General features: G+C 40.3%; 3 protein-coding genes and 1 long non-coding RNA gene across 7 annotated transcripts in view; 3 read left to right on the top strand and 1 right to left on the bottom strand.

Moving 5' to 3' along the window:
• The first annotated feature begins 44793 nt into the window (after positions 1-44793).
• Positions 44794-101110, top strand: RHOBTB1 (Rho related BTB domain containing 1). Of its 3 annotated transcripts, none has more exons than XM_063339590.1 (11): positions 44794-45024; positions 49493-49591; positions 75722-75923; positions 76282-76385; positions 89111-89296; positions 91065-92032; positions 92457-92575; positions 94942-95092; positions 96814-96902; positions 98189-98294; positions 98807-101110. In XM_063339590.1, exons 3-11 carry the CDS (start codon positions 75732-75734, stop codon positions 98974-98976), a joined length of 2085 nt encoding a protein of 694 aa, XP_063195660.1. In that variant the 5' UTR covers positions 44794-45024; positions 49493-49591; positions 75722-75731; the 3' UTR covers positions 98977-101110. The 3 variants fall into 3 exon arrangements, with proteins under 3 accessions (XP_063195660.1, XP_063195661.1, XP_063195662.1); XM_063339591.1 differs by lacking the exon at positions 44794-45024 and adding an exon at positions 45164-45347; XM_063339592.1 differs by lacking the exon at positions 44794-45024 and adding an exon at positions 47386-47432.
• A 909-nt stretch (positions 101111-102019) lies between these two features.
• LOC134517141 (uncharacterized) lies at positions 102020-133904 on the top strand. Of its 2 annotated transcripts, none has more exons than XR_010071561.1 (3): positions 102020-102223; positions 120895-121052; positions 133692-133904. It is a non-coding gene; the product is annotated as an uncharacterized LOC134517141 (long non-coding RNA). The 2 variants fall into 2 exon arrangements; XR_010071562.1 differs by lacking the exon at positions 102020-102223 and adding an exon at positions 115490-115582.
• CDK1 (cyclin dependent kinase 1) lies at positions 124033-132838 on the bottom strand. Its single transcript, XM_063338356.1, has 8 exons — positions 132741-132838; positions 131757-131807; positions 130157-130313; positions 128884-129007; positions 128321-128491; positions 127598-127761; positions 127326-127467; positions 124033-124315 (listed from the first exon to the last, which is right to left on the bottom strand). Exons 2-8 carry the CDS (start codon positions 131791-131793, stop codon positions 124202-124204), a joined length of 909 nt encoding a protein of 302 aa, XP_063194426.1. The 5' UTR covers positions 131794-131807; positions 132741-132838; the 3' UTR covers positions 124033-124201.
• Positions 133905-140025: 6121 nt separating the features above from the next.
• Positions 140026-144179, top strand: part of ANK3 (ankyrin 3) — a 381671-nt gene continuing 377517 nt past the window's right edge. Inside the window, exon 1 of the mRNA XM_063337713.1 lies at positions 140026-140287. Within this exon, the coding sequence (XP_063193783.1) occupies positions 140243-140287 (45 nt within the window). The 5' untranslated portion in view covers positions 140026-140242. The remainder of the gene's footprint in view (positions 140288-144179) is intronic.

Below are 144179 nucleotides of genomic sequence, written 5' to 3'. Positions count from 1 at the left end.
TTGGGGAACTTCAGGGGCAAAACTGGATGTTGAGACTGCTATTACTGAATTGGTGGGAACATCCAGCCAAACTGATGTGTGCTTGAAGTGGGCTGCAGTATTCTTGTAGCACTCAGACACTTTGACTCCTTTTAGGCGTGTTCTTCTTGCCTCATACTTCTCCATGGATACAATTCTGTACCAAAGAACGTGGCTGGGCCTGCTTCCTCAGTATAGCCCCTGACCTAAAGTGCCCCTACCTGCATGAGAGCTATCTGGGATCAATGACTCTCTCTCACTCCTGGTTTGGGAGCTGGGGCTGGGAATACCTCACTCCCTACACCTCTGTCTCCTCACATCTCTCTTGGGCTCATTCACTCTCCCCAAGGCTGGCAACTCTCCTCCAGTGCTTGACTCTGCTCTGTGAGCTATTTCACCTCTAACACTGGCGTGAGTCACTACTTGGGGAATGGGTAAACTAGGTAATTGTACAGGTTTACTTTATCAGATGAGGATTATTTTGGTTTTTTCTTTTGTTGTGTTCCGGCTATTTTTATGTGAGCGGTTTGGTCGGTTTTGCAACTCTAAACATGCCAAAGAGACTCTGAATATATTCCGGAGCCGTTTCTTACTTCTCATACTTATTTTTACACAATTTTGCCAGCTGACTTGGTGTTATTGAAATGAAAAGCACAAACACTTCGTAAGAAATACTCATGATTTGTTTACCTCTCTTTAAAATTCTAATCCAAAAAGTTAACACTGACGTTATGCAAAATGCCACATTTACATTTAATAACTGCATCGTGAATAAATATTTAGAAAAACTGCAGTTTTTTAATTAAACCTGTTGTGAATGAAAGAGCAGATAAATAATGCACACAATAATAAACTTTCCTTAGTCAATCCACCCTTTTGGCAGCATATTTAGTATGTGATTTTATAAATATTTTTAAATAGGTAACATCTGAGCATGATCCTTCCTATTTTTCTGATTATTTGTTGACTGCGTATACGTACACACGGAGTTCATCAGATCAGCTGATTCCCCCATCTGTTCATTTTTGCCCGGAAAGGGAGACTTAATATTTTATTAATCATGAGCAAACCATAACATAAACAGCACAAACACAGATTCAGAGAGACCCAGCCTAGCAACAGAGCAGCATTCTAATTTCAGAGGACCTAGCAAAAGGACTCCGACATTCTGACTCAGTGATCAAAATTTAATACTCCAGATGGGTGACATTTCTGATTCGACAACCTAAAAAAAACCCAAACCTAAACTCTTTTCTGTGACAACTCTAGTATAAACAATTCTTCTGTCTCACTAGCCAAATGAATTAGAACATTTATGCTCTTTTTTACACAGAAGATGTAGTTTGGTCTGCTCTTGGGAGGCCCATTTTTATTTTTCTTCACTTGCTGGCTGAGAGCCTATGCTCTCATATCATCTCACCCAGACCTGGCTACACATAAGGGGCATTCCTGCCCAGAGATCTTCCTCTGAAGTTCCTCATTCTACCCAGGAATAAGACCACCCGCCCTGGGGCAACAGTGTGAACTACTACAGAAGACAACAGTTTTCTTCTTGAAACACAGAGTGTACTGCTACTTTGTCACTGATCTGATTTTCAGACTCATGCCACATGGATTAGAGAGCCATATTATTGAACTCCGTGTACCTATGAGCCCTCTGTGGCCCTGGCCTGCCGTTCAGTGCACAAGTACAATGTCCAGCATCAGCTGTGTCCTGCCTGAAGAAACAAACTAATAGGAGAAGAGCAGGAGCCAGAAATCAAGGAGAAGGAGGTCCTCAACATACCCCAAAGGGGCAGCAAATATGTCAAGATGACACTGGCCGTGGCTGCCATTGGCCTGTACAGCTGTAGGGAAGACTGAGCTGCAGGAGTGGCAACTGTAGGGAGCTCAAAGCTAGAAGATATTCAGGGTGTTGCAGTGACTCCCTAGCTCTGGGAACAAGAACTGAGCACAAAACACAGAACATTCACTCTGGAATCAGAGACACACATGAGAATTACTCCCATCATGATCACAACACAGCACAAAGCCAACTTCTCTGACCCACCTTGTCCTGCTTTATTTTCTACAGATTGCAAAAACAACAAGAAATCATACACAATGTTTCAACTTGGGTAAAAATTATGCAGGCCCATGGCAATTATGGTGAAATACCTTACACGATGAATAAGTATATTTCCAGCAAAACTAGAGGTCACAGTTTATAGACACACACAGACACACACACCCATTCCCACCCAGACGAAAACCCACTGAATGGGTTAACATTCATGAAATACCCATACTCTTTCATGGTCAGTTGTAACAGGAATACATTGTATTTTGCATTACTTTATTGCATAATGAAAAATTATGTGGCTCATAAGGAAATGATTTATACTATAAAATTCCTAGTATATAAAATTGGTTCAATGTTACTATTAAGCACCCTTAAGAAATGAAGATCCAGTCCCAAGATTTCAGGATATTCTATTTCCTAACAATTAATTTTTCTCCACTAATTTTTTTAACTTGCTTTGTCAAATCTCCATGAGAAAGTGCATATTTTTTGTAGAAGATGCTCACTTGTTCTTTTTTTCCACCACCTAAAACTGTCTTTTGTACTTGTAAATTAAAAACTTACTGGGAAAAGTTTTCTTTCTAGGAAGTCAGGGAATAGCCCTTGTTTTGCCTGCTGTAGGTCACCATACACTGAAGATCGCACCAGCTCTACAGCTGTATACATCAGGCTTTTTATTATAGACCAACCTCTATGCATTGGAGTTGTTTGACACTGTGTTTTTCCACAGGTTATATTCCTGTGGAAACACTATTTCTTCTTTTTAGCAATTTTGATAGCTTTTTATAATTTCAAGATAACAATCTAAATTTGCACATCTTTCCTCTCCTCCTCATTCTTTTTTCTGCTTTCGTCATTGCTTTTCCCACAGAAGGCAGAGGAAGTTGTAGGGCAGAGGAGAAAAGTGTAAAGTATAGGAAAGAGAAGTGAAGAAGAAAATGAAATTTCTTGGATTTGTGATTTTTTCCCCCCTTTTTTTTGGTGAAAATAAGATGCCAACAGCTGTAGCCAGGATTTCAATTCATTGCCTTCAGCCTGACTCCAGTTCATTACTTGGTATACTAACTTCTAATACCCTCTTAATTCTTTGGGGCTGGCACTATGTTATGAGGGCTTTGGCCTAATAAAGTTATAGCTTGGTCCTGAAGGGGACCTCCTAGATGCTAAGGTAAAACAAATAAAAAATTATAACCACTGAGAATGTGTCTCAACATGAAGAGCCTTATTAAGAGCAATTTCACTGCATTTTGCTTTGTTTTGTTTTTATTGAAATAATTAAGGAATTGAGATGGGGTATTTAAGAAATTAAAAAAACAGTTCTTCACAGTGCAAATGCAATCCTCTAAAATTAAAGCCTTTAATGATGTATTTTCAGTGATGGAGGCACAAACCCAAAGAACCTCTAGCAGAGCATCATTCTAACATACTTAAATCATGGTACAGCTGAAATCAGCTGCAAAATTTCCATTTACTTCAATGGGACTAAAAGTTCCCTCTGAGTATCTAATCAGTTTTCTTTATACTGTCATTTTTCCTCTTCCTATTATGAATACTACAGCAATTTATCTGCAAGGCCTTCTCCATAACGTTTCAGCTCCAAGAGCATTTCCTGATTCAATTTAGCTCATAAACAACTGTATTTTTTTGTTCTCCAAATATATTTCAAAAATGGCACGATTTTCACAAATGGACCCATCTCAGTTAAATTTGTTCCCTCTAACATTAGTAAAAGCACACAGATTTTCCTCAGGATACAGTGTATAATACTTTTGTTTCTGTAGTTGATTATAGCTAGTGTTTTTCTGCATATCATTATAAAGATTGAAGAAGCATCTTCAATACAGCTCACAAAATGAATTCAGTTTCTGAACCTACTCCTTTTTCTCCTAAAAATACTAATGCTCTTTTAGAAGCGTGGAGCTTTTTCACTCCCACTTAATGTTTAAATTCACTCACTAATTCTGCCAAGTATAAGAAAGTATTAATAATAAACAATAGTAGAATTACGTGGTAAATCTCAACCGTTCTGTTTATTGTACACTACAATGGGTTTAGCAAATAGTATTTACTCATTATGCTGCAGAATGCTACATATAATCTCATCTAAAGAACTGAACTTGCCTTTTGTGGTAACTTATTTTGCAGTATCTAGAATGATAGCACACCATGGACTTTGCTCATCAAGTCACTGGAGGAAGCTAAGTAAACATTTGCATCAATTATGGTGAAACAGAATTAGTAGCAAGAACACACAATAACAGATTCCAAACTATTTGTTCCAAACAACAGCCTAGAAAGACTATAAAGCCTTGAAATATTTGATGAGTATGAAATAATACATAGTTAGTTTAAATATTTAGAAAGAAGAATACAGATGATACTGCTCACTGGTGGGTCATTTCGTAGGTGAATCAATAGCTTGGAACAAACTGAACACAATAGATGTTCAATTGCATAAAATCTACTCATATTCATCAGTGACATTGTAAAAATCTGGTTTTTCTGATTTGTATGTGTAACTGGTGTCTGCAACATAACTCCTGAAATTGCTGCCTGTTCATTTGACTTATATATGTACTCTGTATTTATAATACTTGAATTTTTCTTTATTTTTTTTAAACACAATGTAACAGGAAAATCCATTAGCAACCCGAGCACTGCTTCAATAGTATGTGAGAGGTTACTTCCAAGGGATCACATTACCATGGAAGACAGAAAGCTAATGATGCCCCCTGTAGCAAGGGTGTTCATATTGACAAAGAATAAGATTATCACTCTGCCCAACACAGGTTAATGCAATACAGTAAAGTGACAGAATGGTGGACTGCAAGGTGATGAGTGGAGACAAAGAAATCTGGACTAGAAAAGACATTATTTGGAGAAAAATGTTTAACAGTTTGAAATAACATAGCTGGGTAAGAACACACTTTATACTCTGGACACATAGTGTGCCATGCTGGTTTATATACTGTGAGAAATTGAGATTGTCCTGCAAGTTTCTATTGCATGTGAGAAGGCAGCATTAATTATTAATGCCTACTCCTTTTCTCCCATGAACAACACATGAATTAGCTTTTCCAGAAAAAGTATCTCAGTTTTGGCTTGATGCCGCCATGTCACGCTATTAGAGATACATACAATTAGATGAACTGCTGGCGTAAGAGAGTATAGTACGCCTCTGATTTACACTAGTGACAAATCTGGCCCACTGCTACACCGGATGAAACTGTTACTGTTGAAAACAGCAGGTAAAACATCCTAGCAGAAGAGGCAATGTGCTATAAAGATTCAAAACATCCAAGGCCAGTATGAACCTAAAACAGCTGTCAGATGGCAAAAATGTCCTGTCACTGCTGATTTGACCGAAGTGAAAGCCTCTCCTAATTACTACTAATTTCCTGAGTCAGCGAGTTCCCTTAATGCCTGTCACTAATCATACAGATTTACAACTCAGTACAATATTTGCAAACTGAGGGAAAACCCTTTGAGATTTAAAGATAATTATCCCAAAACTAAAAAAAGAAAAAAAAAAAAAAAAAAACAAAACCCAAAACAACCTATAAAGACAATGGTAAGCAACGGCAGGATTTTAACTTAAAACATTATCACAAGAGGATAGAGGAAAACAATTACTTAGGTCTAGCTACGTGTATGGCAACATGTCCATTACCACTCTGCTAAATATCAAAGCTCCTGCAGTCCTTCCTCACTATCCCCGTAAGTTGGAAATCAGCTTTGCCATTTTTAACACATGGCATTTCACTGAGGCACCCAATTGGGAGATATTTTTAGACTGCAGAGGAGAGATTTGTTGGTTAATAACCTTGCAGCATTCCTGCATTATGTTGGTGGAAGAGTCACTGACAAAGTAACAGTTCGAACACTGGTTTTCTGTCATACCCTTGTTCTTTGTTGCATTCATCACCTTCAACGAATAGCTTCTAAACAGCTGAAAAGTCAGAAGTCTGTAGAAGTAAAATGCCTGTGTGCAATGTGTTGGATAAAATTTGGTCAAAGATCACAAGGTTAGAAACTGATGAAGAAAAATTTCTACTGTGGAAACAGACAATATGTAATTAGATATACAGATTTGACCTGTTATGTGCGTATATATTTAAAATCATTCTATTACCTGTTGGTGCCCACTTTTATCTTGCTTCGTTGACATTTTTGTAGGAATACGTTACTTAATGTAATCAATGGACATTTTGCTTTAATAACCTATACAAGGCATTGTCTCACATTGTACTGCCACACAAGAACTACTCACATAACTGAACTCTTGCGGATAGGTTGGCAGGAGAGGGCCCATAGCTTCTGGAACATAAATTTACTTTGTTTTGTTCGTTAATGTCTCCATGCTGCTGACCTAGAGAACAGAAGAGATAATTATTAGGTGTTTTCAACACCATTTCCCATTGAAATTAGCTTGTCATATCAGGAGCAGAAAACAAGCACTGCAAAACAGGTACAGTCCCCATATCTTCCCACTGAAGCAGAGTGAGTACTACAGATTCAGCATATTTCTAATACTGGTTATATTGTTCATGCAATTTAGCTTTCACATTCTGTAGATATCTCATGCCTGTTTCATTAGCCGAAGCAATTAAAGTACAGTCAGACATAAGATTTATATTTTCATATTCCCTCTTTGTGCGATTCATTTTGAGATAATTAAAATAATTTTTCAGTGAAGCTGTCAAAGCAAAATGAAAAATGTTATGGGAATATAAACAAGACTTGTAAACATTTTATGAGATGCTTTTTTTGAAGGGGGAGGGATCCACAACAGCTTTAAAAGATCAAAAAGTATTCCCAAGGTCAAGAAAGAACTGTAACAGGATTTTTAAGAGTCAGCTTACAATTACTTTAAAATAATTACTTTCCCAGAAAACAGGTATGTGAGAAAAACATCAGCTGATTAAAATAATTCAGCATTTTTCCCTCTTATTTTCTCTGTATGGTTATTACTGTACCTGTCTAGATAAAACCAGAACAGACAATGTGAAACAGCACACATCATTTCCTGTATTAGCAGCTTTAATCTGCTGTGATTGAGAATGCATTTCTGGACACAGTCCAGACAGGCTTCTGGCAATCAGAACAGTGAAGAGACCTGATGTACCTTGTTAATTCTCTTAAGGCTAAATCCCACAGTCCTTGCCCAGGCAAAACTCTCATTGAGAGTTTTATTTAGGTTAGATTTTGACCTATTAACCTTAACATCTTGAATTCGTGGTTCTTTCATCCATACTTTCCCCTCTTAAATAAAGTATCAAGTTTGCTTCATATACTGATACAAAAAGATATTACATCTAATGTCATGTGTCGTCATGCCACTGGGGAACAGCACTGGAGAAAACCTCTCTGTGAGTTATGGTGCAGTTAAACTGATGTGAACATACTGAAACAGAAGATGGGCATTAGATCATTCACATCCCCATTTTGCAAGCTGATATGTACAGGAAAACCACTGAATCCACATACAGCACCAATTACATGACTAACTTCGGGACTGAAGGAGTTCACTCCAGCACAAACTTTTTGAGTTTTGTCCCACTTCATTTACTGCTTATTCCTCTAGAGACTGATCTACATTTTAGTATTTTTCCTTAAGTCATCTTTGTATTCTTCAGCAGCGTGGAATTTTTTAACTCTTTGTGAGTATTCACAAACCAATGACATTCATTTAAACAATATACCTCAACAAAGATCTGTCTTGTTCCTTCAAATACTGGTTTTGGAACTCCTTCTCAGGTAGTGAGCAGAAATCTTGCCATGTCAGTCTGCTTTCTCAACATCCCTAATACTTAATTAAAAACAGTAAAAAAATCTACCCAAACCAATTCTACAGCAAAAGCTAAGTGTTTCTGCTCTTTTGGTGTCATTAACATCAAATCCATAATTCAAAATCATTCAAGGCTTATTTTCTCTTAGTCATTTGTACTTGACATTTGTAAAGTTCCTCCCTCTATCTCTGTCTGCAAGTTCTTACATGATCCGAATCACTACAATCTCCATGTTCCTCATCCTTTATGGCTAGCGTTAACCACCTCTGCTTGTTTGCTGGACTTTTTGCCATACCCCTCCTTCAGTCTTCACTATGTACTTTGCTAAGTTTCAGGCCTTAAAAGCATTCTATAGGATAATGCAACAGATAGAGAGATACCTAAATGCCACCAGTTGGCTGCAACAGAGTCTGGATTTATTCCAAGGTTCACCATATGCCTTCTCTATCTTCTTTGTTTTTATGGTTTCACTTACTGATGTGACTTTACTTCTTTCGGGTTGGAAATGCCTGCCATCAAAGACACAATGCAGATAAAGTTATCTGCACCAGCTTTGAGTTAGACGGTCCAAAGAACAATGGTATTAGTGACCCAATAGCAGAAATTTCTACACATTAACAGCAAATCCATTGTACGCTACAGACGTACTCTGAACAGTCACTTTTCATGACAGACGTTCCTGGACCCCAAGCCCTCCTTCCTTACAGATGGCACTAGAACAGTCCAAGAGATCACTAGTAAGCTAATGATTCACCTCTGAGTAGAAAGTTCTGTAAAATCAGTTATTATTAATTGCATGAAATTTCTGTTACTGTCTTCATCATCTGTAACCAACACGAATTCCCCTGTGGAATACTGCTTACCTGCAACTAGCTACCAAAAGCACTTTGATAACTATTCTAACACTGAATTTGATGCTGTGTAATTTTCTCTTTAAAAAACATTTTAAATCATGTACTGCTTTTCTTTTTTAATACTAATATCAAATCTACCTGTGCAAGCAAGGGTGTAAAGTTAAAATTTGAAGGAAAAACCATGCTTTCTATGTCTAACAGTTTTGCAGCAGGCAAGCACTTAAAAGGAACCAGACCACCCAGTTCACAGCACTGTTCTATTTGAAGTCCTTCTGATCTTGAAACTAATTATGCATCTAGCTAGGCGGGCTAGTATCAGAGCTAGAGAAATATCTTCAAAAAAATAAATCAACAATTTAGGGTTTAAAGGATTAGATTCACACCCTAATGCGAAGCCACAAATAATCATGAACTTTCACTTTGTTTTATGAGAATTCATTGCTATTCTGTTGGATAAGATATGGGCTATTTTTAGATAATAGTTCATAAAGAAAATGTCCCATGTAGTAAATAATACAAAATGTTTCATGTTTTTAAGACTAGGAGTAAAGTTACAAGTTACAGCCATTGGGATTCCTGTATGCAATAACCAAAAGCCTGACCCCCCCTTTCCAATAGAACAAAGATTTTAAAGGAAGAAACTTAAGCTGAGGGTGGAAGTGCTCAGAAGGTAAGTTAGGAGAGACACACCTTCCTCTGGAAAGAATGTTTTGGCCAGCATACTTTCCCTCTGTTCCCTAAACAAAGTGAAAAAACATATCACTAAAAGGAGGTTTCTTCTGGTACAATCATGTGCAGAGATGGTATTTTCCAGAAGAAAAAATACATTTTGAAAAATAAAGGCCATTAAGGGATAAGAAGCTCTGTTCCCTCTCAGAAAAGGATAAGAGAGAAAAGAACAGAAAAGAAGAGAGAAAACATGTGGCAAGTAACTTCATCTCCTGTTTTTCATTATTGTCCCAGCAAGAGCACTCTCACCTTACCTGTAGGTTCTCATTCATACAGAGCTTCACTTTGAACCTCTCCCTTTCACACAAACATCCTTGTTGCTCACATAGTTACAGGTCTTGCTTTCAAGTGAAGAACGAGGTTGTGCAGAGTAGCTACAGCCTCCAAGTGCCCACAGGGGAAATACTCTTCTCCTAACCACAATCCCTCAGCAACCCAGCCAAGCTACTGTTTGAAAGACAGGTATTATGAGTTAGGGTGTCATCCACCCTACCCCATACTCACCCTTTAATCATCCACAGACACATACTTCCTAACAACTTAATTTCTGTCATTTCCCCTCTTCTCATTTGGAGCCCTTGCAGAACCTCATTTCTGCCAGGCATCTGAAAGGGCAAGCTAACCAAGGGCAAGCCCTCAGCAGAGCCACAGCACTTTAGCAAGAGATGCAGCAGAATGGGGGAACTAATAATGTAAGTGCTAGCAAGGACATTGATACATGGCACCAGGATACATCAGTATAATTGGAACTGCAGAAGCAACACAAATACTAAATACAATTAAGAAAGGTAAGTTCTTTGGGAAGATAGCATATTTTTTATAGCATATTTTAGCATATTTTTTCTGTAAAAGGAAGTTAAAGTTCTCCTTTGAAACTTCCTTAGAAGTGGGAAAAAATTAAGTATGGAAACCTGATTTTTTAAAAATGCCCTCCTTATTTCTCCTAAAAATGTCTTTTTTAATTTTAGGACACAACAATACTATTCTATTATTTCTATTCCTATCAGCTTTCTCTTAAGTGTCTGCTGTTCCAAACAATACTTCAGATGTGTTATTTAACCTGGGAAAGCTAAAGCCACATTTGCATTTCCAAGCAAATTTAAATGAAAATAATCCAACACCAGTTCCCACTTTCCTTTTTCGGCCCATAGTTTAGACATGTGGGTATTTTTCATATGTCTTTTTCTCCTGAGTCTAATCTGACATTTTCTTCGAACACACACAATTTAAGTCCTAAAGAAGGCCAGAAGCAAAATTTCTGGCTGGTAGAACTCCACTGAAGTCAAGGGGAATTATCCCATGTGTGTGAAGATCTGGGGGCATAGCAGCTGTAGCTTAAAAAGAAAGAAGAAAAGTTGAAGCACTCTAGACACAAAAACGAGGTGTAGAAATTTCCTTATACAGGTAAATTAATGAGCTTCAGTAATCCTGATTTACTTCTCTGGAGCTGTCACCTTCCATATAGGATACCCTTACAGCCTTGTTCCTTTTACAGTTACAAAGGAGCTAACCCTACTGTAACAGGATTTTGGCAAAATAGAATTGAACCTACAAAACCCAAATATATTTATTCAAAAAATAAAAACCATAGTGCATTGAAAGACAAAAGCATAAGCCTGCACAAAAGATTTATGTGCAACTGACTGCTGAGACATCTCCTTCATTTAAAAATAGTTGTTGCATCTGTAGCATAACTAATGAAATGGTTTTCTTATAGATTTGTCCCCTACTGTCATGACCCAGTTCCTGCTGCAATATTTCCAGCTGCATCCTGCAAGAGATAGCCAGAAAGCAGAGTTATAGCTAATCTGACAGTGCACAAATGTTAATTGGATGGTCAGGTACATTTTGACTGATTAGCTACAACCAAATGTTAAATATAACATGTGAGTTCTCTCAGGGGGATCTTCATTTGTACAGTTCTCTTCTAGGCACAGGCCAGTTCTCACAAATTTTGTACTCATTTAGACACCTCCAAGTTCTACCTATTCCTCCTCCAGATTTCACTGAAATTAACCCCTGGGCTCAACAGTAAATGGAGGTAAGGGCAGAACTGACAGAGAGAAAACCACTACGCTATGGAAGTGTTTTCTTTGGGCACCAGGCTTACAAATAACAAAAAAAATAATCCGGAAATATCACGGAATCCTGTCACTATAACAAAACACTTCATTTAAAACATCATAGAATTTCTTTCCTTAATCATACCTATATATAATGAGAGACAGCAAACATCTAACTTAAAAGGAGATGCTTGTGCTGTTATTGCCACCGTACATCCTCTGCCTGAGGACAAGCTGAGGTAACAAGCTAGCCTTGTCATGTCAGGAATCAATCACTCCTAAGGATTGAAGGTCTTCATAGGTTTAGAAATGGGGACTATGGTGGGCTCAACTACCTTTCAGAGCAGAGTTGGCAGGGAATACAGTGAATTTTTTTATTTTTTTTTAAAGTAAAAGCCTTAAATAGATGAAGGACTGGAGAGCAAATAACAGTTGGGGGAGCTGTGAAGCAGCTGGGTCTTGTTAGTCCGTCAGAGCATTTTATAACATTGAAGGACAAAAAACCAGATATTCTTCATCAGCAAGGCAACTACACGGAGAGAAATGTTGTCGTGAGTTCTTACTGACAGTTCTCTAAGCAGACAGGATTTGGAGGTCTAGATTTCTTCCTTGCCACTGGCAAGTATTTAATAAAAGACTGTGGGTGGATCCACCTGAAGTGCAGGACAGTTTCCTTACCACTTTCACCCCAGGAACTGTGAGGGTCTGAGAAGAATTTTTTTAAAATACAGGTCATGAAGTAGTTCCCGTGAAAGGAGAAGACACTTTTTGTTTTCTTTCCTGAAACTAAAGTGCTCTGTTTGTGGAAAGCTTTTGTTGCTCCTAAGTCCTGAGCTACATGTTTTCCTAACACATTAGATTTCATTCAAAGTCAGATAAGCACAGTTTGGAACAAGCATGAGGGGGTAATTTTTGTCTTGGATTAAAGACAGTACAGTGGCACTTGCCTTCCAATTAGCTTAAATCCCTATTTTAAATCCCTGGCTAGGCAATGCGATCAGGACTCAAGGCTGCAGCTGCCAGCACAAAATAATACGGCAAAATAATTTAACATATTCAAATATTGAGTGATATCTTTGAAAAAGGCAATGTAGGAGTTGTGCCACCCAGTGGAACAACTAAGAAGAAAATACTGTATACAGAAAGTTCTACAGTGCTCAAGCTGCAGAGTACTTTCCATGGTGTCATTCAGACCATGGTTATTAATTCATCTCTATTATTTATTGTTCTTCTGTAAACTCAGCAGGAGCTCCAATACTTCTTTGCCAAAGTAGAGAAAATAAGATTTTAAGTAGTATACAGAAGACTAGTTGATGGGAGGTGTACTCCTTTACCTTATTCTGTATCTTTCATGAGCGCATATAGATTTGATTTCTGAAAGATTCCCTTGTAATAAATTAAAGTGTTCCGCCTCAGCCATGTAACTTCTCTCTTGCTACTTGGCAGTATATTCATTTCTACAGAGTATTTCTGCAAGAGATTAATTTGGGCTGCCATTGAGAAGTCAATGAGTAAAGACTATAACGTGTCTCAGCAAATAACTGTAATTCTATTATGCAAAGTGCAACCAATCTTAGTCCTCATACCCAACAATCAAACTAGCATGGAAGGACTGATTGACCAGGAAACACCCATTAAAGATGTCTAGCAAGATCAACATAAGGAGATGCATTTCAAACAAAAGTCTCTAACCTTGGGGCAAGAACTTAAGTGAATAAGATGTACTTAACCTGTGCTTGTGGTAAAGCTTTTCCCTATCCTACTATTTAGCAAGACATACTCTGCCCCACTCATTTGAGAAAATGGTTTGAAAAAAAAAAATCTGAGATAGGCATTGTAAATCTCTTACAGGCATTTTCAGGTAAAACCAAACTGTGACTCCCTTTAAGCATCCTTACTGTAAACTGAAGGACTGGGTGTATCTAAGCAAAGCTGCAGCATGGGAAAAACGCCTTCTGTCTTGCATTGGGTATCGAAGTGGGAGCCAGCCCATGCCTTAGCAAGTGCCAAAGGTAACATTCAGAATGCTTCTGCTGTGGAGACGAAAAATAGGTAGAATCCCTCTTTCCAACAGCTAGCAAAGCCCAAACTCCAATATCTGCTGATGTGCACTAATGCGCTAATACTGTAATATATTTGTCAATGAACACATTTGGTATGAGGTAGAGCCTTCTACATAAACATTAAATGCTTGTTCTAGTCATCATCAATTTCTGATGTAATCCTCTAAGTCATCTTAGTGGTGAACATCAGAATGGGACAGTTCTGCTTAAATAACACTAGTTCTTTGTGCGTTTTAAAAGGCCTCCAAATACAATGTCAGGCCAAATACAGGCCTCCAAACACAGAAAAAGGCCTCCAAATACAAATAACACCAGACACAGAGGAACACTAGGCCTTTTTTCAGAATCCCTGAGAAGCATGTTAAATTATCGTATTCTTGTACATTAAACAAGTTGCCATACTGCCACATGACCTTTCAGTTGCAAATCTCTTTTCAAACCTGTTTTTTCTTGCATTGGTTATTCAGCATGTTCTCAGAATGCAGACAATTGTCTTGATTCCCTTATCATTTGATAGTCAACACAAAACATAGGATAAAAAGGACCATGAAAGGCAATGTGAATGTGTTCCTTTTAGGTATATATCTAAATATTCTCTGTCAAATATGAGACTACCATCTAGCTTCAAAACCCGTAAGCTTTGCATTTTGGGGGCTTTCCCTAAGTGCATTTAAGCTTTGCATGTACTTGTGTGCATGCATCCATCACCACAGATGGCAAAAATACATCAAGAAAAACATCCAAACACATGCAAATATTTTTTGAATGAAAGCATCAGCCTGATTTAATGAGCACATTTGTAACAGCAGTAGCTTCCCCTCTTTCGGTGTAGATAAGAATCCTGTCATGATGAGGGGCCCAGGTACAGAGATGAAGAGAAATCACCAGCTGCTCTTCTCAGCCTTTTCATTGCCTATGCAAGACAAGTAAGAAATAGCAAAAGGATCCATGATGATAAATACACTGTCAATGACCACTGTTTTATTCTTAAACTTTCACCTGTATGATGATTTCAAGGCTGCTGAGACCTTATGTAAATTGCAAATATACGCATAGCTGTGATCACATAAGAGCTAGTAAATTTTCAGATTGTGTCCATGATGAAAAGAGCTGAAGACAGCTAAATTTCAGGAGTACAGAGCATTTTTTATTTATTTTTACTTTGCCATTATGAGTTTAAACATAGGAAGTATGTCAGGATGGAGGTTTCCTTACCGGACTCACTGGAAAGACTGAAGATTGCAAATGCAAGTGAACTAAGATACACAGAGAATTTGGTTTTGAGCAATCCATATGTAATTTACATAGATGGTTTCTGCATTTATGGACAAGTTAGAATTGTGTATTCACACACAGGTAGTTATGCCTTTCACTTCTGAAAAAAAGTCAAACAGTTGGCAAAAATCATTTGTTACTAATCCATTCTTCAGACACATTAGCTTCACTCCAGTGTCACCCCTATCGCATTCAATTTAAACCATGCATCTTTCGTCTTCATATACAATATCCTAAACGTTCTGCATTTTTTTTATTCAAAAAATAACCAGTCTTTCAAAGCTGCACGTTACCAGCATATTCAAGTGTCTGTGCACTGGCTTTAATGAACCTTAGCAATAATTGTAGCCAACAGAAATGGATTTTTCTGTTTATATGGTGTTAGACAAGTGAAGTTGTTGGCCTGACTCAGATGTTTTGTATTATTATCTTGTGAGAGAGTTATGAATCTCAATTAAAGGAGCTTGTATTCTAGAAAACTGCTAGCATATATTCCAGGCTAAGGCCACACATATGTGTAGATTGTCTGCTTGGAGGAAGAGCCAACAAGAAACAGTCAGGCAGCAACAGCCATCTTAGAAAGACCATGCCGGAGACAGCTGGATCGTAGAACTTTCTCTGGGAACATCCTCTTAAGTTGCTTCATTAGGAGTTACTTGGAGTGATGCAACCAAATTTTGCTCTTATGTTTCATATTTGTGAGAGAGGGATATGTGGGTGACTACTCTTGAATCTTCCATTTCTATTCACCTAGCTCAAAATACCCTTGGTCTTACTGAATTATTAAGGCAGTACTAAGTGGTTCTGACTAAGTGACTCAGAACTCAGCAGTTAGTCTGGCTGTCTGTGATCTGCTAGTCTTGTCCTCCGGTATCTGCCACTCACACTCCTCTTTATCTCAGCCCTTGAGGAGTGAAGAGATGGTTGGCTGAATTTAGCATTGTAAAAGTGTGCTTATGCACTGGAGCATGCTTATGTGAATCTGACATGGTGAGCTGGTGGAAGAGTGCAGCTGGTTTAGTAATCAAAACAAAATAATCTTTGAAGCCAATCATGCTGTTCCTCTAGGCTCCTATTTCCAGAGGATCCCAACTAGAGGGTTTGCAACAAAACCAAAACAAATGTGCACTGCCAGGAAGCAAAGCAGAACACTTTAATGTGGGTCAGTACACCCACCACCTCATGACAGAGCTGGGGCTCTCACTGCTTGAAGGCATGTACCCTTTTGTCTACCAAACAGCTACTTCGATTAGATATTCTACCTTGTGCTGTGATCTTGATTTTCTTAGAGTCACCAGCTGCATCTTCACATTTTCCTTGGAGTATCTGGGAGAAGGAAGGGGTAGAATAATCGCTGTTAAAAGCAAAGTTTGGAGTGAAATGTTATGGAAACGTATTTATTTTTCAGATCTGCCAAATAGCAGACTGTCACTCCTGTTAAAAATGTATAGCATCCCATCACCCACCAGCAGCATGGATAATTAAGGAAGTGCTCCTCCAACCACATAAACTGGACTGGAATCATGTCCTGAGCTCATTTAACTATGTTTCTATGAAAATAAGCACATCAGGGCTTGGGCTGAAATTCCAACCTTAGATTTTTCATTTGTTTTTCTCCTGTTAACAATGGATAAGCCAGAAGGAACACGGACTTCCAGATGTGAAATTCACGTGGCAATACTGGCAGCTCAAGACTAAACATGATTCTGTTTGAAAACTGACTGGCTTTTATACTTCTTTACTCAGATTTTTGTAAGGTAGGAAAAGATCTCTGTCCCAAGGTTCCTTATACACTAAGAATAAAAAATGAGCAAAGCAGCTGCCCTTTATCAGAGAAGGAGAAATAACTCTTTTATTCCAGCCAATAATTTACACAATAAAATCTTAAAAGTAACTTTAATTTTATGTGGAAAGACATGGTTCCTCAACTGGAAGAGAACATCTCCTCTTTCTGTTTCAGCCCAGCTATACTTCCTACTTATGTATGCTTCCCTGTGCTCTCAGCCCTCCAAGGTATATGCTGCTGCCTTAAGCAGGAGGCTGGACTAGATGACTCGCGGGATCCCTTCCAACCACCTTGTCAGTGATTCTGTCTCTCATTTCTATATCATTCCTTGCTCTCCTCACTCCACCCAAGCTTCTATGGCAGATATTCAATTTTTAAATTGTCCTACAGGAATTTCCTTTGTCTGGTTGCAACTGTTGTCAGCTGGCTGACATGTCCAGCTGTGCCAATATGCCATAAACTGGCTGCTCAGCAAGAGCAGAAGCAGAGATCTGCACTAAGGCTCTGTTCATGAGAGAAGACCAGGAGGCACACGTGGAAAAAAAAATTAAGGTCTCTACCACAAGGCCAAAAAGAAAGGTCTGCTCTAATTCATGAGGGGCCTTGTGCAGTCCACCTGCCCTTCCTAGCAAAAGCCTAAAGAATGGTATGACAACAGCCAGACAACATTAAGACATCATGAAGTAACTAAGGTCAAGAGGCATCTATGGTCACATCTGTTATCATGATAAACTGTCTAACTAGAATAATCTCACTTAGATAAGTGTGTCTGCACCATGAAAACTGATCTGACAGCAATCCCAGTTACTGTCAAGAACCTCACCATTAACCTGAGCAATAAAAAACGTAACTTACCAGTCACTGTCCTCCCTGCTCCAGAGGTGACCAGTGTAAATCAAGAGCTTGCTGTATCACAGATGAGCTGAGTGACTTTAATGAGAAATCTCGTCCTTATGGATTACTGTTCCCTTGCCACATCTTGTCAGCAATTCTTCAGAAAATTATTCTACCATTCCCGATTGCAAGGAAACAGATGGCGCATGGGGGGAACCTCTCTGATGTGTAGTCTCTTGGTAAAACAAGAATAAATAAATTAAAGACCAGAGGCCAACACTAATATTGTCTTCTACAAAAATGCTGCTTAACTAGGCTACATTTATTTTTTGTTTAGGAGTTAGATACCACAGTCATCGTTCGATCTGCATTTAGTTGATTCCTGCAATAGCTGCTTAAACAATATACACTGTTTTCACAATGTGGAACACCAACAATAGAAAAATCTCCTGTAAGGCATAGAAATAGATGAAGTAATATTACAAGGAATACATGATTTTCCTTGGATTTTCAACTACCTGAAAAAATATCAGGGCATCTATACTTAAGTCGTATTTTATACATAGGCATACTGCATATGCGTCTATGCATATGAAATCCATACAAGAGATAATAAATACTCAGTAAAGCACATTTATAACAACTCTTGCTAGTGCAATGAATCCCAACCCTTAAGAACTAATGTGGCATGTTACAAAAACTAATATCTGAGTAACAGTGAATAGATACAAAATGTATTCTTCATTTGTTTCCATGGTTTTCAGCTATGTAACAGAAAAAAAGAGGGGAAAAATTTCCTGAAGACAAGAATTATACACAAACTTGTAAATAACATCTTTAGCAACATACAGGTAGAGAATAAGCAGAGAAATAGCATTTTTTCTTATTGAGGTTTTCTGGCAAAGTTTGGTTCAATTCTTGCCCATAAATACAGAGATGGCTCCCTTAGAGAAAGTAATTCATTCAAACAGACTTGGCATAGCGTTCAACAATCTTTACTTCCTCAAGCTGCAGCCAAGTAAAGCCACTGCGTATAGTTACAACACTCATGAACACACTACTAAAGCCATCAAAAATTTGCCACTTGTAGCAAACTCCTGGAATTGCTTCCATGCTAGTATGCTATTTCTTTGGTCAAAAGCATGGTGCTGTGGAAGGAGACTGGGTACTGTTTATAGGACAAGGAATAATTCAGAGGATGCCCTAGAAACCTGCACCATTGACTATTATGTGGCTGGTCTTTGGGTGTTCTTCTGAAAAACTCTATACGTGCAGAAAATTAAAGCAAATTTAGTACTGGTTCAGTCTCGCAGTCTTTCACTCCCTCTCCAAGGACTCTGCTGGAAAGCATAAAGTTGGGATAAATATCTGATTTTCCTGTTAGAGGAAATCCCCTTTAAAGTACTGAGGAGACTTTCACACGATGTTGAGTTCACCGCCCCACTATGTAAGCATCTCAGGCAGGTGCAGCCAACAACCTCCAGCCAACATAGCTGTCACTGCAATAGTTCAGGTTCCCCAGCCAGTGGGAAGGAAAACAAAACAGAGAATACACAAAAATTTAAGAAACAAAAGCCAAAAATGGGACACAAAGAGGTATCTGAAGTCTGCCTGAACAATGATTATCTCATTGGCAACTCCATGAAGGCCAACAGCCACTACACCATCCATGCCACCATGAAAAACAACAACTCTGAAAAATCTCCTGGATCTGCACAAAACATATACAAAAGAACAAGACATAGCTTTTGCCAGAACCAGCCCAGTAGCCTAGCAGTTGGCATTAAGCATATGAAAGTTTTGATGAAGGCAGACTAAGAACGTTTGCTGTTTGTAGAAAATGAACAGCTTTGATGCTACCTTTCATATTTCATAAGTTTTAAATAAAGTAATTACATCCAGCCTTGCCTTCCAAGTCACAATCTGTTACTTTTCACCTAAACACAGCTCTGCTGACACCTTCAGCACATCAAAAAAAAATCCATTATTCTGCTGGTGCTAAGATGACCAATTTGTACCTTCTTTTATTTTGTGTTGGCTATATGGAACTGCTACGATGCGAACAACCACTTACCTTGCAGAGCTAAATGGAGAGGATATGACTCACATGCTATGATACGGGTTGTTTATTAGTCATGACAAGACGACCATGGTTTTGTGCTATGATAAGCTCTGACTCTTGCTATTCCTATTATGCCCATGAGTTTTTGATGATGATACATGGGAACACTCAGTTGTGAATGAGAACAAGATGCCCTGTTCTGCAATACTATCTGCTGTACTACTGCGCATTTTTACAGATGCTGATGGATTTCCAGGAGCAACTGAGCAAACAAACCCAGAGCTGTGATCAAATTTGCTGCTGCATATGCAGCTGCCCCAGTTCTAAGCCATGCAGAATTGTCTAACTCTGGATTTCAATGGCTTTTATAAGGCAAAAAGGATAGTTGGATTTTTTACAACTTATTCATCCTACTTTCAGCCAGTAATTCTCCAGCCATGGTTATTAAGGCTGTCATTGCTACAGTTGACACCACTTGCAAGCAAGGAGGTGGACCTCTTAACTTACCAATGTCTCTATCAAACCCATATTTATTTTCTATAGTTTGCAAAGGAAACTAGAGACAGCAAGCAATTATACATCTTCCATGAACCTGTCATGGGACTGCTGCCTATCAGACTACAGAGTCAGATATGTAATGCTTTAAGAGAAACAAAACATAAACACAAATGGGTACTCTGAAAATGTAAGGCCTGACAGTGGTTTGTAAATCCTGAGCTGTAAGATTTTATCACTGATGGTTCTCCACCGCAGGTTCTCCAGAACTTACAGAATCTTCAAGTGCGTGAGGCAGATCTACACCGTATTTGAGGCATGAGTTCCAACTTACACCCAACCCTGAGCTTAAGCTCTTCTCCCACCCATGAGTGGGAGAAGTTTTCAGTGAGCTCCAAGGCATGCTGTGTCCTGTTCTACCGTGAAGGTAAGCCTAGACACACACTTTTATGCAGCGTGAATGAATGGACACACTGTGCCTTGTCTTATTTCTCCTGTCTACCCTTGCTGTGTTGTGTCACGGTCACTGGCAGACACTTGAGTCTGCCACAGACCTCTTTAGTGAAGAGATGGTGGGGTTCTGAAGGCTTTAGGTGCCTTTATAATATTATGGCCTTGAATCACTAATTCACGAGCATTTTACGCGTAGCAATGTGGATAAAAATAGCCTGATGAATTTTAACTTATTCTTTGACCTGATGTATACAACGTTCATGGCTGCAGGAGTCAAAGATCATTTAACATGGTCTCTGAAACAAACATCGTATCATTACCCATCCTGCCTCTATATTGCTGAAAACACTGACGTTTGTCCAAATATTTTCCAGAAGGCATCCAGACTTGATTAAATACACCAGGAGGTAGAGAATCCATCACTTTACTTAGTATTTTACTATAATTGTCTTACTTTCATTTTTAAAGTTTGTTTCCAGCTCACCAAGTCATTGATTCTTACATCTTTCCTCATCAGACTTGGATGAAGATGGTAGACAACAATAGCTTCAGTGTCACTGTTATCTTCTACTGTCAGTAGATCAGAGAAATACATTTGTTCTCATCTTCCATGAGTAGAACCTCGTTGAAGACTCCTAGGTTTTAATTAATACATTTGTTACCAAGAAATTGCAAGAAGAGATAAAGATCTTATTTGTGCCAACTGATATTTATGACATAAAAAGTATTCGTAGCCACTATATTTATATCCATTATCATATGTTTCAAGCACTTTAAAATGTAAAATAACTTACGTATGTGTGTGTATATATATATGAATGTAAATATATATATATGGAAAACATATTAGATGCATGATAAAGGCCTAATTCTGCAGAAACTCAAAATTTCTGCTCAACTTTACCCTTTGTAAACAAGACCATGGATTAGAATGAAAGTGCATTAGATCAAGAGCTTACATAGTTCTTTGGCAGCTATGAGCAGATTATGTGTTAGCATCGTTTGGCCACTGGTCTAATTTATTAACTTCTCCCAAAGACAGCAAATTAACATTACCTAAGCAATACACAACCCATGTCAATACTTCTGCAGATTTCACTGTGTAGTCTGGCTGAGGTCACTGGGTAAGCATTAAAAACAAAAATCTGGCAAAGGTTTATATATATGCAATGAAAATCTGTCATTTCAGGTTTTTTTAACTTGCTTGAACTGCTAGTTCAACACATTCAGATACAAGTAGCAAATTTTCCAGGGTTATGCTATAAATATATATATGTGTGTAGTTATATAATGCAAATAGTCATACCATACTTGGATCAAAACTTACTGACTTTTACAAGATAAACTGTATGAGCATGGTCACCACTCAGTGGTTTGACCTCTTCCTGCCACAGCTAGTCTGAACTATACTTGTTTCTCATGTATGCTACAGAGAGATTTTTCTGAAGTGGCCTTTTAGAGTAGCTGTATATAAATTCTCATGCCCTAATACAGTTTTTCCTGACATCTTGAAGCACTACAGCTATGTGCTCAAGGAGAGACTTCACCAGAAAGGCAACATTCTTCGAAAAAGCAATGAGATCAGATGTCCCAGCTTGGGAAAGGAAGGACATAATAACAAGACCAGAAAACTTCTGTCATTATTTTATTATTCAAAATACTACACATTCTTGCACCTAAAATATTTTTGTCCCTTACTGTTTTTAACGAATTTGTCAGATTTTCAGATGCACCTTTTCAGATCTCACCCAAAGAGGTTACATGTTAAAGATATGGTACTTTTCTCAAATTTTTTCCGCAGCAGGAATTATTCTCAAAGGGCTGTACTTGAGATATGGTGACAGGCTCTGTTCTATGGAAACAGCGATATAAATAAATATAACTAGCCATGTAAATAGCCAGATAAAAAATAATAAACAATGTTTTATATTACAGCAGATTTTAGGGAAGTAATGTTACCTTTAACATGCCATATGTTGTCCTCTCAATTGCATATTTCTACTGCCCTCAAAGATACAGTGCATAAGGCATACTCATACCTTCCCTTTATTATTTTAAATGGAAATTATCATATCTTTTAATACTTTTCAAAGCAATCTCTGAATTTCTCCATTTCACAAAACTGAACCAATTTTATAACTGAAAGGTTATCTAAACAATTAACCTCTTAATACATACAAATGTTAATCTGAACCTCAGCCTTAACTGAATCAACCTATCAATCAGGCCCAAATTTGCTTATGTGTGGAAAACAGTCTTTCAGATGCAGCATTTGAACATAGGAACTGACAGAAGAAATTCTTCAAATGGTAATAAACTGAAAGAACTAGTATATGAACATGGAGAATGAGACCATAAAACATTTGATCATATTCTAATCCAAGATTTCTTAAGTGTGAGAACACGTTCTACTGAATCTCTCAGGACATAATAGTCCTCAAATAATCCATACCCACTTTTTTGTTACAATTTTCTAAAACATAAACCTCTTTTTAAAGGACTAGCTGAATCAAGCTAAGATAATTTTATTCACTAAAATTAAAAGTCAGGTATTTGAGATCTCTGAATAAAATAAATTTCATCTTTTTAACTTCTCTATTTGTTTCCAGAAGAAGTTACATCAAATAATTTATCATCCATTATTTTTTGCAAATTGCATTTCAAGGAATGGGGAATGTCATAAATCTCAGCACATGTGGTATCAGATTGTTCTAATTTTATGTTCATCATAAAAAATTTAGTACATTGTGAAACACAAACTAAGCAATTCATACCTAATGTACGAAATTACTTTGTGAGGACATGCCTCAACATTTCTGTGTATTCAAAGCTGACAACACAAACATCTGTACTTTCAGAAAACTTCGGTAGCTAAGGAAAAGTGATTAAAAGTTTTTATCAAGATGACGTCAAACATCTTATCAGTAACATATGTTGTTGGATCATGCATTATAGCGGCCCTTCAGACTGAGGGGTTACTTTGCTTAGTATGGCTAGGAACATTATGTTGCCTTCATACTTAATTAATTCAGTATTCCCAGGAGAACCTTTAAAATGGGGAACTATGGTTAACCTTCTCTCTATAATAGTCATTTAAGTACACACAGTCCTGAGCCTAATGGTCCTGGGCAGTCACCAACGTCTCTCACACACTGGCTGCTATTGCCCAGCTCTGAACTGATTTCCAGGGGATCCTGCAGATCTTTCATTCCTATTTGTTCAGACCCTACAGTCTGTGCAATAGGTGATCTCTTACCTAGCCTCATCACCAGTACCTCAACAGAAGAATATGGCATAAAATCCTCAAAGAAGTCCTCAGATGAGACATTTCTAGCAGACTGTCTGCTATCTCATCTGTTAATTACCTTGCACACTTAGACACTCTATTAATAAATCCTAGTATTAGTTGACTATGATTTTTCAACAGCAAATAATGTCATAAAATCATTTTAACAAAACAAATTATGTTTTCCAGCCTTTCCACAGCACATAGATAACTGTGTTTATGGTTCAAAATGTTCTTCAACCTCACTTCAGTCCAGAGATCACTGGCAGACCATAACCTGTCATAAAGTAGTCCATGAAAAGAATGCAAAAGAAATCCAAAAAAGAAACTACACATACATATTCCCACACATACAAGGAAGCAAGCAAAGAAATACAGGGAAGAAAAAAACATCATAAATATTCAGAGTTCAGCAGGTTGTGTTCATTATACACAAGATTTTCCAGTACAAAGAGAATAACATTATCGTTGCATATATTTAAAATACCAAAGTCAAAATACTAATGTCAAAACAAGCAAGGGGCGGGAAATCACTTTAGATCCCAAACCCAACAGACAGTTATTAAGCCACTTACTTACACACTGATTAAACCCCATTTTAACATCTAATATCCTACCGATGGCTTTGTACAGGCTTTTTTCACAGTTGTAGGATGAGCCCCACCAGGTAACGCCTTCAGTCTCTTCAGTGTCAAATTCTTTATTGGCAGATCTAACCCAAAAGCTGGTCACTTATCTCCCTTAAGATTTATTTAAAAAAAAAAAAAAAAAAAACAAAAACGAAACCAAAACCAAAACATCCCTAAGCCTTTAAATTCAAAGCCAAGAAATATATTTGCTTCCACTCTCATTTTATTTAAAAATGACAGAATCTCCTAAAACTACAGCAAGGGATTCTGTATCAGTAATGATGCCCGAATATTTAAAAGGGCAAACAAAGGTAATATAAAATTAAACAAGAAGTTATTATATTTGTACATTTGGGAAAGTTCCAGTTTTGGACTTTATTATGCTTTGCCCTCCACAGGCCTCCACTTGCACCATAAGACAGTGTGGGGACTGTTCTCTGGTACGGGATGTGTGTGTTCACCCTGCATCCTGTGTGAATCTGTTGGGACATATGACAGTGACATATATAGTCCTTTTTTCTCTCTTGGAGCTTTGTGCTGAATAATTTGTCTAAACCTCACAATTGTGCTGTTGGCATTCAAATGGTACTGGAAACTGTATCACACTAAACCGTCCCGCTGCGTTTCCTGTGCCGCTTTAGAATGTCAAAGGAATCTTTTTATCATTTTGAGTCTAATTGAAGTGAGACAGGGACAACTCTAAAGGTTATATCTTGTGTTCTGTTCACAATCCTGACCTCCTTACCTCATTTTCACTATTAATAGATTTGCATTCCTTAAGACTAATAAATGAGGCTAGTCTTGTAAGGAGAGTAGTATCTTTAAATAGCTGCACTGAAATAATGGAAGAAAACAGAGAAGTTTGCAGAACCTAAAGGAATGGGTTGTGTGCTGAATGCTCTTCTGTGTTCTCCTGCTAGAGTAGCGGTCTAATAAAAGATAATATAATGTTACCTCTCACAAACCATGCTTCATTTGATCCACAGGCCACCACAACTGCAAGAAATCTACTTTAGACAGGTGACAGTTAACAAGCCAGTTTAAAACTGAGAGGAATGGCTTAATATGAAAATACATATGTGTATCTTCCAGTAACACTGCGAAGTAGAGTTCCCCTGGCTGATTAAACAAATAAAAGCCTTTCTGTATTTCTTTAAATACCAACTAACTCTAGGAAAGAAGTTATAATTCAGATTTTCGGTTGCACCTGAAATTCACATGAGTTTTAGCTAGTTTCATCCTTAGGACTTCCCACAGTTCAACTATAAGTGATACATCTCAGCAACACTATTAGATCAAACTCTTCAAATTAAAACCCCATAATTTCTGTATTTTTTTGTTCACAAAGGATAAGATTTACCATAACTAACTTCTGCCATCCACAAATTAGAATCCTAAACTTATCTTGTCACCTGGGCTCCCCAGTAGAATGGACAAATACTAAAAAGGGATGACTGACTTGTCTAGATGCCTAAGACAGACACGCACAACCATTTTCTGAAAGAGCCAACCTCTCTCTTCTCTGACCACACAAGGAGCCAAGATAATGTGTTTAGGCTATGGACTGAATGCAAGAGTCTAGTCCCATGTGAGATGCCCTGGCGTAACCACTACTGCTCCAGAAGAGCAAAGATTTGCCTTAAGTCCTGTGTCATACCTGCCAGCCCTATGTCAGTATCCTACAAAACATAGGGCATCTCAAATGACACTGTAAGGCATCTGAAATGGCACTACATGTCTTTGTTTAGGCAACTGATTCCTGCTGTAAACATCTAAATAGGAGGAATTAAAATTAAATGAAAGAAATTTCAGCCACAGGAAAAATAATGAACTATGTAACGTGAAAAGATTTTCAGGTTAATGGTGTAAAGATGAGACAGTGAAAAGGACAGAAAGCAATGAAGGTAACCCCTTTTTTCCTGATAAGGCAAAAGGAGGAATTTTTTCCCTGCCAATTCTATGCTTAAACTGCCTTTCTTCCAGCATTCCCTACTTTGGATGCTAAGGAAAGACCTTGCCTTGTTTCAATCTACATTAACCAGGGTCAAAACAAACTTATGTTATAGCTGAGGAATGCATTTATTTTCACAGAGGTAGAACATAAATTGTGTTTGTGTCCTGCAGCAGTCTTGCTGTCACTAAAAGTGGTTTAAAACACTTTACGTTTGCAAATCCACAAAGCCACACAAGCCTTCATTAGGCCTTGCTCTCCACCACAATCAAAAGCATGTTTATAATTACTCATAATCAGCTGACTTGATGTGAATGGATAGCACATGAGATGGGGCATTTGCCTCTGCACTTGCAATTGCTTTCAATGTTTACTTTTAAAGCAGGATTTTGCAAAAACACAGCACTTGTGTTCTGTTAGAAGCTTAAAAATCTCACATTTTATATGCCCACTAAGAGGAAGAAACCTGGGTTGTACATTGCTTTATTTGAGAGCTTCACGGACATGCAGTTCCTGAATATAGGAAGTTGGCTTCAGAACAGATTCCATTCCATACTTTGGACATACATCTTGATTAGATTATTCTGCATCTACCTCATTTTAAAAGAGGTGTTAAAAACCACTATCAGATTTCCAAATCTGGTTCACACCCTCTGGTATGCTAAGAATTTTAATATGTCTCACACTCTACACTTTACTGTAAGAGTTATGAATTTTGCATTCACAATCTATCCTTGTTACTAAGTATGTGATTTAGTAGTCAAAGAGAGAACGGTTCTATATCATTTTATATAGTATGAACCATGTAACAACCATTTCTGCAAAATGAATCAGTAAAGTCTGCTTTTATTCATTGCAACATGAGTATTTGAAGGCCCTGGAATTATAATCCCATTTTAAAACCACATGTTTGTCTGAAGATATGTTTCTTTTCTAATATATGATAAGAATGCAGTAAATCTAACAGACAGTAAATAAAGCAGATGTGAACCATGAATACTTGCTTAGAAAATGTGGGATGAGGTAGGATGAGATGACACTATCTTTCAAGTTTCATGGACACTTCCCCCAGCTCAAGAATAAATGTTTTAAAATGCAAGTATTTATTCTAAATTGGTCAGTCCTCCTTGACCCTCAGACACATTCAACTGCAGTACAAGCCTTTCATATGCCTCCATATGCTCATTTTAAGTCAGCTTTGCATCTGATTAAAGGTACAAAACAGGTCCATTTGCATAGTTGGAAATCCTTAAATGTGAAGATCCACATTCGAAAGTAAGAGGACGTGCAAGCTACCCATCAATGAATATGTCCTTTTTGCCAAGAGCAAGGGGAGTCGTATTTGAAATAACTCATGTGATGAGAAGGTCACAGGAAGGCACACCACACCAGTTTAGCCAGGCCACATTTTCCTCCCAGAATCACATCTCCCAAGGTGAAATCAGAGCAGATGAGCCTAGACCACAACTGAGCTCTAGAAGTAAGGAGTACAGACCAAATTGACATTGGCAATACATGTATGGGTTGTTATCTTGTCAGCGAATATACTCAAAGCTAGCACCAATCCATCAAATACCTTCAGGCTCCATTACCCTTTCCTTTCGCCCAGCTGCTGTTTACAGACAAAAGGAATCCATTCTGTTTTGCTGAGCAGATCAAAGTGTAACAGGCTATATATGGCCTGCAGTGGAGGAAAACAGCATGGCATGCCATACCGCTACAATGACGTAAGGCAATTACAGTCATCAATACTGACACATTGACTTTTGCACCTACTGTAATATTTTAAGCCTCTTTCCACCGTGTCAATCAAGTACAGAGTTCAGCCACCAGCAGCCCCAGGCAAAATGTGGCAGTGCCAGCCAAAGTGGTCTGGGACACAGAGGACAAGTCTAGACATGGACTTGCAAGCTAAGGTCTGACTCAGCACTGTCTAAGCCTCCTGGGCAAGTGACTGACAGGTAAGGGTGTGCTAGCAAAGAAGACTCAATACCCAGCAGGAGACAGAAAGGAGAAATAGCAAGTTTCAACCGTAGTTAACTGTTGATAGAAAACTTGTGGAAGATGTTCCCCTTGCTAATGGACTCTTAAAACATACTGAATGCACAACAGTTTTTAATTACTCTCTAAAATCCTTAATTTCTGAATTAGCTAGTTTGGGTACTGCCAGCATAGAAGGAGAAGTGTGCTCAACTCTCTGTACTACATTCTTTTGCAATCACACCTGGTCCCTTTCTTATCAGCATAAGGAAAGGTGTTTCTGGCTTTGGAGAAGCGCAAATATGTATAAAGGGATAGCACTGCATCAATGAGGGTGAAAGAGTATATACAGATCTGTCTAGAAATGCCTGAAAGATTTGAAACTTATCTGAAAAAAATTTTAAATAAGCACTAAATCTAAGAGGAAGAAAAGATTTTTGGTCATGATATCAGTAAATATAGAAACAGTTATGATCTAATGAAGTTCACATCAGCACATACAGGTTGTTAGGAACTGATCCAAACCACTCCTATGTATTTCTCATGATTCCCTATATTGTAAGGTACTGTACTATCATACTGTAACATGCAGGGTAGTTTGCAACAGTACACAGTTTGTTCATTTGCCTTCTATAAACATGGTATAACAGTTACCTACAGTAGAACAAGAATGTCAAAAGAGCAGAAAAAAAATGCAATAAAACAAAAGAAATAATGTGATAAACACACCTCTTGGAATGAAACAGGCATTACTTGAAGATTTATATCACTGGAGAATCAAAGCTAGGCTAAAAACAGTGAAATTGCAAGCTAGTTAGCGTACCTCATGCAGAGAAACATAGTATTGTTTTATAGACTGGGTTATGATTGATAACACTGTGGGAATGGTACACTCCAGCTGACATGGCACAACTTCAGCTTAAAAGATTACCTTTTTTTTCCAGTCATCGTTATAGTAAAAGTGTGTGTTAATCAAGCTAACAAAAAGTAAAGAGGATTTGTTTTAAGGGGGAAAAACATCTCTCACAATGAATGTTTAAGAATGTTTTAGCTTTCTGGTTTTGATCTACATGACTAGTTTATAAGCTGCATTTAAAACTGACATAGCGAACAAATCTTGTCAGAGAATAATACAACACACCACTAAGCTGTAGCAAATGATTTCCCTTAGGGTTAGTTCTTGCCATGTGTCCAGAAAAGACCAAATATAAAGATGTCCTTGCTAAAATAAAGTAGTTTTTCAAAATTCAGCATCCTTCCCATACACAAAGCTTTTATTTTTTAAGCAAGGTTTTGCTCTCTTCTTAGTTTTTGTGCAGAGTATGGCTTTCAACTAATGTCAGTAAGAACAGTGCAGCTTCACCAGACTCCTCAGACAATGTTTCATCTGGCTGTAAAACAGCTGTATATGCTATTTAAAGCTGAGAAGCCGTAGGTTTATGATTAACAATTTAATGTAAGTTACGTCATGGGAGAGGCACCTTGTGCAATCTTCTTACATAATTTACTGTACATGGTATTTGTTCCAATCTGAATTATAGGTCATCCATGAGTAAGTCCTGAAGAATTAGAGGAAGCTGTAAGCAATACACAGGGAAGCCTAACAACAATGAGCATTTGTGATTCGTTAATAACTTGGTATTAACCTTTAAGTTTTGGGTTTCCAACTGTTAAGTGCAATCATCAGAAACCTCCAGACTGATGTAATCTCTCACATTCCCAAGATGCAGAATGGGCCTTTCAGCTGATTTTTTTCCAAACGGCTGTCTTTGTTAGTGCTTGCTGCAGAAAATTACTATGGATGCATTCATAGTTTTTGACAGCAGAACAATGAACTTCTAACAAAGGTGGGGTTGTGCATGATCACGATCATGATCACGTTCACTTTATATGTGTGAATGACCTCACTAGACTCTTATCTTTTATGACTTTTTATTTTCACGCAGCTGGGACTACTTTTCTCTTATATACATAAGGTTGCTAATGCATTTGAATGATTGAGGATTTCATTAAAATAAGTAGTTTGCAGTAACATTGGTAATACTGTAGCTACTCCGCAAGCATACCAGCAACAGTCTACAGTCAGTGGAGTTAAGTGTTAGGGAACAATACAAATAGAGGTACAGAAAAGAAAAACAAAATTTCCTAAGTGCAGCAGTTGTGTCAGAGGCTTTCAGGGGGCCTTTTAAATGAAGGGTTCTTGATGAACTGAGGGAGAATGAACCTTTCTTGGTAGCTATGATAACAAGACACAAATATTTGCCATCAAAAATCAACCCAGTTAATGTACCATTCAGTAAATATGGGCATCACTAATACAAGTGCAAAACTTATCATTCACCTCATTTGAAAACAGTAAAAAAATTCTCAAATCCCATTCCATGTGTGGAGGACACACTCCTACAGCTACTTTCCACCCATAGGCGTGCAAATTTTTTTTGCTCTTAGTTTTTGGGTAGTCTTTGAATTGCAAGCCTGATGGGAGTAGGAACTTCTTTTATTTAGCTCTGCATACTAAAGGTGATTTACACATAACAGTATCAGCAATGCATTGTATGCCTACTATATATTATGTATTAAATGTTACGCTACAGCAGAGAAAGGAGATCTTTCCATTGAAAACATGCAGGCAGACTCCAAATATTACCACAGTTTCTTAATGGAAGCAGGAATAGCCAAAGATGTTTTGAGCTGTTTTGCCCTCTTAATCCATTAAGTACTTAATTCAAACATCTCTTTTCACACCAAATTTATCAAACCCCAGGGATTCCCTTGGCATCGGTAATTCTGGCTCAATAAAGCAATCAAATGGAATGGAAGAACTGGGTCACTGATTTGTTCTCTGGGACACTCAAAGCATCCTTAAGTCTGATGAATTTGACTATGTGAGTGACCTTTGCTGTAGAGAGGATATTCTCAGGGGGCATGGAGCTGCCAGAGTAGCTTCTTTCACCATCTCCTCCAATGGGCCTCTTTTATTGCAAGAGGCACGGACAGGAGAATGCAACGTGCACTCTCTGCTGGTACAGATCCCAAGGGCCAAGGCTGTTATCACATATGCTAGGGACCAGCCTGGCATTGGGATGGCTGCAGCTCTGCAGCCACAGAGTGGAGTTTTCTACCAGCCTCAACCAGACCGTGGAATATCCTGCTGCAACGTTTGTGCAAGTTGCCAAATAACCAGTTCTCCTTTATACTCAGTTGATATTAATCATAGTAGGTGGGATTGTCAAGAATGATTTATGGTACACCTGCGCAGCCAGAGTACAGTGATAGAAATCTGCACATGAAAAGTGTGGCATTGATGGTGTTTTTTTCCAGGAATTGACTGATTTTCTATGTGTGGATCTACTTTTCCTTTACATAATTACTTTAAATGTAGGGTTTGGGGCTGAAGTTGCTGAAAGGCTTAATGTAGTTGTGATCTCACAGTATGTCTGTTTCCTCATAACAATGTATGTAGGGGAACCACAAATTAATACAGCAGGATATTCCAGAGACACAGATAGAACACATATGTATATATACAAAGACTGAGAGCACCAGGCATGTAGGATAAACCCTAAGAATCACAGCCAGGAATTAGTGATTGTATTGGTATCAAGGGATCACAAAGTCAGGCCTCGTGGTGGAGGAAAATTATGTGACCACTTTCGGTGTTCTTCTTTCAAATGGCCTGTTCACTATGGCAGAGAAAGGAGATGGTCATATTAAGTCCTAACAGAATTAGATGAAAGACCTGCAGCTCAGGGAAAGTATAAGCTATCTTCTTCTCAGTCGGACATTCCTGTTCCAAATGGATCCCAAACACCATAGTTTATTGGAGTAGGACTGTATGTCACTCATTCTGCTCCTGGGCTCAAAGTAATTCCCTATGTTGCATAAACACGGCCTTTGTGAGTCTGAAGGGTTATGCTTTAGTATCAGCAATTAAGCAAGTGAGGAGCTAGGTAAGGCTACTAAAGGTACAAGACATATGTGTGTTCTATATATCTCCAGTGCATTCAAGATATTTAATTAGCTTTATCCAGATTAATAAGGCTGAGAAAAAAATAAGGTTGATAAGAGGTCCCCACAGCCACAGGTGTTTTCTGACCTATTACTGCCAGAGTTCCTTTCCTCATTATTCTGAAGTAGGTTCTTTCCAGGTAACATTATTTCTGCCTGGGATCACAAAGTACGAAATGTGTAAGTAAGGAAATTACATGCTGTTTTATAGAATGCCATTTGGGAAAAATTGGATTTGGAATGTAATTTCAAGCTTATGGAGTCAAACTGCCATGTTCCTTGTGGATTCATGAGCATCACCTTCGGTTTGGCTCACGTGGTTTTGTATTTTAATAGAACAATAATAACAGCTCTGCCTGAGAGACATTTAAGACTTAACCAGAAATTCATGATAAGGAAATTCCCCATCGTACAGTGTGGGGTCACCTGGGCTGAGTAGAGATAAAACCAGGATTCTGAAGAGTGCCTTAATTTTGGGATGTCAAATTTGAGACATCTTGAAAAGACTGGGTTTTCAAAGGACAGGTGTTCCACGCTTTTCAGAAAGAAGGCAGCATGAGTGCCACTGGCAATGAGACAGTAAATCTTAGAAAAAGTGCTTTATTCCAAGAAGAAACACTGTTTATATTAAGGGCAAATGTCCTTTTTCCATTTTGCATTAGGCATTTGAAAACCATGCCAGCATCTGCAAAACATAAGTGTTTTAATGACTGTACAAGATGAGGCAGCTGTAGGGAAACTGATGGCTATGAAATCCTAAATTAAATTCTACATAATATACCTTCATTAGTGGCTGGAAGCTTCTGTATTTACAGGAAACACTCTCCCTTGTTGCGTCCACTTTTCATAAAGCTGCCTTAGAATCATGATATAGCAACACCTATAGCAGAGATCACTAGACCTATACAGAGGAGGATTATGTTACTTCCTTAGTTAGTTTATATCTGCTTTCTGCTGTGCTGCACCCAGTTATTGTGTGCAACTAAACAAAAAATGTAATCAAAGACCTCCCTGTGTGATGGTACATGACGCTAAAACGGTATGAGGTTTATTGGAGGGTGGGGAGGGGCAGGGCAGGTTAAGGGGTGCAAGCCACCTTTAATGTCTTTTTAAGATAAACTGTATTTATGTTTCCCCAGTGTCTGGTGTGCAATGACCTTGGAGCCCGACTGTTCTCTCAAGTAACTGTCAGTCGTGAAGGTAAAAGTACTCATCTAGCTGCACTCCCTGCTGCAGCAAGCTAGAAAGCAAAGGAGTGCACAGGCTATGCTCCACTTTTAAGAGGATAATCTACCAGATTATACATCTCTCTGCCTATGTACCTTTCTTTTTTTATCTCTTACTCCTTCTACAGAACTGCAGAACTGCTTAGGAATGCATTGCCATCCACAGCTGCCTCATTGCCTCTGTGTCCCACCTCTCCTCAGATTCTAAATCACTCTTGGAATCCCTCCAAAGGCCTATGGAGACATGAAATTTCATGTCCTGTGTCCCTTCTATTAACACCCTCCACTACCTCCTCTACCTCAGAAAGACTTTTTTTTTTTTTTTGCAGTTAGGTATATATTTGTAAGTATCAGGTGTACAATACTACTTGATCTGCTTCTCTCTATCACGCTGTTTTTTCTGTGTAACTGCACAGTTGCACAAACATCATATATCCCAGACGTCCAAAAGAAAGAATTTATGCCTCGGTATCTTCTATATAATGACATAGCATGCAATTCCTGACCCCTGATAACAGACATTCCTTTATCATATGAAATAACCTAAACATTCAAGACTTTGAATATCACTAATACCACTGACTCCAAGATAACAGAAACTGGCATTTACCTATATACCTTGGATGTACAAGACTGCAAAAATTTGCTTCCCAATTTTACATGAAAGGCAGCCAGACAGAATAGAAATTGAGTGAAGCCCAGTCCTTTCAGGAAAACCAATATCCTAGCACCACAAGAAAACCTCGATAGTAAGCCAGCAAACACAGTCTGTAGATGAACTTGTAACTGGAAGTGCACTTGACTGAGTGCTTCTCAGGAACACCATATACGAAATAAAAAAAAAAAGATTTCCAATCATAATGGCAAGAATATGAACTTTGTGCAAACTATTAAGTGGTTAGCAGTATGCTGAGAGCACTTCACTGAGTGAAACAGGAACTGAAAAAGAATGCAAAGACATTCTCTTTGCCTCTCACCTTAAGGTTTAAACTAATTTCTTTTTGTTACTGTACAATGATACATGTGTGGATAGCATTGCTAGAACAGGCCCATTAAACCCTGAGCTCCAGGCCAAAAAGAATCTCTAAATCACCTTATCATCACATTTGGATTATCTAAACATTGGCTATCTTTTCTATTTATGAACATCAAAATCTTTGACACATTTCAGCATCTTTCTGCAGAAAAACGTTAAACTCTCTTGCTTTGCTACACAAGTACAAAATGCATAAAGGAAATCTATCTGGCCCTTCTATGACCATGCATGCAAGGGAACAGTCACTATTTTACAGGATACAGCCAAGGTCCCAGCCCTCCCCATCTGCCTGCCACTTCGAGAAGAGCGTGAACAGAGGGATTCTGTGTTCCAGCCCTTTCCCTTGCATTCCTGAACGCTTGGGCAAGCACTCAGCACATCCTCATACCTGCTAGAGACGCAGCTGCAGCAAGAATCAAAGCCCAGGTCTTTTTTTTCTAATGCACCATTGGAAGATACATTCAAGAGCCTCCCCTTAACCTTCCCCCTCCCTTTTCTTCTCCCCATGACCGTCAACTCTTTTGACTCAGTACAGTATCACTGGGATTGATTGCACAAGACTCAACTGAATGCCAGTCAAAATGTTTAACCTTCCATTCACCCGCACACTCTGAGACACATGATCTTCTTCAAACAGTCACCCTATGACTTGCAGGTAGGGAAAAAGTGAACAGTGAGGCAGCAAAGTAAGTACAGGGCTTAAAATCAACTGAACTGAAATGTTCCATATATGCAGGCGCTGATAAACAGCAAAGTCTTTGTTAATGATATGCCTTATTTTACCTTCAACCCACAGTGACTTCATCACACCTCACTCATAAAGCCTGGGTATGAATTCTTAGAAACTCAGTGTATTTCATTTATTCATATTGGTAAACCTTTCCTTACGGAAGCTGTCGTGCTAAATCTGTTAGAGCTGAGATAATGCCTGTAATTGCGCATCAGCATAAATAAAGGCCATAAGAATGGTCCAATTATTCCCACAGAACATGGACAGGAGATCAGCACGACACATACCCAGGAAGCCTACACTGCCCCAGAACCAAATCCAATGTAAACACATTGGCCCAAGACAGCATTTGAGCTAATGGCAATTTGAGCCTTTATTGATACCTAAACTATTTGGCAGGCTGCTGCTGCATTATACCAGGGCTTTCGCCTAGAAGCCCATTTCCATTACACAGTGGAGAAGTAAGACACAGCATATTTTACAGAAAACCAGGCTAGTAAGAAAAGAACCCCTTAAAAACCAATTACTCTTATGGCGTGGCACTTTCTTTATATGCACACACCCAGTCCCATCCTAATACCTAGCCAATTTCAGCCAATGAATATCTCAACAGTGGGGGAAATTTTGGTCATGGTGCAGAAACTATTAGATCCCCAGAAGATGCAAACATGAAATTGGATCTTCCTCAGTTCTACTACTTGCAGAACTATTGGTTCTCTCAAGAGAGAGGCATAAACTAGACAAGGTGCCTTGGCAGATCCACAAAAGTGCTCACTTACTTCATTTCTGGGTAGCTTTCTAGTTGCAAAAATGACAGCTCTGTTCTCCAGGTGTGTGATACAGCAACTATTGAAGACACTGAGTTTATCAAAGACACCCATTCCAGATAAAAAATCCCCATGCTGCAGGATTTCTCAGATTTGCACCAATTTGTGCCATGGGCTTTTTCACTTTCATTGCTTCATTCTGCCACTAAAACGTAGATATGAATCCATATTATTCTCACTATCCAGTTAGCAGTGTTCTTTGCTTTTAATTCCCAGCATGATCAATTATCAATGAATAATTAACAAGAGTGCTTGAAAGCTCAGAAATACAGTCTAAGAACTAAAATGTTTTCAGATGAATGCATATGCTTTATTAATCAATTTTACAGTGGCCAATCACAAACTACTTCTTAGTTCTCTTTCTAATGGCCCAGATAAATACCAAAATACTAATGCCCTGGCCAAATAATTCAGAAAGTCAATCACATCACTGAGGCTACAGCTTTTTTTACCTCAAAGATCAACTTCAGCCTAAGAAATGAAAAAGTTATATATTTTCCACAAAATAAACCCAGAATTTAAAAATAACCTGGCTTTTAACTACGGATTTTGTCAAGTTTTTCCACTGTATTTTCTGTTCCTGGGAGCCACAATATGTAACAGTATAGGCGATGCGATAGAACAGATGACAGGACAGATTGCCACATTATCTTTCAAAGGGGTGGAAAGGAAGGAAACTTTCTATAGCCAGAAGTACTGACACTGATTTCCTGTCTATGACTTACTTGCTAGGGTAGGTCCTTTTAACTGATTTGCTATCAGTAACATGGCCTATGACCTGCTGATGAGTAGTCTCAAAATAAGACCCTGCGGAAGCGTTCCTTCTCTGTACTAGGTAGGGAAAGTGCATGTCACTGCACAGCTGGAAGTTCAAATCCCTTTTGATAGAACTGAATCTTGATGCCCTGTAGGCTCTGCTGGTGATTTTAGTATCAGAGTTGCCAGAACTTCATCCCTAAAGCTGGGAGTCTGACTCTTTATTGAAGATTCACTGACAGCCTTAAAACCTCCTCTAGCCTTGTGTCTCAGAAGTTTTATTTAGGGAAATTAGGAATAACTGAGGTTTATGCAAATAACTTGTAACAACTTCTCTTAGCAACTCTAGTTGCTGCCATCTAAACTGGCAGGACTCTTCTTTTAGACTATTTTGCTATTTCAGAATTTGTGGGCAGATTTAATTCTTCCATTTCCCTTGTATCTTCCATATATTGGCTAGTGGGTTTGTGTACAGTCCCAGCTGAATGAAATGGTGCATACTTGTGTTGAGAGACACAAGCATCAATGGATCCTTTTTTGTGCTAGTGGGTTGTGTTAACCCTAACCATTGACAAGTTCCAGGGTACAAACAGCAAGTCACATAATAAACGTTGTTTACACTTGTGCTTGCAGGTCTACTGGACAAGGAACAGAGAAATTAAAGATGTTGTTCTTCATAATAGATTATAATTGAAGTGGCAAAAATATTTCAGAAATTTATCACTAAAATTATAGAATCCTTAAAAGAAAATCAAAACAGTTCATAGTTTCTGAACTATATAGAAATAAAAACATAATATTAAAAACTTCAGTGAATTATTAATATAAGTTTTAAGCATGTCATGGACAAAAAAGTATTATCAAAACTTATAATTGTAATGGCTGAACCACAATATTAAGTACTTATGAACATGTATATTAACTCTTTACAAACTGTTTGAAGTTTACTTCAGTGCATCTGCTTAAGAGCTGGCAGTCAAATAAAAAGTAACAACATTGCCTACGCCAACTGGTCTGTACTTTTCCTGGAATATTTCAAACTATGATTCTTCAAAAACTCTTGTGTTTCCTGAAAGTTCTAGCAGAGTAGCAATCAGTATCTAGAAACACTGATGGAGCTTTGACAGTGATTGATCTCATTAAGGACAATGGAAAACGTTCTTAAGTTTAGTGGCATATGCACTCATTCTGAAAAGAGTAAGTACTCGGTAACGAGAAGCAGGAGGTTGCCAAAATTTTCTATCTGTACTAAAAATATCTTCATGCTTTTTCTTTTTTTAATCTACAAGTACTGTAGTCAATGCTTACAGGAGCTAGTTATGTATTCAAAAAACAACCTTTCTATGGCTATCAAGACATATAGACCTTCAGCCCAAGCAAAGCTCTCCACAGATGAAATACCAGTTTGGCATTATTTACTTAATTATTTCCATTAAAATGTAAATCTGAAAATTTTGAAGTAAAACTCAGTTTCCCCTTTCTTTTTCTGCATATTTTCAAATTTTCTTATATTTTAATGGGTTCATTTAAATGTATCTGGCATCTTTTCAATACGTCTCCTGTTGGAAAATGCACAGAGAAAATGTGAACGTTTTCTCATGCAGTATACCACAATCTTAAAATGTAGAAGTAATACAAGAATCATAATCCTCTTTCTTGATCCTTCTTTGCTCTCCAGTTCCACAAACAAAATCCAGACCATTTGGAGGCATCCATCTGATCCAACATCTTGCTAGAACAAAGAGGACAGAATCTGAATCCAGACCCAAGGACTGTTCAATGAAACCACCATTGTAGCAGACTTTTCTTATTTACAGCGAGACAACTCTGGTTTTCACTGGTCATAGCCTGGTGATACACTGCAAGGTGATTTCTCAACCAAACAGTTCTGTTAGAGTCTCATAAGCTAACAGCACACCAGGGATTCAAACTGCACGTGCAGCAAAGGAGAAGGCCTACTTGACACCAGGTCCTCTGCCTTCTCAGCTTATGCTGTGTTGGCTTTGGCTTCTGAGGAACCTCGATACTGACAGCCCACGGCAGAAGGTAATACATCAACTTGAGGCTTGGTTTGGGGACTTTTTAAAAGCCAAAACTTTTGTTGAAAAATTTTATATAAACGCCTATATTTTATTTTAGCTGATAAATGGGAGACAGAACAAAGAAGTGGAAACAGAGACCAAGTAGATTAAATAGCATGAAGAAATACTATTTATAGTTAAATTTCCTTTTATGGACGGTAGCCTGTTACCAGGTTTGGAAAAGGATGTTTCTATGAGGTTCAAACACTCAACAACACAACGTAATTACAGTAACAAATTGTACCAGCTTGACAACTATCAAAATTGCCAGTGTTGCCCTTTCAGATATGTGTGTATTCATTTTTGCATGCACATCATAATCTGAGATATCAGAAGGCACTGTTTTTCCTGTAATTGTACAGAATGGTTTGTTTTGGCCACAGTCCTCTGGTACTGTAAGTCATATTTGTGAGGACAGAAACAAAGTCATATTTCATATCCTTAATTGCTTGTTCTAACTTATGAACAGGATAAATAGGAGGTGGGAGGGAGCAAGCATGGCAGCTCCAGTATGTGCTCCAGAGTTCTTTTACAGCAACCAGCATTAGAACTGAAGTATACAGTCACCAGAAAAATGTGAGAGTGATGCTTGTGAGAGACTCTCATACACACTACACAAGAGGAGTTTGGTCCTATGTGATAAGGGTTGGAGGTACTGTGCTCATTCTCATCTTCCACTGGTCCCAGACTTCAAGATCAGGAATGAAAGCACACAAAACAATTTGACATTTGAATTGTGCTAAACCTAGGAAGGGCAATAAAAATTGTATCTTTTTCTTGGAAACTGATGGTCACCAATAGAATTTGTGCCAGCAAACATGCAATTTGATTAAATACAATGTACGTTTTCAGCTAACCAGCATTTAATTCACTAAGGGCCTGTTCTCCATTACTTACCTCTGATCACTTATGCTTTCCAAAGCAGAGTAAAACTATCCTGTTCTAGCTTGGTACCATTTCACATTTTCTGCATGGTGAAAGGTTATGGTGAAAGGTTGCTGAGAACTAAGTCCAGGTTGTATCACAGGCCTTGGCTTGTTATACAGAGGATTTGCTAGGAATGCGGCTACATGGGTGTAAATCCTCTATATTGGCAAACAACCGCACACACTATGCATTGTTGCAATCCACCTTGGTTTCAAGCAGGGATTAAATTCTGCAACTCAAGATAGGCAGAGGAAGACTATATGGACACAATCCTTCTACCAAATGTTGCAGAAACACACAGATGCACACAAACAGAAGGACTTGGTCCCTTCTCCTTCCCCATAGTAAATCCATCCCTGAGCTCTGTAGTTACAGTGTATAAAAAAGGATAGGATAGGAATTTTTGGTCAGTTCTTGCTCTGTCTCAGTTTTACATCTGAACACGAAAATGGATAAGCTTCAGACAGTCTAACACTGTTTTTTTTGCCTGGATCAATTTTGTTTAATTATAAAGTCATATAAGCTTTCCTTGCTGAACTTTGTGCTTTACAAAAGAATAGGTGGGGGTGGCTAAATGTATTCACTATGTATAATGAAACTGTGGAAATTAAAGAGTGAAAAGTTTTGTCTTCTCTATTCTCTTTTCATAGCAGTATTCTTTCCCATGTTCTTTGGAGTGTATTCCACATAGGTTTGTCCAACCTGGTAATAAGCTTTTTTTATTTAACAAGGAGCTGTATGAGGACACCATTTTGAGGGATGCTGGCTAAACCGAAGCTGTCTGACAAAGCAGAGTTAACAAAAATGTATTTGTTAAAACCACTAGACCTCAGAAATTCTGCTGTCATTTCACTCCTGCTATTTCTGAGCCCCAAAGCAATGTGAGATTCAGGTAGGTTTGCAAAATTAGGAATGGAATCCCTCTGCATGACTTTTGTATATTATAGATTTGGCATTTCCACAACCTAACTAGTATTTCTGCTCAGGTTAAAATAATGTCACTGTTACAACAATCTGCCAGTGAAATCCTTTCTCTCTCATGTAGTTCCTAAGCCAGTATCTTTAACCAGACAAACCTCCATCAGTCTTACATAGAAGAATTGTCTAGTATGAACACAAAGTGATTCACAGTGGTGATTGCTTCAGTGTTTAGACTATTTATGTTTATAACAGCCTATAAAGATGACGTAAACCTTCAGCAAAAGGTTATAGCATGCCTTCTGACGTTCTATTCAGCTGTTGCTCTGCTCACAACTCCCACTAAACTACGTACAGTGTTTTAGACGTGGACTTGACAAAACCTCATTGGAAAGAACTAAAACCTCTCACTAGTCTGGAATGATTTGTTGTATTACAGCTGAAAGCCATAATAAGACCTTCTAAGAAAGGCTCTGAAAGCCCTCAATAGCTAAAACTGTGTGATTCTGATGTCTCTTGGGTCAAAGAAGCAGCCACAAGGCAGTGCAATCTTTGCCACACAGAGATGTGGAGAACAGGAGTTCTACCTGCCCTAACACCAAACAACAGAGAATAGGAATGTAAGCCAGAGCTGGTGACAGCCTGCTGGAGCCTGTGGGCAGTGTCAGAGAATACTCAACGATGCAATGCCACTATCTGAAGCCTGTTCCTGTCCAACATGGCAGTAAAGGGCTATAGTAACCACAGCCACAATCCACTTCGCTGAACTGAGCGCACGAACACTCCCTATTCCACCACAGCACAAAGGTCTGCGCTCTATTAACTGATGGTGCAACCAGGTAGGGTTTGAAAACAGGTGTTAGGACTTTCAGAAACTTCAGACAGTCTACCTTCTTCCTGTATGTTTAGTGGGTGCTGAAGAGGACAAATGCACCAAACATCACAGAACAGATTTTGTATCATTTCTCCACAGAACAAAACCCTCTCCTAAATCTATTATCCTTTAAGAACTTAGATGTATAATGGAAGGCATGAGTCATCTGGAGCTACTATAGTCAGAATAACGTAACTGCAGTTCATCTACAATGGTGCAGCAATGAAAAGACAACCATAAATACTTTTGTCATCACAGTATCTTCTGTGAATGGGGAGCAATGTAATCACAGTCTTGACATCATGACTGGTATCAGGCTGTCTTGTGACTGGGTTCAAGAGATACTGTCATAAAAGTTGCACATCTGTCAGCCAGCAATTATTCTTAACAGCAAATTTAATGAAATACTTTGGCATCCGTTCCTGGAAGCCTAGGACTTACACAGCTTTTCCTCATCTGTTCCATGTGCACTTTGAAGGATAGTATCACACTCTCTGTCTCTGCTTATAGCTTCAACACCTGCAATTTTGCACAAAAAGAAGCTGCATCTTAAAAGCATAAATGAATTTGTTTTCAAAAATCAAATAAAGACAACAAATCAAAGTTGGTAAAAATAGAGCAAGTGTGCTGCAAAGACCATTAGCTTTCCATACTACTGCCTAAGTAATTTAAGGCAAAACCAGAATAATCATATTTTAAAAGGCAGATGACTTACTAAATACTTGCCTTTCTGAATTAAGCATGCAGTCTTAGTATCCAAGGCATAGTTTTAACGTAACAAAAATGTCCTAGACCCAGTAACTACAGGTAAGTGAAAAAATAGGAAATCCTGCCTTTGCCGGCATGAGAAAGCAAGTGAATGGACTATCCTCAGCCTAGCAAAATTTCCTCACTAGTAGCACTGAGAAGCTAGCTTGTGCTGGACCCAGTCTGGGATTAAAGGGAGTTCAATTTCCAAAACTGTCAGTCAAGAACCTTTCACACAACCTAAATTCATTCTGAAGTGCTAAAGGAAATACATGAAAAAGAAACAAGTCATTCAGTGTTCACAGAACCCAGCTGATTTAAAGCAAACTATAGAACCTGTTGCATGGGTTGACTTTTATCTCACGTGGGTTTACTTTGCAGAGCTAAAAATGTTAGCCAATACAAGGTTTGAGGCCATCTTCTGAACAGACGCAGATGATAACCTTGTGAGCTCAGCTGTCTGCTCCAATCGCCTTGCAAATGATAGTGTGTTTCCAGCACAAGTTATAGGAATTTAGACAGTTTGTTTGTACTAACTGAAATTGCACAACTATGCATTTCTGCACGCAAAAGCTGTGGAAGCACTGTGGAAGCTCCCTCACTGGGGACTCTAAATATGAGTTACCAGAACTCTGAATAAACTCTTCCCAAATAAAATAGTATTTCCATTCCTTGGGAGTAACTATGGCCCAGCCATCTTTCTTTGCCCTTGGTAGCACATGTGCAACAAAGGTCATTCCTTTTCAGGATTTATTCAAAATCTTAAAATCTATCCAAGCTGTTAACACTTTTTTCTTTTTGTTCCCTCAATGAGGGGCTCAGAATACCAAGTGTCATTTATTTTAAAGGCCCAGCTCCTGGAATCCTGTGGTTATCCTCTCACATTTCCTTGACAAAGTTAAAGCACAGGGTATGCCAGTGCTTGACAGTACTCTAAAGTGATGATACATGTGCTGAAGGCAGTGTATCCACAGCAGCATGGAGTTCCACATGGGCTAATTCACCCTGCTGTACAGTTCAGCATATTGATACAGCGTGTATTCATACAGTATGCATGTATACAGCAGTATTGATATAGTATACAGCAGCTAAGTTTCAGGCCTTCATGACTCCACAGGAAAGCATGTGAAATATAAAGTATCAAAAAAAAAAAAGAAAGCAAATTCAATGAACCCCTCTTTTGTTCTGATCTGGGGGCTGGATTAATTAGTTCTAAACAGAAGGATATCTGACCTCTGCCATTCAAATGGGAGAGCACTTTGACAGCAAGCTCAGCCTGCCTCTATTTGTGATACTGCCGGCTCCTGCTGTCTTTAGGGCCTGTTATCACTTTTTCTTTAGCCCAGAAGAGCTACGCTGTCAGAAACCCTCCATAACCAATATTAAATGTCACTGCTGAGTGACATGAAGCTCTGGCAACTGCTGAGTACTTGGTCTCTGCGGTTCTCCAAAGTCCTCCTGAACCCAAAACCAGAAAGGCCCAGAGCAAAAAGATCAAGTACAAGACACTGAGTGAGCAGGGAATTCCTTTAATACCAGGCTACTGGGCCATGCCCCAAACTTTACCTCAGCATTTCAGCAATATGCTCTACAGCCCTTTTAAATACTTTACGGCGCTGGATTACTTATGACTTCCCAGTATTGTTTTCTTTAAAGAGTGGCGTTAGTGTATTACTGATGGAGAGGTCAGACACCCTGAGGACAGTGTAAATGGGAAGCATCCTGGTAGGAAATCAAGACTTTTAGCTACGATCCATCATGCAAATTCTCTGTGGGGAAACTGAGGTGAATAGTGCAGAGTAACGTACTCAGCAGACAGAAATGTTCAGCGCAGAAGTTGTTCACGTTCCACCAAAACACACACACCCCGGATCCCGCAGTTGGATTCAACACTTCATTATGCGCGTGCTTACACAGAGCTGGGGGGGGGGGGGGCGGTGTGTGTCCTCGCCAGTCACACTGTAGTCCCAATCTAAAGTACATCAATACCGCTGAGGGGGACCAGGGGACGCGGCCGCTTCCCTCGCAGGCCCCACAGGATTTCCTGCCGCAGCAGCCCTCAATTCCTGGAAGCAGTTTCTCCCGAGGGCGGGAAGGGCGGCTCGCCGCTGCCCGGCCACCCCGGCGGCCGAAGAGCCCTCCGTGGGGGCGGCGGCGACACCCGCCCGGGGGCGGCAGCGGGAGCCCTCGCACCTCACCTCAGCGGCGGCGCGCGGCACCACACAGCACCGCCCCGCCCCGCCCCGCCCCGCCCCCTTTCCCCCCGCCGCCGCCGCGCGCGGCTGTAACGGCCGTAACGGCTGCAACGGCACCGCGTGCTGGAGCGCGCTCACGTGACGGCCCGGCGCAGCCCGCCCCGGGGGGCGGGGGGGGCTGGTTGGGTGGCTGGGGCGCGCCGGCCGCTCCGCTCCCCGCCGGCCGGGCCGGGCCGGGAAGGGCAGGGCAGGGCAGGGAAGGGCGGGCTGCACTGCACAGCGCCGCATAACACCGCACCGCTGAGGAGGCGGGCAGCAGCGGCTGCTGGTACTTCCACTCGGTCCCCGGCGCGTCCCGCTCCGCGCTCAGGTGAGACGCGCGGCCCCGGTCGCGGGCAGGGAAGGAAGGAGGCAGGCAGGGAGGGAGGGAGGGTGGCACCGCCGCCGCTGTCGTCAGGCGCTGCCCGAGGCTCTCCGAGACGAGGGTGACCCAGGGGGCCGGACGGGGCCGAGAAGCTGCCGGTGGCTGGAGGCGCTGTCAGCCGCCGCGGGGGAAGGAGCGGCTGAGGCGGCGCGGGGCGGCCCTCCCTAGCCGGCCGAGGGGCGCTGCGAGGGCAGATCCTGACAGGAACCCCCGGCCCTGAGGGGGGGAACCCGGCAACTGCCCGGCCCGACGTCCCGTTGCCTTCGCCGGTAAGGCTAAAAATGTTGACAGCCGCCTTGGGTGTGCAGGCGGTCCCGCTGCAACGCTATCGAGCTATTAAGTACCGTTAGAAGTATTTATTATTTCTCTGGTGGAGCACGGTGTAAATAGTGCGCTGGGATATTTATCGCTACACCTGATGTGACTTTTACTTGTTTGTGCAGAGGGCTTCCTTAATACGATTTATTCTGGCTAACCCCTCTTTTTGAAAATTCCATGGACAAAACTAAAATCTGTTTGTATTTCTCTTTCTGGATGTTGATCTGGCACATTCAGCATAAAAATTAAACTTTCATCTCGTATAGATTCTCCAGGCGCTTTCAGAATGCACTTTGTTTGAAAAGCAATTTTCTGAATTAATGTAGCATGTACAAAGATAACTTGAGTTGACGTACTAGCAAAGTAACATCTATCGCATGAGCAAAAATGGAATATTCCTGCCCTTAGGTTCCTTTTTAATCTTAAATTATTAATGGGTCTCTGCATTACATGAATGAAACTTGCAGTTGGTACAGAGTGCAAATGCATGTAGGGAACCGGATACGAGAAGAGCTGGACATGTCTCCAAAAAGACTTAACAGGAGGATGATGTTAGAGAGCCTCTTCTGTTTATCACAGTTGTTGAGGACTTCTGGGGGAGAAGCAGTGGACCGTACCCTGCCCAGCTCTTTTGCAGCTCTTGGAAAAGAGGAATGAGAAACAGGCGAAACTTTTCGCTGCTTGGGGGGCATAGGAAATTAGAGCTTTAGTACATAACGCTTTCGTTTAGCAGTTGTTTAACTGAGTCATTGTGGGTGCTCCTAAGGTACGGTTAGTGGCAATCATAGTATCCCATCTTCTTCTAGAACCTGATTGTCAACTTCTCACCAAATGCCATCATTTGTACTCAGTTAAATAAAAGTATTCACATCATATGTAATCAGTTACTTTTATCCATGTAATCAATACAGGAAAAAATTCCTTTATCTCCCTGCCACCAGAAAAAGCACACTTGTCTAAACTGAAGTAGGAAGGGCAAAACACTTGCATTTATGATGGATTCTGGAACATTAAAAGTTTGAAAATATGTTGAGAAGAAATGTTGATTTCAGTATTAATGGGAAGTAAAATTTCTACTGTCTGTTCAACCATGTAATGCGCAGTTAAGTGAGGTGTGTCATGGTAAAGATTACAACAGCGCACTAAGGTTCTGCTCTTTCTCTTACTTGAACTTCTTCCAGTATTTGATCTTATAAAGGCAAAAGTTTGACATAAGACCATATTAAACAAAGCAGAAACATCATGCTTATAAGCAGCTACTTCTCTTCCACATAATCCCTCAAAGTTTGTTGAAGAGATTTTGGGCAGATGTACTGAAAATACATGATGTTACAGAAACATGAAACCAGTATACAGAGATGGTAGGCTAGTAAAAGGATGCTTTTAAGTAGGTTGAGAGGATAAAATTCTGTAAAGTTGTTAGTTTGGTAATAATATTTTAAAAACAAACAAATGAAAAAAAGTGGTGGAGAAAAAAAAGACTGGATCAACTTAGGCTACTGAACAACCCAAAGGTGAAGCTGGGGTGGATTTGAGGGCAAAACTGGCCTGAATTTTCCTTGAGTTTTCTCTAGTGTCGTTGTGTTAGCGAAGTGACTTGTCCACAGCAGAAGAGGCTCCTAGGCCAGATCATACATGACCAGTTACGTGTTGGCCCTGAGGAGCCATCCAGGGAGCCCAGCGTTCCACGTGATCTCGCCTGCATTCCTCTGGCCCTGGTTTGCACTGCGGTTGTATTACTTGCCAACTTGCAACCACCACCTGCTCCTCCCCTTCCCACCCGTTTAAAGGAAGTTCCCGACCTTGGAGAATTAGACCATATAAGTACATCCCTCACTGAATTACTCTTTGTTCCAGCTGGTTTTAGTTTCCCTCAGCTTACGGTGACCTTACTGCATGTCCTGCAGTCAGCACCATGGTGCACTTGCCATTGTGATCATTAGGTCAGGCAGTGCCTACCTGGGTGAGGAGCAGATGGGAGAGAGAAGGCATTGCGCTGCCATGGCCTGAACCAATGTTACCTGCAAGCACACAGGGTAAGAGTCGCATGAAGCCAGCTCTCTTTTCAGCTATGAGTTCTTCAAGACTCAGATAAAGAAGTTGCATGAGAAGTTTAGTCGCTCTGTTCTTCTGAGTGCAGATCATCACCACAGAAATAGATCTGCCTCCACTACCACCATAGGGAAGATGTTTATAATTTGAAGTTGTAATCAGGCAGCACAATGCTAATTAAGATTAGAACCTTTCTTGTGTGGTCTGAACTATCTTCAAAACCAGAAAGCGGAAGTAAGATTGAGGGGCTGGGGGATAGAGGCCAGAAACTTTCTTTCTGTGAAGTGGAACTTTTAGGCTTATACTTTAGTAATGATGAAAATCAGGTTTAACTACATTTCTATCTGTTTACACTCTTCAAACAACTGGTCTGACTTTACAGCATAACAATTAAAAAAATCTCTCAGGAAGCAGGAGACTCTCAATGTGGCCTTTAATAGGATAATAATGTAAATAATTTATGATTTCCGAAAAAGAATTATGAATAAGCTGGTGGAAGGGCTTTGCGTGTCTGTTTTGAGAGTGAGAAGGGTCTTGATATATCTGTGGAGGCCATGCCTGTGGATTTTTAATGAGGGTAAAGCAGAGAAAGGCTGATTGAAATGTACGTGATCTCAGTGAAATAAAAACAGAGAAAGCTCTGAGTTTATAATCAGATAAACCAGATCCCTTTTTTTTTTTTTTTTTTTAAAGGGATGTTCTGAAAGAAGGTGCAAATAACTTCTAATCTTCCATCACTACTGAGGAAACATGTGAACAGTTATGAATGGTACAGGATCACATAAATAGATATGTAAACAGTTTGAGAGCACTGTGTGTGCTAATGTGGCTATTTGATTCATTATTTGGCATTTTGTTTCATCGTGGGATAAGGCTGTAGGGCTCACAAAGGGAGCCATATGTGGAGGCTGTAAGGGCCTGCCTTGGAGAAAGTCAGGGTGAAGACAATAGAAAAGATGGTGAGAAGATTCTCAACAGTCATAGCTGCATGAAGCATGGCAGTTAAGGAAGACAGATATGATCTTTGCCACTAAAATGCTTATGGATAAGTAGCAAAGATGCTTCTAGGGAAGGGAAGGACTTCTAGAGGGATATAAAGATCATGCCTCTAGCTCTAGTGTGAATTCCAGTGGCTTGCTTATTCCAGAAAGGTGGAATGATGTGTTACTTCATTTTCTATGTTCACCCTCACTGTTGTCTTCTGCAAGGTATCTACAGAAGGTGGGATTTTCTGTGAGAAACTAAATTCAGTCCTAAATTCAACTCTGAAATGTTGCTGATAATGAGGGAGAAATGCCTAGAAAAGCTAAGCAGGCTGCTCGTCTCTTCAGCTGAAAAATCTGCATTTCACACCTGCTTTTCAAGCTAGCATGAAACCTTGGAAAGCTACTTGTCTCACTGAGCATTGCTCTTAGGGCAGCATCCGAGGTGAAATCAATGTTGCTCCCACCTTAGGTTCTTGGAAAACCTCAGCCTTGCTCCTGGATGGGAACCAAGCCACAGTAATGCAGGCATTTACCAAATCTAACAAAGCACTTCCATAACTAATTAGGACCAAAGGTGGAAGCAACACAGAAGTCCCAGTTCACATGTCATCAGGCTGTCAGCTCATATTTTAGAGTCTTGTCACCTTCTTGAAAGTGGGCCTAAAACCCCTCCTCAGAGTCTGTTAGCTGACCTATGAAGAGCTGGTTAACTGAGATACAGAGTGTTTGTTTCTGACATGCAAGGTGATTTTTTTTTTTTTTTTTTTAAATCTAAATCCAGAGGAAAATTATTCAAGAACAAGCTTTATTTGACAGAGCTATGTCAATCTTCAGTTATACTCAAACGGTCATCTATAAACCCATGATTTTTTCAGTGCATTGGAGTGAATGGTTAGTATTTACTTGCTTGAAACTTTGAAAGACTGTTTTGTTGACCAAACAGACCTGTTTTACAATATGAAATGGATCATAAGAGATGTCTTTGGTATTGCATGTGCTGTAATACTAGGTTGAAAATACTGTGTTTTATTCTCTTTTTTTTTTTTTTTCTTTCCTAGGAGAGCCACATTAAAAGAAAGGCAAGAAATATCTTTAATGGAATTCTGCTTTTGATCAAGCTGTTAAAAATGGATATGAACATTATTTTCTGCTGTGAGGTAAGTATTCCCAGAGAGAAATTTAAAGGGGGGAAAAAAAAAAAAAGAAAAACTGACTCATTTCACTTAACGTTGCCTGTCACAACTGCTGTTCTGTCCAGCAACTTTTGGTCAGGTATTTTAAAATTATAGCATCTGTGACTTGGAGAACTTTGTACTGGAAGTCTTAACTGAAAAGTCCTAGAATTAATCCTTTCCCTTACAGGATTAGCCAGCTTTGTTCTGATATTCCAGTAGATAAAAACAAACGTATAAAGGACCTGCATTGTTGCAGAGTTAGTGTAATGGGCGGCTTCTGCACTTAGTAGCTTTTGACCCAATGTCAAGCTTTTCTTCAAAGCATCAAAGAAACGGAAGCTGCTAAGTCTAGTTTTCAAGAGTGAATACTTACACAGACTAACTGCAGATGCAGGAAATGAGTGAGATCCTGGGATGAAGAAAGAGTTTGTACAACAAATATGCAGGTACTCTTTTATGCAACCAGGCAGCTTTCTCTGTTCCTGCTCTGTGCAGCCTAGGGAAGAGGTGGGGCTGTTGCCAGCCTGACTTACAGGTGCATATTAACAATACTCTTGCCAAGTCCCATATACAGATCTTCACTGGTTCATACAATAAGCATGTGAGTCAGTAAAACCAAATACATCTCCCCACTTTAGGATCACAGGAAAATTCAGGTTGTAAGGAACCTCAGGAAGTCACATAGTCCAGTCTCCTGTTCAAATTTTTGAGAAGTTGGTGAAATTAGGTTATTTTCACTTATTGGCCTTCCCAATCTGTTATATGTTCAGAAGCATTAGCAAAAAGTGAACTTATGTCTTGCCGTATGTATTAAATGTACATTACAATAATGTAGATAGGAACTTAACATGCTACTAAAATTTGTCAGAAGGGAAGATATTTTAATTAAAAGAGGATTGTCAAGAATGGTGTGCTTCTCTGAACAAAGGAAACAATAAGTCTCTGATGTATTCACTTCTTGCAAGTACAAATGGAACCTGTGTAGGTCATCTAACACAGTGACACACTGCCAATATTTTCAAGACAGGTTCCCTGCAAGAATGAGCCCCTTCCCAGGCATCTCTAGGGAATCTATTTATTTTCTTTCTCATGTAAGCAAAACTGCTTTCTCATAATAAAGGGAAGGGAAGTGAACACATTGTTTATCCTGCCTGATACATGTTACTGAAACATTTCCTCTGAAGTATAAATATTTGTTCATGGGAAAACATAGTGACAATGTGAATAAAAATAAGCATCTTGTCAGGAAGCTTAAGGAGCAATCTCTCCCCCGGGGCTCTCAAAGTAAACACAAACGAAGAGCTCCCCCCCTATCGTTATGTACTACCAAACAGAACATTTTGTGAGCCCTAGGTATAACTACTTCAGTGTTTTGGCAGGGAGGGTCACAAAAAGAAGGGGTTAATGCTGTCGGAAGAAAGATTTCAGCATTCAGAGCCTGATAGGAGGGTCATTCAAGTGAAGAGACACTTTGGATTTATGCTTATCTTAATGTGCTTTGAATTGATCCCTCAAAATCGGTAATTTAATAGCTTTAATAGTTACATTAGTAATTTAATGAGCCCCCTCCGGCACATCATCAAAGACAAACATATACTTTGTGAACAAAAATAGAACTCATTTTCTAGGTAATGCAGTTCCCAAAAGCCAGTATATAATATTACACGTATGCAAGTTGTGATGCTGTGAATTATTTAATATACACTAAGAGTGATCTCAGCATCACAAAGTACTTATTAAGGCAAATGGCACACCTAAGAACCCCAATATCTCTCTTCACCTTTGCTCCCACTGTAAAGTCTCACTGCCTAGCCTGATTTTCTCTCTCTAAATGAATTTCTGGGTAACACACATAGCTTATGTAATAAAGTTACAGAATAATGTTCTCAAAAAATAAATTCTGTGAACTCTCTGTTTCCACACCAGCTTCTGTTGCTTCTGTGATTGTGTCTCACTTCTTGAAGAGAACATATCTGCAGGTCTGGACAAAAGTTAACTTACATGTTGTCATGTTCTTGAGTCAAAAAATGCTACATCTGTGGAAGGCACCTCTTTGTAGAGATGTTATTTGCTCCTTAATAGCCTGGTCACAGCTTATTTGCTTATGGACTTCTGTGTCACTTGAGGCATTATGAGACGAGTAGTAGTAAATTTAGCTCTCTGGTTAAAGAAGCTACTGCTCTCTTAGAGATTACTTTCTCCACAGTCAGTGGTATAAAATGGGTACGTATGTGCTAGCCAGTACAGCACAGAGTCTGGCAATTTAATTTAGCTGACAATTCTGATAGGTAAAACCCAAGAGAGGGATGTGTGTGAAATAGTAACCTTCAGAAGAATTAATGTGGCAGACTTTAAATTTTAAAACTGCTTGAGCTAGTTCTTCACAAGCTTATGATTGCTTGTGACTAGAGATAGGAAAATTGAGGGACTGCTGCATGTCTGTGGTTGAGGTGTGGGGGGAAGGGGCAGTGTTGCTGTTTGTTGCTTTTAATCCTTGTAATTAAATTTATGTTCTCTAGCACTATCTATCACAGACTGTTGAAATCCTTTACTAAGCACATTTCTAACTTCATCAGGGGATTTCCTGTGCTTTTGATAAAGGAGAATAAATGATTCTCACAACACCTATGCAGAATCAGAAAACAATTCTTTGTTGTTGTTACATGGGAAACAAAGAAAGAAATGATGCAGTTCTGAAATGTCTGTTAATTTAGGGAGTTTAAGCAACAAGGTACCCCACACAAGAAATGTAAGTTGCGATATAAAAGCAATGGTGTCATCCCAGAGCATCCTCTTGCCAACTGAAATAACCTGTGTCTCACACTTTTGGAAGCAAGGCCCTAGCAGTCTCAAGATGAGGATTTGCAGCTAAAAACGTATTTAGTATGCTAATGGTACTGAGTTTTAGATACTTGCTTATTTTTACTACTTGATCAGTGGTGAAACGCGCTTCTACCTGAGCTCCTAAATGATCTGGAGTTCCAATAATTGTCCTGAGCAATAGGTACCGTTTACACCTGAGACATGTATATGTTGTGGTCTGTATAAGTATCCACCTTTCAGTTACTGATTTATGACTATTGCTTAACAATTGAACTCCTTGTATCTGAAATAGAAGAGCCAAATTTAAGTTTTCAACTGTCATATGTGCTTAGGCATATATGTAGATTATTGGTCTCTAAATAAAGAGGAACGATTCAAAAAATACTTCCCAGTCTTCTAAGGAAAATACCTGTGGGTCAGGCTTTTCTTGAGGCAATGCAACTGTCTCCATTGGAATTTCTCCACAGGTGAATTTGGTTCTTTTAATCTTCCTTTCTTTGTGTGTTTGCAACAGTGGTTCCCACTGGCAACTCTATAATTAAGGAACTCTCAACATTTCTCTTACAATAACAGTACAATAGTGTTTTAGCTGTAGTTCTGAATTCCAGCTAGAAGCCTAATGTAAAAAATACGTGCTGTTCACCTATTTTAAACTGGAATGGCAGAGAGGTGTTTATCTTCTGTAACAGATACAGTTTTACAAAATTTTTTAGGCAGTTGCCTCTGTAAATAATTCATACTTTTTCCTGCAAAAATATTTTGTAGATGAGTTGGAGGAGGCATTCAGTTCACTTGAGGCTTCTATAATGCTACAAAATGCACCCTACTCTAGCACCTTTGCCAACAGGTATGGGAGCAAATAAGATTAATACCTTTGTAGTTCTCTTCTACCCTTACCCAGGAAGAGGACTCTTGGCCTGACTTAGAAAAGACTGTAAAAGGTTCTTTAAAAATAAAAAGCTGCAGGCCTTGCTACTTTATTGTAAAAGGAAAAAAAAACCCTGTTAGTAGAATTCATGGTGCTTTGGCAATAGGACTTCCAAGCAATGACTGCATGAGAAATTTCAAGGCACTGGAATATTTTGATTTTGTTAAAGCTCCCTAATGCCTGATTAACTTCAAAACCACTGCTGGTAGTTCTGGTTTGTTTTTAATTTCATGAAGGTGAATTCTGCTCTTGACATATTTAAATGCTGCAGTTATCTGTTTGTATATGTGTAATTGGAAAGTAATGTCTATTTCTCCATACTTTGGAAATCGCACAGTATACAGAGTACCTTGAATTCTTTAAACTCTCTGTCTTTTGCCTAATCTGTATTTCGAGCCTGTAACAATACTTTGACAGCTCCTGAAGGTAATATGTTCCACACCCTCGGTGAAAACTGCATATATGTGCGAGAAAGATGTACTTTCATGGTTGATGGCTTTTGACTGGTAGCATTAAAAAAAGAACAGAATCCTTTTTGGTAACTACTCCTAATAAACATAATTTGAGAAAGGCTCATCAAAAACCCTGCAGTGAAACATGCAAATTGCCTTCATTCCCTGCTTCTTAAACTTCAAATCACTTGTGTGCATTCACTTGTATGGGACACTTGTGTGCATTCCTCTGCAATTTCTGCAATTATTGTTATCCTTCAGCTACACAGTCTTGCTAGAATTCATAGAAAGTCTTTCAGGGGAAGAAAGATGTCCATCAGAACCAACCCTGGTAATATTCTTTCTGCATATGGTCTAAGGCCTCGACTCATTGGGTAAACAAAGAAGTGGTAACTGGATTTGCTTAGATGTAAATAAGTAAACCACTAAAACAGATGAGCAATGTTTGGATAGTAGAAACCTTGTGTTGATGTAATCCAGTCTAACCTAGTGAATTTAAGTTTGTGTTGCAAAAGTGCAGTCTTTGCAAGGCAATCTGTGTTACTGTAACTACATCATGTCATTAAACTGGTGTAAATGATTGTAAGAGGCACAAGGTCTTACCTTGTCTTTCAAAAAAATGTATGGTTCAGAAGTAGAGAATGTGCAGAATGTAGCAGGAGTTTCAGACTTTGAATTTGGATCTTGAATGATTAAAGGCAGAGTGTTGCTACTGTGCAGAATCACACTATTCAAAATAAATGAAGAATTGTACTGTAATCTCTGGGGGGAAAATTATAATCCAAACCAGTACATTCTTTGAGCAATTTAGTGGAAAAAATATTAAAATAGTAAGTGTTTCATTCAGTGCTGGTTTGTTTACGCTCCTTTGTTACATGTCTTCATCTTTCAAATACAGGCAAGTTGCAACTAATTCTATGGACTTTTTCTTCTTGAATTATCGTCATGAATAGAAGACTGTAGGAGTCAATTGAAGCTTTTCCCCATCAGTTTCAATAGGATTTATATCAGGCTCTTAAGCCATAACCAGGGTCTTTACTTTCATGTCTAGCTAACTACAGGACAGAGGTGTTGAGGAGTAAATTGTAGTTAACAAGGCTGTTTCTCAAAGATTAATGATGGTGAGATTAAGCTGCCCTTGATTCTACCGTTTAATCCTGCTCTGTTGGTTTGGCACCCTGTAAAGATCAGAATATGGCTGTTGGCTGCTGTTCTTGTATATAAGCAGTGATTCAGAGACCAATAACACTAGTCTTTGGCAACTGTGAAAAAGGGGAGAAAATCTACCTTGCTTCTCTTCCCCTCACCATCCTTACCCTACACCTTCCAGTTTCTGTGATTAGAGATCTTTATTCAAGACTTGTCCTCTTGATCTCTCAATAGCACCAGTATAACTCAGAGTAGTAATAGCCTGTAGTTGCAGAGATCTCTATTTATGTATTGCTCCTGTAGAATTTATGCAATCTTTGACCAGTATTTCAGCTTCTAAAATTTGGTCTACATTTTATATGCTTCTGCATCCAAAGCCACTAGACTTTTAATACATTATGTGATTTTTTTACAAGCCTCAAAAGGCAGGGAGAGCATTTATAATGCTTTAAAGAATGAGAGCTGATCTATTTATATATGGCTTTCAAAGCTCAATCACTCAGATCAAAAGTGAGAAGCAAAGACTGTTTGCCATTGAAAATCTCTTGTAGTATAAAGGGGTTCCAAGATATCACTGTCTCTTTGAAACTCAGTACTCAGACAGAAGTGCATTTTGACTGATCTATGTAGAGGAGGGACAGAGACTGACAGCCAGCCAGAAGGTCAGACAGACAGAAAAGATTCCCCAGTTGACTGTTTGCTATGATACTCATTTCATTCCCCAAAGAAGTTCTTTCCATTCCATTAGCACCTGATTAGATGGCAGAAATGTTTTAAGAAACTCTTAAGAGTTATGCAGATGCCAGCACTACAGGTGAGATAAATGGATAACATAGTACAGACATTAAATCAGCTCTTCAAGGTTAGGATTTGCTCCTGGGATTAGGATTTCTTATATGTGTGAATGTTGCTCTGTGAAGTGGTAATAAAGAGTTATTCTGGGCTGAAAATGTATTTCTGGTATGTCTCAGTCTGCGAAGAGAGACAGTAGGTAGGGACAGAATTCTCAAGAAGTTAGAACCTCTCGTATTAGTCAACCTTTCACAACTGCATTAAGAATAGCATTACCCTTAATTTTGGTTAGTGAGCGTTATAAAATACAACACTCCAATAGATTGCCATAGAGGGAGATTTTAAGATGAATATCCGCTACCTTGGAAAACCCCTTAAATACTGGAAATAGCTGATAAAGCAGGCATGCTATGGTGAGTTGGGAAAAAGTCTTATGACACTTTGGTGCAATCAATTCCAGTTTCGTTCCCTTGCTAAACAGCAAAAAGACATGTATTCAAGAAGGAATCCCCTGCTAGATAGTTCTTCCCATTTAGCTTCTGTTTGGAACAGTTTTTATAAGCTGATTAAATCTTTCTTACCCATGTTGTAGTTCTGAGGATCTAGAAGCAGAGAATATAGCAAATACAAGCTGTTGCAAACTTGGTACCATTAACAAAAATTACAGATCTAATACAAAACTGTGCTGTACAACAAATTCTTAATGTAGCCTTGTCTTCTCTGGTTTGTGAACCCAGCGAGCCATAACTCTGCCACTTCTTCCCTTGGGGACCCTTACATAACTGCTCAGCTGTTTGTCTTGCTGTTCTGCACGTTAAGCCAAAATTTTTTTTTGATTAATTGTATCCTGGTACACCAAACTTTGCAAACTGGGACTATTCAAATGAATCCACTCCCTTGTAAGACCAGACTATGCAGCCTGTAGAAAAAGAAGTACGGCAGCAAAAGCAGTAACAGAGTTTTGTAAGGTTTCATGAGACTACGACAGTGCAAGTGAACAGGCTGCGATATACCTGAGTCAGCAGAGCACCCTTCCAGCAACAAAGACTAACCACATACTGGGCTGCATTAGGACAAGCGTAGCAAGGTCGTCAATGGCAGTGATTATTCCCCTCTACTCAGCACTTGTGAGGCTGCATCTGAAGTACTATGTCCAGTTTCAGGTTTTACAGTATTGAAGATTGATAGACATCCTGAAGAGAGTGCAATGAAGGGTCACTAATATGGTTAGGGGACTGAAATGCAAGATGTACACAGAGAGACCAAGGAAGCTGTTTATGTGGTCTAGAGAACAAAAGGCGAAGAGGGCATCTAATTCCTATCTCAGATACTTAACAAGGGGTTATAGGGGAAACTAGACTGTTCTCACAGTTGAACAACAAAAGGACAAGAGGCAGAAGTCACAAGTAGCAGCAAGGTAAATTCTCACTGAGTGTAAAGAAAAACATTTTCATAGTGAATGGCTAAGCAATGGAATAGGCAGGTTGGAGACTGTGAGCTTACCATCCTTGCTGGTATTCAAACCCAAATGGATGAAGCACTGAGTGACCTGATACAGCTTTGAAGTTAGCTGTGGACTGAAGAGAAGGTTGGGCTAGGTGACCTCCGGAGGCCCCTTCCTACCTAGATTGTGATTCTGTCATAGGGTGAGGTGGGGAAAGCAGGGTCTTATAGTTAACAGGTTAAATATGGAAGTGGGGAAAGGCAAAAGCCAACATGGTTTAGTGGGAGGTGTCCCTGCCAATGGCAGGGGGGTTGGAACTGGATGATCTTTAAGGTCCCTTCCAACCCAAACCATTCTGTGATCCTACATGTGATTAGACTAAAAACTAAAGCATTATTGAAATATAAGTCTCTGAATAAGTGGTAGGTATCTAATTTTTATTCCAAATTATAAGTATTGGCATTTTTCTTCTCTAGATAGTCCTTTTCTTGTTTACCCAGCTGTCTAAAATGTATGCATATATTAAGCATTTTATATCCCTCTGCTAGTGAAAAAGAATGTGGAAATACAATTCATAAGGCAAACAACTGGTGCTATATATCATTCATAGAATGTTCTAATAAAATCTGGTGCATTGCAGGCTTCTTAAGTGATGATGGTCTTGCACTATATTTAGCATTCTGTGAATAACTGGAAAAAAAAAAAAAACAAATAAATGCACAGTGGTCTGTTAGAGTGTCTAATGCACACAGTGAAGACATCATCGTACACATTACATGTCTCCATCTCTGAGAATTGAGACAATTGTGTGGGATAGTGTGAAAAGGGATGCAACTGACCTAATCAATTTGCACAGTTGGCTAAGAATAGATGTTGACATCACTAAATAGAAGCACCTTATGTCAAACGCTAAACTCTGTCCTTATTACACCGAAGAGAAAAAAGGACTGCGTACAATATATAATAGTTTTGAAAAGAAAAATAATTGTGAATGCATAAGCGTTTGGCATGAGTACATTATAGTTCTGAATGCAAACCCATTAATACAAAAATTGTATTGACAGAAAATGACTTGAATTTTATTTCAATGTGTATAGAATATGCATTTACATAGGTTTTTTTCAAGGCATTTATTCTCTTTATGAATTTTTTATAGATGAAATCTAATGGAATATATACTAATCCATTACAGAAGTAGTTAGAAATTATTTTGATCTACCCACATAATTAAAGCCTCTAAGCCTAATTTTGGGGAAAAAGTAGATTTCAATGACAGGAGCTGGGTAATTCTGGTATTTTAGTTCACGTGTTGCCAGTTGGCTAAGACTAAGTATATGACATACAATGGGTGGATGGTGAAGTCCATAACTGAAGTACCACGTCTCCTTATTTTGGTTGTACATCATTCATTCATGTTCTTTTGTATTGTTGAAAGCTGGTTTCATGGACTGTAGAGACTCTGTGAGATTGCCATATGCAACAGGGAGCCCATATGGGATATTTTAACTCACTTTGTTTTACTTAATTCCTTGTGCATTTCCACTAACAATCTTTTAATTTTAACATGCTCTTAAAGTCTTCTAATATGAAGGGCCCCTGCATACAGGGTTAAGGGAGAGCGAGGAACTCTAGTTTGCCCTGTATTATTGAGGTTTGGTTTTGGACTGTCGCAGGCTGCCTCTGCAACACCAGATCCGCCCTCTCTCAGTGCACGCTCAAGCCCGGTCCTGTAACTGTCCAAGCTGGCTCTTGTCAATGTGTGTAACTTGTCTTAGAAAACTGCCTTTATGCTTGGGTGTTGCTCCCTAAAACAGAGGGGAAATAATCTCAGTTGTCCTGAATTAAAAGCTTGAGCGGGTCCTCAGAGGGAGCAAGAGGCCACATCACTAGACTATATTTTATTTTCTTTTTTAAGCAGGATTCTGCGATAGACCCTACCTAGATCTCTAATACAGAAAAGAACCCCTTCCTTCCACATGACCTCAAGTCTGGATGGGTCTGGGATGTAGACTTTTTCAGAAGGCTGGTAAACAGTAATATGAAAACTAAACCACAGACTTACCATGCTTAGACTACCATTTTTCTGCAGATACAGCAGACTTAGGTTATGATGGGGTAGTAAGAAGCATGAGCCAGTCCATTTCCTCCTCTTCCAGAAGAGTTTTGACAAAGCAGCTGGGGTAAATGCTTGTAGTCCTCTCTTCCCACGCCTCCTGTTATCCTTGGCTAGAATTTTTTCAACCTATCTACTCCTGAGTCCTTCTCTGGTGTTTCAGGAGTGCAGAGGATGGAAGGGCCTGAGGGCACTGAGCTTCAGCATTTCTGAGCTGCTAAAAAGCTCCCTAAGGAGTTCTGCTAATACCGCATGTTGGAAGAGCCTCTGAAGTTAAACTAACTCTCCAGATCCAGAAGTAGAAAGGTTATTTGTAAATTCAGTTACGGTTTATGCACAACTCATGTTCTCTCCTGGTGTTTTTCAATCATCTGAGAAATATATTCTCAAAAACAAAAGGTTAATTTAGCCCCAGAGTAATAAATAAGCTGTTGGAGCATATGGGAATATACCTTTACATTTGCACTTCCAAATACATTTTGTGATTTAGCAAAACTAAAATAATTCTAAGTAGAATTCTCCATGGGTGTGAATGCATTTTTAAATTATTATTCTATTTTTTATGCAGTTTTTTTCTAAGTTGTATGATAGTGTTAAAAGCATATAATGGAGATGCAATGATTGGGCACACTTGGCAGCCCGTAATCATGTTTTGGAAAGCTGTATGGACTTGGCAAAAGCAGACTCTGTAGTTAAATGCTAGCCATGGTCCAATGCCATGTCCTTTGGGATTGCTTGTAGAGATGGAACTTGTTTCCTTCTCCGTTTCCCTCTAGCTGTTATTCTCTCCTGAAAACAAACAAATAAAAAAGAAAAATACAAGCTGGCTACCTGAAATACTTAAATATCTAATTGAGTAAAGCTTTACCACTCATATATTTTTAATGCTTATGCAAAGCCAGTAGGAATACTTGTGGTTTATTACTGTGCTTTCTTGTATCAAAGCCTAGAAATTGTTGGTTGCTCTACACCCTATTAGAGATCCATTCCAGCCACTTCTCAAGGTGTGTCACTCAAGTTTATGGTCAAAACTAGTCTTTTTTTAAAAATTTGGGAAAATGTAAATACAGTTCAATAGGATCATGTGTCAGAGAACAGCGAGCTTCTAGCTGTCCTAGGTTTTTGTTTTGTATTATGCTGGAAAAGCTGCAATCTGAATTATATAAGTTACATGTTTGTCGTAGGAAAGCACTGAATGGTAAAAGTTGCTGTAAATGGTCACTAAAATGGAAACTACATAGTAGTATGTAGCTGTTTCCACAGCTGCAGAAGCCTTCAGGCTCTGGGTACCCTTTGATGAAAGAGAACAAAAGGGAGAAACTTAAGACCTTTGCTTTTTCCACATCAAAAGCAAAACCCTGTTTCTCTCTTTCCCATTTTAACCACCTGACTAATCTTTGTCATTGCTGTATTCTGCTAAATTTACTGTTATGCACTAAAAATAGCACTTTCTCCCTCTTCCTGCCCTCTTCCTTTATTCCTGTAGAAAAGCTCTGTAACAAGCTTGCAAGCTTATCTAAAGGGGTTTTTTATTGCAGTCCAGTACTTCTTGAGTCAGTATTAGTGCAAGTCTGGTTGCTTTATATCAGTTTTCTCCCACATGATGCTAACTTATCTGTTATGGCAATAACATTCGCTCTGCAGCAGGGATAGTCTAAGTGAGTTAATAGAGACATGGGGTTCTAGTTCTGTGATTTGTCTTCAGAAGGTGATCATTTAGACTGTAAAACAAAAGTACCAATGTGAAGTTAAGATCTGCCATAGTGAAACAGTCCAGTAAAATGAATACCCTTTTTTAGCACCCCGCTTTGCTCAGCCCCCTGAATTAAGTGGGATGAACCTGGGCCTTATTGTTTTCCTGAAAGTTGCGTGTCCTAGAAACAAGTGAATACACAGGGATTGTTATTCTTGCGTAGAATGAAAGATTTTAGCCCTAGCCCTCATTTGTGGAGAAAAAATAGTTCATGTAGAGCTTGAACCTTAAGAAATGGAAGGTAATTATACTATTCACTTTAAATCTGTAGATTATAGGATTTGACGCTTATTTAGTTTTTGTTGCCTCATTATCAGTTTGATATTTCTTTGATTGCAAGAAGATGTCTGAGTGAGAGTTGTTTTAGTTTCTGATGCATTTATCTTGTTCATCCAAACTCTGTGCAAAGCTAGGAAAATAACACTTAATATTTGCAATAGTGCATGGTGTTCTTCTGCACCTAATAGCCTCCTGTGAGATGAAGTTGCAAACTGTAATTTTTCCTGATGTAGATGTACTCAATTGAAAATTGTTGCAGCTTGACCTGGTTAATGGGAAGTTTGACTTTTGGGTATTTGAAAAATGTAAGTAATCAACTAAATGCAGTTGGATGCCGTTAATATGTTATTGGTACTATTAAGTGTTACTGGAAGTGGTGCTTTTAATTTATAACATGTTTTCAAAAAATGGCTGCAATACTGCAATGTGTGAGTCCAGGTTGCTCTAAGAGAATAATTTCTTTCTGACAGTCACAACTACAACTATGTCAAAAAAGTTCCCTTCCCATGCCCTTCACTGCACTAAAGGATTGGTTGCATTTTTTGTTGATGTCAAGTGATAAATAGAAGAGTCGGAGAGCAGTGTTTTAGCAGGGAGCCTGCTCTGGGTTGTGAGCACTTTTCCCAGTTACAGACAGGGCCTGGAGCCGTTTTCACTAGTTAGAAATCTCCAAGTCTAGATTGTCAGTTTAAGAGCTGGGGGAGGGAGGATGGTTTAATTGTGCGTGTCTGTTTTACATGAAGGGTTCAAATATTAGTGAAAACGGAGAGAATTTCAAATCATAACAGCAGCACCTGTGCTAAGAAATTGCACACCCTGTTTAGGGGGTTATCCAGGGAGGCCTTTGTGTTGTTTATGCACACGCAGCATGTATAGAGTGTGTATAAATACATGTGTTTGGGTGTATTCACTTATTTCTGATTAGTTTCGGGCCCGACCTTTTCCCGTACGAGGCCGTGGCCGAAAGCCACCCCACCTTGCCGGTGCCGGGATGGAGAAGGAGGGTGAGCCCCTGCCTTGCTCCCTGCTTGTGCTGCCGCCCGGTTGCCGTGAGCCGGTCCGAGCAGAGGCGGCGGGCGCGGCTCCAGCCGCCGCCCCTTTACGCGCGGCCCCGGTTTCATGAATGAAATCCAATCGCCGCGCTATAAATAGAACCGGGGCTGCAGACGTCACAGCGCGCGCGGCTCCCGCCGTTCCTGCCGCCGCCAGAGTCAGCGCCGCGGGGCGGGCCGGGGCGGGCGGGGAGCCCGCTGCGGGGCCGGGCGGGCAGAGCGGCGCCGGCGGCATGCTGCCTCCCTGCCGGGTCAGGCTGGCTCCTGCCGCTGCCCCGCCGCCGTAAGGAGCAGCGGGAACGGGGCGCGACGGCGGCTGCCACCACCCCCACTCCCGTCCCGCCGGGGCCGGGGGGCCAGCCCCGCTGCCTGCACCCCGGCTGCCGGGGCACCCCGCCCTCCCGGGTAGGTCCCGCGTCGCCCGGGCGCGATCGTGCTCCGACCTGCCGGCTGCGTGTGCGGGGCCGGGTGGGGCTGGCAGCCAGCGGCTCCGCAGGGCGCGGGTGGCGGCGCCCTGCGCGTCCCGTCCCCCCGCAGGTGCGCTCTCGCCTCGTCGGGAGAGGGAGAGCGAGGGGGAGGCATCCTCCCCCGAGGACAGAGAGGGCTGAGTCCTGGATGAAGCAGATCTGTCTGGCTTCCTCTTCCAGCGAGGCCACATGGCGCAAGGCAAAGATAGAGGGATACGATGTGTACGGGAAGCAGAAACCTCCTGGCGCTTGGTACTTACGAGTGTCATTTACTAAAAACCTGAACGATTTCTTTCTCCCTCTTTTTTTTCCGCCTTCTTTCCCCCTGCTGTGTCTGTGGAGTCTGTTGTGGGTTGCTGTGACAACAGCAGGAGGTTGCTGTGGGGTCCTGCAGCACACAGATTGTCAGGTGTCTGTGTCGGGACCTGGCTGGGGGCCATAGAAAGGGGCTGAGAGACAAACAGTAGTAGACTTTAATTTGTTAAGTCAACCTTTAGTGTGTATTGTGGCATCCAACATCTAGAGCAAAGAGAAATCAGTCACTGGACAGAGGTGGACTAGTCGGGGAGCTCCGAGTTGCCTGCTATTGATGAAGGCACTACTCAGGCTTCTGAAGGCAGCAATATACCTGTTTAAAAAATGACAATAATAAAAGAAAGCCCTTGAAGCTCTGCATATGGTCACAGCAAGAGCAAGGAAGTGATGCCAGAATATTCTCAATGACTTTGTTCATCCTCAGTTTGTGTACTATTTCAGGACACACAGCTGACTCAAAGCCAAATGTTCAGCTTGAGCTGTAATAGAAGCTGAGGTGGAAATCAGTTTGTTAGTGTGCTCGAGGGGAGTTCTTAAGCTACTGGTTCTTTCTAGGCAAAAATAAAGCATGTGGGGAGAAAAACACCATTGTTAGGACTACGTTAAAGAGTTGCCATATGACTGCTCAGTGTAAGTAGCAATTGAATGGCACGTATTTATGTACGGGCTGTATTTTGGGATTGGGAATCACAGAACATGGAAACAGAACAGCTTAATTTCTTTTCAATATTTTTGAGGTCCTCAAAATATATACTATATATATACTATATATTATATACTAATAACAGAGGGGGGAAAAAGCCCACTTGGTGAGTTCAATATTTATATTAGGGTTCTTTATCTAAGTGACATAATACTTAAGGAGCATAAGATCTGGGGCAGGCTCAGATGCATTATCCAAGAAGAAATAAACATCAATTGTAGCTCTAGGGAGCTTTCTGAAACTCCTGCCGTTTTAAAACTCCAAGCTTCACAAATACTGTACAGCATTAGGCTGAGAGGAAGAGCTGATCACTTGACCAGTAAATCCCGATGTTTGATTCTTTGCTAATACATTTTGTTCTCTGGAAAAATGCTTAAGTCCTGCATCCAGATGTTGCCCTGTGCTGAAGGAGATGAAAGGACAGAGAAGCCTTGAATTAGGAGAAGCAAAGGAGCAACAGGTGTTTGACACATTCCTCCCTTGCTCCTATCTATCCTGCCAGGAAAGTATGCAAATGTTGTAGAACGAAGTATGTACTTGGGAGGCAGGGAAAGGAAGGGCTGAGCAGTCCTTGCTGCGTACGGCAGACTTGCAGAGCAGCTCATAGCAAGGCTAGTCAGACTGGTGTTAATGTACCCTCAGATCGTATATTGGATTTCCATAAAAGACCTCAAAATCTTGTGCTGAAGGAGTGAATGGTGGCATGGTGCGTGGGCTAGAATTGGTGCAGCCTGCAGTACGTGTAGTGATAGTTGGGTCCTTTGTTACTAGGGGTAGGTTCATGAAATAAAAGTACAGATTCTTTTTGATTCCCATCCAACACTATTCCACTTTTCTGTTTTCCTCTCCTTTCTGTCTGATATGAAAGACACAAGATGGCAATTTCTCTCTTAGTTTTTAATTCTTTTTTTTTTTTTGCAAATGAGTCTCTGTGTGGCACTAAACATTACAAGTAAACTTCACATATATTCTCCTCCTGCACAATTCTGTTAATGTCGCTCGATTTGCATTTGAGACATAAATGTACAACTTGATGCAAGATCTGAAAGTAGCATTTATCTGAAGTCTGCTATCCTGAAGTCTCTGGGGGGTTTTTACCTGCTGTCATTATGAGGTCTCGCTCTCCTTGTGTAGTTTCCTTGTAGCAATCACATGTGTGAGTGAATAAAATCACAAATAATATCTTTTTAACATCACTGATTAACAAAGAGGAGAATGCATGAGAAATGCCACATAAAGTTCAAGAAACAAGAGCCTGATTCTGTCTTTCGGAAGGAAAGCAAGCACAGAAAGTGAACTCAACAGCTCTCTGTGCTAGAAGGTCACCAGTGTGTCTGGAATATTTTTGTTTGTAGCTCTAGCAAAACTTGGTAAATATTTTCCCCACAGAAATGCGCAAAAGTTGGGAGAATGCCTTGTTTGGTGGTGGTTGTTGTTTGGGTTTTTTCCTTCTGTCCTGTTGAGAACACTGTTCAGAATAATGTCCTTATCAAACAGACCATACAATGTCAACACCTGTCTTTATAAATGGGTAAAATCAGTAATAGCCTATGCTACAGTATGGATAGTTTAATGCTGTACAAGCTTCTGATGCCCTTAATTACGTAAGAGTAATATCAGGGATTTCATGGAGTTTATTACCATGAAAACCAGTAGTGTTGAATCAGGTGTTTCCAGTGATCCTTCTCCCTTTAATCTCGAGTTTTACATATGTTATCCTAGATACTCTTGAGCATTGCGGTCACTGAGGATTCAGTTGCAGCTTTGCCCCAGTTACGTTGATCCAAATAACACACCAGGAGCCAGAGCATCTGATGTTCTGTCTACATTAGTGGGTTGTGTGATGCTGTAGCAGGGGATCTGGGTATGAAATAGTTAGTGGTGAGGACCCAATGTCACACTGCTTGCATTTCAAGGACAAAGGATGTTGCTTCAGATTACCTTTAATCTGGTCCTCTGAACTGAACACTCGCTCATTAGTGGTGAGTGGCACATCTTTCACTTCAGATTCATCTGAAAGAAATTCAGTTTGTGCACTCTATGACTGCACCTGATGTGAACCAAAGCATGGTAAGTGGTGATGACTGGAATATTTGCTTCAAAAATGTGTTCTTGATCTGAATTAAAATGCTAGTAGAGGTGCAACTTTAATCTGCTTTTACAGTGCAATGTTTTGTTGCAGAAGGAGGACTAACCTAAGGACTCAGTGCCCAGTGGCATTTTATGGGTGGCTGCTTTATAAAGTACCAGCTGTTTTGTGATGGTTATCACCATCAATGTGTATTGTCCATTCTTCACTTACTTTGGTTCTCAGCCACTTCTTTTAATGTCAGCCAAAGTTAATTTCAGTTTGTGATGATATGACAGATTATTATGCACAGCAATGCCAGATCTTGGTCACTGCCTAGTCCCCTGCATCTGCTGTGGTCATCTCTGGTAAATGGAAAGAGGAGTCAGTTGTAGCCAGAATCCTAACAAAATGCATCTGCAAAGCCAAAGTGCGAGCCGTAAATCAGTCATGTACCAGCTATGGATGCCTCTTTCCAGGGGAAGGTCAGTGTGTTTACCCTTCCTCACACAGAAACGTAGAATGGTTTGGGTTGGAAGGGACCTTAAAGATCATCTAGTTCCAACCCCCCTGCCATGGGCAGGGACACCTTCCACTAGACTAGGTTGCTCCAAGTCCCATTCAACCTGGCCTTGAACACTTCCAGGGATGGGGCCTCCATGACTTCCTTGGGCAACCTGTTCCAGTGTTTCACCATCCCCACAGTGAAGAACTTCTTCCTAATATCTAATCTAAATCTGCTGTCTTTCAGTTTAAAACTGTTACCCCTCATCCTGTTGCTCCACTCCCTGATAAAGAGTCCTTCCCCATCTTTTCTGTAGACCCCCTTTAGGTACTGGAAGGCTGCTCTAAGGTCTCCCTGGACCCTTCTCTTCTCCAACCTCAACTCTTGGCCTGTCTTCATAGCAGAGGTGCTCCAGCCCTCTTATCATCTTTGTGGCCCTCCTCTGGACTTGCTCCAACAGGTCCATGTCCTTCTTATGTTGGAGGCTCCAGAGCTGGATGCAGAACTCCAGGTAGGATCTCACCAGAGCAGAGTAGAGGGGCAGAATCACCTCCCTCAACCTGCTCGCCACGCTTCTTTTGATGCATCCCAGGATGCTGTGGCTTTCTGAGCTGCAGGCGCACATTGCTGGCTCAAGTCCTTCTCCTCAGGGCTGCCCTCAATCCATTCTTCATCCAGCCTGTATTTGTTCTTGGGATTGCTCTGACCCACATGCAGGACCTTGCACTTGGCCTGGTTGACCTTCATGAGGTTTTCACAGGCCCACCTCTCAAGCCTGTCCAGGTCCCTCTGGATGGCATCCCTTCCCTCCAGTGTGTCGACCACTCCACACAGCTTGGTGTCATTGGCAAACTTGCTGAGGGTGCACTTAATCCCACTGTCCATGTTGCCAACAAAGATGTTAAACAGTGCCAGTCCCAGTACCAATCCCTGAAGAACACTCATCACTGATCTCCACTTGGACATTGAGCTGTTGACTCCAACTCTTTAAGTGCCATCATCCAGCCAATTCCTTATCCACCGAGTGGTCCATCTGTCAAATCCACGTCTCTCCAATTTAGAGACCAGAATGTCACACGGGACAGTGTCAAGTGCTTTGCACAAGTCCAGGTAGATGATATCAGTTGCTCTTCCTTTATCCCCCGATGCTGTAACCCCATCATAGAAGGCCACCAGATTTATCAGGCATGAATTGCCCTTAGTGAAGCCATGTTGGCTGTCACCGATCACCTCCTTGAAGCCATTTTGTCTGTCATCGATCACCTCCTTATTTTCCATGTGCCTTAGCATAGTTTCCAGAAGGATCTGCTCCATGATCTTGCTGGGCACAGAGGTGAGACTGACTGGCCTGTAGTTGCCCAGGTTTTCCTTTTTTCCCTTTTTGAAAGTGGGGGCTATGTTTCCCCTTTTACAGTCACCCAGAACTTCACTGAACTGCGGTGACTTCTCAAATATGATGGCTAGTGGCTTAGCAACTTCATCTGTCAGTTCCCTCAGGACCTGCGAATATATCTCATCAGGTCCCATGGATTTGTGCACTTGGAGGTTCCTTAGATGGTCTCGAACCTTATCTTCTCCTCAGTGGGCAGTTCTCCATTCTCACAGTCCCTTCCTTTGCTTTCTGCAACCTGGGTGGTGTGGCTAGAGCACTTGCCGGTGAAGACTGAGGCAAATACATCGTTGAGTACCTCAGCCTTCTCCATATCCTGGGTGACCAGGTCTCCCGTTTCCTTCTGGAGAGGGCCCACATTTTCCCTCATCTTCCTTCCTTCCATCCATCCATCTGGCACAGCAAGAAAGAAGAAACAAAAGAAGCTGCAAGGGCCTGCTCTGGGTTGCAGTCTGTTCTTGAAGTAGACTCTGAAGAACTGGTGAGGGGGAGGGATGGTGGAGTTGCGGGCTTTCCCACCATATAGCAAGTACTCATCCCAGATTCTCACACACGAGGTTCTGAAACAGTTAAATGTCCTCCACCTGCTGTATGGATTAATTTCTAGAGAGATGATCTCATCACAAAGGATATCGCAAGGTATGTCACAGGTCAAAATAATACCTAAGCTGCTCAGTGTAATCAGCTTGTTGATTTCTCCTCTTCAGTTCTTCCAGAACTTGTCGGAAAATTGACACAGTTCAAGTGTAATGCTGAGCTTTGCATTTGGATCTCTATTTGGTCTGATAGACTGTGAGTGTGTATAACATAGAGAGGTCCTTGTGGACTACATATTTCAGGAGGCTCAAGAGAATCACTTATTGTACCTAAGATGGGATGTTTTCATGCTCAGCTATTGACCTTCAGGGCAGGCTGTCTTATATAGTAATGTGGAAAAGAATTTGTATTTTGCTAGTACCTCTGATTTTTGGTCGTCTAAGGAAGTGCTCATTCTTACTGATCGAAAGGTGTTGTGTCATCACAGAGGTAGGCTGAGTTTGACAAAGGGTCCTAATAACTAGCCTTTAGAAACAAACAAATCTGTAGTCAAGCATGCTGTGAAAGAGTGGACTGCACGCTTCTGATAGTACTAGCCAGTTTCTACAGAGAGGTTGTGGCGATGATTGGACTGAGAAGTTTTCTAGGTAAACATAGAGGCATCTGTTCTGTCTTCAACTTTACATCTTCATTAGAGGCTGTTCTTTTCTTTTCTGTTTGTGTCCATGGTAAATTTTTTGCTCCCTTCTTTTAAATTTGAGGGGTGGAGCAGGAATTAGGGCAGCTGAATGGAGGTTTCTAAAAACTTTTTTCTTCCAGCAGGTAATACAAAGTTAAGGGGTAACATCCGGGATTAAATCTAATGCTTGTTGGCCAAAAGCTATCATGAAAGAAGCTGGTTCAGGCAGGCCAAGTGGAGTCTGTCTTGATGATAACCTCAGCACTTACCTTCTCCAGCTGTATCAAATTTTAGCAGCGTTCTGTGAGATTTATTTCTTTGTTGATACTTGCCCTAAGCTGAAACACCCCAACTATCCCAGAATGACTGAAAAAGGGTAGAACCAGGTTCCGCCCTTGTGGAAGATAAAGGCATTCCTGCTGACCTGCACTTGCCTTTTGTGGGCAGCAACAGCCACGGTTATCTCATTTATCACCTCATGCAGTGAAGCAATGTTTCAGTCAGCTACTCTTCTCTTTCTACCTATGGTAGATCCAAGGGTCTCATGGTTGAGATCAGGTTATCTTTAGAATATAAGGGCTTTTCTCCATTCCCAGTCCATTGGCTGTATCTGTTGTTCTCTTCTGTCGATGGGCCAGGTAGGGCAAGTAGTTGATAAATCCCAGAGCTAATCTTGAAATTTTTTCCTCTTTTGTCAGTCTCTTCAGTCTTTCCATGTAAACTGCCAGAAATTTAAATAATGGCAATAGGGCAATGCTTCATCCTGGATGAGAATCTAGCCTGATATGCAACATTGCCCGTCTTTGTCCTCTGTTGACCTTGTGATCTGATCCCACCTTAAGTCTTATTACCCTTTGTCGCCCGCTGGCTCTTTGATGCTGACAAGGAATAGTTTTTCAAGAAATCTCCCCATCGGTCCTCCTGCAATTTAATAAAATACTAATATTAATTTATACCTTGTGAAAAATGTTTTCTGATAGTCTTTTAACAGCTAGTATAGTTTATCTGTTATTTGATGACAAGTTATGATTTATTTCACAAATATACTTGCTGGGGACCTAAATTCATTGATTAAATTGAGCCAAACCACAAAATAGCCTTTTGGCCCGTATCCTATCCCGAAACCAGAGCTGTCTGTGAATTCTATGCTCTTGCACAAATGAACAGTAAGTCCCCCTGCTTTTTCCCCTGGCATGTGTGTGTTAATCCATTAAGATTCTGAAACAACACATGGAAGGTTATATATTGAGAATGAACGTTTCACACGCTTGTTCTGGCTCAGGTGCTCTTTGGTCCTTGCCAGCGTGCTGGTGCCTGGGGATTCTGCAGTGTAAGGTAGTGACTTCAGTCCCTGAAGAACTTAGCATTTTGCATCTCCTTTTCCAGTTTCCATGGCTGCAAGCAGTAATTTTGTAACTTGGGGATAGAGGTAAGAGTATTGCGTAGTCTTATAAATTTTTTTTATACTCCTTTTGATACGTTATTGCATAACGGCTCTCTGAAGGAGTCACTCCAAAACTATACTCAAAAATACATCTCCAGAATAGATTGAAATCTGGAGTACCTATAAATGCTCTTTCACAGAGTTTCAAAAGAATGTGGTTTTCAAGGATGTTGATAGTCTTACTACCTTACTGGTGGCCTGAATTTTTCAAATAATTCCCACTCATGCCATTCATATTAAGTGGTGGTAGTTTGGTGTCTCTTTCCATTGGATTCCTTTAAGAAAATTGTGACATTGTTATTGTGGTTTTCAACCTGTTTGTTTGAAGGACTTCCTGGTTTCCATGTTTAGTCAGCTTACTTGAGACAGGTTGGAATTATTATTTTTTTTTCCCGTGGAATAACTTAAAGGAAGACTTTACTGAGCAGGCAAGGTTCTTACATACTGTCACTCTGAACCTTCAGCTGACAGGTTGCTCTTAACACAAGAGTTAAGTAACATCCTTGCTTTTTTTCATGCTAAGAGGTGCTACCTCAGTCTTAGGGATGTGTTCAAGTACTGAGCTAAGAAGTAAATGCCTGCAGGATCATTCCATAATCACTGATTAATGTAGACATTCTTAGTGATTTGTTTGTGGTGTTTTGATGAAAAGGGTTGATAATTAGCTACTGCTCTTGGAAAAAAAATCTTGTTTATGTTTTGTATATGCTAAGTGATGATTTAAAATACCTGGAAATTTCAAAATGGGCAGTTAGTTGCATAGGCAGGGAGATCCATAGGAGTGGATTCCTGATCCTGCACTGGGAACTCACTGTTGGGTTTGTATCTTCATCCACTTTCTTTCCTAAGAGAAAAATGCAATTATAGCTTTAAATATATTAAACTGCATTCTTAAAACAAGTTCATGGTTAGGATCTGGTTATCTTTTGTATATAAATACCCCTGCATTCATACATAGAGAGAGAGATTGTGTGTGTCTATTGTGTTTAATCTGTGTACGGTAGACTAGATAATCAAGTGATATGCTGCTTCTATGTATCTTTTGGAAAATTTCTCTAGAAAGGCAGTGTTTCATTACTGAGGCTGACTAGCCAGAAGGATCTGCATGCTATGGCAACCACAACTGTTTTTTAGTGATAATAATAACAACTCATTCAGCAATGAGGAAAAACTATACAAAAACCCAAGCACCCTACAGCAATTTGAGGTGAAGCAACAAAGAAAGAAATCAGTGACCGTAACCATCTGCAAGCCATAGTTCAGAACAGTAACCTTATACTTCTTTGGAAAAAAATCAGCTTTATTTGGAATAGTTCTTTTCTGGTAATCAAGCGAATTAATTAAATGGCTTTATCTTAGATCGTGAGTCTACTCACATCTGATTTTTGGCTGCCTCTGTCTCCTCTTCATCTGCAAACAATCACAGGTGACAATGTAAAGATAGAAACATTTTAAGAGATTTTTGAGATCCTGTGTTATTCTTGTGGGTATCTTTTTTCATTTCCATCCATCTGCTCATCTTTCTTTAGAACTAGATTAAGCTGCTGAATCTTTCACTGCTTTCTTTTGGGAACAGCCATATTTGATCAGATCTTTCCCCTAGTAGGTTTCTCACTGCTCTGCTTTGATGGCCTTTCTGTCTTTCTTTGGCTTTTTTGGCAGTGTCTTCTCTGAGACTGGTCACATTTCCAGTGACTTTCCCCTTACTTTACCCTATTTTGTTTTGATGGTATTGCGGGTTGCAGGTTGGTTTTAGCAAGTTTTTCATTGGTCTTGGAATTTTATGCTGATTTTTATTTTTTTTTAATTAAGCTCTATATACACTGGTTTGCTCTTGTCTAACCAGTTTTGTTTCAGTTCCAGTTGGTCTTCCCAGATGTCACCAGACTTTTAGAGCTCAATCTAGATTTTTTTTTTTATATTTAAGTAAGTTTTGTAAATAAATGGTTAGCATTTTTAATCAGTGTGATTACATAATAGGTTTAGCACAAGCTTAACCTAGAGGCTACCTTAAAAAAACTGACTGTGGCTATATTTTTAAGATCTTGTACATATTCCTGGCTTTAATCGTTCCCGTAGCCAGAAGGCCTCTGGCTACGTTTGTAAGAATTTAATCCACACATTTTGCTAATTGTTTATACTGTAATTTGTTGTTAGCATCTGTTTTTATTTGACGTCTCTAGTTATCTGTCCAGGCTTCTGTCTGTCAGTCTCTTCAGGAGCTACTTCTGGTTTAATCCCTTTCTGAAAACTAGTGAACAATATTAAAATTACCTGCATTTTTAATACATATATATATATAGACACACACACATTGGAGTGGATTTAAGAACTTTCCTTAACATAGCCACAAAGCTCTAGTTTTGCTTTTATTCCCAGTTTATTTTAATCTCTGTCCTGTGCAGTATTGAGTCACGCTAAAAATATCTTCATTAGACTGCCATTGATCTACAACAGGGCATTTGGGTATGCTGTGCCTGAGTTCTGTGGTAACTTTGCTTTAATTTAGTAAGTATATCAGAAATTTTAAAAGTAATATTTTTTAAGTTTTATTTTCATGTGTTCCTTCTATAGGATTCTCAAATAATTGCATTGATTTCTCTTACTTTTATTTAAATTTGCCTATTAATTTTAAACTTGCTTTGTTATCCTCTTGGAGATTTTTTTTTAGATTCCAGACTCTGTACTTAATACATATTTTGTGACTGACTGAAGTGCATTTTTGAAGAACTACCATTTAAGAACTTTTGAAGAATTTTAAAATCAGATTGTTATACAAAAACCTCAGCTAATCTGTGTAACAACATTTTAATGGAATATTGGGTTGGAAGAAAAATTGGTTTGGCATCTCTCTGCTTGGTAGTTTAAAACCAACCAGACACACTGGCTAGCCACTCTTCTTCATTTTGTTTTCCAGCCTTGTAAACATTTCCACATTCCATCTGTGATGTCTAGTCCATGCATGAATAAAATATGAAGTAATTTAATACCACATATTATGTCAGGGGGTTGCTGTTTATTCTCAGACTTGAAATGAAACTGTTTTAGATCACATACTGAAACCTTTTGGGTTTTTCCTACTCATTCAGGTTCCTGCCTTTGAGGCCATGGTAGTCAAATATGTCTCATTCCCTGTAATGCGGAAAAAATATATTGGTTTTTGTACTTTTATTTATATCATGACTGTGCTCTTGAAAAGGATGTGGAGGAGGAAAGAGGAGTTAGCTGTCATTTCTGTTCTTGTATTTGGACTCATGAAATGGTGCAGAGCCCATGGGCCATCGCAGGTATCAGTCTCATGGGAGTTTGCATCCAACATGCAGCTGTGGTTGGATCGCAGAGAGGTAACTGGAAGTCTCTCTAGTTCTTTACCTTAAGACTAGTAACCTTTTAGGATGCAGGTTACAACTCAGATGAAGGGATAAAGGCAATATCTTAATAGCTCTGTTCCCTTATCAACTAAAACCTCTGTGCCAGCATAGGTTGGTATCACAAGGCCTTTAGGGTTTACATGCAGTGGATATTGTGCACGTAAGTTTGAACCCATGTTATTTGCTCTACATTTGGCAGATTGCAAAACTCTAGTTGCGCAACCATCTAGTTGTGCCAGGATGAAGTGTTTCTGGGAACATGTTTCAGTCTAGTGCAGGACAACTCTCTTAAAATGCTGTCTATGTGGTCCCTAGCTCCTCCCATCCACATGTAAATAAAGCTTGTAACTGTACCTTAGCCATTATAGCTATTAGCATGCAGTCTGTGCTCTAAATTGTAGCTAAATGGGTAACATTTAGTTCTAACATTGACTTTGGTTTCTTGGTTTACATCACTTTAAATAATGAAGGAATGGTGTTAAAATTAGTGTTTGGCTAGTAATTACTACACATACTTTTTCTTAAATCAGAACATAGTGCCTATGACAGTCAAAAAAGGACACCAGAACAGCTTGTATCTATCTTATTATTCTAAACAGCTTGACAGTTAATATATATTCTATACTTATGTGTGAATGAGATGTGAACATTAAAAAAGTTATTAAAACAAATCGTTAGGTTTCTTTATCTGTAGTGCTTTCTTCTCAGGAAAAAGGACACCATTACTCCAGATGATGACCTGTGTTTTGTCAATTAAATAGCTGTAGGTGTCCTTGCTGAAATAATTACTAGGCAAGCCTTCCTGAACGTGTTTGTGCCTTGCATTTTCCTTTTTCTCCCTCCTTGATTATAATTCCATGGCAGAGACCAGATTGCTCAGCAGACTACTAGACATTAGAAAACCAAAATCCAATATATCAAACTATGATCCCACATTCCTTTATCTGTAAATCCCACATTCCTTTATATGAAAATGACAGACTGTAGTAAACATGCAGGAGTTGTTTTTAGTTTTTCAAATATCTAGTTTTTCCAGCTTACATTCATATCCAGACATTTGTTCAATATGTTGCCATAGAATATTTAATTTAAGTAAATATTTTCAATAATAACTTTCCATGAGTATCACATCTTCAAAAATCTCCTTCTCCTCACTTTCCACTATCATGTGAAAAAGACTTTGTAGATACAGATAAGCATACTTGCAAGTTCCTGCTGGGCTGTTTGGTTTCATGGTTTAGTCCATGATGCGTACAAACTTCTCCTTGGAAAATTAGGAGTGCGTGATACATGCAGGATATAATAGGAGTTGTGGTTTGTAGTGAACAGAGTCTCTGGAGGCATCTTACAAGTCAGTTTTATTGTGTGCATATAACTAAAACCATCTGTGTGACTTGCTGTTAGCAATGTTGTTTGGACAGCCCTAAATCAAATCCTGAATGGGCAAGGTTACAGAAGGCAAGTTTATACTGGAATCTTTCGGGTTAAGCCCACTGATGTCCAGTCTTTTCTCGTTAGCATAAAAAGTATTAGCAAAAGGTAAGTTTGTGCTGGCTGTCCTTGTTTCACCAAGATCTATCTTCTGCAAACAGGCTTGTGTTTACAGAAACCAAAGTGAAAATAGCATGTGAACAGCTTAAACCAACTGTGGTCAAAATAGTTGTGCATTTGCATAACTGTGCAGTATTTAAAGGAGCGGGTAGCTTACTTTCATACAGTGTACTACAAGCTTTTCATTAAGTTTGTCCTCTCTAGGAATCTCTCAAGAAGTGGAAGCAGAAGGTTCTGATTCTAAATAGCATTATTTTTGCACAGTAGTAGAAAACAAGTTTAACTGTCTTGTTACAGTTTTTGATAAATGGACACTGACATGGACTACGAAAGACCCAACGTTGAAACTATCAAGTGTGTGGTGGTTGGAGATAATGCAGTGGGAAAGACTCGTCTAATTTGTGCAAGAGCGTGCAATACAACCTTGACTCAGTATCAGCTACTGGCAACTCACGTACCAACTGTCTGGGCCATTGATCAGTACCGTGTCTGCCAAGAGGTAAGGACTGCAGGTGTACAAAATACGGAGCACACACTGTGAAGTTGTAGTATTTTTTTATTGGCAAGCCTTTCTTTGTCAGGATGCAGCAATGAGCTCACAAGCATTTTATGCGCAGTCTCTACTGCAAGCATGGTCTGATAACCATCTTTCCAAGACTCTCATACCAAAGTAATTTTTTTATGAAACCTATTTTTAGGAAGATGCATATTCTGCCTGTTTTATAAAATACAGCATTTGCTGAAAACTATATGCGATACTTTCTTGGTCTAGTATGCTGTAGACCTTCTCACGGGGCAAATTAGAAATGTACTTGTTTGATGGAGGGAAAGAGAATGTTATGTATGTTCTGTTCTAGGTCCTTGAACGCTCAAGAGATGTTGTGGATGAAGTCAGTGTTTCTCTCAGGCTGTGGGATACATTTGGGGACCACCACAAAGACAGGCGCTTTGCTTACGGAAGGTAAATTGATCCAAGCAAAATTTTAAGTAATAATTGTAGTAAAATTATAGGTCAGAAAAAAACCGCAAATCTTAATTTTGAAAAGCAAGGACTTAAAAACAATCAAGGGTATTCATATTCCTGCCTACTGCAAAGAGGATTATCTGCTGCAAGGATTAAAAAGATATAAATATTTAAAAAGCAGCATAGTTTTACTACACTACATTTCCTTCAACAGCCTGCTAAGCCCTGTCAACAACTGTTGTCCTATTTCGAATTTTAAAGAACATTCCCCAAAATAAGCTTGTAGTTTTACAAAATTGAACATTATCGTTCCCTGCCTCTGTAAATAGTGTATGATACAATTGCCTAACAAGCAACTAACTAAAAGAGATGTTAGGAAACATCACTCTTACTCAATGAAATATTTATTTTATTAAAACCTGTGACATTGAATGGGCAGCCAACCTCTTGAGTGTAGAGCCAGTTGCAAGAAAGGTGAGTCTCTTTGGTATTTTGTTAATTAAAGATGAGGAAAGGAAGGGGTTTTCTTCTATAAAGCCTTCACCTTCAAGTGTCTGCAAGTATGTTGACTAACCCTGGAAATTCTGGGGGAAAAAAAAAAGTAATCTAGATTTTTCCAGCATGTATTATATAACTTCAGCATAGTTTCAACAAGGACTGAAGCCACTGATAGTCATTCTGTTTTGTTTAATGGTAACTAGATCTGGCCTTGTGGCAGTACAGACAGCAGAACAGCTGAATAACAGGCATTTGAATACACATACAATGAGTACAGGTTACCTGTATTGGGCAAATACTGAGCTGAAGATGGGTTTTGGACAGATATTTTCATAACTGACATTTGCGCGAGGTCTTAGTCCTCGCACATTTTTTCACCTTCTTGAATATTTTCGTATCCTTTTCATGTCTGCTTCAGTCCGTAGATGATCAAACGTCTTTAGACAGATACATTTTTTTCTAGCTGGGAATGCCTTTTGTAGAGCATCTGTCCCAGCTTTGGATTCATGTTGACAAAAAGTACTGTCTTACTGTTTTCCTTCTCTCTGTGCTACCTAATGAAACTATTCTCCACCCATTAAAACCAGTGGAGAGGGTTCTGTTGGTTGAATCCACCAGTTAAATTTCCACACTGTAAAACTCCATATGGCAATTTGTACAAACCCTCCTTTGTATACACTGTGTTAGTTGTGTTTTCACAGAGTCATGAATTACCTTGAATTTTGTTTTGGGAGCTAAAGTAGCAACACATCTGGGCTACGCAACCTGTACCATTTGTAAATAAGCTTTGTGAGTGAGGGAAGTTACTGACTTTAAGGTAATATTGACCTTAATATTTAGTGCCACTTGAGGATTTGAATAGAAGTTGTTTTACCATTTGGCAGCATATGGTGCCTCCTTTGATAAATATGGATGTTTCCACTAGCTGTTCCTCTTTGATGTGTCCTCCTGATATTCTGCAACAGATACTGTGTCACTGAGAAGATTACTAGAGATTAGGAGAACAAAATCAGGCGTGTTCTGAACTCTGATCCCACATTTACTGACAGGATGGGCGAGGGGGGAAACAACATACTTAGATTCTAATCCGGCAAACACCAAGGAGGACCTGAATAACTTGAGATCTCGTGGGATTAAGCATATGAACAGGTGTGATGTTAGCAGAACTGAACCTGCGTAGAATCAGGATTGCTATACCCTCATCAACTTAAAAAGGCTGTTCTGGAAACCTGCTGTTCTGTTAGTGGTTTTTCTGCAAGTCTGTTAATGCAGAAAGTGACTGCAAACTTTAAAGAAACTATTTTATAAATAGAATTTCAATTGTAAATTTTTCTAATTGTAAGCACTGATCAGCTACTTCATTATTTTGAAAGGTATTAATGTATCATTTGAAAACAGCTTTTCAGCATTTTATGTTAGCATTTTAAAAAGAGATTTCCAATATTGAATGTTTGCATTTATAGGAACTGATTTTAAATCACCTCTGAGTCAAATCTTGCAGTACAGTGAAAGCTGTATTTTATGCCAAACTGCTCAAGGCTACACCTGCAAGTGCCCTATGTTTCTGATTGTCTGAAGGATCACACAATAATATAACCCTTTGGTTCCCTTTGATTTTTTTTATGCTTATGCCCTCGTGCAGGGGAAGGCTTATTTCAGCCAAACACTCAGCCAAGACCTTTAATTGTCCTAAACGTGGTGTAACAAGAACCAGCAGGTCATTAATTCACCTGCGGCTCATTGGAAAAGATTGTTGCATACAGTTTTACAAAATGTTACATAAATAGATTATGCTATAGATGGCAGGGTGAACAGTTAATAGGACTTGCAGCAAAGGTAAATCCTTCTTAATTCTTTATTTTTCACAGATAGAAACATGAGAGGAGAATGACAAAAGAAATGTGTTTTCCACTATTTTTGTGTGACAGAAAAACATATTTGAATGCCACTGAGGATGGAATACTTAATGTTTTTACTGCCGTCCTTTAAAATGGGAGTACGGAGAGTGAGATGCAGCTTGCGTTCTGCTGCGTGGTGTTTAGTTTAATAATCACAATCCTCCGGGAGCTTTGGGAAACAGTTCCTGACAGCTTAAGGGAGGGAGGGGGATATGGCTGGAGGGACTTGTGGAAATATTTGCTGCAGTTTTATAGCATGACATGTTTTTTTTTCCTTAAACTAGAGTGTGTGCTTTAGTTTTGGAAGTATCGTGTTCTGTTCAGCTTAGGCACTATGTGATGCCAAACAGTCATTTGTTGATATTGTCCCACAGGGTTTAATTTGATGCAAAATCACTCCAAAATGTTGTAAAATGACAGTGTCTTTGTTATGGTTAGCGTATTGATTTCTAGCTCCTAGTCACCTCTTTGTTTAATAACAATCTAGTCTCAGTGCTATTGTATTCTCTAAGTCTGCAAACAAGGTGGGAACTTCATATAAAGCTCAAGTGGTTATTATGTACCAGTTTCTCTGGGACGCACAAAATTGCACGTGTAAAGACATGAAAATATCTTAATTTACCTTTCAACTTGTCAGGATTCACTATCCTCTATTCTCCTGTCCAATCTGATTTTGAATGAGAGTGTAAACATGTCATTGTGTTAACCAATTCTAAAAGTAAAATAGGAAAAAGATTGGCTTGCACTTTTTTTTTTTCCTTTTTCATCATTTTCTTCGTTATTTTTTTCAGGTAAACACATTTGACTACAATTCGATTAATATCCTACATATCCTGGTTTTTTATACATGCAGCTCTAGTATGTGTAAACATGAGCACAAATCTGCAAAGAGTTAATTCAGTCCCAATCAAATATTTATTCTCAATACCATGGATGTGGTTTGTCAGCTAATTCAGCCAGGATGATTTATTTACTTGCAACTTAAATACGAGCTGTAGACCAAACAAAATCTGTTCATACAGCATGGACAGAAAACAGCTTTTTCCTTGTGACTTACAAATGTGAATGAGCCTTGCTGTGAGACTGCTGACAGAGCCTCTTAAAATATGGTTAGAGTATTTCCTCTGTTGTGAATGGATTTCATAAGCCTTGTGGGTATTGTATGTACACAGAGGAACACATGCATTCGTCTTTTTCTGTGTGATTACAATTCCCTTAACAAGTTACTTCAATGTAATTTAATCCATTGAAATATACCTTTTGAATGCTGCTGAAAAGGTTCCAAGAGAATAGAGGTTTATCATTGATACTTGAAGACTTCCACCAATATCTTTAGGGATGTTTTGTTTTCTGTTTCTTTCTCTGAAAGGACAGTGATGATGATATTTCTCTAAAAACAAAATCCAGGTAGCTTTGATATAAAATGCTACTTGCATTCAGCAAATTCAGTGAGATGAGGGCATGGTGGGTGTCTTCACAGAATTGCTCAGTTTGGCTTTAGTTAGATCAGTGCCCTCTGTCACTCACCACCTGTGCCTAAGCTGAGAATAGGCCAGCAGCTCCTCACCTTTCTTCAGAGAAGGTTTCAGAAGTGCTTTGAATGAAAGCCCACACTTTCCCCTGCAGCCTTGCTATCCTTGTTTTTATGTTACAATAATGATAATAATAATAATTATATATTATTATTATTATCCACCTTCCAAATGCCTTACAAGCCATTTACTGGTGTGGGTTGGAGGGGATCATCAGAGATGTATCTTCACAGCAGTAGCACTTAACAGACACAAGATAGTCTTTTGCTTTGTTAGCAAAGGGTCATCTGATGGGGAATACAGTTGTTTTCAGATGTCTCTCACCTTGGCTGCTTCCTTTTGCTATGTTTTGTTGCCACAGAAAGTGATATGCTGTATCTTTGAATCATCTTCAAATACCAAAATTTATGAGCCTTCCCATCTACTTTACAGTGGTTTATAAGCTATTCAGATTCTTCATGAAGCATTCCTGAAGAACTCCTGTAGGAAATATTTTTTTTAGTATTTGTTATGATTTTTTTATCTTTTGAGTTTGACTCAGATCAGTCTCAAGAAAGACTAGAATAAGCAGAGAGGTTCATAGAGAGATAGCACCGATGTGGTGTCTGTAGGCACTGTTTTTTTCTTCTTCCATTATCTACATTAATATTTGAGGCTTTTTCACTCAGTTTATGGGAAAGCGTATGCTTTATATACTTAAACCAGTCTAATTAATGCAGATCTACTACTTTTCTTCTCTGCATCCCACCATGGTTCCTTATTGTGAGTAGAAAGAAGTTGCTATAGAATTGCCATTAGGAATCCTTCCTTCTTTAAATAGGTATGTGCCAAATGACTGTAGGTGGGGTCTGAGGCTCCACTTGATGTATATGTAATCTATCTATAATAGAGACACACCTGTAATGCTTTAAGCCTTCCTTGACACTAGTGAAAAAGTATGTATCAAATGTTATTTGTGGTATTATGTGATTTTCCATTTTTCCTTGCTCTCCTAAGTCAGTGGCTGGATGGAAAGAGGGCATTTAGGTTCTATCCTAACAGACTGCAAAGCAACATCAAAATCTTCTGGAAATGCTAAACCTGAGAAGTGGCTTCCCATCAAAATCTTGATCTTAGTGAGTTATTTCTTTGTGGAGAGGTGCTAGGTGGATTTCTTGAGCTGTTTTCTTCTCCCAAGAATCTCAGGGTCGCAGTCTGGATTTTCTCATACGTATGTCAGAATATGAAAACCACTCTGCACAAACAGATGTAACCGTTTTAAACTGACTTCCTATCAATATATTTGTGACATCAACTGGCTGGTTAAAATTTCTTGACAGTTTTTTTTTAAATAAAAAAGAGGAGGCTAATTTTGTTGATAGCCCAAAGAAAGCAAAAAATACAAAAGTCTGTATTTTCTCCCCAGAGAAAGAGATGCATCTAGCATCTGTTAATGCTCGGTTTTCATGTCTTCTGGGACTTCAGAAGTCACTCTCATACTGGATGCAAATCAGACCCTATCATTCTTTCACCTACTCTGGATTTTTACCTCCCTCTTCATCTTATCCCTCACTTCCTATCTGTGTTCTTCATCAGTACTTATAAGGAATCATGCTTTTACTGAATCTACTGCGATCTAGCTTTGGGTCTTCCTTTTTCTTCTTTTTTTTTCTTTCCCATCCTTACATACCACTCCTACCTTGAAATAATATTTTTCTTCTAAACATGTTGCTTCAAATGATGTTTTAACTAAATCTCTTCTTACTTCTTCTAAACTCAATATGTTTTTCTGATTTCTCATTGGTTCCTGGGTTTTTTTAGAGGATGGGGCTGGCAGTAAAGAAAAATTAATTTCTTCTTTCAGTTATTCTTACACAGTATGTTTGATGAAAGTTAGTTGTTTCTTTGTAAAGAGACAGCATGTAGTTCTCACCTGTAAGCTGCCCCCGTACAATAACAGAAAATAAACATGATAAGCCCACCTTTCCCTATGTTTCTGGTTCCTCCTTGTTTTGTGAATTTATTTCTCTTTATTTTATTTTCTGGCTGCTGTCTGGAGATAGCTGTCAGCTGATATGTCTCAAAAAAGCATTTTTAGCTATATTCTTGTCAGTATCTTTATCATTATGAGTTTTGGTGTTTGCCCCAGGTTGTTCAGATGTGTTCCAGCTAGCCCTGTACTTTCTTTTGCTCTGTCATTTTATTTCAGCCTTCTCCATTGATTTGGTGTTCAGGGTTTGTGTCTCACTTTTAAAAAACCCCGACTGCTATACACAGAATATTTCAGTATTTCAGCCTCAAATTAACTGTCTCTAAAATTACATTTATCATAGAATTTTTGTTGCTGTGTTAAAAATGCAGTAATCGAGACCTCTGCTTCAGGGAAGGGAAAAGGCACATATTGATATGTTATGGTGGATGTGTGTACTGCAAACATACCTGATTCCAAAGAGAGTTTTACTGAGTCTACTGGTAAAATTTGGCCCAGAATCACGCTAGGGTACCTTGCAGGCAGCCTGTTTCAACTGCAAAGTTCTATTTAGCACTAAGATGGAATTTTTTTAATGTAAATGCTGAACCAGAATTATGGGTGAATTTACTTTTTATAGCCAGCCGTAAGATGAACCAAATTCCAAGACTGTGTAAGCAGTCCTTTAAATTAAAAATAAAATTGTTTTCCTTTTGCTACATTGTTCTACATGACTTTGCCATTCTTTTTGGCACTATTTCTGGTCAGGCATTTTTACAATAAGAGTAGCTCTTACAGGTTTCTGCAATGGAAAATGAGATATTTTAATCATTCTTCGTGATATCAAAACATTTTTTGTCATTTTCTGTAAATGCAACACTGTTTTCCCATGAGTACCCCAAACGAAACAGAAGAGATTTTAAAATGCCTAACATTTAAGAATGATGTATTGTTTGTAAGGAATGTATGGGAAAACTCTTTCCACTTTTGAAGCACAGTCTTGAAATATGCGATTTTCTTAAAGGTACTATTATCTTCTTTTTCTTACTGTTGTTTCCTACTAAAAATAACATTACAGAAATTTTAGATCTGCATGCTACTCACCACAAAATCTGAATATATTTCAGGGCATTTTGACAGTTTCGCACATTACACCAGTACTTAAGAAGCTTCACTGCTCTTGGTAAAGTATAGAACTAATTGATTCTCCTGCTGAAATCCAGGGCACTGCATGGTCTTGCCCTGCCTTACCTGGATATCTTCAGTTCTTCACATGCCAGGCACCCCCTGCATTTTAGTTTTCCTAGCCTCTCATCTATTTTGAGTGTGTGCACATAAGTCCTGTGTCTTCAGGTTATTTTGGTATGCTCACTGATCACTTAATGAATTTCTTCTCATTTCATGGGATGGCTGCAACTGCATTTACTAAAAACTGAGCCCACTTAAAACATTATCAGCCTTGCTTATCTGCACAATTTTTTGTTCATCTCAGTGAGATGCATGCATGAAAAATGTTGTATAACTGAATGAATCTCTCTCTTCAAAATGTATCTGGATTGACATGGAGATGTAGCAGTGTTTTGTTCAGCCATAAACAAGATTCTTGATTTAATTCTTAGATGGCCTTCTACTGCCTGAACCTACTGTGTTGGAGAACTTGGGAGCTGGTATTTGCACTCAGGCTGCTGCCCCACACAATCCTTCCTTTCAGGTGGTTGAAGGACTACGCAAGTGAACACTAGAGACAGCTCTTGTCAAATTCTGTTCTCAGTGGGATAAGTTCAGCTGTGATGCAGGTCTCTGAGGAACCTTGGGAAAATTATGGGAAGTGTGTAGGGGAAAAAAATGAGAAGTAGAAGCAAAACAACTTTTTATTGATAACTAAATGTCTAAGCATTAGCTGTTCTGTTAAAGTCAAGAGAATCTACCAATTTGGATGACCCTCTACCAAATTGTTCACTATGTAAAATTCTAGTAGACTCTCTTACTTCAATCATGTTTCTCAGAGAAAGCTGATACCTAAAAACAGGGAAAAATAAAGACTACAATAGGACAAATCCATGGGGGGCTTTTTTACCTCCCCCCTAAGTCTATTCCTAAAGTTGATTTGATCAAATGTGTGCAACAAACTTCTTGTCAACCGAAATATAATTTGTCTGTCCTTAAACTGATTCTGTCAGATTTAACTCTCGGGTCCTGTTTAAGCTCTCTAAAACAGAATATATACTTTTAACTTGTCCTCTAGAAAGAGGACAAGGTAGCATGGCAATACAGTTCAGTCTTCCTCCTCCTCCTCTTTCACACTCCCTGCATTGATTTCTAGATCAGAGACACTTCCTCTTCACATTCTGTATTCCTCACAGGTTTATTGCTTCCCCTTTCCAAACGCAACAGTATTATTCCATGACTATATGGCAAATGATACCCGTTACACATGAGCAGCAATTCTTGTATGCAGCAGTTTTACCCAGTAACTTGTAAATTACAAACTAGAGGGAACAACTTCTTCCTTGGTAATGCAGCGTGTACATTTCAGAAGGCAGCCTGTTGCTGCATCACAGTTCATAACTCTAGATCCTAACTAGGAAACATTAAACTTTTAAACGCACTTGCCATGGAATATATGAGATATCATTTAATATTGCTGTTTCCTTGAAGTTCTGTCTAAAATAAAAGTATTAGGGCAGATGGAAAATATGTAGCAGTTTCTGGTTGAGAGATGAATCAGCAGCATGGTGGGTAAGTAAATCTGCAGTGCAGCTCGTTACACCAGCTCTGGAACACACATAGCATGTAAGCAGATGGGTCTTTCAAAATCTCAGTCCCAAACCAATGGAGTGCTCTGTTACACACAACAGCTCTATTTAGAAAACATTAACTTCTCTGATGCTTCCAACAGCTCCATTAGAAATAGATTTTTCTCCTCCACCTTATGAGTTTCTGATTTTAGTGATTGCAGAGTAACTTCCAGATGGTTGTGATAGTTACCTGTAGCTTGACTACTGCTGAAGCCTGAGGTTGATAATTTAAAGTTGTCTTGTCTTTGTCAGTGCCGTACTGCTTGCTTTTCAGCAGTGTCTTGGACTGCTCTCTATACATCTGATACAGTTCATAACACACGCTAGGAGCTCACAGGGTGGCAGCACACCATGTCCTGATTCCTGCCAGAGATTTGGTTGTCTAGAGAGTTTCTTTTCATTCTCTGAAGTCTGAAAAGGGGTAGTTGCTTCCATCAAAAGTCCTTCTTATCCAAGTTTGGGAAAATATCACTGAATGCTTTGAAGTAATACCTATATTAGGTACGTGCATTGCTTCTTGGAATAGTGGTAACGTTCTTTCTTTGCCCACAGAAGCCTCCTGTAAGTAGTCCATAACTATGTTTAGACCAAGCTGGGCTGACTTCAGATGCATATGTTTTGCATTAAGAATTACTCCTGCAACTCCAAAGGGAGCATTTGAAGTGCTCTGACGCTTTAATGTGAGACTCCAATGGAGGAGTCTGGTCAGCCAGGAAGTGACAACCATGTGAGTGATGGTTGGTTTGCCTACAGCTGAGAGAATCTGCTCCCCTTCTCCACCTGCCAAGTCCCACACATCTACATTGTCTTCTCCCCTGTTTGGAGCCCCAGTGAGTAGAAATAAACCTGTTTGGTGATGCAGAGTGTTTCACTGGTCACACAAGTGATGAGTTATGAGTTTTGGTGATACTTAAGTATGTTTAGGTATTTAAAATAGTAAGAGTAGATGATTCACAATTTCTTTTGATAAACCTATGAAAAGCAGAATGTAAGAATAAATCAGTTGTGCATTTCCAACATGTACCGCTGAATCTACAAGACAATGTGTTGGATCTCCAAGCTGCTGTTTCTCTTTGCTGAGTTATTTGTAATACTTTGTCGAACATCAGTATAGGCAGTAAGTGTAATCATACGTTTTTGCTGTATTAGCCAAAGATGGATGCACTAAAGCACTTCTTGGTATTCAAGTCTATGGAAAATCATTCCTGAATTTTACTGGGAAATGGTTATGAAATTTCTTTTTCAAAAAAAGCAGCTTGTATTTGTGAATATATTGCTGCAGAGAGAAAGAAAGCAGAAGTAAACCTGATTCATGCTTTCTTGTTCTCCAAGTAACCAAACCACACAAAAATGGCAATAAATTAGATTATTTTTTTTAAAATCCTATCCTTTTATGTTTCCTGAGCATATTAAAATAACATTGGCAAGCTTTTTAGTGTTTGGGAAATATTAATACATTATTTTAACCTGACAGGTTCTGGCTTTTATGAACAAATATCAAACCAAATTTTGTACTGAGGCATTAAGTTGTAAATGTGCCTTTGACATTAAAAGGAATTGTAAGTATTTTAATTAAAGTTTCCAAAGGACAGCTTTCCCCAAATGTTCACAATCCTATGTAGGCAGGGGTCCTGTCTCCGGTTTGTACTAATACTGCAAATCATGCTTGTAACTTGAACAACTACTTAATTTATTGTGATAAGGTGGATGCATTTTGTGAGCTTGCGGACCCAGCCGTGGTGCTGGTTCAGTGTGTGAACTCTGTCACTACCCAGTGACTTCACATCTGTCCTGTTTATGGCACAGGGCCACTTATTTCCCCCTGTTCAGTACAGAACTCTCACGATATTCATTTTATGGGGAAGTCCAGGTTTTAACACAGGATAAATAACATGCAAATCACAGGGTTTTTTTACCTCATTACTCTATTTTTCACTTCATTTGGAAGGCAGTAAGGTGGAAATGTCCTGTTAGTGCAATGTGTGTTGTGAGTTATGGTTTTATGGTCGCCCAGAGAAGGTCAGAGGTGATGAGTTGCTCAAGAACCACGTGCAGTTCTGTGGCAAAAACGTGAGAGTCCTTTAGCAAGGGCTGTAACACATGCAGGGCTGTGCTGAGGCCAGTCTGCTGGATAGTCTGGACCTGTCCTGTCCAGGGAAACAGATCATCGCTGGCTCTTCCCAGGAGCCCAGATCTACGGCCAGCCCAGCATCAGTCAGCAGCAGTGCCGTGCGGGAGCTGCTGGCATCTCCTACCTGTCAACTCCTGCTGGAGCTCTGTTTCCGTTTGGTTTTCTGAGAGATGTGATGTGTGTCTTGTGGTTTGTAGAGTCAGGAGGGTTGGATACTCGTGACTGCAATTACTTGGCTTAGGTATTAATTTCTGAAGGACACGAGACAGTCTGTCACTCTAAGATGCTTAGTTACAGTTAGGACCAGCCAGCCAGCCGATGCTTGCCTCTGCAGCAGTCCTGATAATCTTGAATTAAACAACAATTGACCAGATTATAATATGTGTAACACAAATATTTTTTTTATCTTAGCTGTACATTGATTTCTGCTTTCTGGGAGTTAAGCAAATGTCTGCTGGGGCCTAGGTTTTACTCTTACATGACCTTGAATAGAGCAAGTTTGAGCTTAAAGGGTATTTGCCTCGGTTATTCAGAAGACGTGTGTATTAGCTGCTTACCACGTCGCTATTTAGTAGATAACTTTCCAGTTTGAAAAGGCCTTGTTTGACAGATGTGTTGCAGTTTATATAAGATACAAACTTAGGGTAGGAGCATTTCTCTTGCATTAAATTTACGGTCACAGCAGTACCCGTATTGTATTCAGCTATCTTTAGAAACAGTATTGCTGGATATATCCGTGCCCTCAGTGAAATGTAGAAAGCAGCAGTACTGGAGAGGTATTTCATTATTTAAAAGGTGAATTTTAAGATTCACTGCTGCTGCTCTATACATTACACAAACTGCAGACACAACACATTTGTGCTAAATTAAAGAATAATAGAAGTGAGGTAGACATGGTGTTGCTGAGCTTATCCTGCTGACAATTCTGTAGCAATAAGTTGCTTCCTCAATATGTCCCTTCCCCTCAATTCTTCTTGAGACTTTCAATTCAACTTCTTTTTCTTCTTTTCTTTTTTTTTCCCATGAGAGACCCAAGAGCTTCTTTGTAACATCCCATCCAAGTTTATAAATTATGAAATTGCCCCAAGTTAGGAATGCCTCAGACAAGTATTCAAGCATTTCTCTGCCCCAGGGTGCTAGCTCTGACAAGAATTAGGTAGTGGTTTAGTGCCTGAACTGTCAACCTTAATCCTCATACTTAAAATTTATAAAGGAAGTTTATTTAGTGAAGTACTTTTTTTTTTTTTCTTAAAACCTTTAAAAGCCTGCAAATATTTGATGCTCACTCTGATTTAAGCCACTGTCCTATTCTACACTTTACTGACCTTATTTTCATCATGATGATTATTTTTGCTTATATAGTAGAAGTGGTCATTCTGCAGTAATTTGTCCGTCTAACAGGTTATTTATTAAAGATGTTAGAGAATTGCTGTGCAAAGTGCATTGCAAAGGAGATCACCTCAGTATCTAAAATGGTGCAGTAAAGATATTTCAGCATGACAAGTTCGGTAGTGATCTGTGTCTACCTGTGCGGCTGTTCTGAAATTTTGCATAACTCCTTTCTAATTCCTAAGCACCAGTGATCTTTGAATTGCAATTTAGGTGTCCAGTCAGCAGAATTATTTCTTGAGCAATGGCAGCCTGTGGATAACTGTAGTGTAAAAGTGGAGAATGACAAGCCCTGCCTCTTTTCTTAGTGCTCTGCTTCCTAGGTACGTGGATTTGTGCTTCCATGCTTTTGTGGTGAAATGTGTAGCTCTGCACGAACAACATGTGTTCTGGCATCTGGGTGTCAGTGCATTTTTCAAAGTGTAGAGTGGAGTACCTTTAAGCTGGAGTGATGAAAATAGGTGAAGGTGCAGTGGAAAAAGCATGTTTGTTGGGGTTTAATTGGATATTTTCTTGTTGCCTTTCTAGGTCTGATGTAGTTGTTCTGTGCTTTTCAATTGCTAATCCTAATTCCCTGAATCATGTGAAAACAATGTGGTATCAAGAAATTAAGCACTTCTGTCCTCGCACACCTGTCATCCTGGTGGGCTGCCAACTAGATCTCCGCTATGCAGACCTTGAGGCTGTTAACAGAGCCAGAAGGCCTTTGGCAAGGTAAAGTTTAAACAAAAATAAGAATTAAAAAAAATCACCTTGGTAATCAGGTACAGTACTTTCAAAAGAGAAATGATAGAGACTACTTTCCTTTTTTTGTAAAATGAGAATATATTTGCTTTCTTCTTTTTAATTCTGTTGTCTGAGTTCGTTTGTTCTTTAACATACATAGTTATTATATGTTTCCCACAATATTTTTGCACATTGGACATCTAATTTTGTTTGGGTGCCTGAACACTATGATGATAGGGAGATAATAGTGATAATAATGGTTACTGGAAGTTTTCATATATGTCCTTCTCCATCTGAACATGTGTACCATGTCCTACCCTGTCACTACGGTCAGGTACTGACAGATTCTACTCAAGTTTTCTTAAATATCAATTATTATTTTTTGTAATGTAATCCTAGATCATGGCAGAAAATAAAGTGGTTGCAAATTAATTTTTTTAAAGTTCTGAGATTAAAAGAGAGCTTGGGGTCATTCTGGAGAAGCTTTGTTTTTTCCAGATTATAAGGCAAGCATTCACATGTTTGGGCAACACAGTCCTGCAGGTACCTGCTCACTTTTGGTTTCTTCCTTTTATGTGAATTTGAATGAGAACAGATTCATGGAAATAATATCCATGATCATGTAATTAAAGACTGTATTTTATTAAATTTCTGCAAAGGGATTGAATTAATATTTCATGGGCTCTTATAAAACATTCCATGGCATTGCATTCAAATTCTTGACTTGGCAATATGATTTTCATAGGTTTGTTTGTTTATTAAACATTTCTTCATTGTATGGATGGTGTGGACTTTTTCGTTGACTCTTTAAAAGGACATGTTTTTTCAAAACTCTTCTTCTGCCCTAATCCTCCTTTCTGATTTCACCATTAATAAAGCTTGAATCAGTACTCTGCATGTCTAGCACAGACTTCTGCCACCTGAACTGATTATTAGCTGGCGACTGAAGCAAGCTGTTGTCTGGAGTGTGTTAAGTCTGTGCCAGCTTGTGTCTGCCCAATATGGTATGCTCAGAGAACACACTGTTGGGTCATGTCTTCTGGTGAGATGATTTTTTGTTGGGAAAATGGATCCTAGCCCAGACTTTTTTCTGGCTTGTTTACCCAATGTCACGTACTAGAGCTGCTCTGGAAATTCATGAGTTCCCACGTAATGCTTCTACAGCCAGCCAAAACAGGCCTATCTCTTGAAGTTTGTGTTGAGTTGCACTTCTTTTATGGGCTACTATGATTTTCTTTAAAAAGCATAAGCTTAAGAAATATTTCTTATTCCATATTTAGCTGTATTTGTGGCATTTCTACATCATGAGAATTTCCATTTAAGTTTAATTGATGGATACAAAGAAAGATACTGACAGAATATCTGAGTAGAAGGAGTTTAGGGTTTAGTAGAAAGTTAGGTTTTTTTAAATAATGAAAGTTTTCAAGCATCCTATCAACTTTAACTGTAAATTTCCCTTTAACAGAGAGAAGGCTTGCTCTATTTTGTGCAAATGATTTCTACATGTTTTTAGTCACATTGCAAAGACACCACTAAACTTAAACAAAATTACAAGTATGTGCCATTCTAAAACTCTCTGGAGTCATGGCTGTAGATTTCCAAAGGCTTTGTGGGCTTAATTTTATATTTTGTTTCATTTGAATGATAGTTATCTCAGAAATGGTGCTGAGACATTTTGTAAAATTCCATGCTTTCTGGAGTAACTTTGTGATGATCGTTGTGTGTGAGAAGGTTTATTTTTTTTGTTTAACCCTAGACCGATAAAAAGAGGAGACATTTTGCCACCAGAAAGAGGCAGAGAGGTTGCCAAGGAACTTGGGATACCATACTATGAAACCAGTGTATTTGACCAGTTTGGGATTAAAGATGTGTTTGACAATGCAATTAGAGCTGCCCTGATCTCCAGAAGACACCTGCAGTTCTGGAAATCTCATTTGAAGAAGGTCCAAAAACCTTTGCTTCAGGCTCCATTCCTACCTCCAAAAGCCCCTCCTCCGGTTATCAAAATTCCTGAGTGTCCTGTACCAAGCATGAACGAAGCTGGATATTTATTGGACAGCCCACTGTGTGCAGATGTTATGTTTGTTCTCCAGGAGCAGGACTACATTTTTGCTCACAAGATTTACCTAGCTACCTCCTCTTCAAAGTTTTACGACCTTTTCTTAATGGAATGTGAGGGAAGTTCAGACTCGGATGAAACACAGTGTAATAAAGAAAATACAAATAAGGATGTTCTGACAAGTCACCTTGAGACAAATGATGACAGTGATGAGACATCCTTAAAATCTGCTGATGTTAAAATTCCCCCACCACAAAGTACTGATGCTTTGAACATGCTAGAACCCAAACCTTGGGAAACAAATTCTGCGGCAAGATCTCTGTCATCGTGGGGTAAGGGGTTTGTTAGTGTGCATAAGGAAATGCAAGTGAATCCTGTCTCGAATAGGACATGTCCTGTAACTGTGGTGAAAATGGATTCATCTGTGCAGGCTGGACCTTTTAAAACTGTTTTGCAGTTTTTATACACAGGGCAACTGGATGAAAATGAAAAAGATCTCACAAGACTGGCTCAGATTGCTGAAATCTTGGAAGTATTTGATTTACGAATGATGGTGGAGAATATTATGAATAAAGAAGCCTTCATGAATCAAGAGATTACTAAAGCATTTCATGTCAGAAAAGCTAATCGGATAAAAGAGTGCCTTTGCAAAGGGACATTTGCTGGTAAGTAAATACGTGCTTTAACAGGAAAAGCACTAATTCTTTTCTCATTCATGTTACTGTCGCTTCATAGACTTCAAAAACTGACAGCTTACATTGTTCTTAGAGAAGGGATGAGCCCAAAGTTTTACTTACTCAGGGCCAACTGTTCCATCCTGGGATTCTGCAGTTTAATTTCTCAAAATGTACAGACAAGTTTTTAAATAAGTGACCCAATTTTCCAAAGTGTTGAATGTCCAATATCCCCCTTTTAAGTGAGGCTTTTTGCTTAACTATATAAAATGTTGGAGTTCTCTTTGGGATGGGGGTCATGGGAAGTGAAAGAAGTCCTTGGTTAACAATGTGCAAGTGAAACATACGTTCTTGAGACACAATTTCACCTTAAACGCAAATTTGCAGCATGCGTGGTTTTTTGTTCCCATGGCAGATGTGACATTTAAATTGGATGATGGAACCATAAATGCCCACAAGCCACTGCTGATCTGTAGCTGTGAATGGATGTCTGCTATGTTTGGAGGATCATTTATTGAAAGCTCAAACAGTGAGGTATTTGTCCATTTTTGTCCATTTTGCTTGTAACGCCTGACGGATTTAAGGTGATGGAAGCATCATTTTGTATCTATTTGAAGGGTTGGAATGATTCTTTATTCTTTTCTTGCAGACCTGGGATGCTTTTCTTCTTAAGGCATTAAATTAGGATACCTAGGAGAATAACATATTTTCTGCAACAGATGAGACTTCCTCCAATTCTGGAGTGTGTGTTTAAACCTGAAATCACTTAAAATATTAAATGTGGGGGGGGAAATTAAATATGAATTTCTCTAAAATAACTTTAAAAGTTGTGTGAATATATATTTCTATAATCAAAAGCACTACAAAGAATACTTGGAGCAGGGGCATTGAGGAAGGAATTTAAGGGAAAAAAGGATTAAAGAACATGCAGTGTTAAACTAGAAAAGGGAGCTGGCTTCACAGTACTTCAGTGGAAATTAAGCTCAGATTCTCCAGTGCATCACTTTGTCCTCTTGAGTAAAGCAGGTATAAAGTACAGTATAAAAGATGTCAATGAATTAAGATTTTGCAGCAGAAGCCTTGTATTTTCAGGTGTCTTTATGGTCTATTTTTCAAATTCTAAACACTTTCCTAATATTTTTTCTTGTGTCTTATCCATAACCAGGTTTTCATTTTTGTTTCGATTTTCTTGTTCCTTTCCATACTTAAGGGTTTTGTTCATATGAAGAGTTCAGGGTTTTGTGTTTAATATTCTGGAAGATTGTGTTCCAGTTAGATTTTTCTTGCTTCTTCTAATACAGCTGTAAACATAATTCCTTTCCCAGAGGACAAGTGGTTCATTAAAAATACATAGTTTGATTCTAGTAAGCAACATTTGGCAATGAAGAATATACATTTATTTTCTACCAGACTATTTTTAATGATAAACTTAACAGTCTTAGCTTATCTTTCCAATTTAAAATATAGCTTCCATTTTGTAGAGTTTAAAGCATTCAGTAATGCTTTCAGAAGTTTTAAAATGTAGGTAGATATGAATTGAATGGTTTCCTTTAACTGTTTTACAAAAAGAAAACCATCTACTTTTTACTTATTACTTTTTCTGTATTGGGGACACAATGTTTTCTAAACTCATTCACTGAATTTACTGTTCTCTGCGCTAACAAAAATATATTAATAATGAATGTGTTTCACAACCAGCTTCTCTTACTTGGAGAACTGAGCTGCTCCCTGGGGTGGCTGATATGCACAAAAGGTTCATGCTTTAGCACAAACAGATCTGGGTTTGAATCTCACCCATCCAGGCAGAGCCGAAAGAAAAATTCACAAGCCCCCCAAAGGTTAACAACCAGCTACGTGACAACAATTAACCCCATCTAGCAGGAAGTATGTGCTGACTGCTTCCAAGTAGTCAGATTAAGTTACATGTATATTTAATGCCTCATCATAAATTTATCATTTTTCTGCTCTGCCATTTTTTTTTGCTGCAAGTTCTTCAGAGTAGCACAGTGCATTCTTCAGTGCCAGCATCTCTTGAGTTATGAAGATGTACATTACAAACTGCTGATTAATGAGATTGAGTACCATGGGTACTGGAAGCAGATTTACCTGCCACAACTTTGATTCCCACAAGAATCAGTTTTACCCTGTTCTTTGGAGGAGTGATCATGTGTGCAAACTGTAGTTGAGATGCTAGAGTGATAAGTCACAGAGAGGCTTTCTAACCCTCCTTCCTCTTGTTTTAGGCTTCCCTCCAGTGGAGTTAGGGTTGTGCTGGTGAGAGATTAGATAGCTTTTATCCTAGTCTTAGTAGTTTCATTACATGGTGGTTACACTTAATTACAAGTGTGTGGCAGAAATGGTTTACATTTTCTTTGCCTCATTTCTTCAGTTCTCAGTCCTTTACCAACCATCATTTACTTGCATAATTTGGTTATTTATAAACAGACTGAGAGGAGTGGTATTTTTGTTATCCTTTGGCTTCTGTTATTCTCAGAATCCCCAGAATATGGCAGATCGATTGCATTCCTCAAGAAGTCTACCAAGGGAGGTTTGGCATGAGAAGTGCTTGGTGGCTTTATGTATCCCACGTAGCTGTCCATGCGCAGGCTAGAAAGTATTGAACAGATTCACTGTTGGATGTGGATCCAATTCCAGTAACTTGGTAGACTTGCTTGTATGTAAACTGGCAAAGGATCTGATTACGCAGGTATGCTTACCTGTTGGCAACTTCTTGAACTTTAATGGGAAATATCTTTTTTGAAAAATATTTTCCCTGCATTTCTAAAATGACTTGAAGAGGAAAAAGAGACAGTCCAGAAAAGTGGCAGAAGTGAAATATGGCCTCTATATGAAAATTCCTTAATTATTAAAGAGACTCTTTTCTTAAATATCTTTTCCAGGTAGTTCTTCCCAACATAAACAAGACTTCCATGCAAGCTGTTTTAGATTACTTGTATACTAAGCAACTGTCATCCAGTCAGGAACTGGACACACTTGAGTTAATCGCATTAGCAAATAGGTTTTGCCTTCCTCACCTGGTTGCACTAGCAGGTAAGAATTTGTGGCCTTGTCCAATGCAGTGTCGTCTGCAATGGCTGAAACATGTTTTAATGGTTTTGGAATGCACAGGATTTTCTCAAGTCTCAGGGAAAATAATATTTATTTTTTTCCTGAAAGGGATATTGTGATAGAAATTGATGTTTTCATTTAGAAAAATGTGTTAGCCTTTCTCTTGCCTTTTTTTAGTTTTGTGCTAAACCAGCTCAGAACATTGAAGTATTCTGTGCTTTAAAAACAGGAGTAGTAAACCTTCTCTTTAGCATTGCTATAATGTCTGTGGTTTGTAATATCCACTCTATTGTTGTTAATTTACCTGAAAACAGTATGGACCCCAGGCTTGCCATTATGTGAGGGATGAAGTGCTCCATTATACATTTCTATTACAAGAGAGTAACTGAGCCAATTCAAAACTGATCTAGACGATCATGGTTTTTAGATATGCTGTCTGGATCTCTTTTCACTGCCTAGGTGGGAATTGGATATTTTGGTATATACATGGGGATTCAACCCTCATTTCAGGAAGAAAAAATTTTCTATGACATATTTAGAGAAAAATTACAGGATAGGATACTACTTAGTTTTAAAATGAAATCCATACGTACACCAGACCTTGGAGTTGGTTTTTTCGCTTGTTTCCGTGTATGTAAGTTGGCATTGTTCTGAAGACATGGGCAATACCAAAACTCAGAGACAGATGAAGCAAAGCTACATGTGTTTACAGCACAACACTTAGGCAAAATGTAATCACATACCAAATCCTAGCTCTCCTTCAGTTGTGCATCAAGACTGTGTACCTTGTCTTCACTTGTTCTGACAGACCGAATCGCTATTACCTGATTTTATACACGCATTTTAACTGAAGTCTTGGTTATTTTTTTAAGCATTTGCAGCATAAACATACATGTAGTATTAAGAATGTTTCATTCCATTTAATTCTTGATGAAATAATTTTGAGTCCGAAGGCTACTGCCAACAACTGAACCCAGTAGAGTCAAATCAGCTGACAACATGCCCAAAAAAAACACTCAAACCTCTAAGATTCTAGGAAAGGGTGGAGGAGACTCTTGAGCTGAAGTGACTTTTGGGGGAGCTGGCAGGCCTTCATCTGGATCCCTAGAAAAGACTAATCTGAGAATCTGAAGAGGGCCTGAAGTGAACTTTTTTGTATCAGTGCTGTGCATATACTCACTAATAAATCCACAATGCAGTGGCAAGTGCACTGTTGCCTAAAAACTTGGCTATTGCTTTTGTATTACCCCAAAGAAACAGCTGATCCATTTCTAATTTATGTTGAATATTGCACCCATCCATTCTTCCCAAAAGAGACTAGTGGCTGCCGAACTTTGTCCTTCTATAAGTCGTTATTAATTGCAGGCTTGCCTTCTGTAAGAAAGGGATAAGAATTGTGTGTGAAAGCAGAAATAAATAGTTTGGGTTGAGGCAAAGGGGCAAATCTTCATATGGACCATGCTCCATTGGAGTAAGACAGTTTATACCTGTGATGCAGAATCTCCAGCCACAATTCTGAAGGCCAGAATTTGACTTCACCCAAATCTGAAGCTTCTTTGGAAATCTGAGTGCATGTGCCACTTGCATAATGCTAGAGTTAACGCCAGGAGGAGGAAGAACGTGCTTTCTTGGTTCTTTGTGGATGATCTGACCTTGAAATGTGACCGTTTCCCATGTGAGTGATGAGTTTTCTCCTCTAACAGAACAGCATGCAGTACAAGAGCTGACAAAAGCCTCCATGAGCGGTGTTGCAATAGATGGAGAAGTACTATCCTATTTGGAATTGGCACAGGTCAGTGTGCACTTTTTTTAAAAGATATTCTCGCCAACTGCAGGACTTGCTTTTAGCACTTTGCTGGTTTTGAGCATTGCTTCTAAGTAAGTGGCTCTTAGAAGAAGCCATTCTTCTAAGAAGTGGCTTCTAAGTAAGTCTGCTACTTAAGCAGACTCTAAGTAAAGTCTGCAGTTCTAAGAGTGTCTGACAATAAAACTTAGTTTCATCTTCTATCTTAAAGAAGTTTTTTCCATTAGTTCAAAGGTGAAATATCTATTTAAATAATCTCGGAGGAGTTGTCTTTCAGTTTTTCGTGATTGTGGAGCTTCTAAGCCCCACGTCCTCATGGCCATGCTTCAGTAATATGAAATGCAATATAATGAAGTGGTTCAGCTTTGTAATGGTCTCCCAGATACAGTAGCATGAGCTAAAATATTTTTTAAATTTTGTTATTCTTGATTTCACACTAATGATGAGACTGGCTGCAGCTTGACTTGAAGTCTGGGGTTTAAGTAGCACTGAAATACAGTACAAGCTGGCCACCAAGCAAGAATTCCTGCAGCTGCTTTCAGGTGTCTCTCTTGCAATACCTATAATGCTGTTGCAAAACCAGGACTGAACCCCTTCCAAGAAAAGGCAGCTCACCTCACTTAATTTCAGTTTTATGAAGGGTGGTTTTTTTCTTTTTTTTTTTTTTTCTCCTGGTCAAAGACAAAAGTAATATGTTTAACTGCTGTTAGGATATCCTCTGTGCCCAGTAGCTACATCAATATGTTGTGTTTATAATCTGAGAAGATCATAGTAAACAGTCAGAATGCCAAAATAGATATACATGCTATACAATCTGACTTGCATTATAGCTGTTCTTCCTTACAACCATGGGAAGCTTGTACAAGATTTTGTATTGAACTTCCAGTAATACTTGATTTCTATCAATGAGTATTGTTTTCCAGGGAGTTACTTCAGAGCAGGGTTTGCAGTAACTGATAGGGATATATGGCTGATACAGTCATACCAGAAAATTCAAGTCCAGCATGCCTTGGGTTCAGATCCTGTATGGGACTGAATGCAGTTTGCCAGGACCTATTAATGGGCCTTTTGGGCCACTGGTTGTTCCAGCAGAATTGTGCAACAAGGTCTAGGGCATCTAGAGACCACTTCAGCCTCAAAGCTCCCCTGTATGCTTGGGATAATGCTGCCAGATACAATCTGCTGGGGACCGTTCTAGCTTTAGTTGTTAATTGGGGCTGCAACATGAATAATAACCTCAGGAAATGGAATAAGCTCTTTGTTTTTCTTTACAGTTCCACAATGCTAACCAGCTGGCAGCTTGGTGCTTGCACTACATCTGCACCAATTACAACAGTGTTTGCTCCAAATTCCGCAAGGAAATCAAAGCTAAGTCTTCAGGTATGGGCAGCTTTCCTCATGAGTTTTCATGTGGTTTCCCCTTCTTTCTCCCCACTCAGTTGATTAAACATGAAGACAAAGATGAGCTCAGATAGCTAAGTCATGAGACTGAACCTCTGCGCTATCTTGAGTAGCATTCATAAATTCTTCTTATCCGTAAAGAAAGGTCAAAATCATTAGCCTGATTCCTGGGCAAGCATTATGTTCTGTAACTATTTCAGTGATGCTAAAAGGAACAGAGCTATTTTCAGGTTCCATGATGAAAAACATACTCTACAAGGGGCTTGCTTTTTGACACTCCTTGGTGGACTAAGGCCTCTTGAGTACAACCGCTTTCAAAGTCTTTTCACCCCGTAGTTAAGGCATATGAGGAAACTGGGGGAATCCCTGCTAAGCCAGCTAACATAGAGACTGGATAAATGATTAGTGGCACAGCTTTTTGCAGACATTTCTGGAATTTGTGTATCTTACTGGCTTGTTCGGGGGCTTTTCAATTGTTTCTTTTTAATCAGATAATCAAGAATATTTTGAGAGGCATCGCTGGCCACCTGTGTGGTATTTAAAGGAAGAGGATCACTACCAGCGAGTTAAAAAAGAAAGAGAAAAGGAAGATGTTGCACTGAATAAACATCATTCAAAGCGGAAGTGGTGCTTCTGGAATTCCTCTGCTGTAGTTGCCTGAACAAAGCAAATAAGTGGAAATCCATAGCCAGTGTCAGAAATTAGTCTTATTGTTAGAAATAAGATGTAGTTCAGATTTTCAGGAAACTTTGTTCCACGTGTGCATTTATTATTGCTAGGGTCAAAAGCACAAGCTCCTTGAAAGTGAGCCTGGAACAGCTCCTTGAAGTCATATGTATATTTTTGGCTAGTAAGCAGACAAATGTCTACCATTATTACATTTCTTTTTATACAAAAAAAAAAAATCCAGCATTAATGTTTCAATCTCCAGTTGGGAAATATTTTTATACTGTCTGGTGTATTTTGTTCAGATAAAATTCTGGATACCGTTTTATTTTACAGACCACAAAATAATCATGTAGCAGCTTTGTAATTAGATTTTAACTATTTTTACTCTGCAAGTACAGTGAAATAGACAATCTTCAGTCATAAGAGATGAGACCGCTTTTAGAGTATCTCATAAAAAGTCATCTTAGGAAAAAATCTAGTTGCCTAGTATAGGTTGTCTTTTTTAAACTAAGTACTGTGCACTGATAATATAATTAGATGGTTATTTCCCCTTTCTAAAGTAAAGGGTTAGAATAAGATCCAATAACTGCAAGATATAGAGTGCTTGATCTTTGCTCAGCTGAATAATAGGCAGTATAATTACCTGTTCAACTGCAGGCAAATGTATTTCTAATATTTGCCATGTAAGTGCAAATAATTATGACTATGTGGGCCATGTGAAATCTAGTGATTCTAAGTATTCAGAGGTTTTATATGTCTAGATCAAAGAGAATATTTCTAAAATCATTTAGAAGGGCTTAGTAATTTATATCCTTATACAAGTATGGATCTGAATACAAAAAGCAGTTACACTGCTTGCATTTTAACTACTGCATGGCAGTTACCTTGTTCTGTGGGATCTTAACCATGCAGCCATTCCTCATGCTGAATTCCTTTTTGCTTGAGTGCAAGCAAATGAAAGGGCTGCAAAAACAAGTAGGAGTTGTCTAGTGTTACAGCATTTTGTAAATGAAGAAGGATCTTCGTACACTAGATCACTTCCGTTTGATCCAAATTGTTTCATAGCTTTTCCCAGGTAGAACTCAAAGTGTTAGATTATTTTTAAGTAGATCATATATTTCCCCTGGAAGTAGGTATTCCCAGAAAGCTGGGGACAAAATGATGGCAGAAAGGCAGGAATTCTGCACAAGTGGTGCAAGAAAAAAAAAAAGCCTCCAGCGTTTTCAAATAGCCTGTGCGTTTATGACTTTTTATCAACCATTACTCTAAAGCTGCAGTGTTACACTAGATTACATAAGGATGAGAGCATTTTTTTAAAAGACCAAAACTAAAATACATAGACTGTAGAACATACACATGCAATCCTGTACAGTGTCTCAGGCACAATTCTGTAACCAAGGTAGTATTGTGTATTTAGGTTCGTTTATATTGTTTTGTGCTGGCAGCTCAGCATACCAATGTGAAAAGCTGTTTGTTTGTGTTTTTTTTCTGTATTCAAAGGCAAGGCAGTGCAGTCAAACCCCAGTCCTGTAGGTCAGGAAAGGCTTTGGACTGAAAGCCATACACACCTCTACATATTTGTGTTCTGAATGGACTAATTCTTGGCAGATGCTACCACGGGATGGTAGAAGCCACCCAGCATGGAAAGAGATGCTGCTCTACAAACTTTTATAAGGAAAGCAAGTGACAGATTCCTACCCCTATAAGATTCATCACCGTACGGTGATAAAGAAGGGCTATAAATGATGGTTGCAAATATGTCTCCTTAATTCTTGGTCAGTGATAAAGTGTATTGTGGAGGAGAAGAGCGAATGAGAGAAGACGTGTCAAGACTAAGATGAGATAAATGCCTGTTGTCATAAAATGTTAACGAGTCACATTTTAAGTAAGTATTGCTACTAGGTTTTACACAACCAAAGCTACTGTATGATTGTAATCTTGCCAAACTGTAATGGATATATAAATGAACCTGAGGTATATGCAATAATATCCAGTTGTGCTAGTTATCAGCTACTATAACCAAGTGGCTGGTTCATTTGGTTAGTGCTGTCTATGGCCTTTAATCTTGGTGGTTATTTTGTGTTTTTTATTTTGCAAAAAAAGTCAATAAAACCGTTTAGTTACAAGTTGTCTCCCAGCTCTTTGAAGAAGCTTCCTAAATTTTGTATTTGCATACTTGCATAGCATATTAGGATTTATGGTTGGGAATGTCACAAGGAAATCCTACAGTGTTCGTATATGATGGTAGGAGGTTGGTTCTTGTCACTTACTGTTAAGCTGCATAGCAAAAAAACCTCTTGCCACTTTTCCCCATGGTTTCTGATATTTAATTACCATAATATTACCCAAGGGACATGAAACTAATTAGTCATGACAGACATGGGGAGGAAAAATGCAGGTAAACAGCAGGAAGTCCATGAGGTTTTTGGTATGCTCTAAACTTTGTACAGACACTCTCTTCCCTGCTTTCTCACTGCCTGAGTTGTCTGCCATTATACAGAATCTCTCACTACCTGTTAGTGGACTCTCAGCAACTACCTCCCTGAGTAGGTTAATTGACAGAGGCAGAAATTTGAAGCTTTTCTAGAGGATTTTTGCAAGATGTCATGCAAAGAATGCCATGTTTATGATCTTTTTTTGAAGCTCCTAAGCAATGCCAAGGACGTTGAAAGTAAATACACTAGGCACACAGTGTACATTTTATTTTTTTTAACATGCTGATTTATGAGAGTGTTACATATCTGATTTACTTTTGGAAGCAAAATTTTATTTCTTTGATCTTGCCATGAGAAAAGGTAATTGGCTCAACAGAAAAAGCAGAGACATTAGATGTGAAAACGTTTCTCTTGATTGATTATGATGAAACCAGTAGCATGTAAGGAACGAGCAAATCGGAAGCATCGCTCTTCGGGGCATTCTTTTTTAAGTATTCTGACCATTTAGAAGGAGTTACATGTCCTTTGTTTCTGGAGAGTCTCATTCAGCTCATTTCTTAGAAACAGTGTTTTTCTATTTGTTCTTTAAGACAGAATTTCTGCGACCAAGTTCCTCTGCAACAACGCAGCACAAACCAGTTTCTGTGGCTTAGCATCCACAAATAGCACACCAAAGACAGAAATAGAAGTGTTTTGTGAGTAAGATGGGATTGGCCAGACTTCAGCCACAACTCACTAATTTCATTCACTGAAGACCTACTCATCACTGTCTTTTAGTCAGATCAGGCCTCAAAGTGTGCAAAGGTAAGCTGGAGAGTACTAAATAGCAGGTGTGTTAAGAAGGGTTGCTGAGTAGAAGAGACTAATCTGGACATCCCTACGGAGCACTGAAAGCAAGATTGTACCAGAGCAAAGTGAGACAAGGGCAGCACAGTGCTCTATTGCCCTAATTCTTCAGCAACTTACCCGTAGATATCCCTCAAGAATAATTTACACCTAGAAGCGTTTGATTCGTAAAATCAGTGAGTTTTTCCATGTTCCGGTAACAAGAACGGGGAGACCAGCTGAAAGGCACCTTGGAAATCCTATTCTGGGGGCCAAGTCTTCCATCTTCTGTACAAAGAAGTTCAGGTAAAGATCTAATGTACTAAATAGGATTAATTTTGGTACCTAAACTCCAGGATGGTGAAATATTTCAGTTCTTCCAGACTTTTTAAGATTACAGTCTGGTGAAGAGATTTGCTTTGTCAGATGAAGGTACAGTTATGTCCCTATTCTGTCCCTTTTTTTCTAGATCATGGTCATTATACTCTTGTCACTGGATAGGCCAGCATTTATTTACTCTGGGTTGGAATCCAATGTACATACTATGCAGCGAGGTGTCTTTAAGGTAGCTGCTTGCCACTCCTGAATCCCCATAGATTTTTGGTCTAGTAAAATGATCTAACAGCATTTGCATGAGCCTACTTCTCCTGCAGGCAAAATTCCTATTGAAATGGATGCAGTACCCTACACACATACACTCTGGGCTTTGAGGTGCCGCCTAATGAATTTACACATTATCGCTTGCCTGTGTTCCAAATCTGCTAACAGAAGTTTGCTCTCTGTACTGCATGCGGGATAAGACAGCGTGTTAGCAGCAATAATCCCCATCCTGCAGGCTCTACAATAGGATAATTCATTGTCAGTTTACATATGCCTTTGCCTTTAGCTAAGAGAATATAACCTGTGTTGTGGATCCACTTTGCCCTAGCAGCTAGAGTAGCGAGACTATTGTATATTTATACATGCAAACTAAATCCCATGCTGCTGCTTACATAAAAATCTTGATTTCTGGTAGAAATATGAAAAGCTTTTGGATCAAGGCTGCAGGAGACTAAGAAGAAAATCTGAACATCAGAGCACGCAAGAATGATTATGCTAATGTATCCCAGCTCTAGAGAAAGTCAAACAGATAAAGATGTGATTCAGACAGAGCAGCTAGCATGGGACAACAGAATTGTAATGGCTCCTTTTATAATTGTTCAGCCTTATTATTTCATTTGTAAGCCGGCCATATAGCTACTACATCCCACTGGGCTGTTCTGCAGCAGTAGAGGTTCTCATCATGCAGGTCCTGCATCTCCCCTGCACAGGGTGAGGGGACACATCTCACTGTGAAAACATTATATTGCTGATTCATCTCAAGCCCTTCCCTGTATAGCACAGGTACCCCACAGTCTGTCCTTTGGCTGCAGAGGAGCCCAGTACCACCTGCTGGACATGGTTATATCTATTTTTGTCTCATGTTGAAGGATATTCCAAAACAGCAAGGACCTTACCCCAGCCTGTGAAGGATCTCCAGCCAGTCTCCTTCGCCAGGACAGCACATAGCAGAAGAACAAAGCTCCATGGCAGCCAGGTGTTGGCCTGTTTAGGGATTTCAAGATAAAAAATATAAAACAAACAACTCTCAAAAATCACTCAAAGTCAGAGACAGAGTCACAGAACACACAGGGACCAGCTGTGTGACAGCCTGGACAGCAGTATTTCAGGTACCATTTAAAGATGATAAATTGGGGAGGGATAGATTCACTTTAGATAGCAGCTCTGGTTTTCAGCTTTAAAGAAAAGCAGCCTTCACCATTAAATAAAATTAGCAAGATGAGTGCCATGCCTCCATATTGCACAGGTCTGAGCAGCCACACTGGAGGACTGCCTCTTCCCTCCGCCCCATTCTGGCTGCTCTGAAGTTTTAGATAAGCAGCCAGGTGATGACACTTCACAGGGAGCATTTTCTTAAGAAATTTTCTTGCCTTTAACATTTTTTAAAAAGGATTCTTTATTCCCCATGGGGATTAATATTTTTTTAAGTTATGACTTTATAATAAGGATTACATGGCATTCCAGGTATTAGTGCTGAAGAGTCAAATTATCCTCACAGGGTAAGCCCCACCTCGCCCTTACAATTAGCAGTAGTTTCAGAGTATATGATTAAATTTGCATCTTAGTCATTAAATATAAGCTGGTCATTCTGACTGGATGATCAGATGTGATTGCCCCTGCCTCCCACCTATTATAAATATTAGTTGTGCACTACATATTACAAAGAAAATTTTTTTTTAGATTTCTCTCCTGGGTCCTTAATTAGACTGTCACTTTTGTGGATCCCTGTGCTGATTCTATCACATCTACATTTTCGGTTGTAAAGTGTCTGGGGTTAATTTTTAAATAATTAACAGATCTCATCACATGATGAAAGTTTGTTAAATGATGACGGCTTTTCCCACAAGCAGTATAAAGAAAAGGGGTTTCTAAGGAGCCTCTGGGGACTGTGGGAGGCCAGGGAAGCCCTGTGAATCCTCCCCAGTCCTGCACAGCAGAGTCCGCAGGAAGAGCTGTGATGGGTTGCAGGGGATGTGATCGAGTGTCACTAGTCCTGCGGTCTGTAAGACATCTGACAGCCACTCTGTAAAACAACCTCAATCAAGTGTAAGTACTCACACACTTACTACTCATCTTCAGAGATTAAGATTTGCCTCTACCTCATAGCTGTCCAAGGGGTACAGAGAGCTTTTCCTGCCTCCCGCAGGCTGGTCTGCTGAGCCAGGTCCTCCCCAGCTTTGTTCCCCCCTCATTTTGGCTGGCCAAGGGCAGTGCAGTTTGAGTACACTGAAGTGATTTCTGGCCTGCAGGACAGAGTGCATCTCTCTGGCAGGTGCTGCAGCCAGTGAAGGACAGCAGCTCCCAAGGCTGCACAGCCTTTCCTTTCTCAGGTTTCCAAGGCTAGAGCGGGAGCAGTCGTAATGAGCTGTAGAGACTGATGTCTGCACTAAATGGGGTTTTTTGTCTGCTCAGGGGGGTCTGCTCGTTTGTTTGTTTGCTGTAGCCACAGCAAGGTTTCTTTTGTGGAAGCTAATTTGTTAAGAAGATAGGAAGAATAAGAAATAAAAATGACTGCATCAAAAGATAATTGGGTGATTATCAGAAGATAATTCGGTAATTAAATTAAAAGCCTGCTTTCTTTTCTTCTTAGACCTCTCCAGTATGTCTGAAGGTGAGGAGGGGACTGAAGGTCAGCGCAAGGGTTGCTGGGCAGAATTTTCCTAGCTGTTAATAGAACTGATTGCTCCTCCATAGCTGAAGAGAGGGGCAAGGAGGTTGGTGCCTCAGAGTTTGTTAGAAGCCATAAAATGATTCACCTTCAGTCTTTTCTGCTACCTATTGGCTAGACACTGCAATAGGTGTTGTTGGTCTGAGCTTGCTGTAGGAAGGGTTCTGTGGCCTGCACTTAGTGGTACATGGAACACGTATGCCATGCAGCTGTAAGAGACAGGCACTTGCTGCATAAGCTGCAACTACGGGGACAGCATTTGATGACCTTGCTGTTCTCTTCTGGCTTCACGGCTTTTGTTTTTCTCTAGGAAGAGATACCAAGGAGACGTTCCTCACCCTCCCAGCCCATTAGTACAGGGTGAGACCTACACCAGGGAGGTAACTTCTTAGTTAGAACTACATTCTCCCCTCAGTCTTCGAAAGATTGCTTCCTTAAACCTGGGTACACAGACAGCAAAGAAATTCAACGTTTCCGCCTATTGCACTTCCATTCCTTCTAAGCTGTTTTTCAGTCCTTGTCAGCCAGGCTGTCCACACATAGCAGTGGAGCTGCAGAACTTGCCACTTAACACTGGGGATGTTAAGAGCTTGCACGGGTTCCCAGGTAATCTGGAAAGGTTCATGGATGAGAAGTTTACTGGGAGTTAATAAATATATAGAAAGTATGACTTTGGGAATTGCTCAGCTGGGCAAACAAATAGCTGGGAGTTTTCAGGAGAGGTATCACTATCTGGTCATGCTGTTCTTTGTTTCTCTGGGCATGGGGTTTTGGCTGCTGTCAGAAACAGCATAAGGGACAGATGAACCCACAAGAGTCCATAACTACTGTAGCACACCTTACATCTCCTGGATGTTTTTCTAAAAGCTGTACCATACCGGCTCTGGATTGTTATCTTTATTTTGCAGCTGAGCTGAAACAGAAGTAGTTTTGCCAGGGTCATGCAAGTGATCAAGATCTACCCCTGATCTCTCTCCTTTAGGTGCACAGCTAATCATAGTCAATTCTTGAAGGGGCTGTCAGGTTCCTGTATAAGCAACTTGTATAAGCTACAGGTTCAACTGATTTGCTCTTTCGCCATTTCATCCACTGCTATTTTCTCTCAGGGACCCATCAGTGTAAGAGATTCTCTTTGAATTCCCTTTTGGCATTAATTGCAATACCTAGGGAGAAAAATGCAGCCACAACATTTTCCCCCTGTCCTTTCAGCAGTCAGCTACACTGTCATCTTCTGATTTGGCAGTATTTGAGTGAAGCGCTAATCAAATCAAAACCATTTGATACAGGCACTTGACATTTCGTGAGCATCCTCATTCTTTGATACAGGCTGTAATTGGGCACAGGGAGGGCAGGCTGGCACAATCACTGTATTTGCACTGAGTTGTCTGCACATTTGTAGGAAGTGGCATACTCTAGGAAACTAGAAGGCTTTTCAGGAAGAGTTAGTCCTTCTAGCCTGCTAAGAAAGCAGGCATCTGTATTACATTAAAGGCTGTGTTCAACCTGGGAGGCGGGGGCAATTGGAGAAGCCCAAACTCATGGAAGGTGGAAAGGCTATCACAGGGGAACTAAGCACTAAAGTGCTGCGTGGCAAGTTCAAATCCAAAAGCATGTCTCCACACCAACCTTAGTTCAGCTGCAAAATTTCTTGCCAAAGAACACTGGCTGGAAGCTCACACAGGTCCCAAAAGAAACCTTGGGGGAGGAAAGCTGGCCAGTACAAGATCATCATCACCTCTCCTTCAGGGACTTAAACCCAAGGCACTGAAATTTGGGAGTATACCACAACATACCATTTCATGCTTACCTTTGTTTTATGTTTCCCAAAGCATCTGCTGTTGGCCACCGTCAGAGGCAGTGTTTGGGATTGAGCAGACCTTTGGTGATCTGCTTGTGGCTGTTCCTGTGACCCTGATCAAGGACACTCCTACTTCATTGCAGAAATACCCAAGTCTGCTCTTTCTTTCCCTATGCTGCAGGCAGAGTCCCTTGTATTTGAACAGGTTAGTCATCTATCTGGTGTCAGTTGAAGACCTCACCACTTACAGGTTCAGCCTGTGAAAGGGGAGGAGGGAAAGCAGAGGAATTCATCCTTTAACCATTCCCAGATTATAGAGTTCCTGCATTGTTCTGTGCAAAGGATTAGAAGAGGTCACATCTATGAAGCGATTGTGTCTACAGACAGAAAGACTGCAAAACAGAAGCCCCTTTGAGCACAGGAGTCAGACCTGGGTCCAGTTCCTTCTGGGAGTAAGATAGACTAGTCCTGCCCAATATACTTAATGATGGAATCTGGCCTCACAATCTACAGCAAACACTGGTCATTGTTCTGGATGATGCTAAACCACATGAGAATACACAACATGAATACGGTGTCTGTCAGGGGTTTTAAAGCATCTTGAATCATTTCACCCTAACCAAGTAGCCAAGAACATTCGGTTCAGCTCTTCGTGTTGTGATCCCCAGAGTCACCTGCGCTGCCCTGCTCTTTAGGAGGCCTTTTGCCTGTTGGGAGTTAATCAGTTTCCAGTCCTGGAGTTGCACAGTAGCATACTTTAAAAAAAAAAAAAATCACTGATGTGAGCAGTGATAGTAGGGAGATATAGAGATATATCTTACCTGAAATGTAGCCATCAGCCTGTTGCTGACTGTAGAGAGCCAAGGTAAATACTGTGTCTGCCCACCACTTCTGCCTGCTCTCTTTGTCTTGCTTCTTACTCACTTTGCTTATTTTCACACACAAGGCTGACAAAGTACTGTCACTTAGTGCAATATACATTTCTTCAGTTGCACTGGGAATAATCTTTCATTATTATAAGCTTTTTCAATTTTCTTAAGGCCTTTTACCACTTTGCCACTGTAGCATAATGTATTTTGTTGAGTGGTTTACACATTGAAGTGTGTGAAGTTGTGTTTATATGTCTCTGATGAGTTCTTTGCTGGCTAGTGGATCAGCGTTGTGCCTTTTTTTTTTTTTTGTCATTGTAGCTCTCTGCTTTCACAGTGTAATTTTTCACCTAAAACTGAGGCTTCAAACCTGCTGACTTCTGCCACCTCACACCAGTTCAATCACCAGTTCAATTCTCAGCCCCAGATAGACAGTGTAGGGCCTGGCACCCTCCCTGCGGTGGGAGCTTCTCACTTCCATCCAGAGCAGCTGAGGACCCTCCAAACAGCAAGCTGCAACTGTTCCTCCGAGTTGCTGTCCTTTGGTTTTCTGGCTCCATGCCCTTAGTTTGTTACATATTTTTATCCGTATATTTTATATATAGTTTAAGAAATTTAGGCTCTGTCTACTGTTGCCTTTAAAATTGAAATAGTTCTTTCCTCCCCATACATCCTCCTCCCTCTTGCAGCTTAAGCTTTTCTTACTCTATGTAGCAAAGTGTGGGCATTGAGTGTGACTAAAACTGTGGGCAGAGTCACATCAGAGTACAGGGAAAACTCTACTCAGTTTTCTGGAAGTGTCATTAGTGATGGAGAGCTCGTACAGCACTTCAGGTAAGACAGAACATGGCACAGCCAGAGCCGTCAGACACAAACCAGTCCTTACTATTGTGAAGGAAAGAAAGGGCAACGTAACCCTCCCAGATACGCTGATACCAGACTGCAGTCACAGCACATCACTTGATCTACCATAAATGACTTTTGGGAGATGCTCAGGTTCAGCTGAGAACTATGTTTATGTAAGGCTTAGTGCCAGTTTTTTTTATTAGAGACCCAGACCTTAGTCAGAACACTTCTATTAGTCAATAGAGTAAAAACTGAGTCTATTGGTACTAAGCTGGTTAAGAAGAAACACAACTTTTCCTATAAAGACGTTCAGGGAGAGTAGTGTCTTTTGTCCCTGCCCTGCATCAGAGGCACCTTGTTTTTCAAATTGGGCCCTTGGAAATACTGTGTACTTCACTGCCCTTTGGACTGGGAAAAGGAAAAAGGAAAATAATATTTAGAAGGGCTGAAGAGTAAGTAGGTGGTAGGCAACCCCAGAAGAACCCAGGGCTTGTTGTTAGATGCAAAATCATCACCACAAGTGGATTCACCTGCAGTCACCTTAGCTAAGAAGGGTGTTTGCAAGCCTCCTGCATGCACACACACAGCTCCTAGTCCTTCCTCTTGCACCATCACCCTCTGACCTCCAGCCACAGGAAGGCATTGTTAGGCAGTACCACAGGTGAGCCGTTAGGACAACCTTTATGCCATTCCCTTTGGAGGTGTGCCAGCCGCACGGATGGCTTCTTTTTGGCTCTGCTTTCTGATGAGTTGTACGCATTAAAGCCTGCCTCAGATCAAATCTGCCTTTGCATAGGCGGCTAGAACATAGCTGTGTGGCTAGTTGTGAAAGAGCATCACACTCCCTCATAAATATGAGGTTCAGTTCCTCTTGTTTTGGGATGTTTTACCCACCTGCTGAGGGTTTTGAAGGTTGCCAGGAGCAGAGGAAAATGCCAAACAGAAAAATGCATTACAACATATAAAAAGGGTAAATTAAAAGCTGAATGGGCTGTTGAAAGCCTGATTCAAGCAACAGGAGTGGCTGATCATTAACTTTTCTGTAGTAGATGAGGCAGTGCCATAAAAGCATATTACTAAGATTAATTAATTTAGCACCATAACACCACATTTAAGTAGGTGGATTACCCCACTGAATAGGGAAAAAGAAGTAGATAAAAATACTCTGCGGAAGCTAATTGTAAGTACATCAGCTGCACGGAGAGCCCCACACCTATTTGTCCTCAATCATTGCACAAAGCTACAGTAGCGATACCCTCTCTAGCTTTGAGCAAGGCATTTTCCCTGCTATTAGTGATCAGCTAGGATTCGTGGTCAAGACATCCCACGTGACAACTCATCCCTACAGTTGTTAGGTGTTTTACTACTTGTTCCTTAATTAAACACCTCTTTCTTTAGCACAATAGTGTAATATAGCAGCAGCGAGCAGAGACTAAAGTCTAACCATGACAGGAGCTTACAACTGTTTCCTTACAAGAAGCATCCTACAGCGTTACAAACTAGCACAAGGCCAACACCAATGAAACCAGGAAGAAAAGGTTTAAGTCGCAGATGCTAAAACAGGGCAGAGGAAGCTGTAAAGAGCCCTTAGCTCAGTGCATGAGCAAACACACAGGTTAAACAAACACGGACCTAAACCACTAACCCCATGTAACCGCTGACTTGCTATGAGATGGAAGATTTCATGCAAAGGAAGAAGGATTCTGATAGACCTTGGAAGCTATAGATCTCATTTTCTGGTTTATACTTCTTACACAACAGAAGAAAAATACCAGTTTAAGCCAGGTAAGTGTGACACAGTTTACCTCTTACTCCCTTCAGCTCCAAATACTCCTCCCCTCCCTCAACAAGCTGCTGCTTCAGGTTTTATAGCCCTCCTGTCCCCCAGAAGCCTTTGCAGCCTCTTCTCCTCCTCTTCCGTCTCCCCTGGGCTTTATTTCAGTGGGTTTCAACCTACTAGGAGAGTACATTTATTTCAGATACAGTATGGGGTTTAATTCTTGTTTCTTTCCATCTTTTTTCTGCAGAAATTTTGTTCTGTTAAGCACAGTAATGTGTTCTTGATTTCATTGTGCAAGATACAATAGTTTACATGAAAAAAATATTTTTAAGCTTATTTTTTAGTGGAAATCTATTCATAAGCTTTGACACGTTCTTCTGTAAGGACTTATCTACTATAGCCCTGTGTAAAATTTGGAGCTTGGATCTCAAAGAGGGTTTCAAACTTGAGGAAAAGAGGGTTTCAATCTTGAGGAAAAAAGGTAAGAGAATTCTGCTGACCAGAAAAGAGAGAGATAGTGGTGTTTAATGCTTTTCTGTGTTCTGGTGCTTCTCCTTTGGCCTCCAGCTGAAGTTTTCCTCAAATTGTTCAAGTGTAACCCTTTATTCTTGGTTCCATTCGGCAGCAAAGTGTGAGGAAAAAGTGTATTTTGGTGTTATTGTCCTTTGCTCAATAAAAGGAAAACAATCCTTCATGGTTGTTCTGTGACCTCCTGTACAGGTGACAGGTTCACCACTTCCTTGGCAGAGCATTTACTTTGATGGTCTATTTACTCGTATCGTACACACTGCATTTGTTAACAGCCTATGGTTTGGTAGGGAATATATGCACGTGAAGAAAATATTAGGGACGTTCACATGTTTTAGATGTGTTCATCTGAGACTCTCTGGAGCTGCAGGTTTTCTTCAGCATGATGAAGCTCTCAGGGGTGCTCTGTCAGTCTGGTACAAGGAGGTGAATGCCCCTCATGCTGTGTAATTTTACCTGCTGCAGGGAAGATGCCTCCTGCCTTGAAAGTGATTGCCGGCTCCTTTCTTGCCACAAGGAAGTGGGGCTTGCTGGTGGGCTGCCTGCTGTCAGACACAAGACAGTCCCAGGTGGCAGCTGGGAGTGAACCGCTCATGAACCTCGGAGCGAGAGCGCTGGGAAGGGCAGTCTCCGCACGAGGATGGGGGCAGCTGAGCCAAGCCCCGTGCCCTCCTCCCGGGGTCCTTGCAGAGGGCTGGTGCAGGGCCGTGGGTCTGCGTGCCAGCGTGGTACCTAAGACGCTTCCCACAAGGCAGTTTCTGCCTCCTACCAGCAGATGCAGGCTGGCAAGCCAGAATCCAGTATAATTGGTTACTATAATGGCAGATCTTTTTTGCCTTCCAGGCCCTCCATGAGACCTAGAGACTTTAAAATGAAACAAGAAGCCTTTTAAATGAGAGCGGAGACACTCATAATCCCACGTAGCCATAGGACATTAAGCCTGCAGTATTGATGTCTCAGTTTGGCTCTTGGAACTGGTCAGAAAGTCTTATGGGGCCAATAGAGATCACATAGCTCATAATTTTATAGCCAGAAATTATTAAAATAATTATAATAAAGTAATAATAATAAACCTTCACTCACTTTTATGTCAAATCTTTCTGACACTGACTGATTCCTCTGGCTCACATATAACTCCCATAGCATGAACCGCTTCTGAACGAGTCCCACGCTCTCCTTCCACAATCCCACGGGTAAAATCTAAAAAGCTCACTTTAACTCCTTAATAGGGGAAGGGCTTTTTGAGCCCTTATGAGAGATTTCACTGGATGGGAAAAGCTTTTCTTTGGAAGCCAACTTATTAAAATGGCAAAGTCAAGCACTGTCAAAATCATGGCAAATGCTGTGAGCCTGTCACTTTGAAATTGTAGGGGCAGATGGTGAGAAACTTTCCTGCTGGTCAGGGAACTTTCTGAAGGCTCAGTTACTTAGATCAGACTGATTTTTTTGTTGCTGTTTTTAATATTTTTTTTTTGGTAAGAACTAAACTTGGATTACCTCCCATTTGTCATAGGCTAAAAGCATATATCACCTAGTATGGGCCAGCTGCTCCATGGTAATGTCACGTCCCAGAATAACCTTTTCATTTGATCGTGCCTTTGGTAAAGCAAGGAAGCCTGTGAGCTTATTCCTCCTTCCGTGTTCTTCCTCAATCTTAGCAAGCCAGAATTGAAACACAGTGGCATGTTGGTTCAGTTTTGTTTGGTTTTTTGCCCCCAAGAGACTTGAAGTAACAGAATAAAGAGCTAGACAACGAGGCAGCCCCTATTCAAATGCAAAGAATGACTGGAAGAATAACCAAGCTAGCTACCAAACTGACTCAAACGCGCCAATGATACGCTTTGAGGCTGTTCAGAATTTTGGGGGGTTTGGTTTTGTTGTGTTTATCTGATTGCTGATGAAGAAGCTTTCCTTTCCCTGGTATTTTAAAGGCATGTGCTGTGACCTGTCACTTGCTAGATTTGTGTGATGTGAAATTCGGGTCTGGCTGTGGAAAAGCACACTGCAGGAACGTGTTTATTTTGCTCTCTGTTGGAGGTAACATTGAACAACTTAGTTTCCAGTTTTGTTGAAGTTTCAGCTCAGATTTGTGTTGTAAATGTAATAATCACATTTTAGGAGGAAAATTGGCATGTGTAGTCTACAAATAGCAGGCCCAGAGCCTGCAACTTTGCTTTAGCTTCCCCCAAACAGCCATATATCACGTGAAGCTCATTGCAGAAATGGTGCTAGAAACATCAAAGTCCAAATTCACGGCTAATGTAAATCTTGCCTAGAGGCTAAGGGGATTCTCTAAAACACATCTACTGAGACTGTTGGCTTCGTCTGCTGGGAGATGCTCTCCAGACTTCAAAATACCAAATGGATTTTAAGTCCATTTACTCCTATACTAAGAAGTAAAGAAATCAAATCAAACAAACGATGGAACCAAAGCAAAAATAATTTTCAGTGCTGCTTGGTTGCAGAGAGATTGCAAAACAGAATCTCCTGCTTTGCAAGCACTCTCTCTGTTTAAAATAACTGGTAAATATACGTAGCGAATAATCTCAATTACTTTCAGTTCAAATGACAACATAGAGGTGTTGAGGGCTAAATGATGTTTGTTCAAAGCTTGAAGAAGGGAAAACCTGGACAAGCACTGCTTTTTATTATCCATAAACTTGCTTTTTTCTTAAGCAGGGCTATTCTTAACTAAGAAAGTATTTTCAAACTGTGTGGTGTGCATTGCATGAGAAACTTGTGTATAGCAATTTACTCACCTATATAAAATGTGTTTAAATGGTAGCAGACCATAACACCAGAGCTAAAGTTTATTCTTCTTGCTGACGTGAGGGCAAAATGAACTCCACCTTATTTCTTTAGTTTTTCTGCTTTGCTTTGAAGAGACCAGCCCAGTTCTTATTGTGCCTGGCAGGAGCAGTCAGAGGCCTCTAATTTAGTTAGGATACACCTAATCATTTCCTAAGGAAAAAAAAAAAACAAAAGCAAAACGTCCTCTGTAGACTTTTTTTTTCTTGTAATCTTTCAGTAAGAAGTTAGGTGATGTCTCGAGGTCCCCAAACACAGGGTCACAAGTAAGCACCTGCAGCACTTGCTAGTGCCTCGCTCCTGCATCTGAGTTGGCGTGTGGTGGTCACTGCATTGCAACGGGTTGTGACTGAGGACACATCTCGCAAACTGAACACACAAAGCTGCAAGGTTCAGTGTTCCCGTTGGAAAGGAGCACAGCCCGGCTTGTGGTCTGAGGTTTCAGAGCTGAGCAGTAAGAGCTAAATCATACAGTCGATCTTTGGCAGGGCTTCCATTAGTTGAAGAGTGATGTATGGTGACTCTCTGTTAAGCCAATGACAGATTTTACTAAAGACTCTCTTTGTCTTTGTACTCAATCACTGTCCTTAGAATGTATGTTACTTGTGGAGGTGGGTATGTTATGTGTCATTTTACATCTCTTTCACTGAAAAAAAAAAACAAACCAGCATTATGAAGATGCAGCATTAGTATTTTTCCACTTACCAGAGCAAGTACTTTGACAGGGCCACATGTCATAAGAGAGGACACCTGCTGTACACTTATGCTCTTTGACCATGTATAAAATACACTTTTACCTAGACCATATTATATGCACTTGAATGAGAATTGGGAAACGATTAGCGTATTTTTCCATTCTCAAAAGTGACTATCAAAGCACATCTCCTACACATTAGCACCTGCATTTCTGCCTCAAGCTGTTTAGTGAATAGAATTGTTAGTGTAAACTTGTATTAGTTACGTATCTGTACATCACTACGTACACGGAGAGAGGAAAAAACCCCAATGCTTCATATACCAGCACTGGAGTGAATTTTACCAGGCATGTGACTGTATAATCCCACGCCTCAGAGCAGATCGAGTCATATGGGAAGTGTTTTACATAGTCCTCCTTTTAGCCAAAAGCTTTTGCATTTGGGAGAACATCATATCATTAAATAAAAGCAAGACCTTATTTAGTCAGCATTGAAGACCAAATTCTCAACTGTTATAAACTTGAATTTTGGTTTGGTTTTTTTTTTGTTTTGTTTTTGTTTTTCTTTTAAACTAGCAGATAATGCAGCCAAGCTTTGGAAAGGTGCTTATAAAATGACAGACTGCAAAACAAGAACAGAAGCACAATTTTGCACACACATATCAAGTACAGAATGGGAAATGTAGAGATTAAGCATGCAGACTTCAAAAAAAAATCCACTGCAAAACTGGCCACTGTGAACAAGAGGTAGGGACTTGTGAGACCGATTATGAGCCTGGTGTAGTTTAACTATATTGACTGGCATGTCTATAATACTTGCTTTATTAAGCATAGTCATTCCGATCATTAATTTCAGCATGAAATAGTTTTACAGAGGCCTTTGTGCGTTAGCCTAAGTGATTCTTCACTAAAGAAAGAAATCAGTATGTCAGTATGGTACTGGACATCTTTGAAGTTAGCAAAATTTAACTGCCCAGATGTTTCATGAAAGGCTTTCAATTCAGATAGTATTTTCAGCCTGGATGCCTACCAGAAAATAAATACCCTTCAATTTTTCATGGAGCCAGGAGTGTCTGATAGAGTTTTTCTCCTCCTCCCTGCCCCCTGCAGCAGTTGTCGGTACTGAGGTACCAGAGTGACACCTCGTGGTCAACAGGAAGGCAAAACAAAGAAACTTCAGGCATAGTAAGAGAATATAATTTTTGTACTAAATGCACATCGGGACTTTACTACATCTTGTCATAGTTCATCTAAAATAATGTTTCCTAAAACTCCATTGTTTTTATTTTCATACATTTATGTATTAAGCCCAAAATACTAAGAAAGAAAATAAAAATCTATTAGTTACTGATCATGGGGAAAGTACCAAATTTCTGCAAGAAGATAAAAAAAAAAGAAGGTAAAATCATACTTCCCCAAAGCCTTTTAAATTTTATTTTACTATTAAAATCATTATTATCTCAGACAACTTTTAAGAAAGGCTTCCCCATAAATCTTTTTTTTTTTTTCCCCTTATGGGAACATAAAATAGTTTAAGCGTTCTCAGCCATGCTGATTTTATATGTTCTACACTGTCTCACTTCTTCCTTTTATCCTTTTACAAAAAGATGCTGAGTAACTATTAACTTCCCAGCCAGTCAGTAGTGCCAGTACATCTCAGATTGAGATACTGAGCTGGGTGAGGTAATTCATAGAAGCTGTAATTCCTCATCCTCAGATTAAAGTTTTAAAATAAGATCAAGACAAATCTAATAGAAGACAACCCCTCCTCCTTCTTTGCAGCCAGTGAGTTAAAAGATTTTTCAGAAACCCATGCCTGCATTATGCAGAGGGGTGGGGGAATTGGCAGGTGTCAGGCACATTTTTAGTATAAATTATTGTATGTTCAGAGCCCAGAGCAAACAGCTGTGAAATATTTACACTACCGTCCACAGTTTACACAGCAAGGGGTTGAAATGGAGCATAGAAGCTCAGGGACTCACTCACACCAACTGATAAGCAACTGTTCTGAGATAACACAAAAAAAGGTCAAGATCCTGTGGGAAGCAACCAAAGATGACCCATGAAGAGGGACACTAAGAGACTTAGCCTTTTCCCTGCCTTCCTTCAAGTAGTCAAATCCTTTCTGATCCCTTCAGGTGCCTGAAGACCTGCTAGGTCACAGCATTAAGCTGTTCGCAGTATGATCCATTAAGAGAGCCTATAGGGTAAAGAGGACTGACCTTTCCTTTTATCCCCCCAATGCCACCAATTGGGAGCATTTTAGAGCCTGAGCTCTCCTCTGATATTAATGAGTCAAGATGGGACAACCTTAGGTATTAGATAACTCTCCTCATTGACTTTGGTCCCCATGGGAAGAAAGACAGGCAGAGCCAGCCCCTGGTTTGGTTATGACGTTCTTCCTCTAATCACTGTCAAGGAGAACGGCCTTGAAAGAAATCCATCTCTGATACCTCTTAAGTCAATAGACTCGGGTAGCAGAGGAGAAGAAAAATAGCACTGAAGGGCAGCTGGAGATGGAGGGAATATCAGTGAGGGCAAACTCTCTTTTTTATTTCTTTTTAGACAAAAATAAATTTTCCGAAAGACCAACAGATGGCAGGAAGAGTTGTAGTTAATGGGCGTCGTACAAAGAAAGGTAGTGGGTGCAGAGCAAACAAAAAAAAACAGGGAAGCTCCTTTAGCCCCACTTTGATTAGAGAGGCCCATGAGGCATTGCTTGCTAAGCAAGTCTAAGCTGTCATGGGAAAAGCATGTTCCTCTAGGACTAAGGATCCTGCTAGAAGTACCAAGATCACAGCTTTTGACTCTGTCACAGACATGTTGCCTTGCACTTAGCGGATATTTTATGAGTTGTAGGCAGGACCTTTTAAAAATTAAATTAAATTCAATAGGTTACCACTTAAAACATCTTCCAGTGAAAACATCTTCTCTAACCACCACCTTCAACAGTCTAGTCTAAACCCTACAGAGGTCAGCAGAAAGGACTGAATATAACTAATGTAAAGCCATTAATTATCCCCAAAGGCATAATACCTGTCATTTTAGAAACTAGGAGAGACCAGCTACCGCTTCCAATTTTTCCATTAAAGGTAGCCAGCCACCTATACTGGATATCTATGTTTGAGACCAGTCAATTAGTTAGAAGCAGCATCAATAGAGACTGCTATTGATTCAAACACAATGAAAATACACTGAAATAGCCAGCAGATCACGCTGAAGTCAAATATGCCTGACAGCAGAGGTGAACACCCAGTGCCCTGCTGACATTTACATGTGAGGAGACAACACTTTATACAGGAATGCACAGTGGGGACAAAACCTGGAGTCATTAGCTGAAGTCAGCCATTGACACAGCAGCTGTAAACCAGAGCAGCTGGTGGTCAAAGCAATGGGAAATTTTTACATTACCCCATAAATTGATGCAGCTTGTCTGAAAATAAGGCAAGGAGCTTGGTTGAGAATGAAGAGTCAGGCCTAATGAGGTATGGCCTCTGTATCAGCATTTCCTTATTCTCAGTCTTTATAAAGCTGATGTAAAATAAAATCAAATAGAGACAATAGTAGTGTTATGTCTTCATGCTGGTCTGTCGACATCAAGCAGCAAATACTACTGTTCAAAACTGGGTATTCAGAAGTACCCCCAGATACTGATAACAGGGATGCCAGTAAGGTCAGTCATTTGCTGCAGAAGAGTTTTATTTGCTGCTTAAATGTAATTTTAAGTGTAGCAAATGCAGCTGCATTTTCTTGCAAGATATTTTCTTGCAAGTGGTTTATGACTCCAGCAGGTCCATTTCCCATCCCCTCCGGGCTAGTATAAACCTCACACCTACTCCATGCTTCAACAGATGAAGTGGCAAAGGAGCACTTTGTGGTCCATGTTCTGGGACAAACAGGAGGTTCCTTAATAGAGGGGGAGGCTGTTTGCATGATCCTCTTCAGCAACATCACAATAGCCTGACGTACTCTCCCTCCTGGAGAAAACTGATTACACAGACACTGAAAAGAGATCTACACACACGAGTGAAAAGCTAAAGTCGCTCCTCTTTTAGCGCCATAGGAATTAAATCAAACACGCATTTACCAGCTGCTGTAGGACTGTCCCCAGGCAGTGCCTATACAGCCCCTAAAAGCCTGGTACCTCCCCAAGCTGCTCTATCGATTTAGTTACCAGCAGCTTTAGTCTTCAGTCAGAAACCAACTTATGCATAAGGGACGTTCTCCACCTTTAATTGTTCAGAGGGGCACAGCATTTTCCTTCATTTAATAAGATTTTTTTTTTTTAAATCATTAACCTCCTTCCTTTTGTCACACACATCATTACCTTAACCTTATTCCCTTTGGCACTCACTCCGCATGCAGTGTCACACAGCAGGTAACAGTCTCATCTCCTGGCAAATAGCGGGGAGTTCCAGTGGACCCACCTTTGCCAGTTGCAGTAAATACACCCTTCTGGTTCTAGTAACCGCAGTTGCGTTAAGCATTGGGGTTTTTCTTTAGCAGCTCAAATTGAGAATAGTCCTTTCCTAGTACTAACAGATTGCCACTAGCTGTAACTTGGGTTAGGACAGACATTTAACATAGTTCTACAGCACTTAAGGTGGATATTATCAGAACTTCCAGGTGCAACTATAATCCACCTAGTGAAGGACATGAATAGAGATTAGGAGACACCATGCTTAGTAGCCCTGTTTTTTTCAGAACTGAGTAGGTAGATAAATTGTGGGTGGGAGTTGCTTCTCCCCGCCCCCCCCAATCAAATATTTTCAGGTACCCCGGTAGAACCAACAAAGCAGGTTACAAATAAGTCACCTGCAACTTGCTGACCAGGCTCAGAACGGTCACATCAGACCAAGCCTGAACCAGGCTCTGCTGTGGGAACAAGAAGTTGGTTAGAGCGGAGGCCAGCCCCTGCAGCGTGGGTACCAGAGGCAGCACACAGACACATTTGGACAAGCAAAGCACAAGGCTGGTGAGCAAAAGCCAGGGCAGCTCAGAAGGGGCAGCAGCTCCCAACTCAGCTCTGAGGAGCTTCTCTTTTCCAAAGGAAAAAAAAAAGAAAACCACAAAACCACAAATCTCCTTTCCATGAGGTGCTTCCCAGCTGCCACTGAGATTTAAGTAGTGCTGGTTGGGGTTTGTTTTTTGGTGTCCCCCCACCACCACCACCTCTAAATTAGAAATCAATTCTCCTACACTGCCCTTAGAAGGGTTCCGACATCAGATTTAGACTAAAAAGGAGAAAGCAAGAGTCTCAAACTGAGTTTTCTCCATTGAAAAAGTGCTTAGGAAACTTCTCCGGTGTCTTTCACTCTGTTCGTGGCCTTCAGATCATCCTGTCCCTCTAGCATTATTTCTAGTGCTCGCATTTCTTTTGGCCTGTGCTCTGAGCAGCCTCTTACCTGCTTAAAAAGACCCCTTCTTTCTCATCCCTCACAGTTCTTTCTTTAGATTCCATCACCCCCCACCCCTCCTGCCCAAGAATTCTTCCTCACAAGCTGGGGGGGATAAATCACAGGACTTGAGTGAAAGTTTTGTTGCCCTCCAGCCTCTGGGTGGGAAGTGCTAGGTATTAAATCTTCCCAGACTTGCTTTCACCTGAAACATTTTCTTTTTCATGCAACTTCTCACATCTCCTACCCCAGTAGATACAGGGCAGAAAATGATTTGTAACACACTCACAGCCAATGGGTCTTAAGAATGAGAGCCTCTAAGGAAATCAGAGACTTGCACTTTCAAAAGTCTATTTTAAAGAGACTCTATAAGTTGCTGATGTATGACAGGGAAAATATTTAAGAAAATAAGCAAGGAAGAGGGATACCACACATGATCAGATTGCTACGGATTGTCAAATAAGAAAGAATCTGAATAAAAGGAAAATGCACAAAGAGATGAACTCTGCAAATTTGGTAGCAGCAATTTCAGGAAAAGATATCTGCCGACACTGTTCCATCTCCAGATGCCATAAAGGCGCATAAACAATCATAGGAAAACACCCACAAGAAGATAAGTCACTAGAAAAGAACAGCTTGTAAATGAAGCTTTGTTTGAAACAGGTTAATTCTGCAGCAGAAGATGCCTATCAGCTAACCCTACCCTGCCTCTTCAAATGAAGAAGAGGATGGATTTGTGGAACACCACAGCATAAAGGCATCACTAGAAGTACTGGCCCAGGAAGGACCACCTGACCCTGACTACGCCACCACATGAAGAGGTACAGGTTTCTTTTTACACTAGCTTTTACAGTACTTATCCTATTCAAGAATTTAGAAGAGTTCTTCCTTTTTTCTTTGTTCCCTGTAAAATCTCTATTTTTAAGAGCCACTTATTTTAAAAGCAGCAGATGGTAATACCATATTCTCACTAAAATGAATTATGTCTGAGTGAAATAAAAGCAGCTGAGCTCATTCTACAAGTATCTAGTACGTGGTTGGATATTTTGAAAAGAACAAAGCTTGCTAGCACTTAGAAACTTTAAAAAAAAAAGCCACCACCACCACATCAAACCCCTAATTTGATCCTGTGTAAAGTCCCATTCTTGTATACACCAAACATTTTCATCTGCTCTGTTTTTTAATGGGATGAAAGACAAGGAAGTTAAGTAAAACAGCAAGTTAAGTTTATCATTCTCTGCTGGGGTTTGCCTGTGCTCTAGTACAAAACATGTTACTGAGCAGCAGCCATAGCACCAGAGGTAATGCCGATGCAACATTATGGAACTTGGTTTAAAAGCAGCCTGCTCCTGGTTGAAATAAAGTCATTTCTTACAACAAAGTTCTTACAACATGCAGGAGAGTTACCACAGACTTGTAGAGCTTTTACAGATGCTCACTATCACTATAAAGCCTATAAAGATAACTGTAAATTCAGCATAGTTACATTATTTACTAGAAATAACAGTAAGTAGGCACTTAGTAACTTAATTACTAAGTAACAGCACTGGATCTACTGCACTTATAGTGAGGTGGGAAAAAACCACTTAATACATCGACTTCTGGTCACTTCAAAAAAGGTACAATATTTTCCATTTTCAGCTAATCATTCTCCATCTACAGCTATGAAACATATGCTGGCTATTGCCTGGTAGGTCCGTATCCAACTGTTAGTTTAGTAAAATCCAATTGTCTGAACATCCTAATGAAAATTAGGACCCAGTGAAACCCTGCCAACCACTACAATGTCCCCAACTGAAGGACAAAAGTAATGCAGCAACTCAGTCCTCACAGTACAGAGCCAAAGCACTATCAATAAATAAATAGGGCTGCTAATTATTATCCACAGGACAAGGCACCCCAAGTTTTCACTAGTCTAAAATGGAGTTTCAGATGGCCCAGACTTGTGCATCACAAACCTTCCACATACTAGGTCTAGACAGCAGGGCAGTTACAAAGTGTAGATGTATTTTTTCCTTAAGGTAAGTTACATGCATCATTGATTACATTGTACTTTACTTCAGAATGGAGCTCTTTAAGAGAGTCACATCTTTGGGTATGATATTCACCGCTTTATCTGACCTCAGACACTGAGGGACAGTGTTATGTTCCTTCCTCTGTCCTATTTGCTAGGAGTACTACAATAGTTCATTCAGGGCTACAATGGCAGCTGTGTTACACCACCAGTCATAACAGTGCCTGGGTAAACAAGACAGGCTGAAGGCTTGTAGTGAATTATTGTTTAAAATGAAGCTTTCTTTCTGAAATTTAGTACTGAAATCTTTTACTTAAGATAGGGCAAAGTGTCCACTGTCTCGCGTGAAACTGAGACAGATCAGTACTTACGTGACAAAAATAGGGCTTTATCAGTATTGCAAGAAACAGAAATCTTGAGTTTGCCCAGCCGAAGTCTTCACCACACAAAGAACTTAAGTTCTGTCCACTATGAAGAAACAAACTAAATGTTAAGGTCCCCAGTATTTGCTTAAACAAATTAATTTCAGACTTTCAGAGCAGTGGCTAGCCAGTTTCCCCTTGGGTTTGATTGCATGGGGTTGTTTTTTGGTTTGGATTTTTCCACCCTACACTGATGTAACTAGCTAGCGCCAGCACCACGATTCCCTGGCCTGTAAAGCTCATGTCAAGTTACTACATTCAAAAGCAGATAAATTAGGTCCCTAGTTTAATTTGGCTTGAAATTGCATCCTATCACGGATGTTAATAGAAAGGAGTCAGCAATAGCAATCTTATTCCCCTCCACCATCAATTAAGAAGTAACTTTCTGCATAAGCAATTTCAAAGAAATCTCTCCTCCTTGGCTCTCCACTATTAAATGATTCCATTAAGCCGACAGTATCCAGGTACTTCTGGAGATTAGAAACCACCCTGCAGAGAACAATGCTAGCACCCTAACTGGCATTTACATCTAAAAGTGCTACTTGTTAACAAAAACTAGGTCTAATATTAAAGCCCCTGCTTTAATCATGGGAGAGTCTATAGACATGTAGCATCTCAGCGTATGACTACAATTCCTAGCAGTCACGTTAAGTCAACATTTACTTGACTATTCCTATATGAAGACAGATGAGTTTTCAAATTCAAGCATAATCCAGGAGGCTTTACCTTTAATAAGAATCAGAGAAGAACTGTATTACTATTACCAGTTGGAAGGGGTCCCGCTGAGCACTTACACATTGATATAGAGAGAGTCCATGTGAAATGTAAGATATCATATGTTGATTAGTCCATAAGCTGGAACTATGCCAATTCACAACTTGACATGACATGGTCTAGGTAAATTCTTGTGCCTTCCAGATAACAGAAAAGCATACAGAGCAAGGATTTTTTCCAAATGCTGATTTGCAGATACTTTTAAAAACCTCAAACCCCAAAATGAGTATGGCCATCTACTTAGCTTTAGTAATCAGCAATTCTTAAATTCAAAATCTCTCATTTACATGTTTTCTTTTGCACATTGACCACCACACTCAAGTAAAATTTTAAATTGACACTATACTGAAACAGCTCAAACTTCAGAGGAATTTCCCATCGTATCTTCCTACCATATCAATAACAGGAATTTAGTAGTTCAGGTTACTGGCTTTTTTTAGACAAGTGGTACCTTACCAACACACTCCAAAGAAAACAGAGTCCTTTTGTAGAGCACCTAGAGCCTGGAAATAAGTTCAGTCCTTCACTGGATTTAAAGCTTTATTTATAGAAAGTTCACTGCATTAATGGCAGCAATATTTGCATTGTATTTGAACTCAGCACTAATATGTTAATATTTACATTTAGATAACACTTAAAATAAAACAAACTAAACAGCCACAGTTTTAGAGCAGAAAGACAAACATACAAGTTACAGACAGACTTAATATTAAAAATAATCACAATTATTTCACTCTGGTTGATTTAGTCCAAAGGTCTACTATTTCTTAATCAGATTAGCGGGAAGTGTGGATTTGTCCAAGTCATCAAAATATGGATGGTTCAAGGCCATTTTGCCAGAAATTCTTTTTGCAGGATCATAAATTAACATTTTCTGGAAGAAAAAAGGAAACACATTTACTCCCTCATGAAATGGGAACTAAAATCATGTTAAATAGGTAGATATTTAACCACAGTAATTATCAAGTAACCATAAAGTTTTCCCCTATGTTCCATGATTTCTCACAGAAGGAGAGGTCATTTCCACCTGTAAGTTAGTAGTAGGGTCAGTAGTAATACATAATATCTCAGAAAGTAAAGAAACATTTCTTTCTCCCATTTAATAACCAAGCCTATGCATGTATCAGGGTACTATACGCACTGAACTAAATCCAGAACCAGGCATCAACTGACAATGATTATTAGTCTCAGCTTCTCAACTAAGGGAAATTAATAAGCTTTAGGCTGTAAAAACCAAAAATGCTTACAAGGACAAGTAGTCCTATGCTTGTTTTTTTAAGCTGACATTGAAGAAATGTCAAATTGCTTCCACTCAGCTTGGTGCAGCAGTTTGCAGTTAAAATATAAGAGAGTAATCATTCAGTTACAGAATCCAGACAGGAAAGTAGTATTCAAGCAGTTTAAAAAAAAAAAAAATGCATCTACAGTTTATATCATACAGCCAGGGGGCAAAAAGAAGAAAGGAATGAAGCATTTAGCAGTTTTCTACTAGACCTAGAACTAGCAAAGTCTCTGTAAAGTCTTTTTGCTTTTATTTCTCCTTACTAAAGGAAAGTCCATTTCGAATTCAAGTAATCAGGAATCTACCAGTTGCTTCCCTGCCCATCCGCACAGCAAATTTATCTTCCACAAAAAAAAGCTTAAGCAGTATTACTCTGCCCAGTATTCAGTCTTGACATTTAACTGTCTTTAGACTTCATCCTACAGGGAGTCTTCCAAGTTTATTTGAACCACTGAATTTGCATTTATGTTCTCTGAACTGCCAAAAACAACACTACCTCTAGAATTAACCTTTTAAGTCCAATTTTACCTTAATTGACAGGTTCCCATTAGCTATATCCCAGGACAGCAGTATCTATAGCTAATAACGATATCAAAGGTTCTCTCAAAATTAACTCAAAAAAGGGTAAACTTCTCTGAAAAGGGGACGCTGTGACTCTGAGGCTACAGCACTTCAGCTGATACGGTTTTTCCCAAAACTGAGTGTCCAAGAGACCAAAGCTTTTCATGACAGCCATTAAGTGCTTTGAAATGCTGGCCACAGAAGTCATTTAGCTTATGAAGGTCTTAAGACCTCATTCAAGCAGTTAGTCTTAACACAAAAATATGTAACCACTTTTCAAAGATAACTATTTTACATACTACTTCCACCTGCAACAATCTATAGAAGGAGAAATTAACATTTTCATTGACATATCTGAGCTTGTGCTCTAGACAAAATACTCACTTTTGTTGCCTTTTAAGACTGAAGCAGTAATATAACTTTAAAGTGCCATAGGAAACCTAAAAGGATTCCAGATGCCTAAGAATTCAGCCATACCACTGTCACCGGGCATTAATAGGAAGCTAAAGTTTCAACATTTATTAATTTAAGGCAAAACTATACAAGATTTTATGGAATTTAATATGCTTTAGTATTGTGTAAACACCATATGAGGAACAAGTAATTTTTTTTGCTAGTATTAGCAGCAGTCCAAAACATTGGTTTTACACAATGAAGCCACCGCTAAGCTCAAATGAGTACTTAGTAGGCCAGTTACATGACTACCAACAACATTCACTTACCCATTCAATCGATTTTAGTTTGTAAATACAATGAGTACCAATTTTACTTCAAACTGATTTAATAACGATGTCAGTGGACTCAGAGGAATTATTCCCAGCTTAAGTCAGTTATGTCTGTAGAACAATACTGCTACAAGGTTCACACCTATTCAAATCTATATCTTTAACAAATGTTCAGGTTGTCAGTCTGAACTGTGGCTCTATTCTCACAAAGAAAAATTGTGAGAAATTGTGGTCATTTGAGCTTCTTGGGTAACACTGTTTCCAAGTGTTTGACAAAGCCATACCAATATAGGTAATAAACTACTTTCTTTGTGACTTCTTAAAAAGAAGAGCCAGATGCACAAGTAACTGCTGTACAAGGTTCCCCTTGTTCCAAGCTGGTTCTGAAGTGAAACTTATTTTAAGACACATAGAGCACCCACCCCACACCCCCACATGCAAGTCTGCACTCTATAAGTGCAGCTTTTGGATAAGTCACCAAGGTATATTCTTATATTTAGGGGCATCTAAGATCACACCAAAAATGTGACCTACATTAGTCCAGTGGCAGAGCTGGAAGAGCACTAAATAGAAAAGCCTGATGAAGATCTTTTAAAAATAAAAGCTTCATGTGGTAGTTCAACTGCTTGGCCACAGAACTAACTAGACACAAAAATATATCAATTAAAAGTTAATCCACCACAGCCCAAGAAAACTTTAAATTTAAAGGTAATTGAGACAGACACTACAGACTGACTTAAACTAAGCCCCTGGTTTCACAACTAATCAATAAATTCAGCTGTTTGCATCATTGCTTGTTCAGTTAATACCACCATGAAAGCTTAATGAAGATAAGCCCACCAAGATTAATTCACAGGCTAGCATAAAAGAAAAACATTTCCAACTGAATCAGCAGTCATACAGCCACATCATAATTAGTGCTGGCACCAGGAAGGTGACAGCTACAGTTTGTCAGCAGGAGCCTTCACTTAAACCAGTTTGTAAAAGCTCCTCCTCACTTTCAAGTTGTACCTGGCTTATTAGTATAAAGAAGCTGAGGCATGAGGCATAATAAGAAGAAAAGTAGTCTAGTCATCTATTATTTATGAAAGAAGTGAGTCAATGTCACACAAGGTGTCACTTCTACGAGACTGACAGTCCATACCACTGCTGATAGTGCAAAGACCTTCATATCTTCATTCTATCCAAGACCGATTAGTATAGCTTTATGATAGAATAACTTAGTATAGCTTTATATAGAATACCTTTATATATTCTGGAGTATTTGAAACAACCTGTTCAGTTTCTTAATCAGCAGTTTAAGAAAGCCTACTTACAGACAGCAGATCGAGTCCATCTTCATCTAAATTTTTGACGTGTGTTCCCAGGCTGCTAGGTTTCCATTTTGGGAATGTGTTTTTATAGTCTTGCAGGGATTCCACTTCAGGCCATACCTCATTGTTGGGGGTACCTAAAGCTCTGTGCAAGCACAAGTGAAATACTGAGCAGTTCAGTCTGACATCCATAATCACTCCTGTGATTTTATTAAGTGCACGGCATTGTTGTGCAATGCTGCACAAGTAGCAAGGAAAGGTTCAGCCTGACATACCTGAAGATTCTGAAGAGCTGGTCAATCTCTGAGTCCCCATGGAAAAGTGGCTTTTTAGTTGCCAGCTCAGCAAATATGGTACCTATGCTCCATATATCTACAGGAGTAGAGTAACGAGCAGATCCTAGCAACACCTCTGGAGACCTGTACCACAGTGTCACGACCTATTGAACAAGGAAGGTTTTTTTGTAAGTTTATAGAATCAGGTCCTGTAATTGACTGCAAGCACAATGGCTTATTCATTTTTAAACAACATTCACTTTTTTAGTTAAAATAATAGCTAATGCTAGAAGTTCTAGTGAAAAATACTACTTTCAAACTTCATTTACAGATAAGCATATCTAACTCCATTGCAGTAGTTTCTACAAAGCAGTTGCCTACACTCCTTCCCAAAGAGCAGGAAGCCTTTAGCACCAAGTCACTAAAACTCCAGTGATTTGTGAAGTAAAAACACCCTTAAAAGACAGTGAGCAACAAGTTCTGGCTCATCTGATTCATTATCAAGGTAATAGTGGGATTCATAAGGTGCTCTGGAACCTTAGAGTAAAACTGCAGTCAGGGACATGGAATGCCATTTAATAAAACCAAAATACAACTTTTTGATACTGTTAGATTATGACTTCAAGAGCTCCATGATTCTTTTTTAGCTGTTTCCTAGTCAGTTATTCTAGGAAGCTAGTAAGCACTGTCCAAATCACCAAAACGATGTTCCAACTCACTCACTTCATGAGTGTATACCCGCACTGGGATTCCAAAGGCTCGAGCCAATCCAAAGTCTGCAAGTTTAATCACTCCCTTGTCATCTATTAAGAGATTCTGAGGTTTTAAGTCTCTGTGCAGAACTCTTCTTGAATGGCAGAAGACAATACCTTGCAAGATTTGATACAAGTAACTCTGTAGAAAGGATGAAGTGGGAGAAAAAAAAAGAGTAAGCTTTAGTACAAGTTAGTGTTCTGCAACATAAAGCGTTCCCTTACATCATCTCTCCCTATAGTAGTAGGAAATGGAAATTCAAAGCACTGCAGATACTGAGTTAATATCATACAGCCACAAAAATTAATTCTTTACTTAAACTTAGTTTTAGGCAGTTTAATTTCAGTAATTAAAAGAATTTGAAGTGGCATTTGAAAGAAAAACTCACATTCATCTTATTATCCACAGCTGCTTCTTTAACCTTTCATTTCTCCTCAAGGAGTTAATTATACTGAAAATAAGAGCTGCTTACAGCTTTGTAGGTCATCTTCTTTAGATTAATTTCTCTTATATTAAGAAGTTGTCCTCATTACCTTAACACGTGAACATTCCAAATATTGGCCAGATGGAATAGTATCCAAGTATTTCTTGAGGTCCATGGAAAGGAATTCAAAGACAAGGTACAGTCTTGAGTCCTGCATAAGAACATCCTGAAGACTAAAAATTGAGTATACAATTAACTCCATTGCAAAATGCATGGACTCACAGTCACATTTCCCCTCTCAGCAGGGATACAAGCTGACATTTCCAGGTTCCTGTTATGAAAGCCTTAAAAAGCTTTCAGTCTTCAAAGACTAACAGACTTAGTGAGTTACACTGTCACCTGGAAAATCAAGTATATCTGAAATAGCATCAGACTGAGATAAACACCTTATATGCTTCCTCTTAAACTTATGTTCCCTCATGCCTAGTTGATACTAGGCATGTCTAGTCTAGACATAACTAGTCTGTGTCTGATGACACAGGAAGTCTGAGGAAAAAATATTGCTGCTTTTTAAAAAAAAAAAAGACTGTGGCTGTTGGTGCCCAGCTTCCATTTGAAGCTGGCTTATTACAGCAGAGCCTGAATTACTTACTAGGAGGGTTTAGGGGGATATTTAATAGGAACCTAGTAGACACAGCAGGATTTGCTCAGATTAATATCCTTAATAGATTAATAATCTTTAATAGATTATAAGGGTTCCTAAACCCAAGCATACATACATCGAGACACTACAGGGCTGGAACTTGGCCACTTTTAAGGCACATTAGAGATAAAGTATTTTGCTGCATCAAAGAGCAAGTAAATAATTTGTGGGGAAGACAATAGCTGTGATCAATTCCACATGTTAAGCAGTCAATGATGGAAGCTTCACTCATAGCTCAGATGTGCCAGTTGACACATGTGATGGCAACATCATAACACATAAATCTCTGCTACAAGACAGCGGGGACATGATTGGTGAGAGAGGCTCACATAAAAACACCAAGTTCAAGTAGTCTATTCCAAAGTAGCAAATGAAGTTCAGAGAGTGACTGAAGTAACAGCTTCAACCAGTTTTCATGAGGTACGCTGTCTCCATTCTGACAATAACCACATAAATTACAAAATCAACAAAAATTTATTAGATTCCTAGAGGCAGCACGAATAAGTCTTAAGTAGAAAACTGGCATAAACACAGGATTTGGGATTACAGCTATTTGCTGCTGAACAGACACTGTATTAAGCTGAGTAGCTCTCACTTCACTAGAACAGTGGAAAAATAATTTATCTGAAGGGACACAGTGCCCTTCAAAGAATTTAGCTAAATACCAGTATATGCATACCAGACTATATTGGGATGACGCAGCTCTTTTAATAAAGAAATTTCACGGATAGCAGTACATGGAACACCTTCCTCCTCACTTTCTAGACGTATTTTCTTCATTGCAACCACTTGGCCTGTGGTTTTGTGCCGACCTTTATACACAACACCATAGGTACCTGAACAAAAAGACAGTGAAACGCATGTAGGAAATACTAGCTTCGGGTACAGATAAGTCATTGGAAATAAGAACTGCTAACGTAGGCGAGAGTCCTTCCAATCAAGTATTTTTTGCTTCATTATTTGGCTTGATTACAAACTACCATTTAGTTTTGGCAGTTTAACCATGTAATAGTTTTGTTTGTTTAAAGCACACCACCCATCGTTTGTTAGGGCAGGGTACTTGGTAGCCTCAATGTGAAACTTGAATATTTGAAAGATGGAGTTGTAAAATCAGGTACTATTTGCATTTCAGGTTGATTAACTTTCAGGCAAGATCACTATACCTCTTCATGCCCAAAGGGTTATGATTTTGCCATTGATACATCATATTAAAAGGTTAAAGGTTCAGCTGCAAAAAAATTAGTGCTCTCTCTGCAATCAGAGATTGAGCCATCCATTGGGTAGATCTATAGAAATACCTCTAGCACAATCCTCAGTGCAGGAGGGAGGGTGGTGCTGTGGGTCTCAGCAGAAGCTAAAATTGGAACCAGTATCAAATCAATAATCTATTTCAATCATCAGTGTTCACCACAGAAGTAGAACCCTCAACAAACCAAGACATCTTAAGTATTCTCTTTTCACCCTTCTGGAAGCATTAATCCCCCAGATTAACCTCAAACTAGTTTCTTTCAGGAAGAAGTATTCACACACAAGGCTTCAGTTACAAAGCTTTGCTGTAAAATCCAAGCCCATACGTTTTGCAATTACCTCAGAGCACACCTTCTCAGAGTAGCATACTGCAAATTCTCAAGTCTGCATAAAGCTGAAGCATTATAAGACACACCAGCTTCTACATTGAACATAGGCTAGATTTCCAATGAAAAGGGGGTTGTGGCTAACATCTGCATTGAAGCAATCCTAGTGCCTTATAGTAAATTAATGGTTAAGAGTCACTTCTCCACAGGCATTTACAATCTGCTCTTCCCCTTAAGAAGTGTAGTGACCAAATATAATCTGAGCAACAATCCACAAACCACTACCCCCTACCTGCAGCTGTGAGCAAGTTAAGTATACCATGCAGTACAACTTCAGGAGCAACTGGTACACAAGTTCATATAGAAAGGAATGGAGGAGCTTCCTAAATTGAAAAGCTGGTTTCAGGCCTCAGAACATATTTTTCCCCCCCTTGGAGGAAAATTACACCATTAGCCATCAACATGAAGGCAGGCGCTTCTCAACACTGATCAGTTGTTTCAAATAAACCACGTCATCTTCAAAAGATGGGCAGTCTGAAAGCTATACATACATATAGAGATAATTACTGCAGTTAACCACAAGCTTATTTTGCTAGTTAGTTGAATCTCAGTAGTTCCTCTAACAGTCAGAGTGCACAGAGCTTCTATGACACTTGATAACTCAAACGGTGGAGCATTACAAGGCTCATGGTTCTTTATACTTACCTTCCCCAATCTTCTCTATTTTAGTGTAATCATCCATTGCTATGGCTATCCCTGAAACAAACAGGAAAAAACCCATGAGGGTGAACAGTTGCTGTCCTGAACACAACCAAGTCACTGAAATTATGCCAGGTCTTTGGAAGCTAGTTTTGTCTTAGGTAATCAGGATGTAACACAGACCACTTACCGTTCTCCTCAACGGAAATACGGGTGTTTATTCAATGTCCCAACTAGAACAACTACACCCCAAAGTACAATTAAGCATCAACTCAGAGGAGAAAGATGCTTTTGTGAAGGAAGCTGCTCCAAGCAACCGAAAAAACACACCCTGCTCATTAGTTTTATGCAGTTACTCATTAGCAGGAACCCTACTACCTAAAGTCACAAGGTTTGATGTTAGCATCGTAGGGCAACACCTGGCCCATATAATTTGGAAGTGGCACAGCGCAGCCTTCGGAGCTACGAGCCCAAACTGCCTTGACGGGCACAAGGTCCCAAGAGGCGCTACGGGCACTGGGCACCTTCCACGCTGCCCTGGGCCTCCGTCATTGCGCGCCGCTAGACTTTAACAGGGGGAGCGGACACGTTCCGAGGGAACCCGTCGTTACCTCCGGAGGTTTCCGCGCTGGGGGCAGCCGCTCGCCGAGCGCTCGCCCCCGGACCGCTAACGGCGGCCGCGCTTCCCTTTCGGTCCGGCTCCCGCCCCGCTGTCACAGGCCGCAACGCCTCGAAACGGCCCCCAGTGATAGGGGAAGTCGCCCCGGAGGGCTCGGGGTCACTGCCCGCCTCCCTCCCCCGGTCAGAAGGGGACGGGGTCCCGCTGCCGGGCCGGTGAACAACCCCCCCCACCTCCCCCCTCCCAAGCAACCGTTACCCGGCCGCGTGCACCCAACGGGCGCCGAGAAGCGGCTCCCCGTCCCCTCCGCCCAACCAGCCCCGGCCTGAGGTTCCCCCACCGCCCGGACTGGCCCCGCCGCTCGCCCTCACCCGAGGAGCCGCCGCCGAGCGCGCTGCCCGCCGCAAGGTCCTCCCCGGGCTGACTAAGGGGCGGGCGCGGCGCATTCGAACCGTCCGCCGGACGCGTTCCGCCAATGGCGCCGCGCCGAGATGATTCAAAGCGGCCAATCAGCGCCCGCCCTGTCGCCGGCGCCAAAGCGAGGCCCAAAGGCGGCTTTTGCTTCCGCGGTGAAAAACGGCGCGGCCGGGCGCGGCGAGCTGAGGATACGTCGGGCGTCCGCTTGGTTCGCGGGTGCGGGGGGACGGCTGGGGGCGCGGGCGGGCCTTTTTGTCCGAGCGGTGCTATACGAGGGGAACTGGAGCAATGAATTGCGCTGGGACGGCGCTGATGGGCAAACTGGTCGCTGCTCCAATAGCACATTAGGCTGTTCGCATAGTATGGGGAATATAATCATATTTGGATCAAGCTAGGCTCGTGGCTGCAGCCCCTCCTTCTAATCAAGCAAGTCTTTTAGATTTAGATGCATAAATTCATTATTTCTGGCTGGAAGCATGCTGATCTGTGAAGCTCTGCTGTGACTTTTGAAGCTCGTTTTAAAGTACACACATTAATAAAGGTCATTGGGTAACTTAATTCCCCAGAAGCCGGGACGTATTCAATTTGTCTGTAAGCAAATTAAAGTTTTGTACCCCTGCTCCCAGATGAAGAACAATCAGTCCCTGTGCTATCACAGCTTCCGAAAGAAGGGTTGGAGACGTAGCTAGAGAGGCACCTGCGGGCTTTGCTCAGGGAGTCCTCTGGCAGTGGCAACCTCGCTCCATCGGTACCCGGGGAAGTAGTAGTGCAATATGCTTACATTAAAAAAAAGCCTGGGAAAACACTATTCCAAACATTGCAAAATTGTCTTACTTAGAAACTTCAATGCTAAATAGATTTGCAAAGCAAATGTGTTCCTAGTTTTATAGGTCTTTCCCCTACAGGATGGTTTCACTGTGGATGCTGTGATGCTGCTGACCCACCCTGGCACCCCTTTCTCACCAGCACCGACAGTCCTGGGCCAACACGCTCCTGTGGAGACCTACAGTCCCTGCAGGAGCGAGAAACAAGCACCACTCCCCGTTGATGAAACAACCGCGTTTTTTAATTACTTCATTGCACTGGCTTACAACATCCTTGAAGGATGGCATTGCTGCATCTTTGCTGACCTTATCACCCTCTACAACTACCTGAAAGGAGGTTGTAGAGAGATGGGGGCTGACCTCTTCTCCCTGGTGACAAGTGATAGGACGAGGGGAAACGGGTTCAAGTTACGTCAGGGGAGGTTTAGATTAGATATTAGGAGACATTTTTACACTGAAAGGGTTATTAAACATTGGAATAGACTGCCCAGGGAGGTGGTGGATTCACCATCTCTGGAGGTGTTTAAAAAAAGGGTAGATGGGGCACTGAGGGACATGGTTTAGAAGTGGTTTTTGTCAGGGTAGGCTAAAGGTTGGACTCGATGATCTTAAAGGTCCCTTCCAACCTCAACAATTCTATGATTCTATGATTCTATGATTCTAAATGTAAGCAGGGTGGGCTGCTGTATACCAAAACGTGCAGCTTCTCCCCTAAAAACATTTCTTTGGGAGGGTAATTCCAGCAGGCAGAACTGTTTGTGGTGCACTCCCTTCTTCTCTTCTGTTCTTCTCCCTTCTCTCTCTTCCCTAGCCCATGGCACGGGCAAGAGGCATCTCGTCTGAGTCCTCCCCGCCAACACACACACATTCCAGGGGTAAAAATCCTTCACTTTCCCCTCCCTCTTGGGGAATTTTCGCAGCATACGGTGCGCATGCTTGCAGGTTTCTGTTTACCTTGAATAGCATATTCCCAGCACTCGCCGGAGATTTACCTGTCTAGAACAAGGCTTTCGTATCTCTGGGATATCCCAGGTGGAAATAAGGCCTCACATCTTGTGCAATTCATAGGAAAAGAGTCCGACGTGCTCTGCCCTGCATGGAGAAACCCTTCCCCGTGTGTGTAACAAATCCAACACAGCCAGGACAGGCTCAGTAATGAATGTGGACCAACTTGCACCGCTCAGGCAAAGCTTTGTGGACACCGTCCATGGGCCTGACCCTGCTCGGGCAGCACCCTCAGGCGGTGCGTGCTCCACAGCTTGAGGGGGGGATTGCTCTCTATAGCCATCACAGGACCGGAGCTACTGCTGCCGACTCTGCCGGACTAATCCTTCTCCAGAGACCTGAGGAAGGCAGCCAAAGTCCACCTTTTCCTTCAGATAAAAAGAAAACATGTCTGGGAAATCCCAGATGTATGGTAACCTTAGTTAACTTGGGGGAGGGAGGGTAGCAGTATCATGAACATTTAGTATTAAAAACTAATATAAGTTATATTAAAATATACACATATTATATTTATATATAAAACATGCAGTGTCTGAAAGTACTGAATACACTGTTCTGAATTTTCTTGAAAGCAACATTTTCTTTTTTTCCCAGTTTTAACCAGCTTTAGTTTAAATATATAGAAATATTTCTTAGTTGTGCTAATATAGTAATTTCTTTTGGACACTAACTGTTTGTTCTCAGAGTGCTCGCTGAATTTTCAAATGCTTTGAGAATACTTCTTTTTCCATATATCCCATTGTCTCATAAGTTTTGAGTGGTGAAGACCAGGAGGCACCAGAAGAAAAGCTGGTTGTAGGAGAACATCTCTCTCTTCCACAGGAGGCCGGTAGCCTTACTTCTGTTTCGCACGCCAGGAGACTGCTCCACGAGCCAGTGGCATACAACGCCGCGACCTGCAGGTAGCAGTGGTCCCCTCCACTGCTGCCTGAGATGACAAGTTTAGCCTTTTTCTGATACATTTAGAAAAAAACTAGGAGGTGGGTGGCTTTGAGATCCGTCCGATTGCTGTTGCACTCATTGCCCCTGCCTTCGCATCTGCCTCAGAGCACAAATTGTGCTGGCTTAATTACAGGTAAGCGGCTCAGGGAAATTATTTTACTGCGGTCTCCGTGTTCAGTGGACTAGCAACTGTGTACCAACACCTTACAGGAAGAGGGAATGCCGTTGCGTGCAGTGGTTTCCTTCAAGAACAGTGGAGGTTGCTCTGCCCTTAGTGTGTGCGAAGAGTGCTCAGTGGCCATGACGGTGGGTATTCACCAAAAGCAGCTTACACCAATTTCAGCTTGTCCCTGTCACTTCACAGCATAGTTGTGCATGACATGACTCCGCATACACCGACAAAGGTTCTCCATGCTCACTGTTATAGTTTCAGAAAACCCATAACAATTTATTGTCATTTAGACAATTATTCTATCACCCAATGACCCCTCCCCATCCGGAAAGGGGAACTGGGGAAAGCAAGGAAGCACGAAGTTTGAAATATAAATAGATTTCATAGCATAAGACTAAATAATTAGCAATAATACTAAAGAATCAGAATTAATCCCAATACTAATGTAAGATATACCAGAATTATAGTCAGCCAATTCTATCAGCAGGAAGCTGTGCACTCCCAGCAGTGGACCGTAAACGTCGGACTCTGCGAACGCAACGGCTTCAGGTGGAAGGGAAGGGCTCAGGGGTCCGGCACCGGGGCAAGGAGTTTCTCTGGACTGCCACCATCAAGGGAGAAAGAAACTACACAACAAACTTTTTAATTTATATAGAATGTGATGTTCATGGTATGAAATAATCCTGTTGGCCAGCCTGGGTCAAATGCCCGGGCCTCGCTCCTTCTCAGCCCTGCACCTGGCAAGGCTTGAAAACACTGAGACCTTGAATCCCGCGTAGCCTAGCTGGCTTAAAGTGAATATTTTCACAAATTCAGACACTAGAGTCTTCCAAAAGGGGAGTTTTCCCCAGCATTAGAAGAGAAATTAGTCCTGTGTCGCTCAACCCAGGACACCCGCACCCTCCACGCTCACTTTCTCTGACCCTCTCTATAACAGTAAGCTCTAGCTAGCTTGCTTGTAAGGCAGAGCACATATAAGTATAGACCTCTCTTGGCATTAATTTGCCAAATATCAGTCTGACATTTCTGCTTACCCAGTGTTTCCCTCCCTCTCACTGTTGTCTGCATATCCTTAGGATATAAATCATGTCTCCTTTCTGACTGGATAGTGCTTATCTCGGGCTGATCGTTGGTTTAGACATGGCAGAAGCTAATGATACTGCTTGAGACAAGCGATACAACTGCATTTGTATTTTCTGTGGTGTTTGAGGGGATTCCCTGTTCTGCTGGTAGGAATAGGAGCAGTGAGCCTGCTGATGGAGAGAGAGGTGCAGGTGTGGGAATCCCTAGGACTGCTGCTCTCCTTTACAGAAAAACGTAGATCCAAGTGCAAAACCGAGGGAGAACTCAAAGGCAAACAACAAAGGAATCTAGATCTACCCTTATAATACAACATTAACCACCATTTTTCTTACATAAACAGGCAAAGGCCACGTATATTAAAACCTCTTTGGCGTCTAAAACTTCCACTTCCTTGAACTGCAGCGCTGTTTGTACAAGGCATATAGGATCAGACCTACAATGCCAAGCTTGGATTATAGAATTACAGTTGTATTCACGGCTAAGAACCCAATGTAATACTCTGAACAACTCCTTCTATGCTGAGCAGAGGGCAGCTGCAAGAGTCAATATCGTCTTGTCTTTCGTGTATCAATCATATTCTCCTCAGCAATAACATCACTGTGAGGAAGAGAGAAAGTGTATTCTGTCTTTTACATAATGATGTGATTAAAAAAGGTCAACTGGTTTGTGAATACCAATGAGGGTATCTACAACAGATTGCGTTCACTGTACTCAGCAGCAGCTAAATACAAACATTGATGGGCCTCTTTCAACATTTATTAGAAAAAATAATAAAAAAAAAAAGCGCCTTTTGTTTCTCTAGAGCATCTGGGCAAAAATCCAGGCTCCGCTGAAATCATTGGCAAAACTCCCACTAACTTCAGTTGGGCAAAACTTTCACTCCTGCCCCCTGTAAAACCAACCTTAGGAAAAGGGGGCTGCTTCCTGATTTTCGATTTTGTATTTCAGATGGCTTACAAGCCAGGAATTAAAATGGCAAATCCCAATAAACTGCTGTTTGGATGTATGAGAGCGGGAGAGGTGCATTCAGGCTAACATTTGGAGTTCAGCTCCCAGCCCTGATGCGGACGAGCAGTCCCCCATGGTGGGAAGAGGCTGGTTTCGAGGTAAATGCAGAGGGCTGGTTAGCAGCAACCTCCAGCCGAACACGGCAATCTGAAGCCCCATTCCCTTAGGAGTTGTCCAAATTTAAGGCCCTGTCAGTACAGTCATAGCAATATAACTCTATCAACAACCTTCCTCAGGTGGAGACAATTACACTAGCTGAAAATTTGTTTGCTGGTATAGCTGTTTCATTTCAACAAATAATACTCTTTTTTTCCAGTTACCTCAGGTTTCCTCTGTGCTCTTTATCTATTTATCCTTTTTTCATCTTATGACAGCCACCTGCTACTGTGCTCTATCAGATCAAGCGCACCGCAATAGCACATTTAAATTCCAAACTTCCGTCAGGGAAGCCTGACCTGAAAACTCTCCTGAAGTGAAGGAGGTGAACTTTTTCTTCCCTCCGGGTATCATTCCAGCTGCCAAAAAAAAGAAGGTATACTCTTCCAGGTGGGAGTGTGGATAAGACAAGTGAGGTATGAAACCTGGGGTAACGGACCCTGGATTTACACGTACACATCACACTTTGATTTGTTTTAAAATTCCTCCTCCTATCAGTTGAGTGAATAGAATTACAAAATGCTTCTTGCTTCGAGTAAAGATGATTTTTTTTCTTTTTTGTCCTAAGGTGTTATTTTTATTTTACAATCTGCAAATTCCCTCTAAGTTTTATCATTTTCCTTCCCATAGAGTGATGGAAGGTGGTATGGAGTGATGATGCGGTAGGTGAGTTGTACAAAAATAGCGCTTGCCCAGCCACAGAGCTGCTAATTGCCACTGCCATCGGTAAACATGACCAGCCTTCCTTCACGCTTTCTTTTAGCCAGCGTGGAGGTTGTGACCCTGTTTTTCCCCATTTTCTTCATCTCCTGGTGCGCTGAGTGGGCTGAGGAAGTGAGTCACATCCAAAATAAGAGGGATAAAGACATTCGGGGGGATTAAATTCTTCGTATGAGACACAGCCAAGGTCTTTAGTTAAATATTTTTATTTGCTTCTATATACAAAGAAAAAAAGTATACACTTTATAGAGAGGGCGACAAGCAATTAGTTACACAGTATCGCAAATATGTATAAACACCTATAGTCAGTTTATACAGCTGGGTATTCACTTTGTAAAGTGCACCTACAGCACTAAGACCCTTTACCTACAGCACTTTACCACTATGGTGGTAAAAAAGTAACTGGTTTAAGCTGTTATCAGCAATATTTCTAGATGAATTAGTGCTTGATAGCATTTGTTGTGTTTAACCGCTGCTAATTGGTAAATCAAGTTCTAATGAAAACAGAAAAATAGGTTGGTGCACCAGACCACGCTTTTGAGAGGGGAGGAAAAGAAGGGGATGGGGTGAAGTCATTTCAGTCAAAATGAAAATAATCTTAATTGCTTTTACAGTGCTCTCACAATTTCAAGTCCTGTGATAAAACACGGTTTAATAAGATCGATGACACTATTTTATCACACATTTTAAGAGGGTAAATAGAAACAGTGCAAGCAGAACTGCTGGTTTAATTTCTGCAGCAGCACACGTGTGAGGTTTGTACAGCCTTGGATTGGGGGCAAACCCCCCCAGACTGCCTCACCCCGGCCCCAGCCCGTTATGAATGTCGGCTAACCATCATCCGTGCCAGCAGCTCCCAGTTGCACTCTGCGTGTGAGGTATTTGTTCTCCTGTTGCTTTCCACATGGGAGCAACTTTGAATTTGCGTTATAGTAAATATACCACACCTGCAGTGTACGCTCATTATGGAAAGCCAGCGGCTACTCTTCGACTGTGGTTAAAAGTTAGAGGATTCAGCTGGTGTGTTAATTCTGTGTAACAGGCTTCAGCCGGGCTCCCCAAACCCGCATCCTCCGGAGCCATCCGCAGGCAGAAAGCACCAGCGACCGGCCGGCAGCCCTCGGGAGCCGACGTTCCCCGGCGACCGGCGCTGCAGGTGCCCCCCTCCCCGGCCCTTCAAATCCCTCCGGTAACAGCCGCCCTCCCGGTTTTCCTCCCGGGGACACCTCGGGGCGCTCCCCCCGCCGCCGCCAGGCACCTGGATGAGGGCGGGCAGCCTCCGGCCGTCGGGGGCCGCCGTCTCCAGGCCGCGCCCCGCTGCCCAGCGACGGGGCGGGACGGGACGGCGGCGGCCCCCGGAGCGGGCGGCCGGGAACCCAGCGCCCTCCTCTCCCTCCTTCCCCGCCTGCCGCGGGTGGAGAGGTACCGGCGGGGCCCGGCTCCACCTGAGGGGGCGGCGGCGAGGGGCAGGCCCGCCCGCCGGTGGGGGCGAGCCCGGGACGGCTCTGCCCCGGCGCCGGGCGAGGTGAGGAGAGAGTGCTGCAACATGGCCTCCTCCTCCCGTCCCGCGGGACGGGGCGGCCGAGATCAGGTGAGTGCGCAGCCCCCGCTGCCGTCGGGCGGGGCGCCGGCACCGGCGGCTCCTGCTGCTTTTCGTCCTTTTTTCCTCCCTCTCTTCTTCCTCCTTCTCCTCCTCCTCTTCCTCGTCCTCGCCGCTCCGGGGGCAGAGCGGCCGCACCGGCGGCGGTTGGGTCGGGGGACGCGCGCGGCCGCGGCCGTTAACGGTCGCCGCCTGTCAGCGGCGGGAGGGTCGGGCTGCTCTGCCTCTGCCGGGGTGAAAACCGGCGAAAATAAGGGGTTTTTAACATGCCAGCGCGAGTTAACCCTCGGGCTCTGAGGAATAAAGCGCTCCGCGGCGCGGGTGCGGGGTCGGTGTCCCCTGTGGGCTTGGCTCGTTGTTCACATCTGGGTGGTGCGGCAGCGGGTGTTGCTCGAGGGATGGAGGCTCCAAACCCTCTCCATCCTCGCCTGTTACCTGGCCAGGCCAGCGGGTCACTGCTGCAGAAGGTGGTGGTGTGGCTTGTCACTTGTTGGCCATCGAAGGGACGTCCATGGCAGGCCGTCTTTGGCGGCCAGCAGGTAAAGAGAAGGTGCTGTGGAAAGCTTCGGTACAAGGTGCAGGTAACAGCACAGGTGGCCAGAGGAGCTGTTTTTTCTCCACAGTGGTTAGACCCAGGCCACAGGGTCGGGTGAAGGAGCTTTGCCACAACCCTGTGTGTCCCCTAAGGGACTGTGCCTAAGCACAGTCAGTGTGGTCGTGTTCTGTTTATTGCTCTAAGAAATGCTGCCTTGTGTCACGAGTGAGCGGACTGGCCCGACGTTCTTCCAGCTGAACACAAATGGCATAATCAGTTTTTACTGTGAAGACTCTGTTCTCAGGGCCCAAAAAGAGCACATTTTGGTCTATTACACAATGTCTGACCAGCAAAATGACACTTCTCCCAGTAGAAGTAAGTTTTAAGGGATTGGGAAAGTATGATAAATGTGAATTACTTTTTTTTTTTTGGGCTATGTGCCCAGAACTCCTGAAACTAAAACGAAAAACTGTAAGAGTAAAGCTATAATTAATCAAGGGTGAATAAGCTTTATCCTTTGTCCCTTTTTATTTTTTTTATGAAGTTGGTATCTTTTGAATCATTAAATCTCCCTGCTTTTAACGCCACTTTTGCTACTACTTGAAACACTTAATATCTCGTCTTCCCTGTCCGGTTATCTCTTTCTTTGTAGAGTCCTATGGTTTCTCGTGTTTGTCCCTCAAATCTGTCCAGTGTTTGTGCTTTAAAATGGAATGTAAATTAATGCTGCAAGAGGACTGATCAACTAGAAGTAAAGCTCTGCTTGCGGCAGTCAGGTCCTCTAAGTTCTGGCTCAGCAAGGGCCATCGGTTTGCCCTGCCCATTGCTGCTGCTTTTTGTGAGAGCTGTGTTTGAAGGAGAGCTCCCAGGATGTGAAGATGCCACAAACTGTGGTGGTGGTACTCCAGGTGTTTTTGCTTCCTCTCTTTCAACAGTTGGGTCAAGGATAAATGGAGAAAACAGGACCTTCTGTATGCTCACAAAGTGAGCAGCTTCCAAACATATTCTGAAAGGTTTGAAACCTAGGCTACGTTGAAAGCATTGAAGCACTGAGTCCTTAAAGAAGGTGACTGTTCTCAGTCTCCAAAATGCATATGTTAGATCTTGGTCTTCGAATAGCTTCAGGACTGTTGAGGAGACTCAACTTTGTCCTCTGGACTCTGATCTTTCAGACCATCAAGGGCAGCAGATCTCCTGTTGGTTTGAGAAGACTATTAGGTCAGGATCTAAACTTTTAGGGTGTCTTTTTTGTGTGGTAGTTTGGTTTTTTCCCCCCAAAGGGTGGTGGGTGTGTAAGATGTTCAGATCTTGAGACACTGTTAACGCCCAGTGTTGGAAATGCGGGCATACATGCTTTGAAACTGTTGGTGTGTTTAGTGAGTTTCTTACAAGAATCTCTTCTGCTATCATAAATCTTGCTCTGATGTCCTAGAGACTTTCCGTGGGAACTTGCTCATGTTCATTGCTTGATTTCTGTTACAAAATGATATTGTACTATCACATGCCATTGCTCTGTTGGCAATTGCCAGAGGCTAAGGTTGGGGATTTTTGTTTCTGAGAAAATTATCACCTCTCCCATCTCTTTTGGATACTAATTTATTTGCCATGTGCTTCTCTTCTTTTATTAAGATAATAAGGTATATCTCTATATAATGCAGTGATTTGGAAGTTCATGTGAATAATTACATATGGATAAATATTTTTCTTTTTTTGTAAATTCTATTTCCAGTTTTTCTGAGGATAACTTCAAAGCTTTGCAGAGGGAGTCAAAATTGTTGTAATGGCATAGGAAAGAAAATAAATTTTTGTATTACTGTACTACTTTACTGTTAATTAATAGGATGGCTCTGTTTGCTCTCTATTTCATTTCAATGTATTCTAAAATGTTTTGTTCAGAAGTTTGGATTTTTAAAAAGCAACCGGAAGAGCAGAATGCAATTTCTTGTTTTAGTTCTTTCGCTATGACGGTCTGAGCCTCAACACTATGAGTAGTACTAGAAGTTGACACCTAGAGTTAATTATGCTTGTAGGTCACTAACTGTGCTGCGTTTTGTTCTGTAGGTTTTATATCTGGTCAGTTTACAGTACTGAAAGCTTGGGGTTTGCCTATGGTTTGTAGGAGATCTGACTTTAGGTATTAGAAATGAGAAACTTTTATACTTTCTTTGCCATTTAAAACTGGGGTGTTGGTGGGAAAAGAGAGGAGACAGTCGTATTGTCGTGCAGGGGAAGAAAAAACCCAAACTGTTCAAATGTGAAAGCCATGTTATTCTCACATAACAAAAACAATTTACTGTCGCAGTAGAAAATTTATTTCACAGAACAAGCTTTCATGTGTGATCTGCAAGACTGCAAGTCCAATCGTAGCTGCTCTGAAAAACAACAATAATAAACATAAATTTTTTTCAATCATTGAAAACTTTGGGGAAAAATGGTAGTTCTGCAGTTAAAAAAAAAAAAACCCACATGCCCCCAAACGCCCTGTCTGTGCAGTATACAGATCAGACTACCCGTGTTTCAATTCTAGAAAAATGTTTAATATAGATAATTTCCTGCCACTGCTGTCTATTTTAGTTTTATCCTACATTTTTACCAGTTTAACTTTACTCTTTTTCTCTGCTCCAAAGTTCTTGGAATCCTGTTCTTACATACCCTGTTTCTCAAAATTCAGAGCTCTTGACACCATGTAAAAACTGTTGACGTACTAATCCAGTGGTTGATTACCCATTAAAAGTGATTTTTGCGGCTCTGTTGTCTGAAGTGTGACTGTTTCCCATATATGTTATGTTTTGTGATAAGCTGTTGACAGTGGTACTTGTACTCCTGTTGGCGTGGCTCTCAGAATGACAAAATAGGACCTGGCATGTTGCATTAGTTCTGAGAAAAGCATGGTTTTGCAATCTTTAATCAGGCAAAGTTTCATTAGCTCTTTGAGGGAGTTTGACAATGACTTGGCCCAAGTTGTTTTTATTTAAAATGGCTCATGGAGCTTCTTTCCTTTTTCCAGAGAAAAGAAGAGTGGCATAGAACTTGGGGCATGAGGGTAATATAAAATATTTCTGTGGGGTTTATGCTTGAATTCTGAAATGCATAATGTTAAATAGGTATTTATGATGCTGACATGTCGAATGAGGGACGTGAGAATTCTGAACACTGAATTTTTCAAAACAAGTCCTTCAAAATAGTCTTAAATATTTTTTTCTTTTATGTGAGAATATTAGTTTGGATTACATACCTTTCTTCCCTAAGAAATTGGGCAAAAATTGGAAAGAAAAAACTGCTTCTTTTTTAATCTAGGAAGGAGAGACAAAAGAAGGAGCTCCAAACTGTTACTCATCTGCAGTGTTT

The sequence above is a fragment of the Chroicocephalus ridibundus genome, chromosome 6 (genome assembly GCF_963924245.1).
Source record: "Chroicocephalus ridibundus chromosome 6, bChrRid1.1, whole genome shotgun sequence".
NCBI lineage: Eukaryota > Metazoa > Chordata > Aves > Charadriiformes > Laridae > Chroicocephalus > Chroicocephalus ridibundus.
This window is presented reverse-complemented; position numbering and strand designations above follow the sequence as displayed.

What these genes read in the sequence shown, in the direction of transcription:
- RHOBTB1 (XM_063339590.1), top strand. Translation starts at nt 75,732, where the DNA reads ATGGACACTGACATGGACTACGAAAGACCCAACGTTGAAACTATCAAG. An exon ending in CCTATTTGGAATTGGCACAG is followed by an intron (nt 96,903 to 98,188) that starts GTCAGTGTGCAC and finishes TTTTCTTTACAG; the next exon opens with TTCCACAATGCTAACCAGCT. An exon ending in AATCAAAGCTAAGTCTTCAG is followed by an intron (nt 98,295 to 98,806) that starts GTATGGGCAGCT and finishes CTTTTTAATCAG; the next exon opens with ATAATCAAGAATATTTTGAG.
- CDK1 (XM_063338356.1), bottom strand. Translation starts at nt 131,793, where the DNA reads ATGGATGATTACACTAAAATAGAGAAGATTGGGGAAG. An exon ending in CAGCTCTTCAGAATCTTCAG is followed by an intron (nt 127,468 to 127,597) that starts GTATGTCAGGCT and finishes GTGCTTGCACAG; the next exon opens with AGCTTTAGGTACCCCCAACA. An exon ending in ATGGACTCGATCTGCTGTCT is followed by an intron (nt 124,316 to 127,325) that starts GTAAGTAGGCTT and finishes TTTTTCTTCCAG; the next exon opens with AAAATGTTAATTTATGATCC.